The 130,911-nt window shown below is 53.5% G+C and overlaps 3 protein-coding genes, 1 long non-coding RNA gene and 1 pseudogene across 7 annotated transcripts; 3 read left to right on the forward strand and 2 right to left on the reverse strand.

Moving 5' to 3' along the window:
* The first annotated feature begins 1,285 nt into the window (after positions 1 to 1,285).
* PGC (progastricsin) lies at positions 1,286 to 11,294 on the forward strand. Its single transcript, XM_070456937.1, has 9 exons — positions 1,286 to 1,388; positions 3,984 to 4,134; positions 4,594 to 4,711; positions 5,669 to 5,787; positions 6,656 to 6,855; positions 8,404 to 8,526; positions 9,013 to 9,160; positions 10,218 to 10,316; positions 11,010 to 11,294. The coding sequence occupies exons 1-9, from the start codon at positions 1,327 to 1,329 to the stop codon at positions 11,163 to 11,165; spliced, it is 1,176 nt and encodes a 391-aa protein (XP_070313038.1). The 5' UTR covers positions 1,286 to 1,326; the 3' UTR covers positions 11,166 to 11,294.
* Positions 11,295 to 12,550: 1,256 nt separating this feature from the next.
* On the forward strand, positions 12,551 to 60,926 carry TFEB (transcription factor EB). Of its 3 annotated transcripts, none has more exons than XM_020886999.2 (9): positions 12,551 to 12,745; positions 53,736 to 53,961; positions 54,050 to 54,304; positions 54,840 to 54,917; positions 56,814 to 56,934; positions 57,027 to 57,083; positions 57,792 to 57,867; positions 58,681 to 58,828; positions 59,823 to 60,926. In XM_020886999.2, the coding sequence occupies exons 2-9, from the start codon at positions 53,752 to 53,754 to the stop codon at positions 60,309 to 60,311; spliced, it is 1,434 nt and encodes a 477-aa protein (XP_020742658.2). In that variant the 5' UTR covers positions 12,551 to 12,745; positions 53,736 to 53,751; the 3' UTR covers positions 60,312 to 60,926. The 3 variants fall into 3 exon arrangements, with proteins under 3 accessions (XP_020742658.2, XP_070312554.1, XP_070312555.1); XM_070456453.1 differs by lacking the exon at positions 12,551 to 12,745 and adding an exon at positions 24,411 to 24,487; XM_070456454.1 differs by lacking the exon at positions 12,551 to 12,745 and adding an exon at positions 40,242 to 40,433.
* Positions 60,927 to 82,121: 21,195 nt separating this feature from the next.
* LOC110133224 (uncharacterized) lies at positions 82,122 to 88,143 on the forward strand. Its single transcript, XR_011484038.1, has 5 exons — positions 82,122 to 83,358; positions 83,503 to 83,644; positions 86,418 to 86,613; positions 86,863 to 87,051; positions 87,522 to 88,143. It is a non-coding gene; the product is annotated as an uncharacterized lncRNA (long non-coding RNA).
* Positions 88,144 to 88,328: 185 nt separating this feature from the next.
* Positions 88,329 to 102,996, reverse strand: MDFI (MyoD family inhibitor). Of its 2 annotated transcripts, none has more exons than XM_070456456.1 (5): positions 102,803 to 102,996; positions 102,576 to 102,662; positions 95,284 to 95,469; positions 92,102 to 92,326; positions 88,329 to 89,161 (listed from the first exon to the last, which is right to left on the reverse strand). In XM_070456456.1, the coding sequence occupies exons 2-5, from the start codon at positions 102,649 to 102,651 to the stop codon at positions 88,905 to 88,907; spliced, it is 744 nt and encodes a 247-aa protein (XP_070312557.1). In that variant the 5' UTR covers positions 102,652 to 102,662; positions 102,803 to 102,996; the 3' UTR covers positions 88,329 to 88,904. The 2 variants fall into 2 exon arrangements, with proteins under 2 accessions (XP_070312557.1, XP_070312558.1); XM_070456457.1 differs by having other exon boundaries at positions 102,533 to 102,662.
* A 22,652-nt stretch (positions 102,997 to 125,648) lies between these two features.
* On the reverse strand, positions 125,649 to 128,599 carry LOC110133226 (large ribosomal subunit protein uL16-like; annotated as a pseudogene).
* Positions 128,600 to 130,911: the final 2,312 nt, after the last annotated feature.

A 130,911-nucleotide genomic window follows, 5' to 3' on the forward strand; every position in this document is an offset into this window, starting at 1 on the left:
GCAGAGGGGATACAGGGTGGGGACTTTTTCCACTCGCCCTAAAATGGAGAGTTCTCTAGTGCCAGGTTGGTGGGCACTGGGCCAGCTCCAGGTCACTTCAGGCGATGAGAAGCCTGTTGCCGGGAAGCCAGCAGGACCTGGAGATGAGGGACAGAAGAGGACACGGGAGATCGGGCTCAGAGCAGGAAGGACAGATGAGGGCTGGGGAAGAGGGTCATGGGGGACACAGGTGTTTCAGGAGAACTAAAGACATGGGCAGAGTTGCAACGGGACAGAAGAAGAGAGACAACGAAGAACAGAACCAGGGGCTGGGACGTCCCCCTGTCCCCATGCCCCTGCCAGGCCTCCTGCTGCTGCAGACCAGTGTCAGAGGCCCAACCAGAAGCCAGTGTGGCTTACATGTGGGTGTCCTGAGCACTTGCTGAACTATGATGAGAACTTCCCCAAATGCCCCGTTTGACCAGGAAGTCCTCTAAAGCTACCCCCAGTAGCTCAGACTTCAGTCACTGGCGACCCAGCTCCATCATCTGATCCATGCTAATAATGCCGCCATCATTACCACCATCAGCACCACACTAACCATCATCATCATTACCTTTATCCTAGCTAGTGACCCCATCATCCCCCAGACATCCTAACTGCATCCCTCAAGGGCTTGGGAGTACTTGAACCAGGACTTAAGTCAGAATCTTTGAATGTATCACCTCTAGACCAGTGATACTCAACTATTTTGCTCCCATAAAGGACGCTGGGCTATGTCTGCAGACATTGTTGGTTGTCACAACTGGGGGACAGCTACTGGCATCTAGTCAGTAGAGGCCAAGGATGTTGCTAAACATCCTACAATGCCCAGGAGAGCCCCTCAACAAAGAGTTTTTTGTTCCGAAATTTTGGAATTACGGACTTGTCTGTAGACCTGCCTATAGACCCTACGGCCCTCATTCTGCCCTCCTCTGACCCTCACTCCAAAATGCCCAGCTCACACCTCTGGTTCCTGGGCAAAGAAGTACATCTTTGCCACCCCATCTTTCAGCAAGTTTGATCTCTTATCGCTCACATCTCCTGGCCTCCACTGCTTGTTCTGAAAAGTCAATAGGATGAAAAGTCCTTTGAGGCCACCCTCACAAAGGAACACACACGGAAATGACTGATACAGGGAGCCCAGGGTACACCCAGGGTTGAGACCATGCTTGTCCAGGGCAGGGAGGCAGGGACTGGGCTGGGTCCCGGAGGTATAAAGGAGGAAGGAGTGTTCAGGCTTTCACTCCACTGCAACAGCACAACTCCGAGCTGCCTCTCCGCTGCAGCCAGCTGGAAATCAGCGTCATGAAGTGGATGGTGCTGGCCTTGGTCTCCCTCCAGGCCTTGGAGGCAGTGGCATTGGTCAAGTGAGTCTGGGGCCTGAATGCTGGGACAGGAACCCTGGCAGCTTTTTTTTTTTTTTTAATAAACTTATTTACAAAACCGATACAGATTCACAGACTTAGAGAACAAACTTATGGTTGCCAGGAGGGAAGGACTAGGGGAAGAGATAGTTAAGGATTTGGGATCTATGGGTACACTCTGCCCCAATTAAAATGGATAACCAACAGGGTTATAACCTTATAGCACAGGGAACTCTGCTCAATATTATGTGTCAACCTGGAAGGGAGGGGAGTTTGGGAGAGAATGGATACATGTACATGCTTGGCTGAGGCCCTTTGCTGTCTCCCTGAAACTCTCACAAATTGTTAACCAGCTATGTGCTGTGCTGGGCTTAGCTGCTCAGTCATGTCTGACTCTTTGTGACCCCATGGACCGCAGCCTGCCAGGCTCCTCTGTCCGTAAGACTCTCCAGGCAAGAATACTGGAGTGGGTTGTCATGCCCTCCTCCAGGGGATCTTCCTAACCCAGAAACCGAACCCAGGTCTCCCATATTGCAGGTGGATTCTTTACCATCTGAGACACCAGGGAAGCTCAAGAATACTGGAGTGGGGAGCCCATCCCTTCTCCAGGCGAACTTCCCCACCCAGGAATTGAACCGGGATCTCCTGTCTTGCAGGCGGATTCTTTACCAGCTGAGCTACCCATGAAGCCCTAATCGGCTATATCCCAATAGAAAATAACAAGTAAAACAACAACACCAACAACAAAAACTACTATAGACTGGATGACTTATAAATAACAGAAATTTATTTCTCAAAGTTTTAGAGGCTGGGAAGTCCAAGATCAAGCTGCCAGTAGATTTGATGTCTGGCGGAGAGTCTGCTTCCTAGTTCATATACATACCCCCCATCATTCTGCTGTCCTCACATGTTGGAAAGGACACAGAAGCTCTCTGGGTGACTCAGTCCCTGAGTCGGCACTGGACAGATCTCAGGATGGGAAGAGATATGACCTCTGCCTTCAGGAAGCTTTCAGTTGGAGGGAGAAGCACCATCCCTTCTCCCACTGATGATAAAGGATAGACCAGAAAAAGAGAGAGTAGGGGTGACTACTGCCTGAAAAAAAAAAAAAAAAGACCTTAAAAGGCTGGTATAATTATTTCTAGATAGGGAGACACTTGCTAAAAGTTTCCTTAAGGCCCCCCAATTTATTTGACAGATGCCAAATCATCTAAGCAGAAATACCAGTCATGTAACCTCTATTTGCTGAGGTGTGAAGGGAAAGGGGATGAGGTGGCCGGGCTCACAGGACATCAAGAGGGCGCCCAGCCTGCCACACTACCGGCGACTGCACCATTAAAGGGGCACTTTTTTTGGTGGGAAGTTGGCTCCTCTCAGAAACTTCTTTGAATATGCCAATTCTGGAGTCGTGGTGGTGTGAAGCAATCAACAGCCTTTGTATCTCAGGGTGAATGGGTTTAGCAGAGAATTTCTGGAGAATGCAGGGTCTTGAGGGAAGGGGGAAGAGATGGGGAAAGAAGCAGGAATTCTGAGGCCTGGATGCAGGCCTGGGGGCACTGGCAGAGACCCCTGGGCAGGGGAGGCAGGCAGGTCTGGGAGGACATGGGCAGAAACCCATAATTCAGGAGATCCAGTTCCAGAGGCTGATCTGGGCTCTGGACCACTCAAGCCAACCTCCCCATGGTCCCTGCCTCCTGCGAGAAGCAGGACTGATCCAGGCCAGACACGGAGCAGAAGAACCAGGACCCTGTCTTCTGAGTCCCCAGTCTAGTGCTGTTCCCCTGGGCCCGTGCTCTGTCACATCCAGCCAGCGAAAACTGCCAGGGCCACCGTACCAGGGACTCTTTGGGGTTAACTTTGCCATCTCTGAAGCCTTTTTATTTTTTGAATGATGTATTGCTTTTTAATTTATTATTATTTTGCTGCGTTGTGTAGCGTGTGGGATCTTAGTTCCCCGACCAGAGATTGAACCCATGCCCTCTGCATTGGGAACATGGAGTCTTAACCACTGAACCACCAAGGAAGTCCCTCTGAAAACTTTTTAAAAAAATGCACAAATTGGGAATTCCCTTGTGGTCCAGTGGTTAAGGGCTCTGTGCTTTCACTGCGAGAGCATGGGTTCAATCCCTGGTCAGGGAACAAAGATCCAGCAAGCCATGCAGCACGGCCAAAACAAACAAACCACATAAATCCTGCAAAGGGTAATGTCTGAAGTTCCTTTCCCCTTCCTGGGAAAGAGTTTATGGGGTATTTGAGCGTGGAGGACCAGGGTGGGATGATGACCCATGGGATGAGGTCAGGGCAGGCCTGGGTGAAAGTAGCTGTCTTCTGAGTCTTGGAGCAAGTCCTGAGAAGAGTTTTCCAAGAAAGAGAAAGAGAGAGGAAGAAAAAGAGAGGCAGAGGGAGAAAGAGCCAGAGAGAGCCAGAGATTGAGACAGAAATGGAGAAAGAGGGAGACAGACACATATAAGCAACAGACACCAGGGACAGAGCGACAGGGAGCCTGAGGCAAACAGTTAGGGATGGAGAGAGAGATTGGGATATTAGAGGTGCAGCAGGAAAGAGGAAGGCCCTGCCCTGATCCCAGCCCTTCTGCAGAATCCCCTTGAAGAAATTTAAGTCCATCCGTGAGACCATGAAGGAGAAGGGCCTCCTGGAGGACTTCCTGAGGACCTACAAGTATGACCCGGCCCAGAAGTACCACTTTGGTGACTTCAGCGTGGCCACTGAGCCCATGGACTACATGGACGTGAGTCTTGACCCTTCCCTGGGGCTCCCCCTTTTCCTGCTGCCAAAGGCTGAAGGCCAGGCCTGGGCTGTGAGCTGCACTCTCCCTCTCTGCACCCTCCCACTCGCCCCCTGGAGGCTGTCCCCTGTCTCTCAGACCTGCCTGCCAGCTCGGAGACTTCACTGCCGGAGAAAGTCTGACCCGGCAGCTGAGTCCACATAGACTTTTGCTGCTGCCCCAGGCGGGCTCAGACTGAGGGCCTGTGGGTTCTGGGCAAGTGCAGAGGGAAGGCTCGGGCCCCTGCTTCTGGTGTGGGCTGTGGGGCTGGCCACTCTGCTGCTCTGGCCATGGAGAAGGCTGGGCTTGATGGGCCGAGCGGCAGAGTGACCGGCTCCAATGTTCCCACCACAAGCAGGACCCGCCCCCCCGGCCCCCACCCAGAGCTAACAGCCTGTCCCATGTCCCTTCCTCCCCACCCAGGCTGCTTACTTTGGCGAGATCAGCATTGGGACGCCACCACAGAACTTCCTGGTCCTTTTTGATACCGGCTCCTCCAACCTGTGGGTGCCCTCTGTCTACTGCCAGAGCCAGGCCTGCAGTGAGTGCTGGGCTGGGCAGGGGAGGGCAGTGACACCCACTGGGGAAGGGCTGCACTTTCGTAAAGATCGCTGGGGGGCGGGGGTGTGGGGTGGGCAGGGAGCTCCAGTCCTGGAAAGGTCCAGGTATTTGTCCAGCATCACACAGCCCATGTCCAAGCCAGAGGGAAGGAACTGGCCATGAGCCTGGGTGGTCCCTCTCTGATTACCAGGACATATTCCTTCACCTACTCCCTCCTAGCCCAGCTCACTCCACTCCGTTCTGTTCACTCTGGGCAATGCCATTCCAGCCCACTCCACTCTACAACACTCTTTCTATGCTACTCCCCCACCACGATTTACTAAGTTCTTACTGAACTCTCCCAAGGACACGGGAGAAGGACACAGACGTGGTCCTTCTCCTGTCGCTGTCTTTGGAGATGTTCACATCCTAGGGTGGCCCTGGCCCCTGCCGAAGCCTTGGGGTTTGGGTCTTGACACCTCTAGTCCAGAAGGCCCCTCGCTGGCCCCATCCTAGGCTGTCTCAGGATCCTAGTGTGGCCAGCTTTTCCTCGGGGTGAGGCAAAGATCAGGGAATACCCTGGAGGTCCATTCACTCCTTCATCTGATGAGTAATTTCTCGACACTCGCCATGTATCAGGAGATCTGCTGGGGGTCAGGAAAATGGAGATAGATACTATACAACTTGCCCACACTACAAGGGAGGTCATCATCCTAGGGCATCTGAAGATTCTGTGACTATGTTAGGTTGGGGGGTGGGTGCTTTAGGGTCAAGGCTGCCCAGTTCTCAAGGGCCTTCCGATGCCAGGAATGTCAGTTGGCTCCCACCTGACTCCTTGGCCAGAAGGGGAGGTGTGTGTGTGTGTGTGTGCTGAGGCTCTAGGATGGGAGACAAGTGGGCAGCCTTGCAGACCTTAGAGGGGGCCAGCATGACTTCCCGAATTTTCCCTTCCCTGCAGCCAGTCACACCCGCTTCAACCCCAGCCTGTCCTCCACCTACTCCACCAATGAGCAGACCTTCTCCCTGCAGTATGGCAGCGGCAGCCTCACTGGCATCTTAGGCTATGACACCCTGACGGTGAGTGATGCTGCTGGCTGAGCCCTCACCTCTTCCCAGGATGTGGGGAAGGTAATTTGGGGCTGTGAACTCGATTCTAACCTCACAGTTCTCAAAGTCTGATGGGGAGACTTAGACGGATGCCTTTGAAAAATATGGGAAACACCCAGTGCTCTACCATTGTCTGTTATTGTTTAGTTGCTCAGTTGTGTCTACCTCTTTTGCAACCCCATGGACTGTATAGCCCACCAGGCTCCCCTGTTCATGGGCTTTTTCAGGCAAGAATACTGGAGTGGGTTGCCATTTCCTTCTCCAGAGGGTCTTCCTGAGCCAGGGATGGAACCCATGTCTCCTGCGTTGGCAAGCAGATTCTTTACCACTGAGCCACCGGGGAAGCCCATGCTCTACCATACGGGCCAGAAAATCATAACACTAGAGGCTTATCCAGGAACTTCCTTGGTGGTCCAGTGGTTAAGACTCTGAGCTTCCAATGCAGAGGGCAGGGGTTTGATCCCTGGTCCGGGAACTAAGATCCTGCATGCTGTGAGGTGCGGCCAAAACAACCAGAAAAGGTTCATCCATTCACTTATTGATTCCTCACTGTGGGCCACCATGTGCCAGGTCCTGGGGACAGAGAGTGATTGGGAAGACCTGCTCCTTTTCCTTAAGGAGCTTAACGCCTCAGGGAGAAGCAGGTTGGGGTGGGTGGTGCTGCAGCAGGTGAGGATGGCTCCTTGGAAGAGAAGGGGCTTTCTCAAACCTGTCAAGAAGAGAGGTGGCAGAAGAGAGGGGAGGGATGAAGAACAGATAGATGGGCGTCAGGAGGGGGATCCAGAGTGAGGTGTGTGGAGTTACATTCATCACTTCCCATCCTCTGTGTCCCCTCCAGGTCCAAGGCATCCAGGTCCCCAACCAGGAGTTTGGCCTGAGTAAGACCGAGCCGAGCACCAGTTTCCTCTATGCGAAGTTCGATGGCATCATGGGCATGGCCTACCCCTCCCTGTCCATGGATGGGGCCACCACCGTCCTCCAGGGCATGGTGCAGGAGGGTGCCCTCACCAGCCCGATCTTCAGCTTCTACCTCAGCAGGTAAAGAACTACCTGGCAGTCCCCAGCTCCCAGCCCACTCGCTTCCACGGGCCTGGACGGCTGAGGTTCAAACACTTTGAAGTTTGGAGGCAGGCATTCCCAGCAGGCATTCGGCAGGACCTTTCCTCCTGGGCTTCTGACTCTTCCTCTCCCGCGCTCCCCACCCCTGCATCTGTCCCCAGCCCACTCGGTCACTTCTTTGCATTTCTTGGCCAAGACAGAATCTCCCCTTCCTCCGGCAGAACTCTGCTTGGAGCATTGTTGCAGCTTCTCCTACGTCTATGGGGCTTCCCTGGTGGCTCAGATGGTAAAGAATCTGCCCGCAGTGAGGGAGATCCGGGTTCATTCCCTGGGTGGGTAAGATCCCCTGGAGAAGGGAATGGCAACCCACTCTGGTATTCTTGCCTGGAGAATCCCATGAACAGAGGAGCCTGGCGGGCTACAGTCCACGGGGTCACCGTGAGTCAGACACGATTGTGTGGCTAACACTTTCACTTTTCCCCTACCTCTAGGGCTGACTGCCTGCCCAGAGCCACAGTGAACTCACTTCCTTCTGGCCAAATGTTTTCTACCTGGACACCTCTTTTGTGTAATAATCTATTGCTTCATCTCCTTTGATCTATTGTTCTAGCCAAGTCTTCTGGCCTCAGTCCACTATGAACTCGAACAAATTGTTGTTCTTACCACAAACACGAGCAAACGTGGTTATTTACGTGGACGGGCCCTGGAGCCAAGTGGTGGGTGGCCTGGAGGGGACTTTCCATCTTTTCTCTGTAGAATTAGACAACTACCTTCTAGAGATAGTCAACATCTACTCCCCAGGGCTTAGTCATTTGAACTTGACTTTCAGCAATATTATCCTGTTACTAAGGTTGCTGACCTCTTTACAAGTGCTCTGAGTTTAGCCTGGAGGATCGCTGCCCAGTGCCACCCTCCTGCTCGTCTACCGTCTAACAGGGAGGTCGTGCCCTCCACTCCCCCTGGGCCCCTCCTCCCTCCGATTCCAGCAGAAACACAACAAACTAGGCCCCAGTCAGGCTCCTGCCGACACGCTCCACCAGCAGCATGAAGTGAAAGGCAGAGGAGAGAGGTGGGACAGGGCTGCAGGCCAGATGACCAGAGGCTTTCCCAGAGAAAGCACTTGGTGGAGCTGCCTCATTTGAGAGCTGGAGGCACTGGGAATTCCCAGCCTTGGTCAGAGGTGGGAGATACAACGTCTGCCCTTAGGGAGCCCCAGTCTGAGGGGAGACACAGTCCCGCCTCAGGGAGCCCCAGTCTGAGGGGAGACACAGCCCCGCCTCAGGTGCCCCAGGCTGAGGGGAGACACAGCCCTGCCCTCAGGGAGCCCCAGTCTGAGGGGAGACACAGCCCTGCCCTCAGGGAGCCCCAGGCTGAGGAGAGACACAGCCCTGCCTCAGGGAGCCCCAGTCTGAGGGGAGACTCAGTCCTATCCTCAGGGAGCCCGAGTCTGGAGCCAGGGCAGGACTTCTACTTTCCTGCCTTACCCACAGCCACTTCCTGACTCGCCTTTCGCTTTACATTTTGCAGCCAACAGGGCTCTCATGACGGAGGAGCAGTCATCTTCGGGGGTGTGGACAGCAGCCTGTACACGGGGCAGATCTCCTGGGCCCCTGTCACTCAGGAGCTGTACTGGCAGATTGGCGTTGAGGAGTGAGTCGCGGTGGGCCCCAGGGGTGTGGGCACTTCATTCGGGCAGGATGTCGCACACACACATCCAGGTCTTGGGGTTTCAAGACCCTGGTCGGCCTGGAGAAGGTGGGTGAGGTAGAGACAACACAGGAAGAGGCAGGGTCTGGAATCCCAGACATTTCAGACCCTGTCATCCAACCTTAGGGGCTTAGAGATTAGAAACTGGGGTGTGTGGGGGGAGGGACTAATTTACTCAAAGTATTTACAACGAATCAATAGCCCTGGCCATCAGTCTTTCTAGAACTATCTGTGGAACTTTTTAGAAACAGAAAACATGGCCATTCAGGCGGACTTGGACAGACTCTGTTATGAGGCTGGGGGATGGTTGGATTGACGTCTGTAGAATCCTTATCTTCCTGAGGTGCACTTTGATTCAGTAACTGCGGCCCATCCCTTAGCTGCCCTTAGCTGGGAGGTGCTGAGACTGCCCATCTTCTCACTATTCAGGTTCCTCATTGGTGACCAGGCCACAGGCTGGTGTTACTCAGGCTGCCAGGCCATCGTGGACACCGGCACATCTCTGCTCACGGTGCCCCAGCAGTTCCTGAGTGCCCTTCTGCAGGCCACGGGGGCCCAGGAGGACCAGTATGGACAGGTGCATGCAGCGGAGGCGTGCCCCTTCCCTGGGAGAGACCAGGAGGCATTTATGGTTTTTCCTGGGAGCACAGGAATAGCCTGATTCTTGGCCTCGGTGTTTCTCGCTGACTCCCGGCACTGGAGGTGGGGGCCCCGAATGACTGGGGCGGGGGCTGGCTGCGGGTTGGAAGTCTGATTCAGGGGGGCCAGATGCCTGTGCTGGTATGGGAGGTCACTAATAGGCAGAAGTTCTTCTGAGCTTCAACCACTTAGAGGAAACAGGTTAAACACCTGCTTGGCTTTGCAGTAAGAGCTAAATAATTAGAATGTGGGACCAAGCCCAACAGCAACAAGGAATAACTCTTGAATCCAGAGCTCCCTCACCTCCACCTTGGGAGGTGGATGGGGCAAGGCCCTGCCCCCATCCTTACCCCCTCCTGAGCCTACCAAAGGGTTTGCATAATTAAGGTATTCTCACTAACTTTGGTGGGCTGATGAGCTATACTTTGTACAGAACTGTGTATTTTATTTATTTATTATTTTAATTTTTATTGGGATATAGATGCTTTACAATGCTGTGTAAAGCTGTCCAGTGAAGAGAATCAGTTAGAGGCGTACATATATCCATCCCCTCCCTCTTTGACCTCCCACCCAGTCACCGCCATTCCACCCCTCTAGTCATCACAGAGCACCCAGCCCAACACCTTGTGCTATATAGCAGCTTCCCATCAGCCATCTATTTTGCACATAGTAGTGTATCAGACCTGTTTTAAAAGGACACTTGCAGAGAAGGGGCGTAGATTTAAACTTTCATGGGGGATATTCAAGAAAGAGGCATGTTTTGAGATAGGTGACTCAGGTCCCCCGACAACCTACCCTCTGTACAGCAGCTTCTAAAACTTGGAGCTTCTGTTTGCAAGTCCTCATGGGTAACACCAGCAGTATTGATGTTGCAGCCTCCAGTCCAAGAGCAGGCTTGGGGGCTCGGGCCCAGGACCCCAGGGGCTGCAGTGATGGGGTTGGCAGGTTCTCTCAGAGGGGAGATGAGGCAACCCGGGCACTGTTCCTCTCTGCAGTTTCCTGTGGACTGTAACAACATCCAGAACCTGCCCACCCTCACCTTTGTCATCAATGGCGTGCAGTTCCCTCTGCCACCTGCCTCCTACATCCTCAATGTAAGTCCTGGTTCCTGCAGGCTGAGCCAGTGGGCACAAGATCAGGGATGGAGGTGGGTGATGGATGGGAGGAAGCTGTGAGGAGCCAAAAACACTCGGTCCCCTTAACTGTGCCATTTCCTGCAGCATTGATTTCTCTTCCCCTCTCATGGATTTTAAACCCCCTTCTCTGGAACCAGGCTATGAAAGAGCAGAGCAATCATCTATTATTAATAATTATTATTAATTAAGGGGGAGAGTCACTGGCTCTCTGTTGAGCACTTACAAGAGTCAGCCACCAACTGAAGCACTTTGTCTACATTTTCCTGATGACTTGTCATAACATTTAATGAGGGAGATATGAATTTTTATTTTACAAATAAAAACTTGGAGGTTCCGAGAGGTTAACTCATTGGCTACGCAGTTAGTCAGGGTGAAGCTAAGGTTTGAACCTAAGCTGATCTGGCTTCAAGGCTTTACTACCAGGAGTTGAGGAGATCCTGCAGGGGGAGGGCCCTTGCAACCTGCCCTCAGCCACACTAGAATCCCCAGCCAGCCCCGCTCTGGCAGCTCAGTTGGCCTCTGAGGCCTCAAGCGTAGAAACTCTGGCTCATCCTTTTCTGTATCTGTGCTGCTGGCCTGGGGCTCTGGGCTGAGCAGTGCCCCGTCCACCTGTGAGCTGATGAATGAGTGTTGCCCTTGTGTGTTGTGCAGAATGACGACAGCTACTGCATCCTGGGGGTGGAGGTCACCTACCTACCCTCCCAGAATGGCCAGCCCCTGTGGATCCTCGGGGACGTCTTTCTCAGGTCATACTATTCCGTCTACGACCTGGGCAACAACAGGGTGGGCTTCGCCACGGCCGCCTAGACTCAGCGCCTTGTCTCCCGCGCTTCCTTCTCCCTCTGGACACTCCACCCTACAGGGGGTTCTCTCTGCACTTCCTCTCTGCATTTAGCCTCCCTTCTCTGGACTCTGGACTTTCTCTAACAATAAACAGCTCTTCTCCACATCGGCCATCCTGTTGTTTTTAGAGGGCAGTCGTAGCCTTGTAAGGCTCAGGGAATGGGACAATAAGAGTCAGAGGCAACTTTGCCTCTACTGGACCATGTTGTCCCTGAGTTTCTAGGAGGTTCGTGGTGGGTCACAGAGATTCTAAGAGAAATAGGGCACGAGGTAGGCTTGGGGGTGGGCCCTGTACCCCTCAAAGCTTGGAGTCTCTTCACAGCTTCTCTCTGGAGAGGGAAAACAGTGGTAGTGGCATGCAGGCAGGGCATTCCTTTGTAAGGGACAATCCAAAATGCTCTGCTGACTTAATTTACCAAACTACCACCAGAGTTACCCACACATATTACTAGCAGTGTGACTAGGGGTCCCATGTGTCTTAAATCTAGGCTTATTCCTCCTTATCAGTGATCAAGTTTGCATTAGGAGCTTTCAGAAGAAGGCTGGAGGACAATGCACATTGTAACAGTTGTGTGTCCTTTAGGGAGACATCACCTGATGCCACCAGAGCATCTTGTGACATCCAGCAGGGGAGGGTGACATGAAAAGGTCAGGAAGTTTCTCTGTTCAGCAACATGGTGGTGGTGTACCTGCAAGCTCCAGCTAATGAGGTCTAGGTGGGGAGGGCTAAATGGAGAACTGATGATGGGAGAGGAGGTAGGCTCCATTTTATAGTCATATTTCCTTCACCATGCTGATCAACCTTGTCCCTTATGCTCAAGATCCAGGTCTGGTACCCCATTCCAAACCAGGAGGATGAGGTTTGACACAGAGGGGTTTCTATGGCAACAGCACACCATCTGGGACCCTACCTCTTTCCTAGACTCCAGGAAAGCCAGCACACTGCATGCCTCTCATTGGGGTCAAATAGGCCACAGGGCTATTGTGATGATCTGTGGTTCGTGACATTACTTCCTGAAAACAGAAAACTTGCAAAAGGGGTAGAAACCAAACGGAGCAAAGTTTCCAAATTAAACGCCAAGTCCCAGCACAGGCCTGAGCCCGCAGGCTGGGACTACAAATCCCGACGTGCCTAGCAGAGCCGTCGCCCAGAGGGGAGGACTACGTTTCCCAGCGGGCTCTGCAGCAGGCAGACAGACAGTAGGGCGGGGCGGGGCGGAGCCGGGAGGGGCGGGGCCGCGGGGTAGGGTGCTGCCCTCTGCCGGGCGCGGCGGGAAGTGAGTGCCGAGTGACAGCAGGAGCCCCGGCGCCGGGCGCGGGGCTCGGTGACAGCGGAGGCGGCGGCCGCGGGCTGGACGTAGGGAGCGGCGGCGGCGCCGACGGCAGAGGGCAGGGCGGACTGGGGCGGGTCTCCCCGGTGGCGCGGAGCCGGAGGAGCCCGGGAGGGGGCGGCCGGCGCAGCTCTCGGGCCCGACACCTGAACTTGGGACAAGTTGCCGGAGTCGCGGGGCGCGGGCGGCGGACGGATTGACCTTCATAGCTAGGTGAGCGGGACCGGGGGGTTAGGGGTGCGCGGAGGGCCCGGAACTCCCGACCCAGGTTCCGCTGCTCCGATCCCGTGGGTCCGCGAGACAGGTGGGTGGCTGGGTGGGGGTGTTGACTGGAAAAGGGAGCGAGATCGTGTGCGCCGCACTGCCACCCGCCCCGCTGTCCGTCTAGCCGGCCCGGCTCGTCCGGCGCATGGCCGGGGCGGCGCTGCCCGCGGAGCTTGGGAGCCCCTCCAGCCCCTTCCTTCAGGCTCGGGCCGGGGGGCGGCTTCTCCGCGACCTTATGTAACCAGGCGGGAGGGGCCGTGGCGGGCATGGGCCTTCCCGGCCCGGGAGCTGGAAGTCGAAGGGGCGGGAGTCGTGGGAGTGAACTTGCAAGAAGTTTTGAGGGCGTGTGGGCCCTGCGCCCGCTTCTTCTCCACCGGACGCGGCTGGGGCGGCGGGTGGCACCGGGAGGGCGCGGGAGGTAGGGAGTGTGCGGGGGCCGAGTCCAGCGGGGCCAGGCCCTGCCTGGATGGTCCCGGGGAGTGGGCGGGCCGGAGCGGCGCCACGCCCCGGGGGCCGGGCTGCTGAGGAGGGGGGGGGGCGGGTGGAAGTACCATCCTTCCCTCCCTTCCCGCCCCTTCCTCCCCCTCGGTCTCTTGAAGAAGCCGCTCCAACCCGCGTCCCCCGGTGTGCCCGAGAGCAGTCTTTTTCTCCCCCTTGCATTATTCCACGACGTTAGGGAATTCCAACCCCAGAGCACACCACTCCTGCCTTCCCTGCAGCTCCCAGCCATCTACCCGCCCCCAGAGTATCCCCCGTCCTTCCCGGTCCCGAATCCCGGAAAACACGCCCCCTTCCCCCGATTCCGTGAGTCTGCACCTCCTAACCCCAGGCTCTCCCACCCCTAAGTCAGCACTTCTCGGCCGTCTCCGCCCGCCCCCGGTACCCCGATCAGCTATTCGGCGGAAGCGGCGAGTGCGCTCGCCTTCTCGAAGGGAGCGGGCTGATGCCAGCTCGGCTCCCCGCCCCTCGGCTCCCTCCCGCCCGGAGTTCTGGCTTCACGCACGGCTGCCCAGAGCTGCTCAGGGTTGCGCGAGCAGGTTCGCGCCGCAGCCGCCCGGCGCTCCCCGGCCCAGCTCGCAGGGGGAGGGAGGGAGGCGGGGTGGTGGTGGTGGAGGGAGGGCGCCGGGGGCGGGGCTCATTCGCCCTGGGCTCCGCCACCCTTCCTCATCGGGCCAACCCCTCACCGCTGAGTCCTTCTCTGATGCCGCGCCCACCCCTGTCGTCGACCTCACGCGCTTGTGTTCTGGGGGTGGTTATGCGCAAGCAGTTCCTGGACCAAACTTGAGCGCTTTGGCTTAGCGTTCTCCGGGGAAGTGCTAGTTAATCCTTGTGATAGTGATCGTTAACCCTTGAGTGGGGAGGGGGTGCTTAGTTGAGCCGGAATGGGACAAGGCTGGTCCCCAGTGACGCCTCTGGGATGTGGGTTCAGAACCCTGATGGCTGAGATTCCACCCGCCCAAGACCTGGCACTCTTGGGCAACTGGGGGTGGAGGGGAAGGTGGGGGGCTGGTCTCGTGTGGGTGTCCTCAAAGCAGAACGCAGTTCTTGGTTCGTACACTTGCTCCCTCTGAGGCCTTCTCTTTGCCCAGCCTGAGAGACGGGCCCCCAGGCCCTGCCTCAGGGAGATCACAGTCTGGGAGAGAGACAGCCGGCAAGAGTTAAAGGCAGGCCAGAAGAGGCAGGGGGTGGGGTGGGGAAGGGCTGGCTGCCCCCAGAGCCCTACCTGGTAGCCTGAGGTGTGCCTGGATCTTGCCTCAGTTTCCCCAGCCATGGGGAAAATGGCAACTCACACAGACCCCTTCATTCTGCCTGCCTCCTGGCTTCTGGGGCAGAAGAGTCAGGAACCAGGCAATGGAAACGAAGAGCTGTTTAGGGTGACTGTGTGCTCTGCTTGTCTGGGAGCGCAGCCAACGTTGCTTACAGTTTACGAGGCCTGTTACAGCTGCAGTGCTATTTTGCCCTCAGCTCAGCTCTCTGAGGTGCAGCCCAATGGGAGCCCAGGTTCCCTGATTCTGTGTTCTGTGGAAAGGGTGCAATGGTTGGGGGCATCTCCTCTGGTGACCACTCAGTCCCGGGAGAGCCCCTGGGCTTCTGAGGGCTGATGGCCTGGTAACTCACAGTCGGAGGTGGGTAGGAGGGTGGGCCAGGGCACGCAGGAGCCCATCCAGTGCTCAGGGATGATGGGGGTCCCCAGCACTCACCCCAGGGCCAGTGAGGCCTCCCTTCCACCTCTCAGCTGGAAAGCAGATGGGAGGGGCTTCCCACCCCTCAAGCCTGGCTGCCCTTTGAGGGTCTGATTTCTGGCCCCATCCCTCCTGGGGCTCTGTTTATGGTTGTAATTGCATCATTAGCCAGAGTTTATGGAGTTACTTAGCACCTGCCCCCACAGGAGTGGCCTAGCCACCCCCTGGCTTCTGTCTCTTCCTTTTCAAAGTCGACTTGGTTTCTGCAGGCAGTGGGGTTTCCCCAACCGCAGCTGGTATGCAAGCCAGGTTGAGCCTTTGTCCTAGGGATGGAGGGCAGTCAGCACTTGGGGCCCAGCTTGGGGCTGCCCTGGAGATGACCGTGGAAATTGGTTTGGCCTCCTCTGATACAGAGCGGGAGGGGGGTTCAGGGTTCCCGGAGCTGCCAGCAGTGTCCACATCCCAGGACACAGTGGGTGTTTTTGCATATGATGTATGTATCCACGTCTGAAAAGAGGTAAAAATGCACACACGTCACAGGCAGCTGTGAGGAGTGAGGTGCCTGGTACATGGTGAGTCCAGATGCTGCTCTGTATCTCAGTGTGGGGTGTGTGTGATTGATGGGAGTTTGTGTGTGGTTATGAGATCGTGGGCATCTAGATACATGTATGTGGATGAATTGTGTACACGCATGTCTATGAGTATGTAAAAGTAATATTAATAGAATATGCATCTACTCTATGCTGTAATAGAGCAGTATTATAAGAAAATTTAGTCATAAACTATAGTTGCCTGAAGTCACACAGCCTGGAAATGGTAGGGATTCTAACCCAGGCCCAACTGAGTCCCAAATCCATGTTCTCTGTCCCTGCAGAAGACCACTTCAGGGCTCCCAGCAGTTCTCCCTTAAAAGGCCGGGATGTGGTGTGACAGGAACCTTCTTTTCCCCATCGGGGTCTCCGGCTCTGAGCAGTGATGGGACTTGCTGAAGCCCCTTCTCCAGGGCACACCTGTCTCCTGGCTGCTCTTCTGAGCTGCTGACCCAGGTGACTGAAGGGCCCCTGGAGAGAACTCTTGGGCCTGGCTGGGGGAGGAGATGGGTTCCGACAAGGCTTCCTGGGTCTCCTTGGCTACCTCAAACATGCCCTTATGGTGCAGCCTTCAGCAGGCACTTGTTTAATTAGATGAGGAGAAACAGCCAGGAAAGTACTTGGATGAGAACTGATGGCAGCGAAAAGTCCTGAGAAGAACCCAGGAGACCCCGTGTTGACAGGTCATGTGGCTGCGGCCAGTCCGTCTCCCTTAGCCTCTGTTTCCATATCTGTGAGCCTCTATCACCGGTGGGGTCCCCTCCAGCATAAGCCTTCTGCCCATCTTTGGCCAAAGCACCCAGACAGGAGATGCTTCAGAAAGGGTGGGGTGTGAGGTGCGGGGAAGGTGGGGGGCTGCCCAAGTCCACCCCGTAGCGCTTTCGCTGTTAAGCTGGCTCCCATGGAGCCATCAGCCAGTTTTTCTTGGGACAGAGCCATTGCCACCAGGTACTGAGTGCCGGGCCAAGTGTCCCCGAGTCGGGGGGTGGTCGAGAGCATGGGCTCCAGGGCCAGGCCGCCTGGTGTGGAATCTCAGCTCTGCCACTGGCTAGCTGTGTGGCCCTGGGCCAGCCTCTCACCTGCACTGTGCTCTGTTTCCACACCTAGAAAGCGGGGAGTATGGTAGTGCCCGCACACCCTGCTGCCAGGAGGGCTGAGTGTGTTGGTGCTCACTGCCTTTACCGCACCTAGAGCCCTGCTGGGCTCAAAAACACGTTATCATAATTAACTGCTTTAACTTCTTTCTTTCTCATTTCCAGGTGAGGAAGTAGTCATAGAGAGCTCTAGGGGAGAAATAAAGACCTGTGGGTTGCAAACAGGCCTCCCTCGTGGGTCTAAGATCCTCAAGCAAAGTGCCTTCAGTGGGGCTTTGCAGACTCCGTGGCCACAGTCCCCAGCACTCCCCGTGGTAACACACCCAGCTGGGTCGCCACAGCCGACAGCATAGCAGATCTGATCAGGCCTGCAGAATCTCGACCACCCCTGCCCTGCTCTGCCCTGCCCTGCCCCTTGGGACTTCTTGGAGTGCATCGGGCCCGGTCACTTACTACTGACTCCTGACCAGAGGCCCTCCCTTGCCCTTGTGTTGCCTGGCCCTCCTGCACTCTACACCAGAGATACATATGGATCTCCTTGTCTGCAGTGTCACCAAGGCAGAGATAAGATCTCAGCCATAAGGCTGGATCTGGGACTTATCATCAGGCCTACAGGAAGTGCTTTGTTGCCTATGGAGCAATGGGTGAGAGCAGGTGGCAACCAAGGGGACAGAAGCAAGAGGCAGAGTCATCATCAGCTTTCTTTACTGTCTCTTAAGGAGGAAGAAAAGTGAGCTTCGGCCATCCCCACCCTTGTCCATCTTCCTGGGGGCCAGGCCGCCTTCTAGGCTCCTGTCTACACAGTGGGGTCCCACAGTCAAATGGGATGCCATGAGATTAATCCAGGAATTCCAACAGGCTCTCTGGAAACCCAAGGACCATATTCCCTCCTCCTAGCCCTTGTTCATGCTGGTCCCTTCTCTTGACAGTCTCTCCTCTGCTTCCCTCCATCCTCTGTCCCTGTAGGCATACCCTTCCAGGGAACTGCTCCATCTGACTGCACTTCTGGCTGGGTATTAGGATGACCTGGGGAGCTCTTAAAAAATATCGTTGCACCTGAGTCTTTGGGGAGAGGCTTAGGCATCAATATATATGTTTTAAATGTATGATGATTTTGATGCCCTGTCTCTCAGACAGTGGTTCTTAAGTCAGGTGGGCGTCAGAATCAGGATTGTTAGAACAGTTTACTGTCCCCCACCCCCACCCAGGGTTTCTCATTGAGTGGGTCTGTAAATTCCTATAAGTCTAGAATTTACAATTCTGGCACATTTTCAGGTGACACTAATGCTTCTGGTCCTGGGACCCCATTTTGATAACCTACTCTTTTGTGGCTACCCAGGCCAGAGCTTTCTGTTTCCTGGGTCTCTGATTGCCTGGGGTCTCTTAGGCCCATCTGCTTTTCAAAGCCAGGTCCCCAGGGGCAGGGACCACTGTGAGATCATTTGGTGACCGCTAGTCTCTGGTATGGCCATCCTTCCCTCCTCCATCCTGACTATCTGTCCCTACCTCCCATTAAACTGACCAGTGTCCAGTCTTGGCCCCACACTTGAGGACAGGTGCTCAGGAAATAGTGACTGCTTCAGGCAAGGTGAGGTGGACAGCACCAGCCCCGAGAGTCATCAGTACTGGGGGCAAGTCCTTGGAGCCAGAATAGCATTTCTGGCTTCAGGGGGTGGGTGTCCAGAACAGCCCTCACTCTGCCTAAGTGAGCCTGTCGAAAGATCCATCATGTTATTTGGCTTTCCCATCCCATAGAGGGTATTTGATCACTGTTTGAACTGCATTTTTGGTGAATAATAAAAATGATAAAACACACACAAGAAACAGCCATTCCCTTCTCCTTTCCTCACCCTGGAAACATTGGGCCAGCAGATCGGGGGGTCATTGTTGGGGGTTGAGATGTCTCCATCATCTTCTAGGGGGTCCTGGGCTTTGAGGGCAGCAGATAGTTGGGGTGACCCTGTGGGCTTGCCCCAAGGCCTATAGTAGTGGAGTCTTCCTTGGAAACCAGGGGAAGCTAGCTATGTAACAGGTGCTCAGCACAGCTTCATGGAGGGAGTAGGTGAGTGTGAAATGGGCCCAGACCTGAGGACATACAAATGCTTTACCCATGGTCTCTGCCGTGCAAGAGCATCACCATCTAAGACCCAGGGATGGTACCCAGGGACGTGAACAAGGAGGAACTCCCTGCCTCCATCCACCCACAGTAATCCAGGCCCAGCCCACTCTGGTGGGCTCACAGCCTGTCTCTCCCCACACAGAGTTTGCAGCAGCCCTGCCCATTGCCTGTCCCCCACCGCCCCCCAGTTCCACCAGTGGGTCTGTAGGGTGGGGCTCTGGTTTGTTTTCCCATGTTTGCCTGGGGAAGTCACAGCCTGTCCTCTGCCTTGTTTATAACTCGTTTGGGGACAGCAGCTGCCCCAGCCCCTACAGTCCCTGAGGGGTGCAGGGTGGCCAGGAGGTGACACTCTATCCTGTCCACCCCCCGCCGCCTCTGTCCCCCCCGCCCTGGCCAGGTGTTCTCTCTCTCAGCTGCCCCTGCCAGCGTGGGGCCAGCTGACTGGGGCTGCAGGGTTGTGGGCCTCAGAAGCCAGCTGGTACTGCCCCCGTGTTTTCGAGAGGAAGGCACTGGGACCCAGGGAGCTTGGGGGGCCCACTCTAGCATCCACCAGGGTCAGCAGTCATGGACTGACTGTGTGCCTAGCACTATGAGAACCAAGCAGGGTAGATGGGAATAAAGACACAGCTCCTCTGCCAAAGCTGATGGCCTGGGAGCAGGGAGGGGGAAGTTTCAGTAACTGCAGAGGACAGGGAAAGGCAGAGCGATGTGTGACCGTACAGAGCCATGGACTAAATGACCAATAAATGTATCAGTACCTGGCCCTTTGGCCTGAAAACATTCTTCCTTTTTTTTTTTTTTTTTAAAGTAATTGTTATTGGAGTTTAGTTGCTTTACAATGTTGTGTTAGTTTCAGATGTACAGTAAAGAGCATTAGTTACGTACACGTGCATGCTAAGTCACTTCAGTCGTGTTCGACTCCTTGAGACATTATGAACTGTATTATGTCCATTCTTTCTTAGATTCTATGGGGCTTCCCAGGTGGCTCAGTGGTAAAGAATCTGCCTGCCAGTGCTAGAGACACAAGAGACTCAGGTTCCATCCTTGGGTCGGGAAGATCCTCTGGAGGAGGAAATGGCAACCCACCCTAGTATTCTTGCCTGGAAAATCCCACGGACAGAGGAGCCTGGTGGGCTACAATCCACAGGGTCGCAAAGAGTCGGACACGGCTGAGTGACTGAGCACACACACATTCCCATAGAGGTCATTACAGAGTATTTTTTTTTTTTAATTATTTATTTACTTTGGCTGCACTGGGTTTTCATTGCTGCGTAGGCTTTTCTCTAGTTGTGGTGAGTGGGGGCTACTTGGTAGTTGTGGCGCAAATGCTTCTTACTGTGGAGGGTTTTCCTGTTGCGAAGCACAGGCTCTAGGGTGCACAGGCTTCAGTAGTTGTGTTCTGTGGCTTGTGGAATCTTCCCCAACCAAGGATCGAACCCACGTCCCCTGCATTGGCAGGCGGACTCTTAACCACTGGACCACCAGGGAAGTCCCATTACAGAGTATTGATTAGCGTTCCCAAGGCTCTACAGTAACCTACTGCAGTAGGTTCTTATTGGTTATCCATGTTACATATGTTAATATATAGTAGTGTACATATGTTAATCCCAGGCTCCCAATTTATTCTCCCTGCTCACCTTTGAAGAGCCTTCTTTCCTGGCCGAGAGAAAGTTTTTACAAAGGGCTTGGGCCAGAGCCTAGAACTTGGCTCAGCGCTTCTCACCCGCTGAGAAGGCTCCAGGAAAGGCCACTCTCTCAATCCCTGGGTCCTCCCGCCTGGAGAGGGGGTCACCTCTGCAGGCCCAGGAGCATTTCCCCCTGGACCGGGTCCTCCCCTCCAGGAGACCTGGAGTCTGCTGAGTGCCAGGTGAGGCCACAGGGAGACTCTTGGCCCCTGAGCCAGCCGCCTCTCACTGAGGCCCTGGGCCCTGGGGCACGCGGTGCTAATCGGGCCTAACAGCTCAGGCCTCTTTGGACTGTGCTGAGCCCTGGGACCTGGGCTTGGAACTGCGTGCAGTGCATCTGCTCCCCCGCCCTGAGCACTCTTCTCCTTTCCCTCTTTCCTTTGGCCCTCATGCCCCCATCCTTCTGACTCTCTCTCTGCTTCCACAGCCGCTGGAACTTCAGCCCTCGATGCGGGTGTGTCTCCCTGCCCTGCTCTCTGTCCCCCTCCCCTGCTCTCTGTCCCCCTCCTCTCCATCTTCTCCATTTTTCTGCCTTCCTCCTTCTTTTGGTATATTTCTAGGATGAGTGAGGCCTCCCGTGTTCCTCCGGTGCCTTCCCAGCACGGGCCTCTGAACTCTGCTGTTAGGGACCCGGAGGAGCAGACCAGGGCGGGGTGAGGTGGGCATGAGAGAGTCTAGCTTCATGTAACTCTCTCCCCTTGGCCACCAGGGCCAGATGGTGGCTGGGATGCTCCAGAGTCAGGGGGAGATGAAAAGGGCTGTGGTGCCCAGGTGCTTTACAAACACCCCTGGGTGTCACTGGCTCCTCCAAACCTGTGACCAGCTATAGGTTCTTATCTACTTTGGCTTGATCATAATGGTTTGCAAAGCCAAGTGGGGGAAGAAACTATTAGAATTTCTTTTTTGATGTATTTATATCTCATCCTTTTCTCCCCCCTTTTATTGTGAAATATAGCCTAATTGCAAAAAAGAGTGTAAACCTATATGAATAATATAATAATTATAAAAGTGAACACCCAGGTTACCACCGCCCCAATGAAGAAACAGAATGCAACCTGCATCCTGAAATCAACTTGTGTGCTTCACCTTGGTCATAAGCCCCTTCCCAAAGTGAACCACTATTCTGACTTTTTTTTTTTTTGCCTCAGTGTGGGCATGCAGTAGCCTAGTTCCCTAAATAGGGATTGAACCCCTGCCTTCTGCCTTGGTGGCCTGGAGTCCCAACTGTTGGACCAGCAGGGAAGTCCCTCTCCTGACTTTTAAAATGATCAGTTCCTTGCTTGCCTTGATCATGTTACCACCTCTACCTGTGGCCTTTAGCAATAGAGCTTAGCTTCGCCTGATTTTAAATTTATGCAGCTGGAGTAACACTGAACGTGTTCCTTGGCCAGTGGAGAGATCTGTCTACGCTGTTGTGAGTAGCCGCATTCATGCATCAGCACCCACTGTATGAACTTGATACCGTATTTGTATCCATCCCACCACTCATGAACATGTGGGTTACTTGCCTTTTTTGGCTGCTGTGAGCAACGCTGGAAGAACACCCTGGAACGTGCTCCTGGTGTGTTGGTGTGACCCTTCTTCAGAGTCCATATAGAGCGGAGCTGCTAGAGTGTTGCTACAGGGTATATGATGCATATTTCAATTTTAGTATATTCTGTGTGAAGTGGTTATACCAATTTGCTCCTCACTGGTGACCCCTAAGAATTCCTATTGCTCTGTATCTTTGCTGACACTTGGTATCAGTAGGCTGTTTTGTTTCTGTCCTGGTGAGCTGTTGAAACTGTAACAGTATCTCATCTTAAGTGTAATTTACATTTCCCTCCTCATCTTTTTTATAGATCTATTTTTGTGTATGTTTGCTCATATGCATGACATATTCATACACAGGCATTTATTAACAGTTCCTAAGAAAAGAAGCTTATATTGGGAGTGCTCAAAATTTGTTACTCACAGGGGTGTGTGATCAAAATAATTGAGAGACCACTGAAATACTGAATGCCAGGGAGGAGGTTGGTTTGTAGGTTGGAGTTGGGGAGGTGGTCTCGGGATGAGATTCCCAAGTGGTACCGCCTGCCCGGGGGGCAGCTCTGCCCAGAGGGTACTCACCAGCACCTCCAGGCCCTCCTGCCTGGCACATCTACAGCTCTCGCAGCAGATGCCCTTCAAGTTAGAATTGCCAGGCGCCTGGCTTTCAGGTCCTTTTAGGGCAGCAGTTCTCTTTGTCTCCCAGGGGACATTTGGTGATGTCTGATGACATTTTTGGTCGTCACAACTCAGGGAATGCTACTGGCATCTAGTGGGTAGAGGCCAGAGATGCTGCTCAAGGTTCTAAAGTGCTCAAACAGCCCCTCAAGAAAGAGTTACTCTGGCTCCAAGTGTCAGTCATGTTGAGGTTGAGAAACTGTGACCTAGGAAGGGAGCCAGGAACCCTAGCTTTGCCGTGAACTCGCTGCGTGGCCTTCGGGACATTCCTGAGTGCTGTGAGTCTCGGGCTCCTCATCGAAAAAGAGGGTGGCCAGTGTGGCTGCCCCTCCCCGTCATGGGTTGTTGTTGGGACTGGGGAGATGGGGGCTGGCTGTGTGGGCATCTTGAGATGCATCCCTGCAAAGGGGCCCTCGGCCATTTTTTCCAGGGGGTGAGGGGTTTCTAGAACCAGCCCTTCCCCTTGTCTGTCCACAGAGCTGGAGGCGCGTGAGCCTGGCCCTGGTTCCTGCCACTTCGGGCCTCAGCGGGCTGTGGGAGAACGGCCCTGAGGGCCCCTGCCTTTTGATGAGGGCTGCAGAAATGAGGGGCACTCAGGAGAGCCCTGGGGCCCCAGGAAAACCATTCCTGACTTTGTCTTCAGCTGGGTGGGAGTCCAAGGTTGTGTGGGATGATAAGCGGTGCTTTATCATATTCCTTATCTGAGGCTCTGTTGCAAGTCCAGCTGTGAAGGGTGGGAGCCAGAGGTCATCCTAAGGGGCTTTGTACACCCAGGCCAGGCTCTGTGTCCTGGAGTGCGCTCTCCGGGGAGAGCCCAGGATTGGGCCAGAGTCTGGGTCAGCGCTTTCCTTGGCCTGCCTGGTCTCCCCTCTGCTACGCTGTCCCTTCCTGAGACATCCTGTGAACCGGCCTAGTAAACTCATCCACCCTGAGGTGCAGACAACTAATAACAGCTCAGCGACTTCCAGCCTTTCTTGACAAGCTGGTATCTACCTACCCATGTTGAGAATCCCTTAGCCCCGAGAAGGCAACAGTAGCGAAACGTCAAGTGTCTTGGGCTATTAGAGAAGTGTGTTGGGGGCTGAGGAACCTCCAAAATCTCATGTAGTGAGAGCCTTTTCCCACAAGCTCGTGTGGTGGCTCAGAGCTTCACAGGACCATGCTGGGTCTCAGGGTCCATTTCGAGGTGGGCCAGAGTGAGGCTGTGAACTGGGTGTTTGGAGACCCTGGGAAGGCCCGGGGCTGAGGTCACAGACGTGGTCAGTCAGGAAGGAGGTGAACTTTATGAACTGCGGGGCTTCTGACTAAGGAGGGGCAGGGCGGCCGTGTGGGTTAGGGTTTGGCCCATCTGGGACCCAACCGGAGTCCTGCAAACTCGTGCCCCTCTGTGCCTCTCTGTCTTGGGGCAGGGGCAGCTTGGCCTGGGGCCCCCCGTGAGGCCAGGCTGTGGGAGGGGTGGAGCTGTGAGAGACTCAGTCTGGGAGCAGGGAGGGGCCCGGTCGGTGGTCTGGAGCCCCGGGTCAGTGAGACGGGAGCTGGGAGCCCGTCCGCCTCCGACGGGGTTGTGGGTGGATGAGGCCTTCCGGGCGTGTGGTTCCCCCTGCGCTGTGAGTAGTCCTCAGCCAAGTTCGCAGCTCCCAGGGGATTGTGCAACTTCCTCTCAGGCCAAGGTGCAGGGGGCTGGGTGAGAAATAGCCCTGGGGAAAATGAGGAAACTGGGGCTGGCGCTGGGGCAGGGGCCTGGCCCTGGGCTCTGGCCCCCGGAGGAGCTGAGCATTCCTGGGGGCCTCCTTCCAGGGGGCTGCCCTCGGCCAGGTACGTGGGCATGTGTGTGTCTGTGTGTGTTGTTGGGGGGTGTCTCTGGGGAGCTGAGTGAGTGGGGCTGAGGTCCTGCAGGCTGCGCCTGCCTGGGGCTATCTTTCGAGCAGGGTCAGAGAAGCAGGTGATGCACGGGAGGGGGGCCTGTGGAGTCAGGAGTCCCCAGAGCTGACTGCCAGCCCCACTTCTGAGGAGCTGCTCCTGGCCTCCTTTGCTGTCTCCCAGATGCGTGCTAGGCTCGGGTGAGAAGAGAATGGGTGTGATGTGCCTAGCGGGCTGTGGCCAGGCTGCAGGAGCGCCTCGCTGACGTCAGAATTGGGAGCAGACACTGCCCATCAATCTGGGTTCAATTCCTGTCCTTGCCGCTTTTGCAGCTGTGTGATGCTGGCGCCTCAGTTTCCTCTTCTGTCAAGTGGAGATGAGAGTTACAGGGCCCAGCGTGTGTGTTCATTCTGAGGATTAAAAGACTTAATTCACAAAGAGTGCTTAGAACAGCACCTGACACGGGTTTACATCATACCGGTATGTGAGCATGTTTGTGTGCAAACAGCAAAACACCAGATTCACGGTGATTCTTTCTGATGGCAAGGATTGGCATGTGGACTGTGGATAATAATAAGAGATCCTGTTTCCAGGACTCTCTCCACGTCAGCTGTTGTTGTTTAGTAGCTAAGTCACATCCAACTCTTTGAGACCCTGTGAACTGCAGCATGCCAGGCTTCCCTGTCCTTCACTATCTTTCAGAATTTCCTCAAACTCATGTCCATTGAGTTGGTGATGCTATCTAACCATCTCATCCTCTGTCGTCCCTTTCTCCTGCCTTCAATCTTTCCCAGCATCAAGGTCTTTTCCATTGAGTCAGCCCTTGGCATCAGGGCCAAAGTATTGGAGCTTCACCATCAGTCCTTCCAATGAATATTCAGAGTTGATTTCCATTAAGATTGACTGGTTTGATCTCCTTGCAGTCCAAGGGACTCTCAAGAGTCTTCTCCAGCACCACAATTGGAAAGCATCAATTCTTTGGCCCTCAACCTTCTTTATGGTCCAGCTCTCACATCTGTACATGACAGCATAGCTTTGACTGTATGGACCCCTGTAGGCAAAAGATCTCTGCTTTTTTAATACGCTGTCTAGGTTTGTCATTGCTTTTCTTCCAAGGAACAGGGTGTACTGAGAGGAAGATGGGGGGCTGGCCTTGCTGCCCGTCAGCTCCAGCTGGAACCTCTGTCTTCTGTCTGTACCATCTCCAATCTCACAGTCAACAAATATAAAGAATGATATTGATATAGGAAATGGCTTTTTTATAGTTGGAGGGAGTAGACTTCCTTAGGTGGAGCTCTCTGGGTTTAAAGGCCACTTACCCCGGGGGGCAGGATGGGGCAGGAAGGTTATGCACCTGGCTCCAGATTCAGGCAGTCCTGGTTTTGACTCCTGCCTGAGCCTGTGACCTTGGCCTCAGTTTCCTCACATGTAAAATTCCTTACAGTCCCTTCCTCCTAAGATGATGGGGAGGATGAAATGAGATACCATAACTAAATGCTTAGCACAGGCCTGGCCAGAGACAGCATCTGCCAAATGGATGCCTCTCTTAGGCACCTGTTGCATAGAGGGTTATGTGCCAGCCTGGGAGCGGGGCTACGTGGGTATCCTTGGAGGGCTGTTTTCTGAGCTGTGGATCAGGGCCACTGTTTGGACCCTAATCAGGCCATGAAATCAGCTTAGTTGGTCTCAGTGAAAATGAAATGGAAAGGAAGTAATAAATTAAATGAAAAAGAATGATAGGAAACGTCCAAGTGTAATGCACAGTGTTGGTGAGTGTTGTTTTGTACAGATTTTGGGGGTTTCATGTGCGTGTGAATACACACTCCGGGCTGTGTGTGTGTGTGTGTGTGTACTGGGTCAAATAAAATATACTTTTCTGTGAGTCATGGTCAAAATATTTGGAGTCCCTGCCTGAGAGATGGTCTCCCTCCACATAGTGATGTTTATGGAGCATCTACTCAGTGTGAGACCAAGTTCTGCATGTGGGAGCCAGGATGGGGGCAGGGGGGTTCAGGGCCCGGTTCTTAGCACAGTGGCTGGGTGAGCCGGCGCTGTGGGGTCAGCAGAGATGGAGGGTTGGGGGTGGTCGGGTCAGGCTTCCTGGGTGATGACATGTGCTGGTGGGGACAGTGAGGGGAAGCAGTGCCTGGGGTGAGTGGTTGACTTGGGGTCTTGAGATAGAGAGCACCCCGCCAATGGAGGCTCCCTGTCAGTGGAGGGCGCAGAGCCAGACCTCGCCAGAGGTGAGGGTGAGGGTTGTCCCAGGTCACTGGGTGAGGGCTGGGCACGTTTTTCCTGGCTGGATGCTCCCCGGATCCCGGGACTTGCAGGGTCTGCAGCGATGGATGGGACTCAGAGCTCAGATCCTCTCCCTCTTCCCCTTGGCCCCCTGGGAGCCTTCTGAGCCTTCTTCTTCTCCTTTTTGCTGCCCCCACTGGCTCTGGTGGGCCTGCCTGGCCTGAGAGCTGACTCAGCCCTGAGTCTTGGTCCAGGAGCCAGAAGCCTTTCTATGACTTAGATCTCTGCCCAGGGTAAGTCGGGGCCTCTGTTTCTTTGTCTGTAAAGTGGGCATACGAATCCCCGCGCAGCCAGCCGACTGGGTGGTGATGCCCATCTTGTGACCTCACGGGGATGAGCAGCTACAGGAAGTGTGGTGAACTCTGGGTGGGTTGTAACTCTTGTCTCTAAGGCTGGGAAGGCTCGGGCAGGTCATGAGGGTATCAGCTGCCTGGCTGGAGAGCCCCTACCTTCCCATCCCGTGACCTGGGGCAAGGGCGGGGAAAGGCCTGTGACCTATGGTGAACTGGGGATATCCCCGGATCTGAGGGGGAGGTGGCCTGTTAGGGGCCCCAGAGGATGAGACCCAGGCTGGGAAACCCAGCCTCTAGAGCCCCCACCTACATGGGGTACCCAAGGAACCCCAGCTTGGAGCCTGTGAGGCCACATGGAGGGGTGCGCCCTGGGACTTGTTGGCAGAAGTCAATTTCCAGGAAGCTGTGGGTGGCTTTGAGCCTGTGGAGCCCAGAGCCCCAAGGTTTAGGCATGTGCTCCCATAGGAGGATGTGGTATTTAATGAGAGGTCATGCATATTGAGCACCTACTGTATGCCAGGCACTGTGCTAAGCTCTTTTGTATATTTGCAGTTTCATCCTCACAATAACCTAATGCCCAAGTCTTTTTATACATCCCGTTTTATAGGTGAGGAAACAGAGGCTCAGAATGGTGAAATCTCTCTTGCTAACTAGTGAGTGGCAGGGCTGGGCTGAGGGCTTGAGTTCTGGATTCAGGCTGCCAGGGTTGAACCCAGGCAGTAGCACTCGCAAGCTGTGCGACCTTCCTCAGATGTGAGCCTGAACCTCTTTGCCCATTTGTTTCTTGTTCGATGAAATGGGCAGAAGCCCAGTGCCCTCCTCAAAGGGTTGTTGGGAGAATTACGTGAGATCATGGAGGTCAAGTGCTTAGGACTTAGGACACCGTTTCTCCTGTCTGCACCAAGGACCCACTATGTGGCCCTGGGCGGGTTCTCTGGTTGTGTGACATGGAGTACTAACCCCTTCCCTACCCTTCTCAACAGGATTGCTGAGGATCAGGTGGAATAAAAACCCTGGATGGGTCCTGAGGGAAGTGTCCAGAGAACAGAAATCCTAGACTCCTGAGCCCCCAGAGCTACCAGGAATTTTTTAGAGCTTGGGGCTACCTGCAGGTCCTGATGTATTTTGTCTGGGCTGGCTTCAAGCTTTTGTTTCTGCTGGCCCATGCAGACCTTTGAAGTGCTGACCCCAGATCTAACTCCAGAGTTTCTCAAGATGTGTTCTGTGGAAGGGTTTGGTAATCAAGCAGGTTTGGGAGAGTATGAGTTAAAAAAAAGGTGAGGTGGGGTATTTTCTTCACTATAGGACTTGTTAGAGCCTTCGATATGCTAATATTCATTATGCAACCCCCTTGTGTGGTCATGATATACTTCAGGATATCTCAGTGGCCTGCTGTTCGAAGCTCCATTTTCCAGATGGATAAACTGAGTCCTGGAGGGAAGTCTAGGAAATGGTTTTCCCAGATCACGGGAAATTTCTCATGTTATCATTCCCATTTCCCAGTTATCTGTAACCGAGCTGTGTGACTAGATGCCAGGGCTCCTGACTCCACGGCCAGGACACCCGTTTCTTTCCCTCCTTCCTCTGTTCTTCCTGAAGAAGAAGGAAGGATACCCATTTCTTCCCTCCTTCCTGCTTTCTTCCTGAAGGTGCCTCACCTTTTTCGGGCCCCTTCCCTCTCTCTCCCAGCAGCATTAGAGGGTATCCTGTTCCTTCTGGGCCTTACTGGATTATGGGACTGTGCCCAGCATCCAGCCTCCTGGGTGATGCTTCCAGGCTGGCAGATGGCAGTGAGGCGTCATCCCACCGGAGCAGCTCCTCACAAGTTAATTCTGTTTTCTGAGCCTCGGTCTCCTCGACTGTAGAGTGATGCTTATCACCTTGTCTCTCACCTGCGATTCATGTCCAGATGTCCATGAATCTAGCAATTCCGATCACTTTGGGGAAGAACAGGGAAGAAATGAGGGGGCCCCTGGTCATGGGATCTGGTGTGGTTCTGACTCCCCAGGTCCAATTCATGTCCCACGTTTGACATCTGCCCGTTAGGATAATGCTGGTCCTCTCTGGTCCCAGTTCCCCTGGTCACCTAGGAAGTGGGCCAGTCTGAATGATGCTAGAGACCCGTTTCACAGAGGAGGCATGAGGGGAGGGGAGGGGAGTTGGGAGCATGGTCTCCTAGTGTCCTGTGGGGGGTTGTTGTTAGAATTGGGAAAGACACTCAAGTGTCTCTGGGCCCCGGCCCAGTTCCGCCTTGAGAGGGTGGGTCTCTGGAGTCCGCCTGCTCATTTGATACCCCTTCCCCTTCAAGCAGGGAGCGTGTGTGCACGTTCCCGCATCTCTGTCCACTCAGCAGAGGGGGTGTAAACATCCCAGGCTCTCTGCTGGCTGTGGTGGGCGCTGAGGGAAAGGCTGGTGGGTGGGCCAGGCTGGCTGGGGAGGTGGGAAGAGGTGGTGCCTCCCTGGCAGCATGTCCTCACCCAGAGGGCTGTTTGCCCGGGTTATTTTTAGCACTGACTCATTAGAGAGACTATTTTTAGCCCTGTTTCTAAGTGTTGCCAACATCTGGTGCAGCTAGTGCTGAAGGGGGTTGGGGGTGGCAGGGGCGACCCCTTTGGGGCATGGCTGGGGACCCGAGCCTCTGGCCAGACAGCAAGGACACTGCTTTCTGCACCTGCCCATTGCTTGAAACTGGGCACGCAGTAGGCGTCCTAATTGTGCTTGAATGTTGCCGGCATGCCCACGACTCATCCTTCCAGCGCCTGTCGGGTGTGGGGGTTGGGAGGTGAGATGAGGGTTACCATCCAGCCGGAGAGCGGGTGCTCCTCAGGTAGGCGTTCCCCTGTCCATCCCTCAGGGGTGCTCATTGGCCTCTGACCCCTGAAGAGAAGGGCCTCGGGAGAGGAGGGCTAGCCCCCAGCTGGGGCACTTGTTACAGCGACCACTGCTGAGGAACCGCAGACATTGTAGGGAACGATGATGCCCAGGGTTGAGGTGTGCAGGCTCGGGGGCCAGACTGCCTGGGCTCAAGGCTTGGCTCTGCGACTTCCCTAGCTGTATGACCTTGGGCAAGTCATCAACCCCTCTGTGCCTCAGTTTCCTCCTTTGTGAGATGGGAGTGGGAGTAAAGTGTGAGGACCAAGTAAAATAACCAACGAAGAGCCTACCTAATGAGCGCTAGGGTGTAGGCAGCTTGTGGTTTTGTCATTATTGCTAATGTTACTGTTAGTCGTGAGAAGCTCTGCCTGTGCCTTGAGCTGGGGAAGGAGGCGTGTCAGCCGAGTGAGGTGTATGGGGCTCAGAGGGAGTGGTCGTACCTGGGCATCATGATGGGGTGGTTTCTGCCAGGCTGCCCCGAGGGACCAAGGGCACACAGGTAAGTTGGAATATGGGCTTTGCCCTTCACAGGTTGGGTGAGTCACTTAACTTTTCTGAATGTCCATTTTTTTTTTAACCTACAGGGCAAAGATGATACTATGTAGGCTATAGAGTTATTATGAAAAATAAAGCGCTTGATGTTTATGGGGGCATTTTGCTCAGTGCTGAGCACAGGGAAGGATCTGAATCCGTGAGACTTTTCTTCTTTTTTTTGCTGGGTCCCTTTTGCACGTGAGCGATGGGGTGCCCTGAGGGTCGTGGAAGAGAGCTTGGCCCGGAGGTTTGGATGTGGGGGCTGGGGCCCTAGCTCTCCGTGAGCCTAGGTGAGCCACACACATAACTTCTCCCCAGAAACCTCTGGGTTTCTGTAACACAGTGGCCGGAGAAAACTCTGAGTTTTAGACTCCTTCTCAGAATCCCTGGGGGTGCCTTGGGGAAGGAATAGAAGGAGGGGTGGTGGGGAAGGGGAGGCCCCCGGTTGGAGGCCAGGTAGTCTGGCCCTTCCCCCTCCCCACAGAGCTGCTTCATTCTCCTGTTTAGCTATCAAAGTTCCAGGTAAATTTTGTCTGCAAAGGGGGTTCTGCTGTTGAAATCAGCCTGGGAGTCTCTGAGAGGGGTGACCTCCTAGGCTCCTTGTTGTGTGACTTGGCACTGACTCTGGAGGTGACCTGGGCCGTCGGCCCTGATGTCCAGAGGATGCTGGCGCTCCCTGTGAGGCGTTGGGGCAGGGTGGGGGCTGCCAGGCTGTGCCTGGGGGGAGAGGTTTGAGTGCTGCCCGGCCTCGCTGTCTGTGCGACGTGGGGCCCTGAAGAAAATACTCAGCCTCACCATCAAACTCTCCCAGGGGGAAGCACGGGCTGAGACTGGGCAGAAGGGCCCTGGCCACCGTGCAGTCATGTTCCTAGTAAACACTCGAGAATATCTGAAAGGAATGAATGAAGTGGCACCACAGGGTCCCCGGACAGCTGCACCTCTGAGAAGGTGGTGGATCCCCCCTTCCTCTTCTTTTTTTTAAAAATTAATTATTATTTATTTAATTTATTTTTGGCTGTGCTGGGGTCTTCGTTGCTGCACACGGACTTTCTCTAGCTGTGGTGAGCGGGGGCTGTTCTTCACTGCCCTGCGGAGGCTTCTCATTGTGGTGGCTTTGCTGGTTGCAAGAGCATGCGTTTCTAGGTTCATGGGTTCAGCAGCTCTGGCCCACGGGCTTAATTGCTCTGTGGCATGTGTTGGATCTTCCCGGACCAGGGATCGAATCTGTGTACCCTGCATTGGCAGGTGGACTCTTATCCACTATGCCACTAGGGAAGTCTACCCCCTTCTTCTTCTTTTCGCCCTCCACTCTGCCTTCCCTGTTCTCTGCTTTGTCCGACCAGCCTTAAGCTCCCCCAGCCCTGTCCATAACCTTGGACAAAGACATTTCCCCAACTGAGCCCCAGTTTGCTCACGGGTGAAATGAGGATGGTGGGCTCAGCTTGGGAGGCCCCTTCCAGGGTCTCAGCCGCTGTTCTCAGGGCAGCTCACACATGCCCAGAAGGCCCAGCCCCCGTCACCAGTGGCAGGGGGGAGAGGGTGGTCCTCAGGGTCTGAGGTGAGGATAGGGCTGCCGCAGTGCTCTGACGGGGCCTTCAGGGTGCTATGGGCCTGGGTGGAGGCTTGGGCGGGGAGGCAGGGACCTGTGGGTGTGAGAGGAAGGGTGGGCATCCGAGTGTGTCCGCTGGGCTGGGGCTGCCACCGTGACTTTTGTGTGTGACCCTCTGCAGGCGTGGGAGGCAGCCCGCAGGGACACATTTGTGTCGTTATGACTGGACATGAGAGGGTGTGTGGGCCCGGCTGGCCTCGGGCTGGGGCGGTTATCTCCTGTTGCTGGGAGCTTCCTGCGCTCTGCCTAGAATGTAAAGTGACTTCATGCAAGGGCGCCCCTCCCCAGCTCCCCACTTTCGGCACAGCCTGAGGTAGAGGGTGGCCTGGCTTTCCTCCCCTCTTCCCCACTTACCAGAGGCCCATGTCCCTCTCTCCCTCACCTCAGACCCTGTGTCTCACTAAGGGTTTTGGGGGGGCTGCCTTGACCTGCCTTCTCTCCATGGCATCTCTTGTTGGGGGCAGGCGAGTGGTCCATGCCTGAAGCTCTAGGAGTCGGTGCACCCCCAGGCCTAGGACAGCTAATCCTCTGAGCCAGAGGAAGTGTCCTCCGGAGGCCCAGCCTGGGACGCTGTGGTCAGCACCCCGCACCGGCAGAGTGGCTTTCCAGCAGGAGGAGACCCGCGGGGAGGGGTGAGGAGAGGCTCCACCTGCCCGCCGTCTCCCGGCTCCGGCAGCCTTGGCCACAGCCACTGCTGGTGACTCATTCCCCCGGGGAACTAGCCGGCTCCTCTCCTGAGGCTCTGGGCCCTGGGCTCCTCGAGCCAGGGAGGAGTAGAGAGGCCCTCCTTCCATATGACGGGGAGGGGTCCCAGCTGACCGCTCTCATGTCCTCCAGCCCCCGTAGACTTCACCTTCCTAGGAGCCGCAGCCCCAGATCACCATCATGGGTCCCGGATGCCTCACGAGCAGGCAGCCCTGTCTGGCAGCTGGACTCAGGAGTCCCTCTTCCCCAGCGCCTGTCACCAGGCATGTCCCCATTCCAGTGCCTGGGCTCCGTGGGGGCGTGGGTGGTGTCTGTCCCCCACCCTGGGGGGAGGGAGGTGACTGGGCAGCCTGGGAGGGGGTGGGGAGGCCCTCTCCAGGGAAATGAATTCTTGGCTGGACCCCAGATGCTGGCCTGCCCAGCTCTGCTCCGGGGTAACACTGGGTGCACACACAGCCCCATTGTACGCCTGGGCCCTGTGCCCGCCGTGGGCCTGGCACCAGCTCTGTCCATAGCAGTGGCTCCGTCAGCTCCTCAGCAGCCCCTGCCAGGGCCCGAGCCACTGGGCCCCTGGTGAGGAGGAGGAGGGAGGGCTGGTGGTGAGGCTGTGAGTGGGGGTGCCCTGAGCGGGGGAGCGGGGACCATGCAGATGCTCGAGAAGCCAAGTGCAAGCAGTTGTTTCTCATCAACTGTGGATACAGGGTCGGGAGCACTGTCTCCCTTTCACATGAGGAAATTGAGGTGTCGAGACCCCAAGAGGCTGCAGTAACTCGCCCAAGGGCACACACCTAGCAAGCGATGGAGCTGGGGTTCAAGGTCAGGCAGCCTTGGTCCACAGCCTCTCAGCACCACTTACTATGCTGCACACCCAGCCTTGGGTCAGGGCTCAGAGAAAGGCCTGGCTCCTTCTTTCCCCAGCCCAACTTAGAGGAGCCAGGTAGGCTACTTTCTAGAAAGTACAAGTCCCGTGGTGGAAGGGGATCCTAGAACAGTAGGGTCTGGAGTCCCCATGTGCTTGTGAGAAGTGTGGAGGTTAAATTTCAAGCATGGTATTGGTGGCTGGGCAGGCAGAACAAGTCCCCAGGATTGGAAGGCAGCTCTGTGCCTCAGTTCCCCGGCTGTGGTGGCACTGAATGTCCCCCAGGTTTCTTGGGAGGACACAGGAATGTGGAGGAGGGGTGTGGCCAGGGCTGAGCTTGGAGCCTCACCCCATCTTCCTGTGCTCCATAGGCTGGCCCGGAGGCTCCCCATCCCCAGCCTAGAGCAAGGCCTCCTGTTGCTTCTATTCTGAGAACCCGTCCTGAGCTGCCCCATCTCCTCAGGTTTCCCAGCCTGAAGGGGCCTCTGAGGCCGGAGAGCCTGCCAAGGGGGCAGCCCAGCTCTCAGCTTTGAGAGGTCCCATCTCTGCCCAGCGCCTCACCCTCAGGCAAGCCTGGAGGGTGCCTGGAACCAACGCCTATGGGGCTCAACATGTCTGCTCACAAGCCCTGACCCCCCATGGGATCTGGCAGAGCTAACGCTTCTCCCTTCTCCCGGCCCAACCTCCTTGTTCCCGTCCATCCCGGGCATGAGGCCTGGCTCCCCTTTGGTGCCACCCCAACCCTCTCGCCAAATGGACAGGGCAGTCTGCGGAGACTGCAGGGTCGCGCAATGCCAAGACTGGGCTGCCGGGGCAGGTGGGTAAGAGGGAGGCTGGAAGGGAACACCGAGGCTGGCTCCCCTCTCACCCCACCCGGGAGACCTGTCATGCCCAGCCTGCTCGGACTCAGCTTTCTCTGATTACACCGTCCCCCTACAAAGCCAGAACCCCTCCATGCCAGGCCACAGGAAGGCACCCTGAGCCCAGAAGGGCCAGGTTTGAGTGCCTTCTCCCTGGGAGAAGCCGAGAAAGAGAAAACCTGGGGACAGCCCTCGGGGAGCTTCTACTACCGCCCAGCAAACTAGACCGAGTAACTCCTCTGTGCCTCAGTTTCTCGTCTATAAAATGGGTACACTGATATTTCCTACTTCCCAGTGTTGTTGAGGAGGGCAAATGAATTAAGACACGGTAAAGCCCTTAGGAAGACCTCCTGACAAATGGGAAGAGCTCAGTTCAGGTTTGTTGGTAGTAAGGGCTTCCCTGGTGGCTCAGAGGGTAAAGTATCCGCCTGCAACGCGGGAGACTGGGGTTTGATCCCTCGGTCGGGAAGATCCCTTGGAGGAGGGCATGGCAACCCACTCCAGTGTTCTCGCCTGGAGAATCCCCGTGGACAGAGGAGCCTGGCGGGCTGCAGTCTATGGGGTTGCAAAGAATCGGACACGACAGAGTGACTAACCACAGCACAGTCATAGTAAGGCAGTCATTCTAAATGGAAGTCCAACACAATATATGTTATCTAGTAATGTCGTTTTTTTCAAAATAGATTGCGAGTACCCGTGAGGACGGGGACTGTCTTACTTATATCTGGATCTTGGTGTCAGGCACGGAGCCTGGCATGGAGCCAGTTAAGTAATTGTTTCCAAATGGTGATCAGAGGAGGGTGGAGTCAGGGTAGGCTGCCTGGAAGAGGTGGCTCTGGAGCAGACCTTCCAGAGACACAGGCATTATTAGACAATCTGTGGAAGGAGGATGGGGCAGGAGGAACATCTGGAGGTCTGGATTGTGTCAGGGAGAAAGTGATGAGACCGCCTTCACTGAGCTCAGGACTTGGTTAGGACAGGGGTATCCTGAGTCCCTTGAATGTCCACCCGGGGAGTTTGGGCTTTATCTGGTGGACAGTGGGGGTGATGGAGCAGGGAGATGACCTCTTTATTGCTCAGTCCGTTTTGTTTCTGCTCCCTTGTTCTGTTAGGGCTGATTCCTTTCTCCACATCTCCAAAGACAGGAAACCCTCTCTCTGCTCTTTGGCCCCTTTTCTCTGATCCCTGCTCACTCCCAGCCCACATATCCATGCTCTGTTCTTGGTCTTCTGCTCAGCTGCCCTGGCCTGTTCCCCCTCCCTTCTCTTGTTCAGCATCCACTTCCTCTCCCTGGCCCAGGCCCACATTCTCTGGGATTGGGGTCGGCTGAACTTGAACTTGAGGGGAGTGGGATATGAGCGTGGTGTGACCACACAGTGAGAATGCGGGTGCTGGTGACCGAGCCAGGAGGACACCCTGTCTCCTGACCTAGCCCGCTACCCTCTTCAGGGAATGACCCCCCGGTAATGTGGCTAAGGCCCGTTAGGAGGATCTTACTTTGCATTTGTCAACCTGATAAATGGAACAGATTTCTCTAACAGAAAAATTAGAGTGATAGGCCTTCATTTTCTTGCTATTAAATGTAGCCTAAAAGGATATTGAACCAGGTGGGGACCAGACTGCAGAAAACTACTCTCTTCTGTCTCCTTTTAAACATTCAGCCATCTATCTATCCACGATATCCATCCATCACTTCATGCATTGTATACATCCGTGCATCCATCCATTCATCCATCTGTCATCGTATATATCCACCCATTAAATCCATCCATCCATCCCTTAATCCATTATGTCCATCCGGGCATCCATTGCATCTATACATCTATCCATGCATCTACCAAATATTTCCTGAGTGCCAAATTAGTTGCTTTACATTTAATCCTTACAGAAACTCTTCACGATAGACATTATCCTCCTTTTGCACATGAGGACACCAGGATCCTGTGAAGTGAAGTTGCTGGAGGTCATGCAGGCAATGAGCAACAGATCTGGAGTTCAGCTCTCTCTGCTTCAAAAGCCATGCTCGTAGTACGGGGCCAGATGGCCTCCCTGTGTCCCAGGTGCCTCTTTCTGAACATGGAACATGACAGCTTTGCTACTGAAGGAATGGACAGGCATGCTCAGGTTCTGGAATGCCAGAGTTCCATAGTGCTATCCGAGGAGCAGCCCTGGGGGCCAGAAGTCATGCTGGACTTCCAGTCCTATTGGCATTTGCTACTGGTAACAATGTCACCAGCCCCACACCTGCAGTGGAGGCTTCTTGATCATATAACTTGCAGCCCAGCACGTCCTTGTTTCTTCTCTTCATCAGACCAACTCTGCTTCTGAGGGCACTCTTGTCTGCCACAGGTAGGAAAGTTCTAGGTACATGCTTGACCACTGCATCCGACCCCACCAGTCTCTCTGCAGCAACTGGGCTCTTGCATGCCTGCCTCTCTGCTTCTCCCTAGGACACCCAGCCTGCATTTTAATCTGGCACTTTTAATAATAACTTTCTGTAGAGTTAGCTGCACAATTTCAGGTCAATTTCAGGCTCCCTCCTGGGGCCCCTTTGGTTGAGATGGGGCTGTGAGTGCAGACAGTTTACTTGGGTGATGACCCGAGGAAGCCCCCTTAGTGGAGTAGGCCCGGAGTGAGGTGGGGAGGGGAAGGGAGCCACTGAGATGTGTGTTCAGAGCAGGTGACCACTGTGGGCTCTGGAGAATATGCTTTAGATTCCCAGCCTCAGGACCCCTTGTTGCTCAACTGGTAAAGAATCTGCCTGCAATGTGGGAGACCTGGGTTCGATCCCTGGGTTGGGAAGATCCCCTGGAGAAGGGAAAGGCTCCCCGCTCCAGTATTCTGGCCTGGAGAATTCCATGGACTGTATAGTCCATAGGGTCGCAAAGAGTCGTACACGACCAAGCGACTTTCACTTCACTCGGGACAAGGGGAGGGAATTGGGGGTTTGTTACTAGTTCCCCTCTGTCTTTGGCTGGGGCAAGGTGGGTGCTACCTCTGTTGGCTCTGGTGCAGTTGTGTGCAGGTGCTGGCTGATGGAGGTGCTCAGGTGGGCAGGTCGGGACTAGGAGTGGCCAGGGGCCGTGGCCGGGGCCCTGACAGCCTCTGCTGCTCTCACTGAACACAGGCATGGTGGCCAGCCAGTTCCTCGGAGTGTGCCTCCTGCCGAGTCCCCTTGCCACCCCTCCCTTCTCTCCAGGCCCCCGAAGCTGCTACCACCCTCTCTCGCTGCCTCCGGGCAGACCCTTCCCACTGGGACCAGTCATGGGTACCACATTCACTGCATTCAGCAGAAGCTTAAGGAGCACCTGCTCTGTGCCCGGTGTCACGGTAAGAGGAGAAGCTGCCAGGGCCCCTCTAGACGCTCCAAGCAGAGGGAAGGGATTCAGCGTGCAGGAGGTCCTTACGAGAGGCCACACGCGGCGGCCCTTTCTGGCCCTTTCTCTCTTTCTCTGAGCTTGACGTCGGCTCCTAGAGGGTGGGGCCGACGCGCTGGGTGGCCACAGAGCCTGAGCCGCTCTGAGTCCCCTTCCGGCAGAGCTCTGCGGAGGCCGTGATTGTAGCGGTTTTTCTGACTTCCTTTTCCTTTCTCTCGCGCCCCTGCCTCTTCCCCTCCTGAGGCCGCCAGACCCACGGCTGCCACGTGGCTGCCTTTTCGTCAGTGGGGAACCGAGCCTTCCAGCGCCCTCTTGCCGAGTCTCTATGGGGAACAGGATGCAATTCACGGTGCAATAAGGGTGGGGGGTCAGTTTATTCATGGGTGCCCTTCTTTGTCCCTGGGGAAAGCCCTGCCTGTACCTACTTCCTGGAGAGGGGCCTGCTCCTTCTAGACTCCTGCCCCCATCCCTCAGACTCACACTAGACTCTCCTGTCTTGGGGGGCCCAGGGAAGGAGCAGAGTTAAGGGAGGGAGGGGGCGTGTAGGTAAGGCCACCTGGTGTGGGGGCAGGGACAGCAGGGGACCGGGCAGAGGCAGGTGCCAGCCTGGCGGGCACACGCAGAGCACACGCTCCAGACTCTGTATGGGCCACTGGCAGGTCTGCCAAGCCCCGGTCCCTTTTGACTCATCTCTCCGGCTGCCACCCACAGACTTTCCCCTTGATGTTTTCACTTCCAAACCAGGTTTGATCAGCGTGTGTGAGCCAGGGCGGCGGGGGTGGGGGGGGGGGCAGGAGCATGTTGGCCTGGGCTGGCCAGCTCCATGCCCTCTGACATTCTCCCCCTACTTACCGGTGGCATCTATTTCCCACCCCAAGGGCAGGGCCAACTTTGGCAGAGTGAACTTGGCCTTGAAGTTGTACCTGCCCCACTTGGATAGAAAGGTGGCTGTGCTTATTCGGGGCAGGCGTGTGTCAATGTGAGTGCTGGGAGGACGTGGGAGAGATTAGCACTGGGAACTTATGATGCAGCTTTTAGTTTGTCTCAGGTGGGAGTTTAAGCATCTTTGATCAGGAGATTGGGAGAAGTCTCACCCCCATGGGGGAAGCGGGGCGGGGGGAGGGGTCGGGGGCACAGGTTGGGGGAGGGGTGGATGGGGAGCGCAGAGTGAGCAAGGCTCCGCCCTGACCCAACAAGCTCAAAAGTCAGGGTGCTGGGTTCCTCCCTCTGCCTGGCAAAGGGCAAGTGTTCCTTGTGGCATTTCAGGACAGAAAATGGGGTGGGGGGCCTGCTGTGTGCGCGTTGAGCATGAGATCTCTGCAGAGTGCATCTCATACCTGTGTACTGGTGGCGGGCGGGGGAGGCACAGGTGAAGGTGGCTGCCTCCCTCCGCTCCCTTGGCTGGGAAGGGGAACACTGCGGTACAAGGTCATTTCAAGTGTTGGGGAGAGAGTTCTCTGGCTTCCAGACAGATGGGGTTAGAGGTGCCAGCCGGGCACCTGGGCCGGGCAGCAGAGAAGCCACTCTGTGCTCTGGGTCTGGGGCAGCTGCCATTCAGGAAGCCTTGGGCTGAATGTGGGCCGGCTGGGAAAGGACCCGGGCAGGGGACCCCTGGATTTTGTGGCCCGATTGAATGTTCCCAGTTCCCAGAAGCGCAGCTCACGCCGGGGCGGGGCCAGGGAGAAGGCCCAGCCACCAGGTGGGGGGGCAGCAGCGAGGGGAGAACAGCCTGTGGTCATCCGGCGGCCCCTGCCTGCTCCAGCCTCCCTGTCCTACCCCCGCCAGGCATGAGTCAGACCGAAAGCAGAAGCTGCCAGACATTGCACAGGGTGAAGTGAGGCAGAACCAGCAGAGCTATTTTGGAACCTGGTTAATTCCCCCTCCTGTCCCCCAGCGTTCATCACTCAGGGCACCCCCCCACCCCCGCCCCGTTCCTGGGTTCCTGGTCCAGCTCTTTGCCTTCCCTGTAGAGACTGCCTGCCGGGAGCAGGACCCGATGTCCCCTGGCGTGCGTGGAGGTGGGGTTGCTTAAAGCTCCTCCCTTTGAGGGACCCCTCCTTCTCCCTGGCTGAGAGGTGCTGTCTTCTCTGGAACCGGCCTTCTGGGGTGTCAGGGGGTGCCCCCTCCCGGTGGGAGCTGGCGCTGCCGGCCTGGCACACAACCTCCCTCTGCCCTTCCTCTGCCACTCAGGCCAGCTGTCGGCCGCCTCTCACTGGGGCTGTGAGCTGACCGGGCTTCAGGTGGGAGCCTCTCCCGGCAGTGACTCTTAGAGGTTTGGAAGGGATTTCCGGATGCGGTGGGGGGATATTGTGGGGCCAAGGGCCTTTCCAGAGCCCATGACATCGTGCACCTTGCAGCAGCCACCAGTGACCCCCTAGTCGATGGTTCTCTCTTGGGTATCCCAGGCCTGCTTGAGGGCCCACATTTTAGGATTTTTTGGAGCCCTGTGAGCCTGGGGGCCCCTGGCCGTCCAGTCCGCGGAGGTGAAAGAGGTCAGTGGGTGTGTGTTTCTGAGCTGAGGTTGAGGGTGTATGGGTGAGAACGTTGCTACCCACCGTGGGCCCGGGGGTGGGGGTCCCTGCCGCTCCCGAAGCTGTGTGGCCGGGGAGAGGGTGGGCTTTGCTGTTGCTCGTGTATGTGTGGAGATGGGCGTGGGCTCCGTCCACTGGGTGTTGCTGCCTCCCGGGAGAAACCCTGAGGTCAGTGCTCCATCCTGCCATCTACCATCCAGCAACCTGGGATGTGCGCCCATCAGCGGGCACATTGCAAGGGGACCAATTAGAATGTGGGTCCCCTTTGAAGCTCAGGGGAGCCGATCTTGGGTCTCTTGTTGCTCAGCTGGGTTTGGGCTCAGGCAGGCGAAGGGGAGGGGCCGAGCAGTGGGGGTGTGTAGAGTGGTCATCCAGGCCGGCTACAGGGGCCCCAGTGGCCTGCACGCCTCATGCACAGCTCAGCCACAGCCTGTTCTCAGAGTTGTCTGCTCTCTGCTGGGGCTGTTCTCTGGGCAGCCAAGTCCTGGGGCAGGGTGTGTTTGTGCGCGCAATGGTTTGTGTAGGAGATGCTGTGTATGTGAGTGAGTAGGCCTGTCTGGGTTGCTTTCCCACCGCAGGGAACCTTATCAGCTTCCCTTTGGTTCCTGCAGGCTGTTTCCCCTCCTGCCCCGGCCAGAGGCCCGGCACCGAGTAATCGGGAGTCCAGAGCCAGCCTGGAGCCCTCATTCCTGCCTCCACCTTGACCTCGGGCCTGAGAGTCTGGGCAGTTTGCTCAGGTTCACTGTGGGGCTCCGAAGGCCTGTGCCTGCCCCTTTAAGCATCTCTTTCCACCTCGTGGCTCCCTCTCCCACCTGTCCCACTTGAAATCAGCAAGTGATCAAGCCCCAGCAAGCTGCAAGTGAAGTGACTTTAACGTGCCCACCAATCTCCTAGGATGCCGTGTTAAAGTGCTAACATCCATAGGTTTGGCCTGGGGCCTGAAAATCTGCATTTCTAACCAGCTCTTGGGGATATGATGCCTGTGGGTCATGCTTTCAGTGGTGAAGTCTTAAAAGGCCCTCCAAACTACAGTCAGCTGGACACTGCTCACCCGGCCAGGGAACTGACTTTCATGGGCCACCCCTCTAGCTGCCAGGCACCTCACACATGCCGGCTCCTTTGATTCCCCTCGCCTCCTCTGAGAGAGGTGGCATGACTGCCATCCTATCTTACAGATGGGGAAACTGAGGCTCTGAGAGGTTAAGTACCTGTTCTGGGTCACACAGCTGAAGAGTGGCAAGGCCAGACGAGCTCTGGTCTGTTGGGTCCACAGCATATGAGCATTTTACTGAACCCAGCCATCTTCCAGGGAGCGGACTCAGAAGGCAGAGATGCAGCTGAGGGGATGGCAGAGGGGTTGGACCGCAGGGAGCAGCATCCAGCCCCACCTGCCTAGCCCAGAGCCTATGACTCCCTCCCTGCCTCCTCAGGCCCTTTCCAGGCTGAATCCCAGCCTGGGCACCTAGCATGCGGCCAGGCTCTGGGCACTCAGGAGCCTCTGCAGGCGGAGGTTGGGTGTGCAGACCAGGCGCCCCAGCTCTGCTGCCTACTCTCATGCAACCTGGGGCAAGCTGTCAGCCTCTTTGCCTCAGTTGCTCCCTCTGTGAAATGGGGGGTATATTTCTGTGTCCCCAGTGGTGTATACTTTGAGGATGACATCAGTACCATGTATCAGCTTAGAACTGTGCAAAGGAATCAGGGCAAATAGTAATGAATGCCTGATGGTTTGTTCCCGGACACCATGGGCCACCTTCTTCGAATGTAACGCAGTTGTCAGGCCTCATAAGTGTCTTTCTCCCTTTCTTTGCCCCTCCTCTCTTCCAAAGTCTTCTTTTATTAGGCAAAGCTTGGATGCTTCAGTTTTAAAGAGGTTGTCTTCCACGCACTCAGAGGCAGATTAAAGTCTGAAAAAGGAAGCCAAACAGTAGGATTTCATTGCAGTGGATGGTGGGCAGGGAGGCTGGAGACCGGAGAGGCGGCTGCAGCTGGGAGGAAGCGGAGGCAGCCCCCAAGGGCAGGGGCAGGAGCCAGGCGCCCTGGCCTGGGGCAGAGAAGGCTGGGTTTGGAGCGAGGCCCCGGGTCTGGAGCCAGAGGCCGCTCCATGTGCAGGCTGTGCTCCTCGCTGCCACAGGCTGTGTCCTCTCACACCCGGGTCAGCGGGCCTGCCCTGCCCAAGAGGCCGGCACTGGGGCTGGGGAGTTGTTGCTCTCTTCTAAGGAGACACACAAGAGAAGTCCGGGTCCCCTGAGGCTGCCGCAGCTCTGGAGAGAGAGTTCCTGAGACGGCTCTCCCTGTCCCCCGCCTGCAGGGCGGCTCGGCGGGCATCCAGCCCCAGACCATCTATACGGCCTGAGCCCTGCACCTGCCCCGTCACGTGACCAACCAGGGGTCCAGCTGGGAGAGGGACCCCAGGTGGGCTCACACAGCTGGGCGGTGGGACAGCTAAACGCAGCTTTTCAGCCCTACTCGGCCCTTTGGGAGCGGACTCATTCCAGAGGCTCCAAACTCTTGGGGCCCAAATCCATGATGGCACACAGTGACCAACTAGGCAGAGTCTTGGGCCTCAGCTTCCCTGGTGGGGGCATTGATGACCTTTCAGGCTGACCTACCACCCACAGAACTTAGCAGGGGGAGGGAATCTGGTGGGCTGGGGTGGGCGGGGAGGGGGGGGATGACACAGGGCTTGAAGCCTTTGGAGACCCAGCCTTGAAACCCCTGCTCTTCAGGCCCCATTCCTGTCTGGGGCACCATCTGTGGGTTGTCCTTCCCTCCCAGCGACCCCTCTGGAGGCACACACACACCCCTGCCATCCAGTGTCAGGACTCCGGTTCATGAAATCGCATTTCTGTCCAGCCTGTTTGATATGATTTCCCCGAGGCCCTTGTGTGGCCCGCATTAACTGCCTCAGTGAGATCCCGATGTATGGTCGGTCTCCTGAGCCCCGGGCCTGGATCCGTCTTGGCCGTGTAGCAGCAGAGAGCCTGCAGGTGGGCCAGGCCTGGCCTGTGTCCTGGGGTCTCTGGGAGGGCTGAGGGGTGTGCAGGCCTCTGGGACCCTCTGTAGGATTCACTGAGGACAACAAGGGGTGAGGCGAGGCTGGGAGTTTATGGGGACAATAATCCATCTCTAGGGTTCTTCCCTCTGCACCCCGGGTTTCCTTCTGATACTGGAGCTGGTGGTGGCCACACACCGGCCGGAGAGCTGGGCTGGCCTCCCCGCTTCACTGTGTCCTTATAGTGTGACCTTGCCCAGGGCCCGGAACCCCTCTGTGAGTCTTGGTTTTCTCATCTGCAGAAGCTCTGTCCTATGAAGTGTCTGTGGGGACGGGTGAGATCTGATCTCGGTCATGTGCTCAGCACTCTGCCTGGTCCACGGAGGGGACTCGGGCTGTTTGCTAAATGAGTGAACAGGTGGTAACTGAGCACGTGACAGGTGGTTGGACAAGCAGCCTCCCGGGGCCCCGAGTCTCGTTCTGGGAAGTCTGCCGGCTGGGATGGGGCGGAGGTTCTGAGGAAGAAAGCTGATTTCTCTGGGAGCTTCCTTGTAGCTGGGGAGACTGGCGGTGACCAGGAACAACTGGGGAACAAGATCATGTAGCCACAGGCAGGCTGTTTAAGGGGATGGGGTGGCCGGCACGGGCTGCAGGGGAGAAGGGGAAGATGGGGGTTTCAGCCCCCTCACCCTCTCCAACCCAGGAGAGGGGCAGCTCCCTGCCAAGCGGCAGGGTGGGGGGTTCTGCACTGTGTGTGTCTGGGTGTGAGAGAGACAGACGGCAGAGCACCTGAGTCTATGCATATCACAAAAGCAGACACCTCCCGGGACTGTTCTGGTTTCTCCTCTGCCTGCTTCTTTCAGCCACGTGTCCCCCTGCCCATCCGAGGCCCCCATCCTTCAAAGCACAGTGATAGTGTTCCTGGGGGCCGGCTTCCCACCAGGGACCAGCTGATCCCTCGGAGACAAGATGGGCGCCTCTCTGGTCTGGGATTGCCTTTGAAGCTGCCCTCCTTGCCCTGCCCGGGGCCGGCCAGGAGGCGCCAGCTCCCACCCTTTCCTGTGGGATGTGAGCCGCCGGGATGTGGGGCTGATGGCCGGAGCTGTGGGGCCTGGAGGCCACTCAGCGGCCCGGGAGCTCTGGTGTCTGCCCTTCACGTCCACTCTCCTTCCTCTCCCTCCTCTCCACCTCCTGCCTGTGTTCAGTCGGTCAGTCAGTCAGTTCAGTCGCTCAGTCGTGTCCGACTCTTTGCGACCCCATGGACTGCAGCACACCAGGCCTCTCTGTCCATCACCAACTCCCGGAGTTTACTCAAACTCATGCCCGTTGAGTCAGTGATACCATCCAACCATCTCATCCTCTGTCCCCTTCTCCTCCCGCCTTCAATCTTTCCCAGCATCAGGGTCTTTTCAAATCAGTCAGTTCGTCACATCAGGTGGCCAAAGTATTGGAGTTTCAGTTTCAACATCATTCCTTCCAGTGAATATTCAGGACTGATTTCCTTTAGGATGGACTGGTTAGATCTCCTTGCAGTCCAAGGGACTCTCAAAAGTCTTCTCCAACACCACAGTTCAAAAGCATCAATTCTTCAGAGCTCAACTTTCTTTATAATCCAACTCTTACATCCATACATGACTACTGGAAAAGCCATAGCCTTGACTACACGGACCTTTGCTGGCAAAGTAATGTCTCTGCTTTTTAATATGCTGTCTAGGTTGGTCAGGTTATCTAAAACAAGCCCCTGGGACTTCCCTGGTGGTTGAGTGGTTAAGACTCCACACTTCCAGTGCAGGGCGTGCGGGTTCGATCTCTGGGTGGGGAACTAAGATCCTGCATGTCTCATGGTATGGCACCCCCCACCAAAAAAAACAAGCCCCTGACTGTACTCTCCCCACCCCCAGCCCTGCAGTGTCCTGTGGGTCACACCTATCAGAGCAAGTGTGACTCCCAGGTGTTTTCTTTCAATGTTGGAGGCAGCCAGAGGCCCCACTGTTGCTTTTCATGACCCCCAAGAGACCTTGGGTCAGCTAAGATGATAACAACCCACTCAACCAAGTGTCTCCAGCACAGGCGATGTGCTCGGTACTCTGCCTGCTCTTGATCTCTTTAGAACCCAGAGAGGTAGGCTTCCTTGCTCCCCACCTGCCTCTCCCAGAGTACTGCAGTGAATTACATATCATAGACAGGCTTTGGAAAGAAAATCTTTTAAAACCCAAGGCTTCTGGACAGGAAACAAAGAGGGTGTCCGGTCCTGGGAAAAGCTGGCCAAAGCCTTTCTTCTGGCCAGTCTGTAAGAAGAGATAGAAGCTAGGTGGCCACTAGGCAGGACTCCCCCTACCTGGGGCCCCAACATGTAAATGGAAGGAGGAATGGAGGGGACCCTTTCCTCAAAAGAAACTAAAGAACAGAAAGAGGAGACTGGCCCAGGGATGCCCCCGGTGGGCATGGATGAAGCGACGGTGAACAGTGACCCAGTGGTGACATCCCCCCGCCCCACCACCCGTGATTTCACACTTGCAGAGGCCTCCACACAGCATCCCAGCTTGGGTCACAGCAGCTCTGTGGGAGAGGTTCCCCAGCTGGTAAGTCCCACTTGGCTGATGGAAAGACTGAGGCTAGGCTTGGAATTCATCCAATTCACCCACGTCTGAAATTCATCCCCAGGCATCCTGCTGCCAAGTTCCCACATCACCTTATGGGCAGGTACGCTAGCTCCTGGGGACTGATCTTATGATACCTCCCTACCCTTAGCTCTCTTTGGGTGCCACCCAAATGGGTGCACCCATCAGGGGGCACCCTGATGCCCCCACCAGGCCCCCTGGGGATCTGTGACCATCTTGATAATTAGGAACGGCCTTGTCCTAAGGCGTGGAGTTTCTGTGGACACTCTTGTTCCATTTCCTAGTTCATCAGGCCTTCCTTTGCCAGGTCCTCTGCTAGAGGGGGCTCCGAGAAGATAAAACAGCCCCCAGTCCTGGAATCTTCCCCTCTCTTCCCTTCCCAAGGCTGAAAGGTTACCCAGGAGGTCACGGGGTCCGTCCCCCTGCCTCCGGGAGCCTCGGCACCTGTTCAGGAGGCTTTCCTTTAGTGATTGGTTTGATTTCCCCTCCGCCACAACTGGGCAGTTCCCACACAACTGGTGGTTTGTAACAGACTGGATCAGAAGAAAACTTCTTCCGACCGCAGAGGCGTAGAACGTAATAAATGGCTTAACCAGGCACCCTGGCCTCTGAGCGTCCACACTTTGTTGTTTCAGCCGCCAGACATAATGTTTTTTCCTAGGAGTACAGGAAATTATCTCTACCCTTTGAGGAAGGGCAGAATTTTTTCTGCTTGTGTTTGAGAATTCCAGACCATTCCCTTGTCCCAGGCACCCTCTGGCCCCTGAGCTAGATGAAAGAGATCAGCTGCTGAAACCCTTTGATTGGAGGGGGGCTTCTTCAGTGGGAATCCCTAAAATAAAATGTGACCACCTTGCCCCAAGTGCGGGACCAGGGCCAAACTCTAAGCTCCAGGATTAGGGTGGTGGAGTCAGACTGCCAGCATCCAGCCTAGCCGCTCATTAGCTCTGTGACCTTTGGCAAGTGACAAATGGTATGAGTTTCCTCATCTGTAAGGGGGGACGGGGGAAGGATAGTACTGGTGCTCATATCATAAAGTAATTGTGATAATTATTAATAAGATGCATTAAGCATACCTGGTGCATAAGCAGGTCCATACGTGGTCCATAAGCATTAGTTTATTTTTCCACATTAGAAAGATATGCATGTTCATTATAGAAAAAGAACAATATTCCAAAATGTAAAAAGAAAAAATTGTTTGTGATTTCATCATCCAAAGAAGTCAGTAATATTTTAGTTTATTTCCTCCCAAGAGGTTTTTTTACACATATTTTACACAATGATGATCAGATTTTACATATAACTTTGCATACTACTTTTTATCACTTGACATATCCCTGGTGTTACTTATTATAAACACAACATTCCATGAGGAGGATCACAACCTTTTTTTTTTTTTTTTTTGATCCTGTGTCTTGTGGGATATTAGTTCCCCAACCAGGGATTGAACCTGGGAACCTGGGTCCTTAGCAGTGAAAGTGCAGAGTCCTAACCCAGAGTGGGACCCCCAGAGAATTCCAGAACGTAACATAATTTAACCATCCTATTGCTGGACATTGAGATTATTTTTTATTTTTCTCTATAGAATGTGATGGACATCTTTATGCATAAAAGCCTTTTCTGTATTTGAACTTCTTCTTTGAGCTAGTGGATATTTTTAAAGGCTTTGATATTTTTAAAGGCTTTGATACCAAGCTACCCTTCGGCAGTGGTGTTGAAGCTGCCTGGTACCAAAGGCATTTTAAAGTCATAGTCACACTTGGGTGGGGGAGGGGAAGGGTAATTTGTTCAACACTTCTTTTACATTCTTTAAGGTCTGCCCTCATTCTTCTGTAAAATTTTAGTGAAAGTATGACACACTTAGAGAAAAGTGTGCAAATTGTTGAGTGAGCATCTGGATGCATTTTCATAAACTCGATCCTCCCATGTCACCAATACCTGCATCAAATTACAGAACATTCCTAGTCCTCCCAGCCCCCACCCCAAGCTGTCCTGTGTCACCTCCCCATCACTCCCCCCAAGGGTAACCAGGATCCTGGATTCTAACATAAAAGATTTGTTTTACCCGCTTCTGAACCGTACGTATATCAATCACTGTATGTGCCTGTTTGGCTTCTTTTGTTCACCGTTACGTCTGTGAGTCATCTGAGTTGTGTTTAGCAACAGTTGGTTCTCTCCCATCGCTAAGCAGCATTCCAGGGCATGGAGATATCACCTCTTTATCCATCTTCCTGTTGATGGACATTTGAGTGGCGTCCAGTTTTGGCCACTATCTATAGCGCAGCTGTGAACATTCTAGTCCGTGTCCTCTGGTGGCCACTGGGATGCTGTTCTGCTGGGCAGACACTTAGGAATGGAGTTGCTGGCTCTTGAGTCTCTATGCGTTTTCTGCTTCCTGCTCATATTTTTTAAAAGATCGCCTGGAAGGAGGAAACGTCCCCAAGGCAGTTCAGGCCCTGCACGCAACTGAAGGGACGTGCCTCAGCTCAGGGCTGTTTGGGGGGCCCCCTATGAAGGTCACATCCCCTCCGGAGGCTGGTGTCGGGGGCTGTAGGGGAAGCTGAGTTGGGCCCTGGGTGCTGGCATGTGGCTTCTGACCCTGACCTGTGCTTCCGGAGGCCACTCAGTGTCCTCACCCAGGGTCCTCAGCTGGCCTAATGACCACCTCACTGAGCAAGGCAGGGCTTGGGCCAGATTCCAGGTGGACCTGGGGAATCCCACCTTTGGACGTGATTGGAAGCCGGTGGGGCTCCTCACAAACCCCTAGAAGCTGCCTTACTCCCTTTCCCCTTGTTTTTAAAGAATCACAACAGAGACTTCCTTGGTGGTCCAGTGGATAGAAATCTGTGCTTCCATGGCTAAGGGTGCGAGTTTGACCCCTGGTCAGGGACTTGGGATCCTGCATGCCTCGTGGTGTGACCACACACACACACACACACACACACACACACACACACAAGAATCGTACAAGTAGCACGTCTTCATAATCCTAAAAGTTAGCTGCTTCGAAAGTGGGATGAGAAACTCTAAGAACCCCTCTTTGCCCCTCCCACCCCACTGCTCTTCCCCGGAGGTAACCACAGCGAACAGTTTGGATGTTGGGGGCCCAGATGAGTACATAAAGAATAGCGGCTGTGAATCAGGCTGCCTGGTTCAAATCGCCATCTTGCTACTTATCAGATATGTGACTTTGGACCAGTGACTTCACCTTTCTGTGCCTCAGTTTCTCCCTGAAATTGAGGGCAATACTAGTAGTCACTAACTCGGGTTGTTGTGAAGAACAGATGAGTTAATATTTGAAAAGCACCTAGCGTAGCCCTGACCATTAGTAGGCATTCAGGAAGCATCCTGATTCTTCCAGTCTTTTCTACACATTTATTTATTTCCTGCCTCAGCGGGCTCTGGCTGTACATTTTATTCTGCAGTTTGATTTGTCCACTCAATGCTGTGTCTTTGAGATCTTCTTCCTGATACCTGAGACCTTCCTGTCTTGGGACCCTCTTTCTACTTGCCTCTCCTCACTGATCTCTCCCCATCTTTCCCCTCCCTCTGTCCACATCTTTCCTTGGGAAAGGTTCTGACCAGCTGTTCATACTAAGGTGTAAATGACTGACAAGCGAGACCCCACACAGGCTGGTGTGAAACCACCTCTGGCCCCTGACCAGAGAAGGGCACTGCTTCAGAGAGGAGCCAGGATCCACCCACTATCGAATGCCTAAGGGCTGTTAGCCTGAAGAAGGAAATGGCAACCCACTCCAGGATTCTTGCCTGGAGAATCCCATGGACCGAGGAGCCTGGCAGGCTGCAGTCCATGGGGTCACGACTGAGTGACTGATGCACACAGGGCTGTGAGGTGAGCTCTGCACACTCGCCGTGTCTCCTAGAATCCTCACAACAAGCCCATGAGGCAGCTGCCATCACTGGCTCCATTTTCCCCAGGGAAGAAACCAAGGTTGAGTGGCTTTCCCGACATCACCCAGCCAGTACGGGCAGAGCAGGCACTTTGGCTGCCTCTGTTGGACAGAGAAGCCCATTTTGGTCACAGCTAAACTAGAACACGGACACAGCTTAGCGGCAGGCTCCCGGTGTTACCGGGTTACGCACGGTGGAGCCTTTCCAGGCCTGGCAGGTCTGTGGTCAGATGTTGGGGAGGGTCTGGGGCATTTTGGACTTCCCGTGTCCCTCCTCTCAGTCCCTCCTGACCAGACTGGGCACCAGGGAGGCTGTGAGTGGCCCATAGGCACTGAGTGAGCAAGTGTGCTTTGGGGCTTGCTGGGGAGGGGAGCCTGGAGGCAATGAGAGCCACTACCATCTGTGCCCTCTCCGGGACCACCCCGTCTGCCCTTGGATTCCCTCACCCCTCAAGTCCCACCCTAAGCTCAACACCCATCCCACCGAGCCACACCACACCCAGAGCAACCCAGGCGGGGAGGTGGAGTGAGCAGAGGATGGGGCTGGGACTCAGCGAGTGGCAGCAGCTCTGTGGGGGGGTGGTGACAGCTTTGGCAGTGGGGGTGGAGATGGGGGAGCCACCCTCTGTCCGAGGACAGGGGACAGGCTATGGCGTTGGACACCCTCTGATATGCAGACACCTTGCAGTTTGCAATTCAGCATCCTCTCCCTGAGGCTCTCTCAGACCCCATGTGAGTCCGGGTGGAGGGGAGCGGGCAGGGTTTCCTGCATCCATTTTACAAATGAGCAAACTGAGGCTGGCACAGCCAGTGAGAGGCTTAGCCGGGGCCCGAGCCCAGGTTCTCACCCAGCCCTTTGTCAGAGAAACAAGGGGCTTGTTCTCCCCAAGTCCCCCCGGGGCCGGCTGGCACTGCCAGGCCCAGTGTCTGCATCGCCTCGCCGCCCGCTGGGGCCAACTGAAGTCAGATTGTTCCTGCTCACTGCTTGTGTGAGCAGGCAGGGGTGCAGCTGTGAGGGGAGTGGGCTGGGGTCAGAGCCCATGAGGTCTGCAAGGCTGTAGTTGGGGAGGAGGCCCAAAGACAGGCCACCCCTCTGTGGGAGCACAGGACGGCTGTGTCCCTGCCACAGGAAGGAGGAGGGCGGAGAAGGGGGGTGTCTGCCCCTTTCTCCATGCTACTGTCCTGTTGGGAGCTGGCCAGAGACCCCTGGGGCTGAGGCAGCCTCTTCAGGAATTCCTAGCCTAAGGGGGCAGAAAATCAAGGAAGGGAGATGAGGTAATGTCCACTGACTACTCAGCCCTCAAGGTGGATGGAGCCTCTCCACATTATAGGGCAGGCTGCAGGGTGGTTAGATGGAGCCCTGGCCTGGGGTCAGGTGGCTGGGGCTCCATTCCTGGCCCTGGATCAACCAGACGTGCAACCTGGGACAAACAGCTTCCCAGCTCTACACGGAGACATGATGGTCTGCAGAACCCCCACCCCAACCCACAACGGGCTGGGGGGCCAGACTGGCATTGGGTCCCGGCTCCGTTCCCGCTGCAGCATACTTAGCCTCCCTGTGCCACTGTCTCTCCTCATCTGCAGGAGCAGAATAATAACCAGAGCTACCAGAGGGGGCTGTTTGAGGTGAAAGTGTCTGGAACCCTGCCCAGCACACAGTGAATGCTCAGATAGGATGCAGATTATTATCAGTTCCCTGATCTGGTGATTTTCACTGAATATTTGCCAGTGTGTTCTCAGTCGCTCTGTTGTCTCTGACTCTTTGCGGCCCCATGGGTTGCAGCCCACCAGGCTCCTCTGCCTACGGAATTTTCCAGGCAAGAATACCGGAGTGGGGTGCCATTTCCTTCTCCAGGGGATCTTCCCAACACAGGGATCGAACCCATGTCTCCTGCATTGGCAGGTGGGTTCTTTACCACTAGCGCCACCTGGGAAGCCTGTATTTACCAGGACCTTCCTCTAATGCCAACGTAGTCTGATGTCTGGCACTCAGCAGAACATGTCAGCCTGTACTGCTTTCCTTTGTCACCCCCCGAGGCCTGGGTCTCCTTCTGAGGACCTTGGGGTGCAGCTCTGGCCTCTGGTCTACACTGCAGCTGACCCACCAGTCGTGTGCTGATCTACCACTTACCTACTCAGTTTACCAAGTGCCCTCGCTGCGCCCAGGGAGGACGAGGTGCCCCGAAGCGCCCGTCTCTGTGCAGGGTTACAGGGACCCAGGGACTTGCCTTTCTCACTTGCTGGACTGTAGATGCCATGATCTCAGGGCCTACAGCTGGCTCAGTGCTGGTTCATAAATAGTAAACATTCCCTGTATACATTTGTAGAGGCCTGAGGCACAGCACTGAACAAGACAGACAAAATGCCTGCCCTGGGGGGAGTTTGCATTCCTGCTGAGAGAGAGATAGAGGATGATTTGAAATAACTAAGCAAAAATGCGTAATATTTAAGATGGTGATAAGTGCCATGGAGAAACATACAACAGGGAAGGGGCATAGAGTCGGGGGTGGGGGTGCTGGTTTTGCAGTGTTAAATATTAGGGTAGGAGGTGACACGCTTGAGCGGTGGGGGTGAAGGAGAGAGCCATGGTGGCATCGGGGGATGGGCACCCCAGGCAGCGGGAAGCTCAGGTGCAAAGGCCCTGAGGCAGGAAACATGCCTGGTGTGTTTGAGGCATTAGGTGTGGCTGGAACAGGTGGAACAGGGAGGAGCGTAGGAGGTTGATGGGGTCACCAGAGACCATCAGGTGGGGACAGATCAGTGAGGGCTTTTTATGGGAAGGACTTTGGCTTTTACGCGGAGAGAAATGGGAACCAAGGAGAGTTCTGAGCCGAAAGAGAGACAGTCTCTAACTTAGGTTGTAACAGGATCCCGCTAATTATCGAGTTGCAAGTAGAATGTCGTGGGGCCAGCAGGAGGTTAGGAGGCGCCGTCAGGAAGCCAGGTAAGGCATGGCAGAGCCTGGGCCCACCCTGGGGGCAGCGAGGCGGGAGCAGAGGAGGATGTATCTGAGGTCATGCCACCAGGCTTACCAGGTGGCATGAGAGAGAGAAAGGGGTCAAGACTGACTCCAAGTTTGGGGGGCTGACCTACTAGAACAAATGAGGGGAGCATGGACGAATCTCTGGCCCAAGAAACCAGCAGACTTGGATTTAAGTCTTGGCTTTTCCATCCACTTGCTCAGTGACCTTGAGCAGATCTCCCACCCCCGCCTCCCGCTCCTGTGAAATGTGGTCACCTTTGTCCTGGTCTTTTCCCCACGAGCCCCTGCAGTCTGTTTGGCTTGTTTTTGTTGTTGTTTTGTGTTTGTGTTTGGCCGCACGTGCAGTTTGCGGGATCTTAGTTCCCAGACCAGGGACTGAACCTGGGACCCCTGCAGTGGAAGCGTGGAGTCCTAAGCACTGGACTACCAGGGAAGTCACAGGAGATGTTAGAGACATGGGTTCGATCCCTGGGTCGGAAAGACACCCTGGAGGGGGGCATGGCAACCCACTCCAGTATGCTTACCTGGAGAATCCCCATGGACAGAGGAGCCTGGTGGGGTACAGTCCATGGGTTCGCACGGAGTCAGACACGACTGAAGCGACTGAACACAGTTCCCAGACCAGGGATTGAACCCAGGCCCCCTGCAGCGGAAGCTCGGAGTCCTCAGCCCTGGACCGCCAGGGAAGTCCCGAGACCCCGTGTAAGTTGCAGGGCCCCCCCCCCGCCTCACTGCCCTGCCCGTTCCTGTCCGCAGGGAGCCGGCAGCTGCCATGGCGTCGCGGATCGGGCTCCGCATGCAGCTCATGCGGGAGCAGGCACAGCAGGAGGAGCAGCGGGAGCGCATGCAGCAGCAGGCCGTCATGCATTACATGCAGCAGCAGCAGCAGCAGCAGCAGCAGCTGGGGGGGCCGCCCACCCCGGCCATCAACACCCCCGTCCACTTCCAGTCTCCGCCGCCAGTGCCCGGGGAGGTGCTGAAGGTGAGGCCTGGGGCTCAGGCCGGTCCCCTCCAGCCCCTGCCCCAGTCCCTCCGAGCTCCAGCCTTTTGCCTCCTCCCCACTCTCCCAGGTGCAGTCCTACCTGGAGAACCCCACCTCCTACCACCTGCAGCAGTCCCGGGACCAGAAGGTGCGGGAGTACTTGTCTGAGACCTACGGGAACAAGTTTGCCGCCCACATCAGCCCCGCCCAGGGCTCCCCAAAGCCCCTGCCAGCCGCCTCCCCAGGCGTGCGGCCCGCACATGTGTTGTCATCCTCAGCCGGCAACAGTGCTCCCAACAGCCCCATGGCCATGCTGCACATCGGCTCCAACCCCGAGCGGGAGGTGAGTGAGGAGCTGGCCCGTGCCTGCCACCCGCGGAGCTGGGGCCCTGTGCTTGCTCCCGAGGCACCTAGTCTAACGGCAGAGGCAAGGCACTGCCCTCAGGGAGCCCCGGTCTGAGGGGAGACACAGCCCTTCCCTCAGGGAGCCCCAGTCTGAGGGGACACAGCCCTACCCTCAGGGAGCCCCAGTCTCCCAGGAGAAACATCATCCCTAGTTCGGAAAGCTCTGCTAGGAAGAAACAAGAGACTCATACCGGAATGCCCAGCACACCTGCAAAGCCATGTCCTGACAGAAGGTATAAAGCAATCTCCCTGGGCAACCTGGCTCCCTAGGAAGAGCCCTAACCTGGGCCTTGGGGCCTGGGGAACCCGGACAGTGCATCGTCTCTCTGGGCCTGTCTCCTTATCCCCAGATGAGTGGTGGGGTGTGGGCTCCAGGGTCCCTCAGGTCAGTGGCTGTCCAGTACCCCTTCCCCTCTGCCTTTCTCCAAGTGCCTTCTCCCACAAAGGGACCTTTTTTTTTTTTTCTGTTTCAGTTTGATGTCATTGACAACATTATGTGTCTGGACGATGTCCTGGGCTTCATCAATCCTGAAACTCAGATGCCCAACACGGTACTGCTGGCCAGGGCAGGGCGGGTGTGTTAGGGGGAGGGGCAGAGGCCCCCCAAGAGCTGTGACCCAGGAGAGAACTAGAGACAGGGTCGTCACCTGGGCGGAGATGGTGTCTCGCTGCAGAGATGAGAGTCACCTCCACCCAACCATGTGATGAGGGCCAGGCCCGGCAGAATTGTGCATCCAGAGACATGTCCCTTAGCCTGTGTGCGTGGTGGGGCTTCAGCGGGGAGGGGTGTCTGGGGAAGGCTGCCCGAGTTAGGATGGGGGCAAGGGGGCAGGCACTGGTGCTGAGGGGAGCAGTGTGGCTCCAGGAAGGCCTGGAGTAGATGAGTTCCTTTGGGATATGGGGCTCCTCTCCTCTACCTGGTAAAGAATCCGCCTGCAATGCAGGAGACCTGGGTTCAGTTCCTAGGCTGGGAAGATCCCCTGGAGAAGGGAATAGCTAGCTACCCACTCCAGTATTCTGGTCTGGAGAATTCCATGGACCATATAGCCCATGGGATTGCAAAGAATCGGACACAACTGAGTGACTTTCACTCCTCGACCAAGGGCTTGGCTGGCGGCTCAGACGGTAAAGAATATGCCTGCGATGCAGAAGACCTGAGTTCCATCCCTGGGTTGTGAAAATGCCCTGGAGAAGGGAATGGCTACCCACTCCAGTATTCTTGCCTGGAGAATCCCATGGACAGAGGAGCCTGGTGGGCCACAATCCATGGGTTCCCGAAGAGTTGGACATGACTGAGCCACTCACACACACGCACACACCTCTACTAAGCCTGGGGTCAGTGAGCACAGGCCTGTGCCCCTCCCTCTGAGGCAGAAGTGCTATCCGGCCTGCTTGGTCCCCTGCCTCCAGCAGCCTCTTAGCCTCATTCATGGTCCAGGCTTCCCCCACAGGTCCCGGGGTGGGTGGGAAGGGCCAGGCTTAGAATCTAGACGGCTGTCTTTGGCTGTGATCTGGGAAGTCCCTTAACTGTTCTGAACCCCTGGGGATGGTGCCTTCTACCCACAGGATGGTGGGCAAATTAGATAAGGCCAAACACTGGGGGCGAGTTCTGTGCAACGGGGGGCAGGTATTTACACTGAGCAGGTGAGACTGGGGCATCTTCTCCCCTTTTTTTGGAGTTCCATGAACCTTAGCTGCTCACTCCCGCCCTTGGGGCCCCGGCCCTCGACACTGTGGGGAGTCAGGGAGTCAGTCCTCCATGACCGCTGCCCTGGGACCAGTGCCCGGTGGCTCAGCAGGATGGGAAGCCTGCTGCTGCCAGCGGGCCGTGGAGGGCTGGGAGGAGAGAGGGCAGGGCACAGCGTCTGGCTCTGTCAGTGGTTCCCCCTGTACCCTGCAGGGTTCTGGGCCTGTGATTTTGCTTTTCGTGCACGCGTGGTGGGAGATCTTTCCAGAGCTCAGATCTGTTCCTGTGGGGCCCCCATTTAACCCCTCAGTGGCTGCCTGTCACCAAGCGCCAGGGTCTCTGCAAGTGGAAGCTGCCCTCCCAGGTCCCCCAGCATCGCCCACCTCGCGCTTTGCACTCCAGCAGCTCCTCCTGGCTGGCTTCTCTGCTCAGCCACCCCCAGCCTGCATTGCCCTTCCTCACCATGCCCTCTGGAAACCTTCCAGAAACTCCAGATTAGGTGCCTCCCCCCCCCCCCCCCCCCCCAGGCTTCCACAGGCCCTATCTCCCCTCCCGCCGCTTTCCGGCAGCACTGGCTGGCTGCTCGCTGAGGGCAGGGCCCACCTCTTCTTCAGCTCTGGACTCTGCCTGGACTCTGACCCCAGCGCGGCCTCCCCGGCTGTCCCGGGGAATTGCTGTTGCTGGGGCGATGGGCCCTGGGGACACCGCCCCGCAGAACGGGGCCCGCTCACCGAGCCTTCTTCCCCGCCTCTTCCTGCAGCTGCCCCTGTCCAGCAGTCACCTGAATGTGTACAGTGGGGACCCCCAGGTCACCGCCTCCCTGGTGGGCGTCACCAGCAGCTCCTGCCCAGCCGACCTGACGCAGAAGCGTGAACTCACAGGTACCGCCCCGCTGCCTCCCAGCGGCGTGCCCCCCATCCCGGCTGGGTCTCCCCAGCGCCTCCCCTCCCAGCTCTCCTCTCCTGTTCTCCAGATGCTGAGAGCCGGGCCCTGGCCAAGGAGCGGCAGAAGAAAGACAATCACAACCTCAGTGAGTCTCCCCTGCCCCTCCTCTTCCTCTCACCTGGGCTGGCTCCAAAGCTACTCTCTGACCTGCAGCTTCTAGGAAGGATTCCTTACATGAGGCCTTAAAATCCTGGCATTGGCGTGACTGGATTCAGTCTCTTCCCACCAGTCCTTGCTAGGAGGTAGGGGAGAGAGGCGCTCCAGGGAAGAGATATTCATGAAATTCCCAGAACTTCAGAGGGAATGAGTTTATCAGACTGTTTTCTCTAGGGCGTGGAGGTTCTGAGCAGTGGAGAGAGGCGTCTCCAGGCAGCCTTGTCTGCTAGGTCTTCCCCTCCTTAATCATGTCTGGCCTGCCCCTAACCCCCCACCCGCACAGACACCCTATTTGGCTGTGGGGGTGGTGATTCAGTTGCTCAGTCGTGTCCGACTCTTTGAGACCCCATGGCCTGCAGCACGCCAGGCTTCCCTGTCCTTCACCATCACCCAGAGCTTGCTCAAACTCATGTCCATTGAGTCAGAGATGCCATCCAACAATCTTGTCCTCTGTCTTCCCCTTCTCCTCTGCTCTCAGTCTTTCCCAGGGTCTTTGCAATGAGTTGGCTCTTCGCCCATGTAGTGGTCATCTGTTCCTTCCCAGAAGGACTAAGGCATCCCTCCTTGGGCTGGACCCTTCTCCCCAGGTGGGGTCCTCATCTCCCTAATTGTTTCCCCTGAAATTTGTTACTTCTAGTTGAGAGGCGACGGAGGTTCAATATCAATGACCGCATCAAGGAGCTGGGCATGCTGATCCCTAAGGCCAATGACTTGTGAGTGGATTTCCTGGAGGAAGGGGAGGGGAGGGCAGCAGCTCACAGGTATTATCTGCTGGTTGCCAGGGGGAAGGGATGGGAAGAAAATCTCCTTTTGCTTCTTAAAGATCTTATCATGTTTGGGAAAAGAAGAACCTTCCATCTCCCAACTAAGAAAGGCTCAAGACAGGAAGGAGGAGTCCAGGTCCCAGAAGTAAGGGTGGGGTCGGGGGGCTTCCTGGAGGAAGAGTCATGCTAGGAAAGTTTGCTGAGGCCACCAGACTGGTGCAGAGGTGGTCTGGGGACAGGAGTCGGTGGTGCAGAGGTGGTCTGGGGACAGGAGTCGTGAGGGCCGAGAACAGGTGTGGGTTTTGGTGGCAGAAATGGGAGGCCTGGGGAAGGAGGCTGCTCTGAATTGCCTGGTTCCTGGGATTGCAATGCAGGAGAATGGGTTCCCTCCCTGGGTCAGGAAGATCACCTGGAGAAGGGAACAGCTACCCACTCCAGTGTTCTTGCCTGGGAAATCCCATGGACAGAGATGCCTGGCAGGCTACAGTCCATGGGGTCGCAAAGAGTCTGAGCTACTAACCCTTTCACTTGGGATTAACGAGGTGGGTGGTGGCACCACAGTCACTTGGGAGGGCCCATTTGCAGATGGAGATTGGCTTCCTCCGTAAATAGGGGTTGGTCAGGTCTGGGGCCTGGGGCAAAGTTGGGACAGGCGACATCAACTCTGAAACCACAGCAGGGTTTTACGTCCACCCACGAAGCTCCTGGCAAATCCTTGCCCCCTCCTCTGAGCATGAGCCTCTGATTCTGCCTGGCCTGCAGGGACGTGCGCTGGAACAAGGGCACCATCCTCAAGGCCTCTGTCGACTACATCCGGAGGATGCAGAAGGACTTGCAGAAGTCCCGGGAGCTGGAGAACCATTCTCGGCGCCTGGAGATGACCAACAAGCAGCTCTGGCTCCGTATCCAGGTCTGGGCCTTGCACCTGGTCCTCTTGGGTAGCTTGACTCCTGACCTCTGGCCTGAGTCCTGACCCCAGGGGCAGTGCTTACACTTCTGCAATTGGAGATGGAGGGATGATCCCCATGGGGAGGGAGGACGTATCAGGATGTTATTGTTGGGTAACAAACAATCCCCAGCAACTTTAAGCAGCAGATGTCAGCTGGAGGGTCTGCTCTGCAAGACTCTCATTTTAGGATCCAGGCTGGTGGACAGGCACATCTAGAGCTGTCCCATGTCACTGTTAGGGCCCCTTCTGCTCACATTTCCTTGATCAATGCACGTGCTTGCATTGATGCATGTGCTTGCCCCCACAAGGGGGGCAGGAAAGGGTAAACCTACCTCTGTGGGAGGCAGAGAGCTGGAATTACTTGGCAGGGAGTGCCCACAGTGAGCAAGAGAAAGAACAAAGGCTTGGGAAAGTGTATGCTACCACCTAGAGCCATCTAGTCCTGGCTCTGTTGTTGAAGGCCTTTTGTCTTCTTTGGGCCTGACACTGGTCACCTATATAAAGGGCGATTGGACTGCAGCTTCAAAGATTTTCTATTTCTTATGGTAGATAATACGATTCACATTGCAATCCAGCACACATAGTCAGCTCAAAGTGAAAAAAAAAAATCAAAGTTTCATGAAAGAACCCTCATCCTTAATAGATGTGATGCATTCTGATAATTTCTAGTCTAGTCTAGTCTAGGCAAGTCTATTTCAATTAAAAAAAAAAAACAGAAAGAGAGCTGGTCAAGACTCAACTGTAGTGGTTTCCCAACCCACTAATGAGTTGCGACTTGTAGCTGGAAAACACGCTGGTAAAGACTCTAGAGCTACCCTATACTTGCTCCCAGCTGAGATATTTTGCCGTCTTGGGTGTCACAAAGGGAGGGTCAAGGGCAGCAGCGGGGGCTGGGGTGGGTGGCAGCAGGTTCCCAGGGGTGGGCGCCTCCAGCCTCTGTCTGTCCTGCCCGCAGGAGCTGGAGATGCAGGCTCGGGTGCACGGCCTGCCCACCACCTCGCCCTCTGGCATGAACATGGCCGAGCTGGCCCAGCAGGTGGTGAAGCAGGAGCTGCCCAGTGAGGAGGGCCCGGGGGAGGCCCTGCTATTGGGGGCCGAGGTCCCCGACCCCGAGCCACTGCCAGCTCTGCCCCCGCAGGCCCCGCTGCCCCCTCCAGCCCAGCCGCCCCAGCCACCGTCCCCATTCCACCACCTGGACTTCAGCCACAACCTGAGCTTTGGGGGCGGGGGCAACGAAGGGCCTCCGGGCTACCCCGAACCTCTGGGCCCAGAGCATGCCTCCCCGTTCCCCGACCTGTCCAAGAAAGATCTGGACCTCATGCTCCTAGACGACTCCCTGCTCCCGCTGGCCTCCGACCCCCTCTTTTCCACCATGTCCCCTGAGGCCTCCAAGGCCAGCAGCCGCAGGAGCAGCTTCAGTATGGAGGAGGGCGACGTGCTGTGACCTGGGCGACAGGGGCGGGCCTGGGGGCTGGGAGGGCCAGGACCACCGCCCCCCCACCCTCAGGCGGCACTTGTGTGTGAAGGAGCCCCTGCCCGGCCTCACTCCTCCTGTTGGCCCCCCCACCCCGTGTGGACATAGAGCCCGCTTGGCAGCCCGTGGGTTGGAAGCCCCCCGCCCGGGGGCAGCCCTCTTCACCGGGCCAGGCAGGAATAGGCCTGCAGCCCAGCCCCTCCTAGAGATGAAATCACGAGGGCAAGGTGAGGGGGTGCCGCAGAGGGGGACAGGGTGTGCTGGGGGTAAGAAGACATCTTACCTTCGCGCCTGGCCCCCCCACCAGTGAAGGAGGACCCGTTGGAGCCAGGGGTCCAGAAGTTCCTTCTCGGAGGCATGGACTGGTCCAGGGGTGCCCAGGCCTGCCTCTCTGGCACTCCCCCACCCACAGGTGGGGCCCCCCACCCCCCTTTGGTGCTAACAGCTCTCCTCCCAGTGGTGTGAGGGCGGGGGTGGCCAGAAGAGGGGGCGCTGGGTTCAAGCTAGAATGTGGGGTCACTGCTGGAAGAGCAGCTCCCCTCGAGGTTCCCCACTTTGTGCCTTTAGTAAACACTGTGCTTTGTACTGGCTTGTCCTGTCTCTTTGGGGGTGGTCTGGGGGCCAACAGAACTGGGGAGGAGTCAACCCAATGGGCTCACAGTTACAATGCCCCCGAAGGGGATCCGCGATGGGAGATACAGACAGAAGGGACTGAGTCCATCGCCTGGAACCCCCCAGCTCTCTAGCAGGGCCCCCTCGGAAGCTAGAGATGTAGCCTCACTTAGGGGTCTTGGGTGCTGCTGGGGGCTGTGTCCCTCCCCGCGGCCACAAGGTGGCGCTGCCGCCCCGCCGGTCTCACACCTGCAGCTGAGGCTTGAGTTGGCCGAGCAGGGTGACTGGGAGACCCCGTTGCTTGGAAACCAAGTCTACTGCTCCTGGGCACTGTGGGCCGAGGACTGTGGGCATGTTTCTCCTGTCCCCACCCCCAGTTCTCTCCTCTCCATAGGTGGGCTGCCTGCTCTGTGGGGGCAAGGCCCAGGACAAGCTCCCTAGGTTATAAGGGGCTCTGCCCTGTGGATTAAGGGAAAGAGGGACCCGTGTGAACTACAGTTTGGGAGGAGGTGGGACCGTAGGAAGCCGGGTGGAACCAGGGCGAAGGTACTGCTCCGGCACCCTCAGGCAGTGAGACCCCCCCAAACTCTTTCCTCTGGGCTAAAGTCTCCCTCACCCCACAATAGTTTCCGGGGTGCCTCTGCTCCAAGATCCTGGGACTTTATGACCTCACTCAGGGTGGGGAAAATGGGCTTGGGGCAGAGAGGGGTGAGGGGGTGAGCATCTTGAGCCCAGGGTGTCTGTGGGGAGGGAGGAGAGCGTCTTTACCAGGCTTTGCCCGTCTCTCTCTCTTGACTTCCCACAGTCTCTTCAGGCAAAGACGAAAATGGCTTCCCTCTCTTGGGGCCCTGTGAGGACAACGGGGCCTAATTAAAAAAAAAAAAATCCCGGGATGAAAATGGCTAAGAGGGCAATTTCCTCCTTGCAGAATGGGAGATCAAATCAACGTTGGAGCAATTAACATATGAGGGAGAGGTGGAAAGGGGGCCAGGCGTGTGGGTGCTGATGACGGCCAGGCCAGGGATTAATCTCAAGGTCAGATGGAGCTGTGGATGACTTTGTGAGTTGGAGCCCGCAGAAGCGCCAGCACCTCCTTCCGTTCCAGGCCCCACCCCACAGCCGGGACCTGCCCAGGGCCTGGGAGCCTTTCTCCTGAGGCAGGTCCTGAGCTCTGGCTGGGGGAGGCGTGGGGGCTGTGGAAACCTTCCAAGGCCCTCCTCAGGCCATTGAGGCTCTCTCCTCCCCCAATCTGTTCTCTCTTTTCACTCTGGGGACTGACTCGGGAGTAGAGAGCTGCCCTCCCACTTCTTCAAACAGCCCCTCAAGACCATGGTATCTTCACCTGCTACCGGCTTCCTGCCCCCAGGTTCCTTCAGCCTGGCCACCACCTGCAGCTTGGGAAGCAGGGTCTGGACGGCCCACGGGCAGTACTGAGGGTGTGGGTGTGGGTTCTTCCCACAAGAGGGCGCTCAGAGCCAGGCGTGGGCAGTGGCCAGAAGGTGAGCGGTCTCCGCTTGCTTGTGCTTTTCAAGCTACAATCCTACCTTTGATTTCAGCAGACACAGAGTACCTCCAGAATTTCAGCAAGCCACCAGAAAGTGTTCACGTATCTGAGACTGGTCTGTGCGACCCTTAGCTAGTAGCTGGAGTCGGCCAACAGTTTCTGACTGCAGGTTATGAACATCTCTGATTAACTAAGAAGAGGGTGCTGTCTTCATCCACACTCTTTACGTGGTACACAACACCTTTCCAGATGTCAGGTCCACGAGGGGGGAAACTGTAAACAGGTGGAGGAGGTGAGGACTGGTGTGAAAGCAGAGATGGACCCATTGAACCCCCTCATTTCACAGAGGAAGCCCCCAGCGACTAGAGAGCAAACAAAAATGTGAAAAGGCAGCGGTGTCTGGGTAGGGCTCCAAGCCAGGTCAGGGGAGGATGAGCAGCTGCAGCTCCTGTGGGTCCCCCGTGGAGCCCCAAAGCCAAGCAGGTGCACTGGGCGAGGGTCTTGCCATCCTCCGCTCCACTCCCTTCATCTGCTTGGCCTTCCCTGCCAGCTGCCAGCTTCCCATCTCCTGTACTGGGAGGGAGCCGGGATCTGAGGACAAGGAGCAGGACAGACATACTCATCATGCTGTATACACAGGAAGGTGGCTTTCCACCCCTGCCATCCGCGGAGCATCTCCCTACCCATTCAGACGGGAAGCCAAGAGTGGACTCCGGGCCCTGCTGAGAATGGGCGAGGCCTGGTGCTGGCTCTCAGCTCCTTAGTCCCCACCTCCTCAGCATGAGGAAGTCTTGGACATCCCACAGCATCTCTCCTTCGAGGCCTGGCCTGTCATCTGTAGAACAGGGCTGTCTGGGAAGTCAGAAGTGGAGTGAAGCCTGCAGCAGGTGGGAGGGTGGATCCTGAGTGGGGGAAGAAGATGGAGCTCAGAATGTTCTTTGGAATTTCTCTTTCCATCACCCACTGGTCCTTTAAATCAGAGGTTCTTCACTGTTTGGAGCCACTGGCTTGGATGAGAGTCTGATATATACTATGGATCTTCCCTGCCCCAGCCTCCTAAAAAACGAACCCTGAATTCAACCCTCCTGTTCCCAACCCATGCCTTCCTCCCCATCTCAAAGCCTGGGTTCCTTCCATGCCACCTGAAGCAGCTAGAAAGAGCCCCTTCAATTCACCCCTTGCCCCTCACTTCATGAGACCTTAGCCTCTCGGGGTCCAGCCCCCATCCACCTCTTGGGCTCCTCCAGCCTCATCTTTTTTCTTTGCTCTCTCTTTTCCGAGGGGGGCAGTGGAATTTATACAATATTTAAGCAGCCAGATCCGAGTCCGGGAAGATATTATTAATGTAAAAGGGACGGGCTGCAAATGCTTTTGGACCTGGTTACAATTAGAGGGTGATTTTTCTAAAGGTCAATGAATTCAGATAATATCCACAGGGGGGAGAGAAATTTAATACCTTTTTAGTGAATTAATTAATTATAATATTATATCGGCTTGGGGTTCTTTTCCAGAGTGATTAAGGGAGCGATCCGTCTTCTGTGAGGCCGGGGAGCGGCGCCTGCCGCCAGCGAGGACCCAGTCTCCGGGCTCAGGACGGGGGCCCTTCCCTCTCCTCTCGCTCCGGCTCTGTCCAGGGAGCTAGGGGGCTGAAGGCAGCAGGGGAGGCAGGCAGGACTGGGTCTGACCAGGGCACGTGGGGTGATTGGCAGTGCCCTGTGCCCTCAGCCCAGCCGTATTCCTGCTGCTTGCCGCTGAGCCTCACGCCATGACCTGAGAAGCTGAGGCATGGGTTACAGCCTCCTTCTTTACACTTGGGAGAAACCAAGGCCCAGTGGGTTCAGAGAATGGGCCTAAACCTCACCATGGGTTAACACAGACTGGGGTGGTGGAGCCAGCTGGAAATAACAAGAAGATTCCCCCACCTCCCACACCAGGCCTTCTGGAAAATCTCCCCTGGCCTGGGGTAGTTCCCCTTTTAGAAGAAAGAGGCACTTTCAGGGCATCACATGTGCCCAGGCTCTGCTTATACAATGTAAATGTCCCAGGAGTGCTGATAGGTCAAGTGAGTGTGAGGCCCGCAGAGGAAATAACTAAGATTTCTGTCCCTGGAGGGACCCAAAAGCGCCCCAGAGAGAGCATCTCCTCACCCACTTGTGCATTTATCCATGTGTTCAATCATTCAGTCACTCAACAAACATTTGGGGCATACCCACTCTTTTTTTTTCCCCTATCATTTTTGGCGGCATATCCACTTTGAGCCATCATGGACGGACTGAAATAGTCCCCCAGGCCATGCCTACCCCATCTTGAGCCCCAGGTGCTCATCTGACCGATGGAGGGTGGGCTGGGGAGACCTCCGTGGTCCCCTTCCACCTAGATGACAGTTCTCGCCTCCAGACTCCACCGGAGGGCAGGATGGCTGGGAGACAGTAACTGTCCATTCCCTCAGCAAACCCCGAGCACCTCTCACAGCTGGCTCTGCGCGGGGTACCGGGGATGCCCCAGGGGAATAAGGGACAGTCCCTACTCCCTGGTAGCCAATCCCCAAACAGGTGGGGGTGAGAAGACAGACAGGTGAACAGCCAAGATGATTCAGCGAGGGGGCGACAGGAAGACAGGGGTGACATTAACCTGAATCACGAGGGACTTGGCTGACAAGGAGAAGGAGGGGGTATTCTGGGCACGAATGGAGAAGGCCACTTGCAGACCAGGCCAGCTGGGGGGGCCCAGGTACTGACCGGAAGGCCGTTCCACGAGCACAGGTTCTGGGTCCAGGGGCAGGTCGCCTCGGAACCAAATGGGCCCATGTTGAAATGCGGTCTCCGCCACGGCTTGCTGGGTTAAGGCAGGTGGGGGTCGCGAGGTGACGGGGCGGGGTAGGGGTGGGGGAACGACTTTCTCTGTCTCCTCCCTTCAGTTAAGGGACTGCCGTCGCTACCACCCAAGGTTGTTGTGGGAATTAAAGGAATTGTCATTCAGTCGCCCAGTCGTGTCCGACTCTGCGAACCCACGGACTGCCCCCACCCCGGAGTTTTCCCACGTTCCTTAAAGGAATAACCGAAGGGAAAAGCCAGGCACAGCTTCTCGCTACCGTCTGGCTCCAGACTTAACTTCCAGGCGACCCTTGGGGGGTGGGTGGGCCCTGGTTGTGCCCGCAATCCTGTTTCCTCCCCAGGGGGGCGGCCCCCGGCGGCCCGAGCCTGGGGACCTCTCGGGCCGGGGGAGACCAGCGCCTCCTTCCCGCCTCGCTGCGCCCAGCGCCCCCTTCCCGCCTCGCTGCGCCCCGCGCCCCCTCCGCCCTCCCCCCACCTCGGCCCTGGCTGCCCCCGCCCCTCCCCCGCCCTCCCCCCACTTTCCGTGCGCGGCTGGCCGGGAGGGCCTTCCCATTGTACTATCTTTGGGCCCTAAATTAAAATTGATGACATCTTGAAATGAGCAGTGAGGGTAATTTTGCTTCTGAGCCGGGATGCTAATGAGGCCCCTTAATGGTGCAAACGCCGAGCTGACGGGTCGTGTGTCACGCGCGGCGGCGAGGGGGGTAATGGCCGCGGTAAGTGCCGGTAATTACACCCTGTCTCGCTGTATTTTGGCAGGCCTGGCGGGAGAGCGGGGGCTCCATCACCGCCGCCCCGGGTGCCCCCACCCACCGCGGGCCTGACAGCCGGAGATACCCGCCTCCTCCCCGCCAGAGCCCCCAACTCCATCCTCTCCCCAAACCAGGGGCCTGGGGCCCAGCCACCCCTCCAGCCCCATGCACGCACTGTGCAACAGCGCGCACACACACTTCCACGACTGTGTCCCCTACAGCCTGGGAACACACCCGCAGTGTGAACAGCACCTGCACACACACCCGTGTTCACCCACTCCCACCCCCGACACGCCACACCCTGGGAGCACACACGGCTCCATGTACACACCCTCGTGGTGCACACGTCTGTGTGCACACGAATAGTGCCTCCTCAAGTAGTGCGCATGCGCTGGGCGCCTAGGGTTTCGCGGCTCTATTCCTCTCATCCTCCGCACTCGTCCCATTTTATGATGCACACTCTGAGCCTCGGGAGATGAGGCAGCACTTCCAAGGTCGCACCGCAGACCGAGGCAGAGGCAGGAGTGGAAGTCAGGTTTCACTGTGCGGTCCTGGCACCCACCACGTGTCCTCTTGAGTGTGCCTGCCTATATAGTTCTCTGCCTACGGACACATACACGCCTGTACGTGCACGTGTGTTTATCACACACAGGTCACATATAACCTCCATGCACCCACATACAGCTACCAATGCCCTGTGTGGGCATTCACCCGGGTACTGTTGACACACAGGCGTGTGGGTGTACCTAGCACACACACACACACACACACACACACACACATAGTTACACACATGTGCGTATATGCTTGCATCATATACTGTTCACACTCTTCTGGCCTGTAGGCTTCCAGTCATGCAGCTGCTCCAGATCTGCACCTCACTTTCTAATAAAGGGGAAATAAGTCCTACATCCCTCCGAATAGTTAGCTTTTGTCAAGGCGTAATGACAGCTACACAAAGGTGTGTGATGTGTGCTCCTACAACACCGCTGCAGAAATACACGCTGGGTGCACACACAGACATTGTACACAGCACACACATTCTGAACACATGGTATCTGGGTTCTTCGAGCGTGTGACATGCGGCCTTTAGACACATTTCTGCACAGACATGATCCACATGCAGTGACCACACAGGCACAGCCCTGGGGTAGACCACAGGTGCGTAGCAGTGAAATTGGAAACCCCACAAAGCCTATGGTTTCGTGTCATGTGTATATCCTAGCCCCCCGCACCCCACCCTGGGCAAATGTCTATCAACCTGTTTATGGTAGAGGGTGAAAGCATGGACTTCGGACTTTGCCTGCCTGGGATCTTGGTCTGGGTCCATCACTTTCCTTGCTGTGTGAGGTTGGGTAAGTTACTTCACCTCTCTGTGTCTTGTTTTCTGCCTCTGTAAAATGGGATGGGGCTGTTTGAGGGCTAAATGAGTTAACAGATGTAAAGCTCTTAGTGCCTGGCACATGGACATTCCATTCACATTCCCATCAACCCCTTATTTCTTAAAGGTGGTATATTTTTACCATTGACTAGTAAACTCTTCAGAGAAGGTGATGGCACCCCACTCCAGTACTCTTGCCTGGAAAATCCCATGGACAGAGGAGCCTGGTAGGCTGCAGTCCATGGGGTCGCAAAGAGTCGGACACGAGTGAGCGACTTCACTTTCACTTTTCACTTTACTTCATTGGAGAAGGAAATGGCACCCCACTCCAGTATTCTTGCCTGGAGAATCCCAGGGATGGGGGAGCCTGGTGGGCTGCCGTCTGTGGGGTCGCACAGAGTCGGACACGACTGAAGCGACGTAGCAGCAGTAGCCTCTTAGTTCAGTTCAGTTGCTAAGTTGTGTCCGATTCTTTGCGACCCCATGAACCCCAGTACGCCAGGCCTCCCTCTCCATCGCCAACTCCCGGAGTCCACCCAAACCCATGTCCATTGTGTTGGTGATGCCATCCAACCATCTCATCCTCTGTCGTCCCCTTCTCCTCCTGCCCTCAATCTTTCCCACCATCAGGGTCTTTTCAAATGTCAGCTCTTCACATCAGGTGGCCAAAGTATTGGAGTTTCAGCTTCAACATCAGTCCCTCCAATGAACACCGAGGACTGATATCCTTTAGGATGGACTGGTTGGATCTCCTTGCAGTCCAAGGGACTCTCCAGAGTCTTCTCCAACACCACAGTTCAAAAGCATCAATTCTTCTGTGTTCAGCTTTCTTTACAGTCCAACTCTCACATCCATACTTGACTGCTGGAAAAACCATAGCCTTGACTAGATGGACCTTTTTTGGCAAAGTAATGTCTCTGCTTTTTAATACGCTGTCTAGGTTGGTCATAACTTTTTTCCAAAGAGCAAGCGTCTTTTAATTTCATGGCTGCAATCACCATCCGCAGTGATTTTGGAGCCCAGAAAAATAAAATCAGCCACTGTTTCCCCATCTATTTGCCATGAAGTGATGGGACTGGATGCCATGATCTTAGTTTTCTGAATGTTGAGCTTTAAGCCAACTTTTTCATTCTTCTCTTTCACTTTCATCAAGAAACTCTTTAATTCTTCTTCACTTTCTGCCATAAGGGTGGTGTCATCTGCATATCTGAGGTTATTGATATTTCTCCCGGCAATCTTGGTTCAAGCTTGTGCTTCTTCCAGCCCCACATTTCTCATGATGTACTCTGCATAGAAGTTAAATAAGCAGGGTGACAACATACAGCCTGGATGTACTGCTTTTCCTATTTGGAACCAGTCTGTTGTTCCATGTCCAGTTCTAACTGTTGCTTCCTGACCTGCATGTAGGTTTCTTAAGAGGCAGGTCAAGTGATCTGGTATTCCCATCTCTTTCAGAATTTTCCACAGTTTATTGTGATCCACACAGTCAAAGGCTTTGACATAGTTAATAAAGCAGAAATAGATGTTTTTTCCTGGAACTCTCTTGCTTTTTCGATGATCCAGTGGATGTTGACAATTTGATCTCTGGTTCCTCTGCCTTTTCTAAAACCAGCTTGAACATCTGGAAGTTCAGTTCACATATTGCTGAAGTCTGGCTTGGAGAATTTTGAGAATTACTTTACTAGTGTGTGAGATGAGTACAATTGTGCGGTAGTTTGAGCATTCTTTGGCATTACCTTTCTTTGGGATTGGAATGAAAACTGACCTTTCCCAGTCATGTGGCCACTGCTGGGTTTTCCAAATTGGCTGGCATATTGAGTGCAGCACTTTCACAGCATCATCATTTAGGATTTGAAATAGCTCAACTGGAATTCCATCGCCTCCACTAGCTTTGTTTGTAGTGATGCTTCCTAAGGCCCACCTGACTTCACACTCCAGGATATCTGGCTCTAGGTGAGTGGGAGTGAGCACACCTTCATGATTATCTGTATCGTGAAGATGTTTTTTGTATAGTTCTTCTGTGTATTCTTGCCACCTCTTCTTAATATCTTCTGCTTCTGTTAGGTCCATACCATTTCTGTCCTTTATTGAGCCCATCTTTGCATGAAATGTTCCCTTGGTATCTCTAATTTTCTTGAAGAGATCTCTAGTCTTTCCCATTCTATTGTTTTCCTCTATTTCTTTGCATTGATTGCTGAGGAAGGCTTTCTTATCTCTCCTTGCTATTCTTTGGAACTCTGCATTCAAATGGATATATCTTTCCTTTTCTCCTTTGCTTTTTGCTTCTCTTCTTTCACAGCTATTTGTAAGGCCTCCTCAGATAGCCATTTTGCTTTTTTGAATTTCTTTTCCTTGGGAATGGTCTTGATCCCTGTCTCCTGTACAATGTCATGAACCTCCATCCATAGTTCATCAGGCACTCTGTCTGTCAGATCTAGTCCTTAAATCTATTTCTCACTTCCACTGTATAGTCATAAGGGGTTTGATTTAGATAATACCTGAATGGTCCAGTGGTTTTCCCCACTTTCTTTAAGTCTGAACTTGGCAATAAAGAGTTCATGATCTGAACCACAGTCAGCTCCCGGTCTTGTTTTTGCTGATTGTATAGAGCTTCTCTATCTTTGGCTGCAAAGGATATAATCAATCTGATTTCGGTGTTGACCATCTGGTGATGTCCATGTGTAGAGTCTTCTCTTGTGTTGTTGGAAGAGGGTGTTTGCTATGACCAGTGCGTTCTCTTGGCAGAACTCTATTAGCCTTTGTCCTGCTTCATTCTGTACTCCAAGGCCAAATTTGCCTGTTACTCCAGGTGTTTCTTGACTTCCTACTTTTGCACTCCAGTCCCCTATAATGAAAGGGACATCATTTTTGGGTGTTAGTTCTAGCAGGTCTTGTAGGTCTTCATAGAACTACTCAACTTCAGCTTCTTCAGCGTTCCTGGTCGGGGCATAGACTTGGATTACTGTGATGCTGAATGGTTTGCCTTGGAAATGAAGAGAGATCATTCTGTTGTTTTTGAGATTGCATCCAAGTACTGCATTTCAGACTCTTCTGTTGACTATGATGGCTACTCCATTTCTTCTAAGGGATTCCTGCCCACAGTAGTAGATATAATGGTCATCTGAGTTAAATTCACCCATTCCAGTCCATTTTAGTTAGCTGATTCCTGGAATGTTGATGTTCACTCTTGCCATCTCCTGTTTGACCACTTCCAATTTGCCTTGATTCATGGACCTAACATTCCAGGTTCCTATGCAATATTGCTCTTTACAGCATCGAATCTTGCTTCTATCACCAGTCCCATCCACAACTGGGTGTTGTTTTTGCTTTGGCTCCATCCCTTCATTCTTTCTGGAGTTATTTCTCCACTGATCTCCAGTAGCATATTGGGCACCTACTGACCTGGGGAGTTCATCTTTCAGTGTCCTATCTTTCTGCCTTTTCATACTGTTCATGGGGTTCTCGAGGCAAGAATACTGAAGTGGTTTGCCATTCCCTTCTCCAGTGGCACATTCTGTCAGACCTCTCCACCACGACTGGCACATGAAAGACCCCAATAAATGTGGGAACAAGGTATATATCAGCAACCAAGGATGCACATCAGGATGTGAGAGGTACCGAGGGGTGGGCAGTGCAAGGCATAAAACAGTCCCCCCTTAAGCCTGAGGTGGTCAGGGAGGGCTGGCTGGAGGAATAGAGCTTTGAACTAGCCCTTGAGAAGAACTGTAGCCACCGTTTATTGAACACCTACTCTGTGCTGGGTCCCGCACTAAACCTTGGTATGAATTAACCCCTGAGTCTTCTGTGACCCCCAGGAGGTGGGTACAGTCATGTCCACATTAAGAATGAGGAGAGAAGGGCCCAGAGAGACTAGGTAACTTGTCCAAGGTCAGGAAGCCGAGAGGCAAGAGGAGAGGAGGGCCTGGGAATTCCAGGTGGAGAGCAGCATGTGTCAGAAATAGAGCAACAGATGGGAAAACACCCTGGGGTCTTTCCTCAACACACTGTAACAGTTTCCAGATAATGAGGGAGGGGAGAAGCATCTGGAGGGGGTTTCTGACCTAATTGCTGTGTCTCTAGCCTCTTGCGGGGACACCAGGGACCTGGTGGAGGTGGGGTGACTGGCATTGCCCAAAGATGCTGGAACATCTCACCTTTTCCTCCTCCCTCCACCAAGGACCAGATCGGGAAGGGGTAGGTCATCCTGAGAATCCCCTCCCTGGAGACCAGGCCTGCCTCCCTGGAAAGGGACCAGAAGGGGACCAAGGAGGGCAAGAAGGTGCAGGAAGAGGCCGTGAGAGGCAGTGAGCAAATCTCTATCACTAGTCCTGAAGCCAGCACGGCTGCACCCCAGGGGCCGGTCCCTTGGACTCCTCCATAAGGAATAAATGCTCACCAGGGGACTTCCCTGGCTGTCCAGTGGTTAAAACTTCGCCTTCCAATGCAGAGGATGCGGGTTTGATCCCTGGCAGGGGAGCTAAGATCCCCCATGCCTTGCAGACAAAAACAAAATAATGCCCCCTCCAAAAAACAGAAACAATATTGTAACAAATTCAATAAGGACTTAAAAAATGGTCCACATTAAAAAGAAAAGACCTTTAAAAAAGTTAAAAAGAAATAAAGTATGTTGTATAAAAAAAAAGGGAGAGGGTGCTTTCCAGGTGGCGCTAGTGGAAAAGAACTCGCTTGCCAATGCAGGAGACACAAGAGACACAGGTTTGATCCCTGGTTTGGGAAGATCCCCTGGAGTAGGAAGTAGCAACCACTCCAGTATTCTTGCCTGCAAAATTCCATGGACAGAGGAGCCTAGAAGGCTACAGTCCACGGGGCTGCAAAGAGTCGGACACAACTGAGCACACACATTAAAAGAAAAATGTTCACCAAGGCCCCCAAGGTTCTCCCCAGATGGGCCACAACATCCCTTTTGGCCTCACGGGTATAAAAGCATCCCAGGGCCTGGCGGGCTGGTCCACTCATCATCCTTGAAGAGACCAGAGATGTATTTTTCACTGTTTGCACAAGCTCTTGCCATTTGCGGTACCTTTTTGGATACCCAGCCAACGCAAGTGCTCCGTCCTCCACAAAGATCTCAGTTCAGGCACTTTGGGGCTCATCTACAATGCATCTGCGTCTCAAGTCCTCAGGCCAATGGCAGAACATGAATAAAGGGATACACCTCATCCACTAGGGCAGCTCTCTGGATAGTTGAACTAAGCCCCTGTCCCCTGCCCTCTACAGGGTCCTCCCTCTCTCCTGATCCCAATCTACTCAGCCACCTGCCCGCTGCTCTCCAATGCCTGCCCCCAGCAGCCTTTACTCCAGACACTGAGTTGCTTTCACCCCTTTTTCTAAATCCCAGCGTGCCCAGCCACACTCCCCACGTGTGCTGCTGGTCCTCCACATCACCGTCTTTCATGGTGCCCCCTTGCCAATGCCAGGAAGGAGCATGGAAGAAGCAGGCCCCCAGCTGTGGGTTAGCACCTCAACTCCTCCCCTTCCGGTGGTAAGAATTTGGGGAAGCCCTCCACCTATATCATTTTTTTCCTTGTGTCAGAGGAGAGGATGGTCACAGTCCAACCCCCTAGTTTGGAGATGCCCTGGGGTGGATGAGCACTGTCTCCCACCCACTGGTGTGGATAGCACCTGGCCCATGGTAGGCAGAGGAGGGTGTGTATGTTGTGGGATCATGTCTTCTGTTGTCCAAATCAGCACCATTTAAGAGTGTGGGGAGTGGAGGGAGGACTTCCCTGGGGGCCCAGTGGTTAAGAGTCTGCCTACCAATGCAGGGGACACGGGTTTGATCCCTGATCTGGGAAGATCCCACATGCCTGTGCACCGCAACTGGAGAAAGCCCACGTGCAGTAGTGAAGACCCAGAGCAACCCAAACAAACAGACAGAGAGTAGAAGGGGGTCCTGTGAGTAATGACATTGGTACGATTGGAGAAAAGTAGGCCTTTCTTGGGAGAAGCAGGATGTGTGGTCACTGGATCTGCAAGTGATGTTGGTCCCCTTCCTGCCCACACCTCTGCTGGGATGTGCCAGGACATCTGTGTGCACCCAGCAGCCCGCAGGCCTGACCACCTCTGGGCCCTCAGGAGCCAGCACAGTCCGGGGCAGAGGAGACATATCCCAGGTGGGGGCAGACTCTCAGGAGGGAGAGGTGACTTCCGAGCTATTGGGAGTGGTTTCTGAGGCTCGACAGTAGAGAAGAAATCTGAGAGGTAGGAAGGAGGGGTAGTGGACCCCAAATCCCAAATCCTCTCCTGGAGGTACCACCAACCTCCATTACAGAAGGTAGTGACTATCGTGCTTATAAAGCACTGGCTTTGCAAGGCAGATACTCCTCTGGGCACTTTTCAGGCACTAGCTCACCTAATCCTCTAGGAAGCCTTGGGGGTTGGGGGTGGTACTGTGATCCCTGTTTCATGGAGGAGAAAGCTGAGACACAGAGAGGTCAAGGGTAACTCACCCAAAGCCACACAACTTAGGAAGAGCTGGGATCTGAAGCCAGGCGGCCCCTCCCTGTCCTCCGAGTCCCTGCTCCTGGCTTACAGAGAAGTTAAGTTGTGTCGCTGGAGGCAGATGGCTCCCTGGGGAAGGGCAAGTCCCCTTCCTTCCAGGTCCCGATTCTGCACGTCATGAAATCTGAAAATTCTGCAGGAGGCAGCTGGACTAGTAGAAAGAAGCTTGGCTCTGGAGACAGACCCGGGTTTGAGTCTGGTTCTGTCACTTGCTGTGTGAACCCCTGGTACATTTCTCACGCTCGTGGCACCTCAGTCTCCCCGTCTGGAAAATACCTGTCCTGTTGGATGTCAGAGACTGGCTCCCTGTCCTCTTGCCCTTCAAGCTGGGCCTGCCCTGGGCTCCCTTCACCCCAAGAAGGCTGAAATTCAGGGCTCCAGAGCCCACAGTTCTATCCTGATTCAGGGCAGGGGTTTGAAAGAGGAAGGCTGCAGGCTCCTGAATCTGAGATGCTCAAAATGATACAAGTTGTTATATTTAGATTATTTTCATGAGATGGCACTTGACTTCAGGTCAGGGCAGCATGAGCTCATCCAGCTGCGCCCCCTGCCCACCCCGCCACCATCAAGATGGGCTCAGAGGCTGAGCTGGGCTGGGGTCGAGGGGCACCGCCTACTATGAGCCCGTCAGGTGCCTTAGATGGTAGGTTCTAGAAAAGGGAAGGGGGAGAGAGGGAGGCTGCTTCCTAATGAGCAATTAGTGTCTGCTGAGTGGCTAATCATGTGGTTCCGTGTAATTAAGAAGCTAATTAGTGCTGTGTCAATTAAGGTTTAATTAGTCCCTTCTTCAGAGAAGCTCGTAAGACGCTCATGCTGGAAGCTTTTGGAATGGAAGGTGGGAGTAGGGGTGGGGGAATGGATGCAAGGAGAGACCTCGGGTTGAGCCCCTCTTCCTCTTGTTGTTCTTCCTCAAGTTCTGGGATCAGTGATTTAATCGACCCCTGGCCCCACCTTCGCTGGCCGTCATGGAGATATGGGGGCTCCAAGAGGCTCCCCCATTACCAGAACTTGTTCCCCCTGGTGAGTGATGATAGCCCTGCACAGCTCCTTAAGGCATGGAACCCCATTCTCCACACCTGCTAAAGCTGGTAACGTCAGCTGCTCTCTCTTGAGAAAGGTGAAGAAACTGGACCCAGAGAGGTGAAGAAACTTGCTCAAGGTCACACAGTCAATTAAGTGGAGGATCTGGGATTCAACCCCAGGACTGTCAGGTTCTTTTCTTCTTGCTTTTCTCTCCTTTGCCCTCTTCCTGAACATCCCACCTTCCTCTGTTTCTCAGCCAGGACCTGGCCTGGTGGCTGGGTGCAGAGCAATCCTGGGTCCCCTCCTGCAGGCAGGCAGAGGCTGTAGGTAGAGCTTGGTGGTGGGGCCCCAGCTGCTTGGCTGTCCACAAGGGATGGACTTGAGAGCGCAGTTGTCTTCGGAGCATCACATTCAGCGAGTCGTCTTCTTACCCTCAGCTCCCAGCCAGCTGTTTCCCTGAGTCTCCCCCATCCCCTGCCACCTCATCCTACTCTCTTCCAGAGGGGTACCACTCCTAAGGTAGGGCAGCCTGATTTTCTGTGGGGTCCAGAGCTGACCACGGCTGCAGGCAGAAGCCGCTTTCCTTATAGTACACAGCAGCCTCCTGCCCTGTTTAAGAATTTGATCAGCTTTACTGAGGTAAATGTATAAACCATAGAGTTCATTCATTTTAAATGTACAATGCAATGGGTTTTAGTAGAGATGACCAGAGTTGTCTGATCATCACTATAATGTAATTTTAGAATATTTATATCTCCCCAAAACAGAGCCTTGTACCCATTAGTGGTCACCCCCTAATCCACCCTCCATCCCCAAACCCAGCCCTAGGCAACCACTTATCTGCTTTCTGTCTCTCCAGATATGCCAGCTTGGACATTTCATACAAACGAGCCCAGACAAGACATGGTCTTCTGCAACTGGCTTCTCTTATTTAGCATAATGTTTCCCCTTCTCTTGTTAATACTATTTTAAATAATACTGTGATAGATATCATGAAGCACAAGATCTTCATGTATATGCTGAATAATTTCTTTAGGGTAAATTCCTAAAAGGAAAATTGCTAGGACACAAGTTGAGGCATTTTGTTTGATCGACTCCCCACTCCCGCTTGCCTTCACTGATCGGAGTTGTTGGGGTCATCCCTGCCCGGAACAGTCACCTTCCTCTCGTGTCTGTACCGTCCCCCTGCCCCGCCTCAGGCCTCCCCCTCATCTTTCTCATTTTGGTTCCCTCGCGAGCATCAACTCTGGACTCAGCTTCTGGGAATGTCATTGCTGGATCCTTTCCCAAGGCTTATGGGATGAAGCCCACACTCCCTCGTGGTCTTTCAAGGTTTCTTGCAACCCCAGCCACCTTCCTTTCTCTCTCTCTCCCTTCCTCCCTTCCTTCCTTCTTGCAAACTTCCCATAATTCAGCCAGACCAAGCTCCTCACCTGTGTGCTGCTTCCGTTGTCTTTTCCTCTTAACTCCAAATTTCCCCAAACTAAACACTAGATGCTCCATGAAGCTTTCTCTAATCCCTCAACCTGAAGTGATGTCTCCAACTGCGGAGCAAGCAGGAGGCAGGAGATGACATCACACACCTCCAGCCAGGCTTCCTCTGCAGAATGTGGGTGGGAGGGTGTTTCTAGGCTACGGCTGGGCAAGTGAGGTCGTGCAATCAGCCTCCTCCTCTGTGCTCAGATGGTGATGCTCAGCACTATCACCCTGGGGCCAGAATCTTCATTTCATTTCAACTACCTTTTCTGTGTCTTCTCTGGAAGCCAGGCCCTGAGCTAGATCTGGAGATGGGGAGATAATTAAAACAAACCCATGCCTGCAGGGAGCCTATAGTTTAGTGGGAGAAGAAACAAGTGAACAGGCCATTAGAAAGCAAGGTGGTGAGGGCATGGGGCTCCTGGGACACAAGGCAGGCCTCTGGTACACCTCCTAAGCTGGCACTAGTGGTCGTGATAGATGGGAGCTTCTGCCTCCCCCACCCCATCTCCCTACTCCCAACAGCAAGAGTAGACAGAAGCCCCAATGGGGGAGGTGAAGAGAGATCTGGCTCCAGGAGGGGAGGCAATGAAACAGAACAGGGATAATTGTTCCCAATTGACAACTTTTTCTAATTAGGGACCATTTATGTCTTCAGGTACCTAACTGGGGTCCTGGTAGAGTCTCTAATTTGCTAGGTAATTACTGGCCAGTAATTCTACCAGGATGAAATTTGGAGAAGAAATATGCTATCACAACATCTTGGTTTTCTTTGTCCTGGTGGCTTTGCCCAGGAAACAAGCTGGATGATCCGCGCTCTCTCTTCTGCCTCTAACCCCGCATCCCTCCGTATCTCCTGGAGGCCTGGTCGTCCGAATGCCTCTTGCTGGTCTGTGTCCCCTTCCTGCTGCCCGAGCTCCAGGAGCTGGCAACCGGGTTGAAAAGCATCAGCCAACACCACAAAGATATGGGGTCATGTGTATTGTTGCCTTTGCCTCCAACCAGCTTCTGGTGACAGTGAATTACTGTATGTCAGGAACTAGGAAGGGGACACCTTTGAAATTTGAAATGCCTTGACATCTTTGTTGAAAATAAATTGATCATCTATGCATGTGTCTATTTCTGGACTTTCTGTTCTATTCCATCGATTTATTTGTCCATCTGTCAATGCCATCAATTTGACCTGATTCCTATAGATTCGTAAAATCAAGAGCGTAAGTTCTTCAAATTCTTGCTCTTTTAAAAAGTTGTTTTGACCATCCTATGCCATTTGTCTCTTTTATGAATTTGAGAATCAACTTGCCGCTTTCCACTTACAAGCTTACTGGAGGGACTTCCCTGGTGGTCCAGTGGTTAAGAATCCGCCTTGCAATGCAGGAGATGTGCATTCCATCCCTGGTTGGGGACTAAGATCCCACATGCTATACAGAAACTAAGCCGACACACCCCAACTAGAGAGTCCATGTACCACAGTGAAGGCTCCTATGTGATGCCAGGAAGACCTGATGCAGCCAAATAAATAAATGTTTTTAAAAATCTACTGCAATTTTGATTGAGATTGCACTGACTCTATGGATCAGTTGGTGGGGAAGGGATTGATATTTTAACAATATTGAGTTTTCTGATCCATGTACATAATCTATCTTTCCATTCCCTCCGTTTCTCTCAACAATGTGTTTTAATTCTTCAGTGTACGTCTTATACATTTTTGGTCAGATTTATCACTGAGTATTTCATAGTTATCAATGCTTCCTTCATGGCCCAGCCACCCATCCCTGGTCCAGCCGGGCATGATCAAGTTCAGGACTGCCACATACTGTCCTGCTTCAAGAGGCACCATTCACAGAGTCAGTATGAACAGTGCCTCTAGTGTCTTTCAATGGGAAGCAGTTCTCTGACCAGTGGGCTTCACTTAATATACCAGCAAGATGCATGCCAGCTTTTAATAGAAAGAACCACTTAAAGCCTGGGGTGGGGGGGGGGGTCTTTCCTTGGGGAAGTGGGGATGTGTCTTAAGCATTTGTTTTTCTTTTGTCTTCCCAGCAACCTTTTCCCTCCTTCTAAAACAATGTCTCTACTTTGGGGAACTGCTCCTCTTCCTCTCCATGTGGTTCTGATGAGGCTCTTAATTACCAAAGCCCCCTCCCCAACAGGAGTAAACGATGATCCAGACCCACCAATTAGTGCAGCCACAGTCCATGCACTGCAAAGAGCAGGACACGATTGATCAACTAGCACTTTCACTTTTAATGGTCGTGTTAGCTTGATTGATTCAAAGATTCAAATGCTTCTGGCAGCAGTGATCCATCCAGAGGATGGACCTGGGATCCCAGAGAGCCATCCCAAGGATGAGATTCCTTTCCCCCACTGGGGTTGTTGCCTCTGGCTTCGATCTGCCCTGCTCTCTCCCCATCCACCAGAATGAAGATGTATCTGCGATGGGAGACATTGAGGCCAACACATAGGTTGTTGCAGAGTTGAGACAGAAAGGAGAGAGAGAATCCTGGAGACATGGGTCCCCAGCTCCCACTGATGGCTGAAGATCTTTCTTTAATTTTTCAAATACCAGAGTGTTCCTTCCAGCTATGAGAGCCAATAAATTCCTTTTTTTTTTTTTTTTGTTTAAGTCGATTTGCATAGGATTTCTGTCACCAGCATGGTAGACACAGAGCTCTCTGGATTCCTCTCCAGGAAAGTGAGACTTTGGGGGCAAACTCTTCATTCCTCTTGCAGAGCAACTAATGTCATGAAAAGGGAAGTAAATCAGCCAATATATTTTCTTATTCTTTTCCAGTTTTATCAAGAAATCATTGACATACATCACTGTATAAGTTTAACACGTACGGCATTATGGTTTGATTTATATATATTGTGAAATGATTATCATAATAGGTTCAGTTGGCATCCATCAGTGTATCTTAATTACTGTATCTCATATAGATACAGTAATTAAGATACATACAGATACAGTAAACAGAGAAGGAAGAAACAGTGGGAAAGGGTAATTGACTTCCAGTACCGTAGATCGATTCTGATGTCTCTGTACTTTATGTGAAAAGAATCCATAGCCTGCTCCTGTGTGTCTGGCTTGCTTCTCACTGCTGGGTCGGTTCATTCTCACTGCTGAGTAGAATTCCGTCGAGTGACTACACCGCAATCTGTTTCTCCATTCCACCATGAATGGACAATTGAGTTCCCACTTGGCGGCCATTGTGAATATAGTGTTTCAGCAAACTCTAGTCCTTGGGACTTCTCTGGTGTTCCAGTGGCTGAGACTCTGTGTTTCCAATGAAGGGGGCCTGGGTTTGATCCCTGGTCATTGAACAAGACCCCACAGACTGCAACTAAGAGGTCACATTCCTCAACTAAAGATCCTGCATGCCACAACTAAGATCCAATGCAGTCAAATAAACAAATCTTTTTAAAACGACCTAAATCTAAAACAAATGAACAAAAGACAAAAAGCTCACATTCTAGTCCTTGCCTTTGGGAGGATGTCTGTACCTAGATGTGTTTCATATACAACCAGAAGGGATTTGCTGGGTTGTATGATTGATACAGGGCTTCCCTCATGGCTCAGTGGTAAAGAATCCTCCTGCCAATGCAGGAGACGCGGGTTTGATCCCTGGGTCAGGAAGATCCCCTGGAGAAGAAATTGGCAGTCTACTCCAGTATTCTTGTCTGGGAACTCCCATGGACAGAGGAGCCTGGCAGGCTCCAGTCCATGAGGTCACAAAAGAGTCAGACACGACTTAGCAACAGAACAACAATGGTCGACATATGGCCATTTTGCCAAAGAAGAGGCGCTGATTTATACTCCCAGTGGTGGTGTACAAGGGTTCTAGATTCTGAAGTGTGAGGTGGACAGTCTCTGCCTACAGCAAAATGGGGGGTGGGGGAGCTGGCGCCTGGATGGAGAAAGCTGGACTTCTCCATCTCAAGAGTGCGTGGTGGCGGGAAGGCAGGGGTGGGGATGGAGGAGGAGCGTGTAGGGAGGGGGGCCACAGGAAGAGCTGGAAGGTCTGCTTTTGCTCTCCTCCCGAGCTAAGCAGGTAGAGGAGGCTGAGGTGACGCCAACAGCACTCGGCCTGAAACTCGCCTTCTCTCTCTGTGAATTGTCCTCACGTTCCTTTAGACTGACGTAGAAATTGCTCAGCGCCTGTGATCAGCCCCTGGTGACAGAGTCTCACCCCTGGAGAGTAGGGGGAAGGCTGCAGCAGACCCTGTGGTGGCCTCCCCATCAGCGGGTCCCTCCTCCCTGCCCAGCAGTGGACCAGGGGGGCCTGGCTGCCAGGCCCTGCACACCCACTGATGGTGATGGGACTGCCCGTCCCCTCAGGCTTTACCAGTGAAGGGCTCTCTGGCCAACCCCTGCCTCTTAGCATCTCCACCCCTTTGCCCAAGGGTTTCCTCCAGGAGCCCAAGCAGGCAGCAAGTGCCAGAAAACTGATGCTTCTTTGGGAAGAGCCTTCAACCTGTGATGGTGGGTTTGGTGTATAAATACCTCAGCTCCCTCAGAGGCAGGATTGAGCACCAGCGACACGCAGTGGTAACCGATTTGATAACAAACCCTTTATTGGTCACATCCCCCCCACCCCAACCCCGAGTCTCACTCCTCTTCTCCTGATGGTTGCTGGAATCCCCTCCTGAACAAACCTACTTGCACGCGAAGCCTTGTCTAGGGCTTGTTTCTGGAAAAGTCAACCTTAGACCACATGCAACCCAATCTGGACAAAGATGTAAGTAGGCCTGTTGCAAGCTTCTGGAGATGCTTTTGCCCCTCTGGTGAAAGGTTTCGGGGAAGAAGGTTTCTCTCCCCCTCTCTGCTTCTTTTTGTTCTGTGTGGATGCGGTGTGAGCTTGCTGCCTGGGGCTGCAGTAGCCACTTTGTGATGAGGAGGGGAGACCTGGGCTGCACGCTGAGGATAACAGGGCCAAAGGATGGGAGCCAGGCTCCTTGAAAGCACCTCCGAGTCTCCATATCAGCTCGGGATGACTGACCTCTGCGCCTTTGTTAAGGAGACAGGGTGTGGCCTTACAGGTTAGGCCACTTTTGCTGGCTTTTCTGCTGCTTGCAGCCAAGCTCATCAATTACTGATACAGGCCTTGAGCTGGAGGCGTTGCCGTTGGACTGGACTGCTGTTCCAGCTACCACCTTGAAGCTCCTGGTCAGCGGTACCAGAGAAGGGCTAAAAGACAGGCTTGGGGTGGAGTGGGGTGGAGGAGGGCTTGAACTCCACAGGTGGCTGAGGACCTGGAGCTGAGCTCCAGGGGTCCCAGAAACGAGAGGGACACACGGGGCAGTAGGTAGCTGGGGTCCCAAGGACAGGGCGGGGGAGGGCAAGAACCTATTAATCTGCCCAGGGTGAGCGTTGTTATTGTTATTATTATGAAGCATCTCAAGGCTCACACTCGTCCTGGCCTGGCCAGGCCCCATTAATGGCCCCATAAATCCCAGCCATAAAGAGTAATGGGGGGAGACAAATGAGATAATTAGGAATAAATCTCACCGAGGTCTCTATTCAGCAGCGTCCCTGGAACGGGCCAATCTTCCGAGCCATTAGCTAGGCCCCTAATTAATGCTGCTGCCGGACGGTGTGGAGGCTCCGGGCGTGGGAGGGACCCGGGCCCTGGGAGGGGCACCGCTGCACCCGCAGCCCCGGCGGGCGACCTTGGGCGCAGCCAAGGGACACATGCCCGCAACCTGCCCGCCTGTCTCCAGGGCCTTGGGGACGCTTTGTCTGCACTGTCTCCTCTGCCTCGCCGTCTCTTCCTCTCCTTTTCAGCATCTTACTCCATCTCTGGTCTGTCTAGCTTCAGCCTCTGCTTCTCTCCTATCAGGCAGTCACCGGCTGCTACCCTGAGCCAGTGTGATTTAGCAGGAATTGTGGGGGTCACTTGTAACCACCCTCCCCCATCTGTCCTTCTTTCTATGGGGCCCCCTCAACACCCCTTCCCCCAGGGCAGTCCTTGGAACAGGGAGGACACCCTCCCCTCCGTACCGCCACTGCAGTGCTTCCTGTAGGGTGGCACTCTCTCCTGCCCAGGGCAGGCATCTCTCTCCATGTGTATTATTACATCTGCCTCTGGGTCTTTCCTCTGCTGCTGGAGCCTGAGACTGAGCCTCACTGTCCTCCCAGGCTTCAGATATTTGAAGGTTTTCGTCCTTTTTCTTTTTTTTTTTGGTCAAGCCTTGTACCTTAGTCCTCAGACCTGAGATCGAACTTGAACCCCCCTGACAGTGAAAGCTTGGAGTCCTAACCACTGGACCGCCAAGGAATTCCCTGAAGGCCTTTATCCTTGACTTTCCCACTCCAGCCAGATGCCCTGTGCAGCTCAAGTTTTCCAGCCTGGCATCCCCCACCAGGAGCCTCCTCTAGCCCCACCTACAGTGACTTCTGCTGTTTTAATCTGCCACCCTGTCTCCCCCTTTTTCAGTTGTACCACTCTCATTTCTTTGGGAAACGTGCTCACCTGGTTCTGGAGGGGCAGCCATGTAACCCACCAGAGGCCTGGCTCTTTGTGGCCCTCTGTCCCCTGACGTGGTGGGCTCATCGCCCTCCCTGGGCCCCCTGAGAAAGGCCTGACAGACACAGAACAAGAACACACCTCTCTTTCCCACCTCTGAGCCCTGCTAACTGTCTGCCTCCTGAGGGAGCCAGACTGTCACCCAGAGACCCAGAGATGGCAGGAACCATGGGGTAGAGGCCACTGCAGGGTCTGGAAAGGTAGGAAAACCAGGTGCAGGGCAAGGAAGACTGGGAGGGGGCTTTTCTCTGGAGGAGGTGGGCGAGGGGGCGATGGTCAGGCAGCCGGGGGGGCTCTGGCCACAGGTCCCATTCCATGACTGTCTCCCTATCATCCGAGGAAAGCCAGAATGCAGAAAGGAGCATAAACGTGGATGTGACAGTCAGGTCTGTGATCTCTGTTCCCTCTGCTGCCCCTGTGTGTGCCCTGAGGCTCCCATCCCCACGTCTTCCCACCCCTCCTTGCATGTGCCAGCCAGTCCTGAGAGTATATGTGTACTCAGTCATGTCCAACTCTTTGTGACCCTATAGATCCTATAGACGGTAGCCCACCAGGCTCCTCTGTCCATGGAGTTTCCCAGGCAAGAATACTGGAGTGGATTACCATTTCCTACTTTAGTGGATCTTCCGATCCAGGGATCGAACCCGTGTCTCTTGTCTCCTGCATTGGCAGGTGGGTTCTTTATCACTACACCACCTGGAAATCCTCTCCTCTTTCCTGCTGCTCAGCAACTGGGAGTGTCTGAAGCAATCCTCCTGAGCCTCGGGGATCACCCCTTTGCCCCCTAGACTACCCCGTCTTCCCAGGGAACTGCAGAAGTCCCCGGGGTATGACTCCAGGCAATTCAGCATCGCTGATGCTGCTTAAAGGTGTCTCCTCCCTGCCCTGGAACCATGAGGGGTTCAAGGCCTGAAGTCAAGTTGGCCCAGCTCTGAGTTCAAGTACAGGAAATGCCAATTAAATGTACCAAAGAAGTGGGAGAAGCTGATGGATACTCCGGAAGCAGAGGAGGGTGGCTGAGCACCCCTCCCCGCAGAAGCCAGCCCCTGGCCCAGCGGCTTGCTTGGTTACAGGGCAAACACGCGGGATCACCCAGAGGTCATGGGAAGTCCTGGCCAGGGATAACTCAACCTGGCCTGACCACCATGTCCTCACACAAACGTGATCATGCTTGTCTTGGATTAGACAATCCAGGGCAGGAGGGTGGCCCTCAAGAAGTCTCCTGGGCAAACGGGGATGCTGATCTCCTGCTCCACGGGTGAAAGAAAACCAGAGAGGCAGACCACTTCCCCGGACACTGTGACTGACATTAGATTTCCAGAGCCTCATCACTGTTCCATCGTGCACACAAGAAACTGAGGTCTAAAGAGTGACAGGGCCTCTTCCCGGGGCCCACAGCAGAACCTGGCTGAGATCATTTGGTCAGAGAGCAGAGACTGGAGGCCAACAGAGAAGGGCCACGGTGTGGATGGGAAGGGTCTAGAACCAGGGCTTGCCCTGGAAGGATGTGTGGGCAGAGCTGGGTGGGTGGGTGGCCTCTAAGATAAACGCCATTTCAGTTCAGTTCAGTTCAGTCACTCAGTTGTGTCCGACTCGTGACCCCGTGGACTGCAGCACACCAGGCTTCCCTCTCCATTGGCAACTCCCAGAGCTTATTCAAACTCATGTCCATCAAGTCAGTGATGCCATCCAACCATCTCATCCTCTGTCGTCCCCTTCTCCCACCCTCAATCCTTCCCAGCATCAGGGTCTTTTCCAATGAGTCAGTTCTTTGCATCAGGTGGCCAAAGTACCGGACCTTTAGCTTCAGCATCAGTCCTTCCAATGAATACTCAGGGCTGATTTCCTTTAGGATCTACTGGTTGGATCTCCTTGCAGTCCAAGGGACTCTCAAGAGTCTTCTCCAACACCACAGTTCAAAAGCATCAATTCTTCAGCAATCAGCTTTATTTTAACTCTCACATCCATACATGACTACTGGAAAAACCATAGCTTTGACTAGAAGGACATTTGTTGGCAAAGTATGTCTCTGCTTCTTAATATGCTGTCTATGTTTGTCATAACTTTTCTTCCAAGGAGCAAGCATCTTTTAATTTCATAGCTGTAGTCACCATCTGCAGTGATTTTGGAGCCCCCCAAAATGAAGTCACTCACTGTTTCCATTGTTTCCCCATCTATTTGCCATGAAGTGATGGCAGATGCCATGATCTTAGTTTTCTGAATGCTGAGTTTTAAGCCAACTTTTTCACTCTCCTCTTTCACTTTCATCAAGAGGCTCTCTAGTTCTTCTTTGCTTTCTGCCATAAAAGTGGTGTCATCTGCATATCTGAGGTTATTGCTATTTCTCTCGGCAATCTTGATTCCAGCTTGTGCTTCTTCCAGCCCTGCATTTCCCATCATGTACTCTGCATATAAGTTAAATCAGCAGGGTGACAATATACAGCCTTGACGTACTCCTTTGCCAATTTGGAACCAGTCTATTGTTCCATGTCCAGTTCTAACTGTTGCTTTTTGACCTGCATACAGATTTCTCAGGAGGCAGGTCACGTGGTCTGCTATTCCCATCTCTTTCAGAATTTTCCACAGTTTATTGTGATCCACACAGTTAAAGTCTTTGGCGTAGTTAATAAAACAGAAGTAGATGTTTTTCTGGAACTCCCTTGCTTTTTCGATGATCCAGCAGATGTTGGCAATTTGATCTCTGGTTCCCCTGCCTTTTCTAAAACCAGCTTGAACATCTGGAAGTTCACAGTTCACATACTGTTGAAGCCTGGTTTGGGGAATTTTGAGGATTATTTTGCTAGCGTGTGAGATGAGTTCAATTGTGCGGTAGTTTAAACATTCTTTGGCATTGCCTTTCTTTGGGATTGGAGTGAAAACTGACTTTTTCCAGTCCTGTAGCCACTGCTGAGTTTTCCAAATTTGCTGGCCTACTGAGTGCAGCACTTTCACAGCATCATCTTTTAGGATTTGAAATAGCTTAACTGGAATTTCATCACCTCCAATGCCACAAAATGCCATTTACCTCCCAGCAGAGTTGAGACCACCTGGGCAAGGATGCGGAGGTGGGGAAGGCAGGGCAGGCCTGGGATGGGGGCGGAGGCAGAGGGCAGCAGACCCCGAGGTCAGGCTGAACAGGGCTGGCAGTGTTGCCGGCTCAGAAACGTGCAGTGTGTGACAGCATGTGTGTATAGGTCTGGTGTGTGTCTGTGTGTCTGTGTGTGTGGGATGTGTGTGGCTTGGTGGAGTGTGTGTTGATATGTGGCTGGAAGGAGAGTGTATGTATGTGTTGTGAGTGGTATGTGTGACTTTGCGGAAGGCATGTGAGTATGTGACTGTAAGGAGAGGGAGAGAGAGAGAGAGAGAGTGTGTGTGTGTGTGTGTGTGTGTGTGTGCACGCTGGGGGAGGCTGGCTAAATCCCGCCCCTGTCTTGCCCCCACCCAGCTCAGCCTCTCCTGTCCTGCAGCAGGAAATCACTATTTGGACTGCAGAGGTGCCTCTTCCTGCCTCAGCCCCTGTGGAGGGGAGCGGGCCAGGGAGGGGGCCTTCCTGCCCACCTGGACCAGACCTTGAGTTGGTCAGGAGCACCCCCAACCCTGGTTCTCCCAGCCACCCTCAAGTTCCTTGAACCCTAGCCCTGGTAAGCAACTGGGTTGAGTGGGGACTGAAGGGGAGCCCTCCCACCATCGTCCATCCTCCTGGGGACGGAGAGGCAGCAGTGAGAGGTGGACACTCCCCACAGCCATGGAGGGTGGACGGGCACCCCTCATTGAGGTCAGCTAAGTCACAAACACATGCCCTGAGGCCCATCGATCCCACCTTCAGGACTATTCTACAGAAACAGCTCTTTTGTTCAAAAGGACATGCTCATGTACCTTGTTTATAACAGAGAAATGAATGGATGGGATTCAGCGGAGCTGGGCACCTGGATCATGGCAGCTCATCCCTGGGGAAGCTCCAGGCCCCTCTTCAATGTGCTGATAAGGAAGAGCCGCCAAGGCAAAATGGTCAAGTGATAAAAACTGCAATGTGCGGGGAGATGCTGACATTTTTATAAATAAAAAGGAAAACGATCCAGGTAAAAGCTCGTGTATGCACAGATTAGACTTGAAACGCTTGTACTTCAAGCATACAATAGCTAAGCAAAAAAAAAAACCCAAAACCTGAGACAAATGAGCAGATAAATGAACATTGAGGGGGGCCAAGAAGATGGGGCTTCTCTCTCGACTTTGACCTTGCTGATGGGATCCTGGGGAGGTCAGTTCCTCTCTGTGTCCTGAGTTTCCGACGTGCTCCCAGAAGACAGAAAATGCTGGTGCTGGTAAAGTAAGGCTTGAGTACATGTATATGCATTTGCGGTGGCGGGGGGTGGCGGGGGGAGGTGCGGGGAGGTGTGGTGCTGGGGGGCTGTCCTCACCACCTCCTGTCACCTCCTCTTGCTGACATTGCAGCCTACGCCCAAGGCCGTGGGCTGCTCCTAGCGTGGCATTCCTTCAGAGAGTTCAGATTTCATCTGGCCCTTTTCCTGCGCTCCCTCCTTTCCTCCAGAATCCGTCGGGGCCTCTCCACCCTTCGTTCCTGGAAGCAGCGCCCACCAGTTTCCCAGGAGGTCTCCATCTTTCAAGGCCTTCTTCAGCCACGTCTTCTCAGGACAATCCAAGGCCAACCACGAGATGTCCTCTCACTCACCCTGAACCCGTCCTGGATTCCCCCAGGTCCAGGACCCGGTGGAGGGGGGCTTGGTCCAGACAGCCCTCCCCAGGCTCAGCCACAGTGCTCAGGTCTTCCCCGGTCCAACCCCCAACCCCTACCCCACACCACGGGGCCTCGAGGCTCCCACCAGTCCTGACAGCTTTCTTTGATCTCAGGCCCCCTGGCAATCAGGGGGGTCAACTGCAGCTGGGCCGCGTGAAACCCACCCAGGCCACAAATGCGTCCCAGTGCCATGCTGGTTACCCCCTCCCCAGGCACGGCTCAGCCACTGACATAGGCGTCACCCTATGCCTTGGAGCCATCATGGCTTCGAGAAACTGGAGTCAGCAGGAGATTAATTAATCAAAACCTGAACACATCTGCTGTTAATTAATTCTATGCCAAGGGTTAACTCTTCCCTGTCTGGGCTTCTCCTTCCCTTTGGCCGGAAGAGGGAAATAAAGGTGGGGAGTGGGTACCCCTCTTCCTTCCTTCCTTCCTTCCCTCAGGGCAAGACATAAAACAAAGGAGGGGGCCCCAGAAGCCAGGAAAGCCCTATTCATTTGGTGGCAGGGGGCGGGGGGGCTCAGGCGGAGGGCTGCGGGAGTGTTTGCTTTTGAGAGTCCTGGTCCATGGCTGTTACTCATGAATCCTGAGGAAATCTGAGATGAACATACATCTTTATTTACAGCAACAAACAGAACAGACCCACCCTCCATTCCCTCCCTCTCCCCTTCCAGTCTTTTCTATACCGTTCCCCCCTCCCACCCCACCCTGGGCCCAAGGCCAGCCCTGCCCTCCGGGGTCACTGTATGGGTCAGGCCCCCCCACCAAGACCCCAGGAGGGGGACTGTGGAGGGGTTTGGCTGAGGTCGGGTGGGGTGTGTTTCTTTTCACATTTTGCTGTCCTCGAAGCCTGGGATGGGTGGCAGGGGAGGCAGGCACAGGGGCAGTGAGAGGTAGAGAAGCGCACAGCCCCAGCGCCCCAGCCCCCCCAACACGTCCCTGCCCCCTCCCCCAGCTTTCACAGTGTTCGGCAGCCCTGGCAGCTGATCCAGGAGTGGTCCCCCCATCACCCCCCACCAGGTCCTGGGAGACCGGGAAGGAGGACCGGCATCCCCTCTCACCGGGCTGGGGTTCCAGGAGGGTGCAGGGTGGGTGGGAAGGGCCCAGGGGAGGGGGCGGCGCGGCCTGGGGTGACAGCCAGGGACACGGGGCGGCCTCCGGAGCGTGCAGGGGTCAGGAGGAGAAGCAGAGGCCGCAGCACTCCATGCAGATCTCCAGGCAGTCGGCCGACTCGCAGCAGGCGTCCAGGATGCCGCAGTCCAGGTCGCAGGGCAGGTCGCAGTCGGCGCACTCGCCGGAGCCGCAGCAGCAGCAGCAGAGGCAGGAGTCTTCGGAGCTGCAGGAGCCGCAGGTGGCGCAGTCCAGGACCAGGTTGCACAGCGTCAGGAACTCGCAGAACAGGCAGGACAGGATGCAGTGGACGCAGCAGTCTGCGGGCGAGAGGGCCGGGGGCTCACTCGGTGAGGAATGACACGCGGGCCACCCTCCCCGGGCACCGGGAAGTGGGGACCCACCTCCCAGGTGAGCCCGAGGCACAGGGAAGTCACAGGAAGCGAGGGTCTGAAGCCCAGCAGCCTGGATCCCGAGTCCCTGCTTCCGAGGGACCGACTCCCTCGGTCGTTTATCTTTCTCATGAACATACCCAGGATGGTATGTTCCAGACCCTGTTCTAAGTGTTGTGCAGGAATTAAACTCATTTGAACTCCTTGAGGAGGAGCTGTGTCAACCCCTCGCTACACATGAAGAAACGGAGGCTTGGAGAAGTCTCTTCAAAGCCGATCCAGGGACTTCCCTGGTGGTCCAGTGGTCAAGAATCCACCTGCCAGTGCAGGGGATACCGGTTGGATCCCTGGTCCAGGAAGATCCCACATGCTGCGGAGCAACTAAGCCCATGGACCACAACTACTGAGCTTGTGCCCTAGAGCCTGGGAACAGCAGCTACTGAGCTCAAGTGCCTTAGAGCCCAGGCTTTGCGACAAGAGAAGCAATGAGAAGCCTGCACATCGTGACTAGAGAGCAGCCCCTGCTCCCTGCAACTAGAGAAAGCCCGAGCACAGCAATGAAGACCCAGCGCAGACAAAAGTGAAATAAATAAATAATCTATGCAGAATCCTTCCACTCTGCTCAGCTCTTGCCCAGTGACAGCATCCTCACTCACTCCCTGCCTTTGGCCACCCTTGCATTGACACAGAGGCCAGAGGACCCTTGAAAGACTTCTGTTGGATTCCATCCCTCCCACCCTCAGAACCGTCCAGTGGCTTCCACTTCCCTGGGAGGAAAAGCCCAGAGTGCTCAGCGGCTCCCATGGCCTCCCCATCACTCCGCCGTGGCCACACTGGCTGCTCCCCGTCCTCCAGGCACTGCCCCCTTGTTCTCCCAGTGCTCTGGCCCCAGAAACCTGCTCCGCCCACTCCATCTCCCCTCCTTCTTTGCCCAAATGTCTCCCCTCAGTGAAGCCTTCCTCAAGCATCCTCTTCAATACTGCAAGCTGCCCGCCCAACCCCAGCACCCCCATCCCCTCACGCAGGCCTGTTCTGCTTCCCTGCCTAGGACTCATCACCTTACATGGCTTACACAGCTCTGCCACCTACTAGAATACCAGCATGAGAAGGGCAGGCGTCCAGCACTGGCACACTGCGGGTGCTGAGTAAATAAATACACGGGGAGGGAATTAATGCATGCTCCCGCCCTTGGGCATCCAGCTGGACATGGCGGCGCTGGCTCAGCAGCCCAGGCTCTGAACCGCTCAGCGTGTGGCCAGGGTGCCTGGCTGGCACACCTCCCAGGGGCCGGGCTATGGGCTGTGTCCAGGTCCCCTGACCAGGCGGGCCCCTGGCACAGGCTGCTGGTCCGGTGGGAATCTCACACTGCCACGGAGGCTCTGATGCCCACACCCCGGTCCTGTGTATAGGGAATCTTTTTCGACCCCATGGACTGTAGCCCGCCAGGCTCCTCTGTCCATGGGATTCTCCAGGCAAGGGTACTAGAGTGGGTTGCCATGCCCTCCTCCAGGGGCTCCTGCCTACCCAGGGATCGAACCCATGTCTCTTAGGTCTCCTGTGTTGGCAGGTGGGTTCTTCACCACTAGCACCATCTGGAAGCCCCACTAAGAGTCTCACCTCCCACCATTCCTCCCCTGGAACTTCATCAACTAGACGCAGGAGCCAGTTCTCACCTCCGCGCTAAGGCACCGTGGCTAGATCCTCCTACTGGTACTTTAAGGCTTGCTTTGACACCTCCAGAGCCTTCCCAGACTCCCCTCCCCAGCTTTCAGGGCTGGTGTGGGTGTCCCCGTGTTCACTTTATCACTCCTCATTTATCGCATCACAGAGTGAGATGACCTGTTTGTGTCTCTCATGAAAGCTTTATGAAACCATGGCCTGGGTACCCCGCATGCAGCACAGTGCCTGGCTCACAGGTCACTCCCTGTTCACTTTGTTTCATTTTAAAACATATTTATTTATTTATTTGGCTGTGCTGGGTCTTATTTGCGGTATTCCCTGACCAAGAATCAAATCCAGGCCCCTTGCATTGGGAGCGTGGAGTCTTAGCCACTGGACCACAAAGGAATGCCTCCCTGTTCATTTTAACTGCATGAATATCCCCTTCATAAATAAGGCTCTTGGGCATAATCTGCTCTGGGGGGGAAGGGTGAAAGTTATGAATATGTCGTGTGCAAAGGTGTACACTGAATTCAGGTGTACACTGAATTCTGTCTGCAGAGGACCAGCCAGAGCCTCCCAACATGGAGAGAAATTACTTAAAAGTTCTGGGGTGAAGGTCAAGCATCACTGGGTTACCAGCAACTGTCACCCTTGCTGAATTCATGCCTGTGGGGTGGGGGACCTGACTGCCCAGGGCAGCCCCCCAGAGGACCTCTGTGAGGCAGGAACAATGGTGGGTATATCCAGGTGTTCTGACCTCCCACTGCCCTTTGCACCCCCCATCCTCCTCCCAATTAAGCATCTGATGCTGCATCATTTTATTCTGCTAGGTGTTGGGCTCTCACTAGGCAAATGGCCCATTCCTCAAGGAAAATTTCTGTTTCCAGAAATGGGGTGGCTTTGATTGGACCAGCCCAGATGGTTCCATTCCCTGCTACAGCCACTCTGAGAGAGGAGCGATGAGAAGGGGTGGTCTTGAGAGCTCAGATGTGCCTCACTTTATCCAAAAAGTGTCCTCTGCAAGGTTCTCCACTTTAAGAGTCTTGCATCAGATTCCCTGGAGAGCTTCTTAAAACCTAGACTCCGGGGCCCCACCCAGAGGAATGGATCTGGAGGGCCTGGTGTGGGGATAGGACGCCGTGCTTCTAAGCAGCCTGGTGAAGATCTGGAGGCTTCTCCCTGGGGGAGGCGGAGTGGGGTGCTTACCTTCCTGCGCCTGGAGGGGAATCTGGGAGGCAGCGGACTTGGTGCTGCCCTTGCTCTTCTTGCTGCCCTGGCTGGCGAGAGATGGGTGCGTCTGCAACTTCCGGTGGGCCTTGGGGCCACCCAGGGCACCATTCCCCGTCCGCCTGGCGCCGCCCAGCTCCGAGGGGTGGCCAGAGCCATTCGCCACTAGTGGGGTGCAGTCCAAGGGGTTCCCCTGGGGCTGGCCTAGAGAGACGATGAGAAAAGGGCGATGGAGGAGGAGGTGGGGGATGGGGTGGCCGGCACAGTCTTCCAGGGCTCTGCTCGACTCCTGCTGGCTTCGTTCCTAGATATACCCCAGGTTACCTAGCTGTTCTGAATTTTTGCAGACGAGGAGACGGAGGCCAAGAGAGCAGAACTGACTTGCCCAGAGGCAGCATGGAATAGCCTCCCCGAGTGGAGCCTGGCCCCTGACTTCCAGGCCGGGGGTCATTCAAGAACAGACAGAGGTGTGGGTAAGGGGAGAGGCGCAGGGGCCTGCACCTCACCTTCTTAGCCCACGCGAAATCCACTCTTCTGCTCTTGGGGTTCCAGGGATTTTGGCAAGAGTGGTGGCGGAGAGGGGCGGAGGGGCAGCAGGGAAGTAGTTAACTGTCACCTCGGCCCCTGCCAAGCCCCCAGCTGCTTCTGCCCTTTGAGTGCTGGGTGATTCATTGGAAACATCTGTTTGGAGATGAACGCCTGGCCCTGGAATCCAGGGGGCTCCTCACAGCAGCCCCCCCACCTCCTGCTCCTTCCGCCCCCAGCTCCCCTGCCCCCACTGGAAGAAAGTTTGCTGAGCGGCCCTAGGTGTCCAGGTGGGGAGTGGGAGAGGGAAGTGGGAGGCCAGCAGGGAGACCTCGGAAGCCAGGAACCCTGGGTCCCTATACCAGACTGAGGGACTGAACCAGCTTTATCAGTGGGGTATGGGGAAAATAGCCCTGGAGAGCATGCCAGCATCTGGTTCCTTCCCTTACCTCACTCAGGTTTGCCCATTTGGATGGCATGGTTCTGTCCCCAAAAGATGAAGGCGGGTGTGTGTGTGTGTGTGTGTGTCGGGGCAGGAGTCTGAGAAGGGGTCACAAGAGTTCGAGGACCCCTCTGCTCAGGGCCCCTGACTCCTGGGTGGGACCCTGTGGCCCTTAGGACCCTCAGTAAATGTGTAAATCTGGGGTGCTTCCTTCTCTCCGGCCCTGGGGTCTAGATTCCTAGGTCCCTCCAGGCCATACCTCCGGGTCTGGGTTGTGGCAGGAGACGTCGGGAGCGGGGGGTGGGGGTGGGGGGGGCAGTGGGGGTTGTTGGAGGCTGAGGGAGCAGAAGGGGGCCTCAGCGATTCCTCTGACTGGGGGGCTGGCCTTCTAGTGACGGTGGGAGCACTTTGCCGGGCATCCACTGCATGCCGGCACTGTTCTGAGCACTTGGGGTGCGAATTGGTCTCTGTATTGCTATGGGGCAGTATCCTTTTACAGATGAGGAAACCGAGTTCCAGAGATGTATAGAAACTTGTTCAAGGTCACACAGGTAAGGGTCAGAGGTAGGATCAGCCTGGAGGCTAAAAGGTGGGGTTCTAAGGGCAGACGGCGAGGAGGGGGGCAGAAGTTGGGAGACAAAGGGCTGAGGAATGAATTGCTACTACCACAACCATCACTACTCTTGTAATTAGTAGCCAATGTGTTTTGAGTTGTGACGAGGTGCCAGACAGTGCTAAGAGTCCTATGTGTAGTAATTTCATTAAGCATCAAACAGAATTACTGTTACTAGCCCATTTTATAGATGAAAAAACCAAGGCCTAGAGAGGGTAAAACTTGCCAGCGCTTCCACAGCTAGGCAGTGGAGTGGGAAGGAGATGGAGATTGGGAGAAAGGAGCTGAGGACAGACTGGGGCTGGCGGGGGAGCGGGTCAGGGAAAGGATGGGAGACAGAGCCACTCCAGGAGCCTTTGGCCCTGAGGAGTGGCTGGTGCCTGCATCTGGGTAAACAGGGGTAAGGCCATGGGAAGTGGCCAGGCCTGAATCATCCTGCCCCCACCTCTGGGCTCCATGGGGGGGTGGGGGGATGACTGAGCTGAGTCCTTGGCCAGCTTCGGTGCCCTCTGCCCTGCTGCCTGAACACAGGCACAGTGACCAGGCGGGGGTGTGTGGTGAGCTGAGGGCCCCGGGAGATTTGGGCGGACACAGAGCTCGCCTGTGGCCATGGCCGTGGGGGCTGAGTCACAGAGCAAACACCCAGGACCCATGGACACAGGAGCGTCTGTCCCACCCAGGCCCTCTCCTCCGTGGCCACGGCGTTTACCTCTCTCTCGGTCCTGCTGGTGGGTGTGTCTCGAGGGCAGAGTGCTAGCAGGATTTAGTAACCCTGACTTCCAGGGCGTCCAGCTTACCCCAAATGCCCTGCCTGAAAGCAGCTCCACAACTCTACCATGCAAGCAGGGCAGCCAGGCATAGGACAGAGCCCTGGGCCAGGAGACCTGAGCTCCCCAGTCTGTGTCCAGAGTGAGGGAGCCTCAGTTTCCTCATCTGTAAAATGGGCTTGGCAAGAGCTATCTGGCTACCTCACTACAGGCTGATTTGGAGAGCCCGAGAGCTCATACACGGATAGAAAGTTTAAAAGCACCAGTGTGTCCCATAGACTTTGCCGATCTTACAGGCAATTACAAAATGATTTTGGAAGCCCCTTCCCCTGCTTCTGAGGGTGATGGTGGCGAATTCTCCCTCTCCAGGACCTCCTCGGAGACATAGAGCCAAACCCAGGAACACTGCTGAGTTTTGCTCCTTTCTACCCAGAGCAACTGGAAGAGTCTCTCCTACCATTTTGCTCTTGACACCCTGTAAGTTGGGCTGTCTCGGGCTCCGGTTCCCTGCCCCCAAACCCCAGACCTCTTCCGCAGACAGTACGCACTCTCGTCCTGAACCACACTGCCTGCAGCCTGTCCACACTCATTCTGAACTAATTTTATCTGAATCATTTTGTGGATAGAAATGATGTGGATGTCCTCCTCCTAGACAGCAGGGACAGTGACAATGTCTTACACCCTTCCATTGCCCACACGTCAAGGTCCCGGCCCACTGCTAGGTTCCCATGGGCACCCAAAGCCCATCTGTAATGGATTCCCTAGAGTAACTGCCACCCATTGCCACCCCAAACCCCAGACCCCTAGGACTCACGTGTCACAGCTTCTATGGGGACATCGAGGTCAGTGCTGTCCAGGGCCTGGGGGGCCCCAGGGTCATTGCCTTGGGTCATGGAGGGTGCCGCTGCTTCCTCCAGGGAGCCCTCCTCAAGCGCTGCCTCCGTGGGGTGAGCAGATCCGGTCACTACCTCCAGCCCAGGAAGGAGTGATGGGGTCTGGGCTAGAAAAAAGGAGGCAACTGAGGGACATCTTCCTGGTGCCCTCCCGGCTGGCCCAGCCCTGGTTCCCTCCCCGCAGCCCAGAATGCCCTAAGCCCTCATTCTTGGTCTCTGTACCAGCTACCCAGCCCTTACCCTATCTGGTAACAGTGCCAGCCTCTAAAATAGAAAGTTCTCAAACCACAGCCCATGAGCGAGCAAGGGTGTGTGCACGTGTGTGCGTGTGTGTGTGTGTGTGTGTGTGCGCGCGTGTGTGGTCAGGGAGGGGGCCAGAGATGCACGGTACAAAGGAAAGTGAGGGAAGGAGGCAGAGACACAGTGCAGGAGAGAACAGACGAGCAGCGATGGGGAGATAGGAAGAGGCATCCAGAGTGACGTGGAGAGAGAAAGAATCAGAAGGATGTGAAAGGTAGAAGCAAAGAGAGACAGTGCATCAGAACTCGAGAGACCAGGCACGTAGACGCCCAGTGACAGACAGTCCAGGACAGGCAGCAATTGAGAGCAAGTCAGCGATGGAGAGAAAGATAAAGATGGGGCCAGAGGCAGAAGTGATGGAGAGGGAGCAAGATACAGATGGAGAAACGGTGAGAAATCAGGGCAGAGAGAGAGGATGATAGCATGAGAAAGAGTCGGAGAAGCCTGGGGTGAGGCGGAGGGGCTCCAGGCAGGAAGAGAGACAGGGAGACGGCCCAAGAGGGCTGGAAGAGGCGGCCGGCAGCCACATGTAATTACAGTGAGTGGCTCGGTCCCTCTGTCCAGGGTGGGCGGAAGGCAGACATGGAGCCACCTTCAAACCCACAGTTCCTAAGGCAGCAAGATCAGGGCCGGCTGGGGCCCAGGGGAGGAAAGTTCTGGGGGCTGGGAGGTGGCGCAGAGAGGCAAAAAGGTGACCGGGCGTGGGAAAGCCTGAGGGTGGACAGGAGAAGGTGAGGCTTGGGGTCACCGGGCCAGGGGCTGAGTAGGGGCAATGACGGGGTGTGGCCTGGGCCTCCCATCAGCCCCCAGGTTGTTCAGTGGGAATGACAGGGGCACCCCAAGAGGGTGCCCCTTCCCCCAAGCCTTGATGGGAGCAGGGGAGATGGAAACGGAGACCGAAGGGCTCAGGGAGAGGAGAGCCACACAGGGAGCCACAGAGAAAGACGACGAGAAAGGCTGATGAAATCCAGACAGTGAGAGGTCAGCGCCCACCCGTCCACACCACGTAGAGATCACAAGACACACCCGCAGGACAGAGACACAGGCCAGTCTCAGAGACAGCGGCGGAGTCGACCGCAGAGCACAGATGGCCTTAGGGACGGGGTCTTTCTCTGAGCTGTCTCCAAATGAGGGCAGGGGAGGATGGGGCGGGGAGATATAAGAAGGAGCAATTCAGGTTGGGCACGCGGGTCTAGCGGGTGGGAGCATCTGGAGGGGAGGGGACGATCCAGGGGCTCAGAGACCCCTGGACGATCCTTGTTCCAAAGACTCTGGTCCCCCACGGCCAGGGGGTGGAGGCTCCAGGGGCCCCATGGAGGTTGCAGAGAGAGCAGCAGGCGTGCTCCAACCTGCCCGGAGAAACCACTGGCCCTGCCTGGAGCTGGGAGCTGGGACAGGGAGGAGGGAGCACTGGGGCTCCAGCCACCCCTGAAGGGTGGCAGTCATGTGCTGGGAACCCCTCCTGGTGCCCGGGGAGGCAGGGGGTGGGTTCCTCCAGCCCCATCCATTCCTTAAGCTCCTCTCACCACCTGGCTAATAGGAGGACAAGTGGCTTTTGGAAGATCGCAAGGCTGGGACTAGGGGAGCAGGGGAGCGGAGACGACCCCCGAGGAGGAGTCAGGCTGTCCCCCTCAAGGTGGAGCCTGATCTACAGTGGTGCAGAGGGGATGCTGGAGGCCAAGACCAAGCTGAGACGGAGGCTCACAACTTGAGTTCTAATTCCCAGGAAGGGAGGGGGCTGCCCAGCTCCAGCCTCTGGCCCCAGAGGCGTCCTGCCAGAGCCCGGAAGTGGGAGTGCTGACCCTCCCAGGCACTGGAATGACAGAGGCCCGAGCCAGGAGCTGGAACACCCAAGCCCTGGTTTTTACCGGATACCAGCTTGGGCAAGTTACTAGGACTTAGGTCACCTTGCATGAAAAGGGGACAAGCATGCTTGTCCCTCAGGGTTTCAAAGAGTAAATGGAACCCCCAGCAGTACCTGGCACGCAGGGGGCCACTCCCAGACGCTTCCACCAGCCATACCCTGCCCGACCTCACTCCTCTCCCTTCCTTCCTTTCCTCCTTCCTTCCTGTGCTGTTTGGTGTGACAGTGGCGACGCACCTCCCAATACGTCAAGCACTGGGTGGACCACAGTGAGAAAGACCAGGTCACTGACCCAGGAGTTCTCTGCTGGGGTGGGGGTGGGTGACAGGCACACACACTGAAGGGCAAGGGTCACAGCAGGGTCACACAAGGGTCACAGCACACACTTGTGTGCAAGTCTAGGAGGCTTCTTGTAGAAGGCAATGCCCATATCAGGTCTTGAATAATCAGTCAGCAAAGAAGGGGGAAAGGGCATTTTGAGACCAGCAGCAGACCCCGGCGTGAACAGCTGTGGTGTGAACGAGGGAAGATAGAGTAATTGCATGGTGAGCCTTGTGGTCACGTCCCAGGCTTTCTCCTGAGGTCACCAGGGCACACACAGGTGACACTGTTACTCTTGGAGTGGAAGGAGTCGAGCCTGCAGCTCTCTTGGGCCCCCAGGGTTGGAGAGGGAGGAAACTGAGAAAGCAGGATTAGGAGACCGGTCCCCACCCCAGCCCTCCTCCCCGACATGTCGATTGCCACTCTCTGGGCAGTCTCTCCTCACAGTCACCTACAGGGCTGGTGACCTTGAATCTGGTGGGAACAGGAAATTACAGAGAGCCCAGACGAAGTCCTGAAGAGGCCCCTCCTGCAGGAAGCCTGCCATTCTGGGGTGAGCATCAGACCTTGGAAGGAAACCAGGGAGGAAAGTAAATCCAGTCCAGTTATCTTAACCTGGAAACACAGACAGACAGACCTCTTGGAGCCAAAGGGCAGCGGAGGGGACCCAGCAGACGCTGGAGGAAAAACACTGAGGGCAGAAGAGGAAACTGTGCAGAGGGCGCAGAGACGGGGAGCAGGCTGAGGAGGAACAAGAAGTGGCGGGGAGACTTTGTCTGCTGGTGACAGATGGCCTGGGGCTGCAATGCTAAGATGCTGGGCCAAGAAACAGCTCTCGCTGCGAGCACATGGAGCAGCAAAGCCAGATAAAAGGTGGGGACCATGGGGCCAACCATCAAGAGGCCGAAAGACCCTAGTTTTCCTTCTTGGGACCAGGAGATCCCTGCTCAGCCCCAGAGTGGAGAACATCTCTGAGGAGAAACTTCTGGAGGGTGGGGAGGCCAGCAAAGGCCACTGGGTGGACAAACAACTTAAGTTGGGCATGAAGCTGCCCAGGGTGGGGGTGGTGTGAGAATCCCTGGTTGGGGTTCCACCCTCCCTGGAGGTGCCATCTGCTCACCCAGAGGTACATCTGCCCCATCTGATCAAACAGCCACTTTTTTCTAATGTGCATGGGGGTAATTCCCAGGAAATGGCAACGCACTCCAGTATTCTTGCCTGGAGAATTCCATGGCCAGAGGAGCCTGGCAGGCTGTATTTCATGGGGTTGCAAAGAGTCAGATACAACTGAGTGACTATCACTCACTCACTCCAGTGATTAGGACTCTGCACCTCCCACATGCCTCGAGATGCAGCCAAAATAATAATAGATTAAAAATAAGATAACTGTATACTGGGAGCCAGCCATGCAGTAGGCATCTCTGAGCAGAAGCCCCAGTCCTACACCTCTCTCAAGAGTCTCCATCTCCAAGGGGGAAATGCAGAAGGGCAAGGGCCCCTATGCCTTGACATACTCTCATCCTTGGCACAGAAATGCCCTGAGTCCTGGAAAGACAGCCCAGGAAGAGGGTGGAAAGGTCATGTTTAAATCCATAAGCCCGAGAGGGAAGTGGAAAGACTCGAGCTTCAGCCGGACACTGTGCGCTCCCTTTGCTTGCCGTTCCTGGACCAAGAAGGAGTTGGGGGGACCTCTTCCACGTGAGATGGGTTCATCCCAGGCCTGGAAAGTGCCCACAGGACCCACGTCCTCGAGCTCCCACGCGTGCTGCCTCCAGCCGAGCCCGCTCCCTGGGGACCTCTCCCCCTGGAGCTCCGACTGTCTCTGCAGAGACGGCTGGGATCTGATCTGCTCAGAGAACAGTGACTGGAGACCTTCATCCCAGTCCCTCCTTGACCTGGTATTCAAGGCCTCAATCTACATCTTCAACCTAATCAATGGACAGGACCCTGTGTTCCAGGTCGACTGACCTCTCCGTGGTCTCAGGCCACCACTGGGCCTTCTGCCCAATCCATCCAGGCTTCTACTGTCCTCTGGATCAGAAGGTCCTACCCTTCCCCTCTCCCCAAATCCAATCACCCTTCCTGACCCAGCCAGAGGTTCACCTCTTCCTCCAGAAAGACTTCCCTGACCCTCGAGCCAACAGTCCCTCCTCCGAGTGGCCACTTCCTGAGGATTCAGCGCCCAGAGCTCCCTGCTGTAAACTGTAACTGGGAGTGAAGCGTGGGTCCTCAACCGGACTGCAGCCCTCCCCAGCTCACTCCCCTGGGGCGACGTCAGTGTCATTTTAGCACCCCCAGTGGCACTTAGCAAATGTCTGATGGTGAGGACTGAGTTCTGGAGTCTAGAATGCCCCAGGTTGGGAGGAGGCGAGAGAACCAGAAGGTGAGAATTAGGGTTGGCGCCTGGCACCCAGACAGTAAGAACGTGGACTTGCTTGATACACACTGCGACACGTGGGACACAGGCCCAGGCCACCAGGCGAAGGACTGGAGACAGCCTGAGCTGACCAGTTAGGCTGGGTCCGGTTGGTTTTTATTTTAGGTCTAAAAGCTCCAATTCCCCAGGAAATTCACTTCAGAACCAAGAGCAGGAATGTGACGCCCCAGTGCTGGACAGAAATTTGCTGTGGGTTAGGGAGCCAGGCTCCTGGGGCTCTCAGGGATGGAGGGGGAGGAGGCCACTGGGGGAGCCAAGGGTGTGGGGGCTTGGCCACCCGCCCCCGACCAGAGCTGCCCCGGGTCCCCTTGCACCCCGATTTACATCCTGGGCGGCCGAGGGAGGGCTGACTTGAGTTTCTGCCTGCAGGGCCCCGGGAGTAGCACCGTGGCCTGGCTGTTCTGTCAGCGCTCAGCAGGGAGCGTGGGGGATTCTGGTCTCGGATTCAGGCGTCTGTGGGGTTTTGGCTGGGTCTCCTGCGGTTTGGGCTTCCTGGGCAGCAGGCTCAATCTCCCAAGGCGGCAGAGCCAGGCCTTCTCGTGTTATGAAAGCCACATTGTCTGGCCCTGCCCAGGCTGGGGAGGGGGCTTGCTGGGGCTGGGGCCTCAAGTTACAGCCCAGGACTTAACCCTCCCAGTGGCCCACCCTGGCCCTTGTCCCGGCTCCAGGCTCCAGCACATTCAGCCCCTCCTCCCCTCTGCTGGGGCGGGAACGGGTCCCACAGGAGAGAGGGTCTTGGAAGGAGGGAGTGGAGGAGGGAACAGAGAAGATGGATAAGCCGAGGTAGAAGGCAGGGGAGACGGGAGAGACGTGGAGAATCAGGAGGCCAAGAGGGAAGGAGCAAGAGACAGAAAGAGCCTTCCCAGGTCCCTGCCCTGAGCTCTCCCCCCAGGCTCCAGGAGCCCTGTTCCTGAAGGAGTTTATACCCCAGAAGTCCCTACTCCAGGGCCCCCACATTCAGGGGGGCAGTCTGAGGGCTGGCGGGATGCGGAGCAGACACATTGGTTTCATGTATGTGTGGGCTCCTGGCCAGCCGTCTGCCACTTGCCCTCCCACCACTTTAGACGCCCCCGCCCCCCCACCTCCACAGCCCTGGGTCTCCAAAGGGCCAGTGTCCACACCAGGTAGCCTTGGGCCTTTCCAAATGGGTAGACCAGTTCCTGTGGGTGGATGTGGAGACTGAGGCCAGAGAGGGGAAGAAACTTGTCCAAGGCCATGCAGGGAATTCATGTCAGAGGTCCAGGATGAGACCTCCATTATTTGGAGACTCAAAGAGGGGAGAAAGGGCAAATGGGGCTGGGTGAGAGGAAGGCAGATGATCAGACTAACCTAGAACTGGGATTAAAGGCATGATATCCGGGCCTGTCCTCCTGCCCACCACCCTTCCGCCTTCCCCAATAAACCCCAGATGTCCCTGACTTCTCCCTGTCCCCGCTATCCACTGGGAGCCTCAGCGCACATGTGTATGGTGAGAAGGTGGACACAGAGCCACATCACCAAGACTCCCCACGGCCCCTGCCCCCTTCCCAGGCCCCCTTAGGGAGTCACAAACCCTGGGAGGGGGGAGGATCCCGCAGGAATAATCCTAGGGAGGTTATAGATCCTGTATTTGCGGGAAGGGACAGTTCACTTGAGTGGTGGGCACTTGGTTGGGGTGAGTGCCTGAAAGAGAGAAGGGGAGAGAGAGAAGGAGAGGGGTGAGGGAGAGAGAAACTCTGCGTGTGTGTGCGTGCCTGTGTGTGTCTGTGTGTGCAAGCAGGGTAGGAGTGGCAGGGGCTGGCCAGGCCCGGGTGGGGAGGAAGGCGAGCGAGACGAGATGGCAAGCAGGGGAGGGGCGATCCTGCAGCCGCTTGCTGTGGACAAAAGTTTTCGGGAAGCGCTAGGCTCCGGCTAGGATGGGGGAAGGGAAGGAGAGAAAGACTCAGACACCCCCCACCTCCGCCTGAGGCCCCCATAAATATTTACACACTGGGCAGAAACGGTTGGGACACAAATCCCAGACGGACAGACAGACACTGCGGTGTGTGTGTGTCTGGTGTTGGGAGTGGGAAAGTTGGAGCCAACTTGGCGCGGCCGCCGCCTCCGTTCGGGCCCTGCCCCCAACGTCCCAGCCCTCCACTCTCCTTGGACCGGGTCCCCGCTTCCCAGATTTCTCGCCCCCACCTCCACTCAAGCTCCCCCAAACCGTCTCCCCACTTCTCAAAGAGGAGAGGGGAGAATTACCAGTCACCCTTCCCCAGCCGCCTACCCCTCGCTCCAGTCCGGTCTTGTTCTGCATCCCTGGTTCCTACCTGGGCCCGGGGCTGCGCTGGGGGCTCCATGGGGCGCGTCGCAGTGAGGAGGAGGCTGGCCACTCGCCTGGGACATCGGCCCGGGACCTGCGAGAAACGGGGCTCAGCGGATGGGGCGGAAGGTCCGCGCGCGCGCGCGCGCCGGGGAAAAGGGGGCCGGGGCAGGGGGCGATCCCCCGGCAGCCGCGCGTCCACCCCCCTCCCGGCTCGGTCCGGGACTGACTTACTCTAGGGAGCTGCGCGCCGCTCTCTCGCCTCGCGGGGATCACCGCGCGGGGCCTGCCATGCGCACCGGCCGCGGGCGCCCCAGCCCAGGGGCCACTCGGCTTCTCCGCGCCCCTCCCCTCTCACTCGCTCCTTTCTAGCATTTCGGCGCCAGCGCGCGCCTCTCGCCTCCTCTCCCTGCAGCCCCCTGGCTCCTCCCCGGCTCGCCTCGCCTATTCCCTCCCCTCCTCTCCCGCCCACCCTCTCCCCGCCCCCTCCTCGCCTTCCCAGGCGCCCCCCCCCCCCCACCACGTCCCTTCCCCCGCGCCCGGCTAGGCGCTGCCTGGGCCGGACACGTCTGTCCGCGGGGCGCCGCGGCCGGAGCCCCCACAGGAAGCCGGCTCCACGCGTTTCCTCCGCGCTCTCGGAGCTGGGCCCCAGTCTCCCCAAATCTCCGCCCCCCTCCCAGGCCCAGCTCCCCGGGAGGCTTGCAAAGGGGGCCGCGAGTTCCCCTTCGCCTACGCTAAACTCTGCAGAAGTTTTGGAAAAAGCAAGAGAACCAGAGAGAGAGAAAAACCACGGTGATCACAACTACCTCGTGCCAATTGTCTGAATATTTGTGGCCCCCAAATCTCGTTGTCCCAAAGGTGGGAGTGATCGAGTTTCTCAGGCACGCTTCGCCCACTTCCTCGGTCCCCGCCCGCGGTCCTAAGCTGTGGCACAGACCGGTTGCCCACCCCGCCAGAAGCTATCGCTTCGGGAAATCCGGTTGGTGACATTCGAGCCTCCCGCGTCCCTAGAGCAGCCCTCAGCATCACTGATTCCCCCACCCCCACCAGCCGCACGTGGGAATTTGGGTCAGAAACCCGGCTTTGGAGGCAAAGAGAGGTTCTGGAATTCAGCCCTTCATTTGGCTCCACACTGAAATCCGAGGCCTTCCAAATTGCGGGGTGCTTGGGAAAGAGGAGAGAGTGAGCCCCTCGGGGGGTGTGTGTGGGACGAGGAGGGGCAGCGGGGCGACACGTCTGGAATGGAGCTGGATCCCTCTTCAGGGCTGGGGTAGGAAGGAGCTGCGACCAGACAGTCGTGATGGGGGTGGGGTGGGGGTGGGGGGGTTAGTTCAGGGACCCTAGCTTGGCACCCGGTCCCCGAGGAAGGGGGAGGCGTGGAGCCTGCGGCCCGCCGGGTGAGGGTTGGGCGGGCCCGGAGACGATCAGGTGGGGCCGCCCGCTGGGTTGATGGCATCTGGGCCACGCTAGACCGAGGACGCCTGGGAGCCGCGTCTGGGCTCCCCACCACGAGGGCCGGTGAGCAATTAGGGAGGCGGCGGCGGCGCCAGGCCAGTTCTCCCGGTTCCGCCTTCCAAGCCCGGACTTGAAGCCGAGGCTGGGACACGGGGCCGAGCTAGGGACCCAGAGCCTCTTCTCGATGTTCCCCAGCCCCCCCGCAGTCGCTACTTACGATGCTCAAAGGTCCTCGTGGCGCCGTCGCAGCCAGGACCACTGTGGCCCCCACGTCTCTCGCCGCCAGGAGGCAGCGTCCCCGCGATAAGCCCAGGTGGCTCCGGCCGGAAGTGGCGGTCCCCCCGGGTGGGGAGGAAGGGGTCCCACTCCCGGGGCCGGGCTGCCTGCTGCGGAGCCCGGCCTGGAGCCCCGGGAGCGAGCCCGGATCAGGCTGCTGTCTGGAAGTTCTGGGGAGCGGGGCGGATTCTCCTTTCCTGGCAAAGGCTGAGTCACTGGGACGCACCCGCGGGGCTTGGAGACTGCAGCATTCTTACCGGTTTACCTGGGCCCCGGAGCTTGGCCTCATCCGCCTCCAAGACTGGAAATGGAAGGACAGAAGCGGGGAGTGGACACTGTCTCCAGGACAGCCTCCACTGTTTCTCTCCTCTCCTGCATGTGCGGCCCCTCCCTAACCACAGACCCCAGCCCTGAAACATTAACACCCCCCCGCCACCCCCACCCTGCTTCTCAGTATCTATCCCCAGCCCCTAAACTCTGGATCCGCCCAGTCTCCCAGCCTCTCTGAAATCACCTGCCTGAGATCAGAAGTCCTCTGACTCTGGCCCAGCCCCAAGTAATGTGTCTGGTTTGTTGGAAATGTAAAAACAGGCTTTAAATTTAATCCCACATACTGATTATACAGGTGTGCTCAGTGTGTGAAAATTCAGCAAGCTGAACATTGATAGTGCAGGCATTTTTAAAAATATATATGAGTATTATACTTGAATAAAAAGTTGGGAAAATGAAAACAAAAACACCAGCTAATTAAAATCGGCCTTCCAGGACAAGACACAGTATGACGTGATGACCAGGTGGTAGGCCTTGGCATGGGACTCCAGCTCCAGACCTCAGTTCCACCATCTACCTGTTTTCCTGGGAAGTCCGTTTACCTCTCTGAGCCTCAGGAGGAATGCATTGGGACCCTCCATGTGGACCTTAATCGTTTCAGTGCTATCCAGGGTCAGGACTAGAAAGAGGTAACTGGGAGACTCTGCTGGGGTGCGAAATTCAGGAAGATGCCAATATAAAAAGCATTGTAATTCAATATTAAAAAGCAAATCAGCAAATTACAGCCCTGCCAGCTAGCTGCCTATTTTTATAAATAAAGTTTTATTGGAACCAGTGCTGAGATTAAAGTGGAACGAGTGAGATGGGATCATGAAAGTTCAGGTTTAGGTCCTGTCTTCCTTTAAAATGTTGGCATTTTTTTCATTATAGATTTTTTGCATTAATTTCAATTTTTAGATATATTGCAGGAAAATATTGTTTTATGTTAATTACTAAGGTTTTTTTTTTTTTGCTGCTCCCTTAAAGTTTCACACCTGAGCCTCACTCACTCTAGGCCTTGCACACCTCACCCTTGTCCTTGGCCTATTATTGTCTCCTCCGGAAGGACCTGACTGGGGCCCCAGAGTAAATGAGTAGAGGCTGAAGATGGTCCCAACACTTCCAGCTCCCACTTCACAACACCAAGTGGGCTCTTCAGACAAGCCCAGACCTAGCTTTCCTGAGGCCCAATATCAGTTCAGAGTCAAATGCAAAGTGCTCACAATGGCCTTCATGCTCCCAGAGTTGGGCTCCACCTGCCTTCATTTTTGTCTCCCCCTCACTCGTTTCTTTCCAGCCTTGCTGCTTCCTGAGGTTGTTTTCTCAACTCGTGTCCTGTGCTTGCCTCAGGGCCTTTGCACTTGCTCCCCCTTCTGCCCAGAGTGTGCTTCCCCTAGCTATTCACCTGGCCCCCTTCCTCGTCTCCTCTACTTAGGTCATCTTCGCAGAGAGGCCATCCCAGACCCCTTGCTCTCTGTCCCCTCCCACCACTTTATTATTCCTTATAAACCTTTCACCTATTTTCCTATTTATGTACTTGCTTGTTGACTAGTAGAATGAAAGCTCCAGGGGAGAGGGGACTTTGCTTTGTCTCCTAGGGTACTCCCTAGAACTGGGTCTGACACAGGTAGCTCCATGTATATTTCCAGTTTCGCAGATGGGAAAACAAGGGGCCAGAGAGAGGGAAAGTGGCTAATGCAAGTCACACAGTGAGTTGGTGGTAAAAGCTTACCAAGTGCCAGGTTTCCAGACTCCCAACTCAGTGCTCTTTCCTGCCTGCCGGGGCTTTCCCTCACCCCCTTGCCCCCACAGCCCTCCAGACGGTGAGCGGGGACAGTGACCCTGCACAGCTCTCCTGTCGGCTCCTTTCCACACAATGTGATCACAGAGCCTGGCCTGGCTCCAGCCCCCGGCGTCCACCCCTCCCCAGTGTCCCGCAGGCATGCACAGCTCTTCCCGGCTTCCTGTCGCTGGCACAGGACCAGTCGGTGGCTGGGCTGGGTTCCGCAGCTGGACCACAGCTGTGGTCTCCGTGCCCTGGAGAGTGGGGGATGCGCCGCTGTGGCGCAACCTCCCTGCAGAGGGCTTGCGTCCAAGGGGGAGTGCTGCTGTGTCATGGGGGGAGGGGCTGGATAGGAACTGAGTGTCCTGACTATCGCGTCCTTGATGAGCAGCGTGGAGAATGGGGCTCTCACCTCCCGCCCCTTTCTGGAGGACATGCCATGTGAGAGTGGGAGGGGAGCTCTGGGTCCCAGGCCTGCTTCTGTTCCTCTCTTCATTCTTGGTGATCGGAGACAGTGGTTCAGTACACACGAGTTGGATATATTCTGTATGCCAGCCCCTTGCTAGACGGTTCTAGATTAGTTGCTTCCTTTAATACCCAGGCAGTCTGGATAGCTATTATCCCCATTTTACAGATGAGGAAACCAAGGCACAGTGAAGTGAAATGACTTGCCCCTGGCCACACAACTAGTATGGAGTGGAACTGGGACTTGTACCACATTTCTTTTTTTTTTTTTAGCCATGCCACATGGTATGCAGGATCTTAGTTGCCCAATCAGGGATTGAACTGCCCCCTGCATTGGAAGTGTGGAGTCTTAACTACTGGACCACCGGGGAAGTTCCTTGAACCACATTTCTGAAGCCCAGTGCAGTGATCATCCTGATCCCTGACAGGGCCTTTACCACAGAGGGAGAACTGTGATTTTCTTTGAAGGTGTCCCCCACCTCCAAGCTGGCTACCAGAGATGGAGGTGTGGCCCTGCTCCTCTCCTCTGAAGCATTGGTAATTGACAGCCTAGAAAGAGTGGGGCTTGGTTTGGTGTCATGGAGACCCAAGTTGCATCTTGCCTCAGTCCCTTCTACCTAGTTCTGTGATTTGGGACAAGTCATTTGAATTATTTGAGCTTCCAGTTCTGTTGTGTGAACCCAAGAGGACTGTTGCCATCCCACAACTGGGGAGAAATTAAATGACCACCTGGTACAACATCACAGGCTTCAGTAAATGGTAGGTCCTCAGCCCGGCACTGTGCTCCTGGACATTCATCCCCAAAACGAGGGGAGCCTCACAGGGCACGTACGTGTCCATTGTTCTGAGTTTTGTTTCATGAGTCTTGTTTCAAACCCTTATATGGTGCTTACTATGCAACAGGCACAGATCACAGCACTTTGTATGAATTAACCAGTTTAATAGTCACAACATTAAATATCAATTTATATTAAATACCAGTATTTCGCTCATATCACAGGTGAAGAGACAGAAGCACAGGTTAAATAACTTGCTTGAGCCCCACAGCCTTCCCTTCAGCTCCATCTTTCCTGGGGGAGTGAGAGGGGCCTCAAGTCATCACTGATCCTCTTGTTCAGTCGCCAAGTCATGTCTGACTCTTTGTGGCACCATGGACTGCAGCATGCCAGGCTTTCCTGTCCACTATCTCCTGGTGTTTGCTCAGACTCATGTCCACTGAGCTGGTGATGCTGTCTAACCATTTCATCCTCTGCCACTCCCTTCTCCTTTTGCTTTCAATCTTTCCCAGCCTCAGAATCTTTTCTGATGAGTCAGCTCTTTGCATCAGGTGGCCACTGGAGCTTCAACTTCAGCATCAGTCCTTCCAGTGAGTATTCAAGGTTGATTTCCTTTAGGACTGACTCTCCTTGCAGTCCAAGAGTCTTCTCCAGCACCAGGGGGACTTAGGTTATCACCGATCCTCTACTCCTGGATAAATCTTCTTCACCCCCCGGTAAGTTAAGTAACTCTGAGCTGCGTTCAGTTCATTCAGTCGCTCATTCCTGTCCGACTCTTTGTGACCCCATGGACTGCAGCACGCCAAGCCTCCCTGTTCGTCACCAACTCCCGGAGTAAGCTGCTGTTAATCATGTATAAACATCTTCATGCACAGGCCTCCAAACTACTTTTTTCTTAGTAATTCAACTTTATAACATTATAAGTAAACCTGTTAAAATTTTCTGGACAGTGCCAGCATTTGGATTAAAATAAAAAAGACTATTTTTTAGAGCAGACTTAGGTTCACAGCAAAATTGAGTGGAAGTATAGTGAGTTCCTGTATATCTGACTAGGCTATATATTGTCCCCCTATTTATTTAACTTCTATGCAGAGTACATCGTGTGAAATGCCTGGCTGGATGAATCACAAGATGGAATCAAGATTGCTGAGAGAAATGTCAACAACCTCAGATATGCAAATGGTACCACTCTAATGGAAGAAAGTGAAGAGGAACTAAAGAAACTCTTGATGAGGGTGAAGGAGGAGAGTGAAAAAACTGGCTTAAAAGTTAACATTCAAAAAACTAAGATCATGGCATCTGGTGCCACCACTTTATGGCAAATAGAAGGGAGAAGAGTGGAAGCAGTGACAAATTTTATTTTCTTGGGCTCTAAAATCACTGTGGACAATGACTGCAGCCATGATGTTAAAAGATGCTTGCTCCTTGGAAGGAAAGCTGTGACAAACCTAGGCAGTGTGTTAAAAAGCAGAGACATCAAAAGGTCCATAGAGTCAAAGCTATGGTTTTTCCAGTAGTCATGTATGGATGTGAGAATTGGACCATAAAAAGGCTGATGGCCGAAGAATTGATGCTTTCAAATTGTGGTCCTAGAGAAGACTCTTGAGAGTCCCTTGGACAGCAAGGAGTTCAAACCAGTCAATCCTAAAGGAAATCAACCCTGAATGTTCACTGGAAGTACTGATGCTGAAGTTGAATCTTCAATACTTTGGCCATGTGATGTGAAGACCCAACTCACTGCAAAAGACCCTGATGCTGGGAAAGATTGAAGGCAACAGGAGAAGCGGGCGGGCAGCAGAGGATGAGATAGCTAGACAGCATCAGCGACTCAATGGACACGAGTTTGAGCAAACTCCAGGAGACAGCGAAGGACAGGGAAGCCTGGTGTGCTGCAGTCCATGGGGTCACAAAGAGTCAGACACGGCTGAGCAACTGAACAACAGCAACAACATATATCCTCTGTCCCCACCACATGCACAGCCTCCCCCACTGTCCACAACCCACCCCAGATGCGACATTTTTATCAGCCGATGAATCTACGTCGTCACATCGTTATCACTCAGAGCTCATAGTTAACACCAGGGTTCATCCTTGGCAGTGTACATTCTGTAGGTTTTGACAAACATAACGACATGTATCTACCACTGGAGTATCATACAGAGTATTTTCACTTCCCTTGAAATCCTCTGAGCTCCACTTATTCATGCTTCCCTCCCCTAACCCCTGACAACCACTCATCTTTTAACTGTCTCCATAATTTTACCTTTTCCAGAATGTAGTGTAGTTGGAATCATACATTATGTAGCCTTTTGGATTGGCTTCTTTCATTTAATAATATATACTTAATGTTCCTCCAGGTCTTTCCTTGGCTCAATAGCCCATTTCTTTTTATCACTGAATAATATTCCATTGTCTGAATATACCACAGTCTCTTTATCCATTTTTTTTAAACTGAAGGGCATCTTGGTTCCTTAGAAGTTTTGGGAATTATGAATAAAGCTGCTATAAACATCTGTGTGCAGGTTTCTTTGTGGACATAAGTTTCCAACTCGTTTGGGTAAATTCCTAGCAGCATGATTAGTGGATCATATGGTAAGTGTTTAATTTTCTAAGAACCCTCCAAACTCTCTTTCACGGTGGCTGCACCACTTTGCATTTCTATTGGCAGTGAGAGTTCCTGCTCTCTACATCCTTAGCAGTATGTGGAGATGTCAGTGTTTTGCAGTCTCGTTATTCTGATAGGTGTGTAGTGGTATCTCATTGTTGCTTTAAATTTCATTTCCCTAATGACATATGAAATTGAGCATCTTTTCATATGCTTGTTTGCATATATATGTCATCTTCAGTGTCTGTTCAGATCTTTTTTTTCATTTTTAAATGAGGTGGTACATTTTTTTAAATTGTTGAATTCTTTAGAGTTCTTTGTGTATTTCGAGTGAGTCCTTTATCGATATGTGTTTTGCAAATATTTTCTCCCAGTTTATGGCTTGTCTGTTCTTTCTCTTGAAAGTATTTTTCACAGAGCAGAAGTTTTAAATTTTAAGTCCAGTTTATCAATTATTTCTTTCACCTATTGTGTCTTTTGCATTATATCTAAAGAGTCATTTCCAATCTTGAGGTCATCTAATGTTCCCTTAAGTAATCTTCTGGGAGTTAATAGTTTTGTGTTTACATTTAGGCCTGTGATCCATTCTGAGTTAATTTTTGTGAGGACTGTAAGGTCTGTGTCTAGATTCTTTTTATTTTATCTTTTGTATGTGGATGTCCAATTGTTCCAACACCACTTGTTGAAAAGAGTGTCTTTGCTCTATTGAGTTGCTCTTTTGTGAAAGATCAGTTGTCTGTATTTATATGAGTATATTTCTGTGATTTCGATTTTGTTCCAATAATCTATTTGTCTATTCTTTTGCCAATACCACACTGTTTTGATTACTGTAGCTTTATAGTGAGTCTTAATATTGGATAATGCCAGTTCTCCGACTTTGTTTTTCTTCAATAATGTGTTTGTTACTCAGAGTCTTTTGCCCCTCCATACATAAACCATTTTCTAATGACTTTATGAAGATACAATTCACAAACCATACAATTTACCCATTTAAATTGTATAATTTAATGGGTTTGGGTATATTACATTTTTCATTATTTTAAATTGTGGTAAGACATTTATAATATACTTTTTCCCACTTTAAAAATTTTCAGTGTACTATTCAGTGGCATGAATTACATTCACAATGTTGTGTAGCCATCACCACTCTCTAATTCCAAATCTTTTTCATTATTCCAAGTAGCATTTTGGAACTACTAAGCAGTAACTCCCTAGTTTGTTCAGGTGTCCCTGACAAAGTACCAAAAACCAGATGGCTTAAGACAATAGCAATTTATTATATGATAAATTGTATATTGTTTTCAAGATTCACCCATGTTGCAGAATGTATCAGAACTTAATTTCTTTTTATGGTTGAATAATGTTCCACTATATGGATATGTCACATATTTTACCCATTCATGTTTTGTTGGAAACTTGAGTTGTTTCCATCTTTTGGCTGCTATGAATTATGCTGCAGTGAACATTGGTGTTCAAGCCCTGCTTCTTCTAAAGTGTTTGGACAGTGCTCGCTTCGGCAGCACATATACTAAAGTGTTTGGACAGCACGCCAATATCAAGTTTTTAAAATTGCCTCATATGTGTCATTTACTTGTAAATTATATGCCTGGGCTATTTTGTTAATATGTAATGTACATAATAAATATGCTTCAAAGTGAAAAAGTGAGACAAAGAGTAAATATGAATAAACCCAATATAAATAGAAGTAAAAATAAGTAAGTGTTTCTTCCTGAATCCCATCTTGGAGACAGGGAGGTACCACTACCTGAAGGAATATCTGTGATTGACAGACAGCCTTGCCTTCACTTCCTGATTATTTTTAGGATCCCATATTTCTTTGGCAATCTGATGAAAGTTATGAGCAGTCTCCCAAAAACTTCCTTCAAATACTCATAGCATTGCCAGTGCAAGTTTGGGAGATTCCTGGACTGAGGCTGCAGAAGTGCCCACGCCCAGTGCCACTCTGCTGCTGTGACTCGAGAAGTCACCTGCGGAAGCAGAAAATGCTGCTTCTCCCTTCCTTGTGCCTCCCCACCTCTCACCGGTTCCCCCCATTCACAGAACCTAACTGGAGTTTGGGAAATGTAGTTGCAGGCTTCTAGCACCTGCAGAACACAGAAGGGAGGGCATGAAGCTGGGAGCCAACAGGCAGAGCACCTGCCAGTCACAGCAGCCACGCAGACCCCATTAGAAATAGATCCACGTGGACTATTGCATTTTCTGCCTCCCCTCTCCTGGGACACCCTCCTTGAAGACGAGTGCTGTTTGTCCACCACACTTTCTCCAGCACCTGGAATCACGTAACTGAGTCAGTGCTCAATAAAGCTATTCTCCTGGACTGATAGAGACACAGTGTTCTCTGCTTTCAACATACAAAAGAACCATGGTCCAGAAAGTCATGACTTGCCCAAAGGGCCCCAGCAGCCATGACAAGCCTGTCTGGCAAGTCTCGGGAAGGTTTTGGAAGAGGACGGGGCTGACTTGGCAGCTGCCCGCGCCCCACTCCCCGCCACGCCTCTCGGGCTGGCTGCCTGGAGCAAGCTGTGAGCCGAGATGTGGATGTAGCTCTTTCATGTCTGCATGTGCTCTAGGAGCTGGAGCCAAGAAGGGCTGACTCAGCTGTGACCTCCTCAGGGCTGAGAACTTCCTCCTGCCCCAGGAAACAGGGCATCCTGGTGCCTCTGCCCAAAGGGCCAGGCTGGAGGTTGGGAAGTCTAGTCGATGGAGGCAGAAGCTAGAAGAAGCAGGGGGATCCTGCACCGGCCCCTCACTCCTCTGTCCCCCAGGGTGCAGCGCTTCATCACACAGACCCTGATACACTGACATATTTTACTAATGGGCTAAAAATGGTGACCATATTTCCCAAACCAAAATCGTGGTACACATGGTTAGACACATGTGAATTTCCTTATGAGGACAAAGGGCGACAGTGTTCGAAATAGGGTCTGTTGCAGGGTTTCTTGGTCTTGGCACTTGTGACAAAAATTTTGGGACTGAGTGATTCCTTTGTTGGGGGGCTGTCCCAGGCATTGTATGATGTTTCCCAGCATCCCTGACCTCTACCCACTAGATGCCAGGATCCCCAAGTTGTGACAACTGAAAATGTCTCCAGATATTGCCAAGTGTCCCTGGGGCAAGGTGGGGGGGGGGGGGGCGGGGAAGCACTCCAGTTAATAGCACTGGTATATCCCTGTAACTCAGGATGTATCTCTACATTAAATATGCCTAGTGGGCAGGAGATGGTGCCCAGTCTGGTGGAAATATAGTCCTACCCCTCAAGGAGAGATGAGCAATCCTAGCTCTAGTCTGAGGGAAGAGACAGATCATGACCTTGGGGAATTTCTGAAATAATGGAGAAGATTGGACAGCCCCTGGATAAACTGGAAAACATCGTGGCAAGAGCATTGAACTTAGGGGACTTTCCTGGTGGTGCAGTGGTTAAGACTTTGGTGGTGCAGTGGTTAAGACTTCACCTTCCAATGCAGGAGGTGTGGATTTGGTCCCTAGTTGGGGAGCTAAGGGATTTTTTTATGCCTTACAGCCAAAAAACCAAAACATGAATAGGAAGCAATATTATAACAAATTCAATAAAGACTTTTAAAATGGTTCACATCAAAAATCTTTAAAAAACAAAGAAGAGCATTGAAACGTGGAGCCAGAATACAGAATTAAAATCCCAGCTTCACCATTTGTATAAGTTACCTCTTTGTGCCTTAGTTAACTTATCTGTAAGATGGGGATAATGTTGGTACTACCTATCTTGTAGAGTTCTATTAAGTTAATTGTGATGACAGATTTTATTTTTTGAAAGTTTTAGATTTCTGGAAAAGTTGAGAAGCTAGTGTAGAGTTCCCAGTTTTCTCTGTTATTAACATTTGTTTTAAGTATTGACCCAATACTGATACATTACTATTAACTAAAACCCATGGTTTATTCAGACTTCCTTAGCTTTTCCCTAAGGTCTTTTTTCTGCTCCAGGATCCCATTTAGGACTCCTCATCACATTTACTTGTCATGGCTCCTTCGGCTCCTCTTGGCTGTGACAGCTTTTCAGACTTTTCTGTCTTTGATGACCTTGAGAGTTTGAGGAGTATTAGTCAGGTACTGGCTTCCCAGGTGTTGCTAGTGGTAGAGAACCCGCCTACCAATGCAGGAGACATAAGAGATGCGGGATTGATCCCTGAGTCAGGAGGATCCCCTGGAGGAGGGCATGGCAACCCACTCCAATATTCTTGCTTGGAGAATCCCATGGACAGAGGAGCCTGGTGGGCTACAATCTGTAAGTTCGCAAAGAGTTGGACACCCCTGAAACGACTTAGCACGCATGCACAGTCAAGTACTAGTCCTGCAAGGTGTCCCTTTATTGGAATTTTTATATAATTTAACAATTTTATTTATTTATTTATTTTTGGCTGTGCTGGGTCTTCGTTGCTGCGCGCCGGGTTTTCTCTAGTTGTGAAGAGTGGGGGCTACTCTCTAGCTGTGTTCTCTGGGTTTCCCATTGTGATGGCTTCTCTTGCTGTTGAGCACCGGCTCTAGCGTGTGCAGGTTTCAGCTCGGTGGCGCCTGGGCTCCAGAGCACAGGCTCCAGAGTTGCAGTGCACAGGCTTAGTTGCTCTGAGGCATGTGGAATCTTCCTGGGTCAGGGATCAGATCCATGTCTCCTGCATTGGCAGGCGGATTCTTTGTCACTGGACCACCAGGGAAGTCCCCCTTTATTGAAATTTGTCTTATTTTTTCTCATAATTGGACTGGGATTATAGATTTGGGGAAGGGAGAAGTCACAGGGGTAAAGCAGGCTTTTCACCATATTGTTTCAATAGCATATCCTATCAGTGTGACTTCCAGCTGTGGATGTTGACCTTGATCTCCTGGTTGAGATGGTATTTGTCAGGTTTCTCTGCTGTGAACTGATCCCCCCACCTCTCTTGGCTATGCTCTTGGGAAGAAAGTGGTTGTGCACAGACCAGTGCTTCATGAGTGGGGAGCCTCATAATGAATTTGTGAAGATTAAATAAATGCAGAAATGTAGTGTTGGCTGGAAAGTTCATTTGGGTTTTTTGGTATAATCTTATGGAAAAACTCGAACGAACCTTTTGACCAAGCCAATATATTCTCCTTAGAACAGTGCCTGGCATGTGGTAACTCTTCCAAATGATTTGCTATTATGATGACAATGGGGAGACCCTTTGAAGAAGAGATTGGACATTCCCTACACAGAAAACATAACCAGGACAGCTTGTAAGACAGTATGCTGTGTTAGGCAGAATAAAGACATCCCCCACTCTACCAAAGATGTTGCAGGGATTTATGAATATGTTGCCTTATGTGGCAGAAAGGCCTTTGCAGATGTGATAAAGGGTGTGGACCTTGAAATGGGGAGATTACCCTAGAATTACCCAGGGGTGCCAATCACCAGGCTCCTCTGTCTGCCAGGCAAGAATACTGGCATGGGTAGCCATTCCCTTTTCCAGGGGATCTTCCTGACCCAGGGATCAAACCCAGGTCTCCAGCAATGCAGGCAGATTCTTTACTGTCGGAGTCACCAGAGAAACCCTAATGTAATCACACAAATTCTTAAAACTGGAGATGCTTTCCTGGCTGAAGGTATGGAGAGAAGGCACAGAATGTCAGTGACTTTCAACACCCAAGGCAAAGGGTCAGAGAGATGGCAGCATTAGCACTTGACACACAAAAGCTGGCTTTGAAGCTGGAGGAAGGGCCTCCGGGCCCCAAGAAGCCACACAGCTCTGCCAATGGCTGGAGTTTAGCCCCAAGAGACCTGTGTTGGATCTCTTATCTACAGAACCATGAGGTGATACATCTGCAGTGTTAAAAGCCTCTGGCATTGGTTAAGGCAGCAATGGGAAACTAATACGTGTGCTGACAAGCATGGAGCTGGAAGTGGAAATGCAGTCCTGAAGCAGAAATTGCTATGTACTAACTGCAGATGAATCAGCTGGCCAACCCTCTTGCCCAGCAAACTCAATTCTTCCCAACAATAACAACAATCAAAAAAAGATTGGTGCTGATGCTGTCATTCTTGGGGGCTAGCTTTGCCCCAGGCACTCAGCTTTCAGAACACTGTGTAGTTTAATCTTCACACCACACCACACTCTCTCCAATTTTACATAGACAGAGGGGAGGATCTTCTGCCCTTCTTCCCTCTTGGGTCAACTCCCTGCTGATAATTAACTCTCTGCAAGTTGGAAGTTGCTCTTCAGAATGCCAAAGTTCCTTTAAATCCAGAGTCAGAGACTTGCTTGGTAGTCCAATGGCTGACTCCACGCTTTCAATTTTGGGGACCTGGTTTCCATCCCTGGTCAGGGAACTAGATCCCACATGCCGCAACTAACACCCAGCACGGCCTAATAAATATATATATAAACAAAACAGAGGGTCAGTTTGAGGAGGTTTTTGCTATCTTACAGGCCTTAGTTCAAGGCATCCTAAAAAATAGTCCTTGTAGATTTATCAGACCTTGTCAGAGCATTTGGAATACCCTGAAAATATTCATTCATTCATTGAACCATCTATTAAGTACCAACTATTGATCCCTGTTCTCAAGAAGCTCCAACCCTATCAGGGAAGAGTAGGGCTTGGACAGGCATAACTATAACCTGTTGGAGTAGGACTGTGACCTTCAGGAAGCATGTCATGAGTGATTAACTGGGGACGAGGCACCAGGATGTGGGAACCCAGGAAGACTGCAAGGAGGTGGCACATTTAAGTTGGGTCTTGAACGAGTGAACTTCATGTTTCCATTCCCTTTGTCATTAAACGAACATGGACGGAGCGCCCACTGGGCCCCAGCTCTGTGCTCCTGAAACCAGCGGGACTCTAGGAACTCCGTGTAGAGGTGGCAGAGCTGTAGATGCTGAATTCCCTCACTGCGCCGTGAGCGCCCCCTAGAGGCAGGAAAAGGAGGGAGTGTGTGGAGGCCAAAGGCTGGTTCCTGGGAGGCCTTTTCCAGGAGAGTGGGTCTAGACAGAGCAAAGTCAGCAAAGGAGACCAGGCAAAGAGGTCAGAGAGTTACCAGAAGCAAGGGGGCAAAATCAAGCCCAACCCTGACATTTTCAAGGCCTGGGAAATGCAATGGCTCCCAGCTCCTAGCTCGCCTCTCCCCTTTTCTTTTCACATTTTCAGCTTGTCCTGCAGAGTAAGAGTCTCCTTTTTAAAAAAATACTTATTTTTATTTATCTCTTTGCCCCTGCTGGGCCTTAGTTGCAGCTTGCAGGATCTTCCATCTGAAGAAGGGCTCTCCTAGCTGGGGCGTGCTGGATGCTCGGTTGCTGCATGTAGGATCTAGTCCCCTGACCAGGGATGGAACCAGGGCCCCTGCATTGGGAGTGCAGAGTCTTAGCCACCGTACCACCAGGTCTCCTATTAATGGAATGCATGCACATTCCAACCATACACCCCAGCTCTGTCCGTGCCCCCCACCTTCAAACAGCTGCCTCCTGATTGCCCCTCAGACCTAGGGCAAACACACCAATCATGCTTCACCCTCAAGAGGACAAACCAAGGGTGGAAGCTCTTGTAGGCTCTGGAAGGGGGCCTAGGACTGTTTGGGCAAAGATGCTCAAATTTTGGGTACCTGGAGTGTGACCTAGAAGACAGGTCACATGCTGGGGTAGGGGGGCATGTTCTTTGGCCTTGTGAACTCCTGATTCTGTCTTGGACTCTGGTTGTCTGGGTCTGAAGGTCATTTGGGGGATAGTTATGGAAGCAGGAGGAGAAGGGGGCAACAGAGGATGAGTTGGTTGAATGGCATCATCTACTCAATGGGCACGAGTTTGAGCAAACTCTGGGAGATGGTGAAGGACGGGTAAGCCTGGTGTGCTACAGTCCATGGGGTCGCAAAGAGTCCGACACGACTTAGCGACTGAACAGCAGTGGAAGCCCTAAGAGCAGGTTTCATCCGATGTCACCTTCTCCAGGGAGACTGAGGGAAACAGGATTAAGCAGAGGCCACTGCCCAAGAAAGTGCTTGGTGAGAGCGGAGTCTGCACAGCGCAGGGTGTACAGAGATTCGGGGTGAGCCTGAGGTGAGGGATGGGAGGCAGAGAGCACAGAGCCTTCTTTCACGAAATTTGGCAGAGAAAGGAAATAAAGCCCAAGGAAGGGCGTGTGAGGGGGAGGGAGGCGAGAGGGAATGTTTGTGTTTGTGTTTAGAAGGCAGCAGACAGGAGTTATGTTCTGGTCTGAGAGAAAAGAGTCTGTGGAAAGAGAGAGAGGCTGAGAAATCAGGGGTTGGGGAAAGGAATGACGAGAAAACATGTCCAGAAAGGATCTTTTAAATCCATCAACCAGGGGATATGATGGCCTTAAAAGAAAAAAAAAAGAAAAGAAAAAGAAAAGAAAAAGAAAAGGATTCCTCTTTCTATAAGCCAAGAATGTGGGAGGAGATTGAGAGATTGCAGGAGCCCTAGTTGGGTGGTCTGGATTGTCCCTGAAATAATCCACATTTATTGAACATCCATTCACTATGTGTCAGGCACAGTTTTAGACAATAAGCACATACAATCTTACCTGTGTCTCACAACAGCCCGTAGGGTCACTACTATTATTATCCCCTCCATCTGAAAGAAATGAAAATGGAGGCACCAGGAAAGTCCCTGGGGTGCAGTGGTTAAGACTCAGCTTTCTAGTACAGGGGGTGCAGGCTCAATCTCTGGTTGGGGAACTAAGATGCCACACGCCTCACAGCCAAAAAACGTAAAATAGAAGCAAGATTGTAACAAGTGCAATAAAGACTTTAAAAATGGTCCATATTGCACACACCAAAAAAAAATTAAAAAGGAAAAAAGGAAATGGAGGCACCAGAAGGAATAGTAACTGGCACGTCTAGTAAGTGACCTGTCTCTTAGACTAGGCAAAGGGGCCTCTGATCCACTGTTTAGAAGCCTCGGCATGTCACAGCCACAAGCGAAAAGAAATTTACTCACAGGATGAGACTTCAGCTTCTAGCCATAATGAAGTGACAGGGGCTAGGTTTACTCTCCTGCCTTAAAAAAACCAGGACTCCAGACAAAACAGCTGAAACCATGATTTTCAGACTGTGGACAAAGGCAATCTGGGACCGATCGCTGGGAAGAAGGTGAGCCCTGTAATTACCCCAGCTCCCCGCCCCAGGAGTTTCCAGACTTCAGTGTTGGGAGGAGGGAATCCAAACAGAGCTTGAATGTCTTGCTGATTGAGAAGACAGATTTAGAAAGGTGCTAGAAATTCACAGGCCAGAGTCCCAGCGAGGGGAAGCTGAACACACAGCCAAGATCCGCAGAGGTGTCTCCTTGAATCTGGCTGAGTGCTGATTTGCATGTACAAGAAAGAAAAGGCTGGGGAAAGAGACACTGAAGGCAGAACAATGCCTGGAGCTCACATGGGGCAGGAATTAGTTTGTGTTCCCATCAGGCAGAGTAGAAAGACTTCATAATACACGGGGTATTGAGTACAGTCCTCAGAAGGCTAAGGCCTTAGCAGAGGTCTACATTAACCTTGGACTAACAGCTACTCTGTATGTGTCCTAAAAATCTTAAAAGCAAGCCTCAGAAGTATACATCTTACTCCAAGTATGTTAGCTATGTGCCAGAACAAAGTCCAACACTACTTAAAAGAATGCAACAAACTCCTACACCAAACAATGGAAAATGCACAATGTCTAGCTTCTAATCAAACTACAGGCTGATGTCCCTCCTGAACACAGCGGCAAAAATTTTAAGAAAAGTTTTAGCAAATCAAATTCAACAATATTTAAAAAGGATAATATATTATTATCAAGCGGGATTTATCTCAGGAATGCAAAGTTGGTTTAATGTTTGGGAACCAATCAATTGAATTCACCATATTAACATACGAAAAAAAGGAAACCATAGGATCATTTTAATAGATGTAGAAAAACTGTTTGACAAAATCCAACATCCATTCCTGATTAAAAAAACTTTCAGAAAATTACGAATAGAAGGAAAGTTCCTCTGTCTGATGAAGAATGTCTAGAAACAGGAATTCCTTGGTGGTCTAATGGTTAGGACTCATTGCTTTCACTGCCATGGGCCTGTGTTCAATCCCTTGTTGGAGAATTAAGATCCTGTAAGCCTGAGCAGTATGGCCAAAAAAAATCTAGGAACAAACAAACAACAACAAAAGGGCATGCAAAATAGAAAAATATGACCCACAATCAGGAGAAAAATCAATCAGTAGAAAGACTCAGAAATGAAGAGATGAAATAATTAGCAGAGGAAGACACTGAAGAGATAATATAAATGTGCCTCATTCATATGCCTCATGTATTCAAGAAGGTAGAGAAACAGACAAACATGAACAAGAGAGAAACAGAGGTTATTAAAAAAATCCGACTGTCTTGTGCAAAAATGAGAAACCAGTTCAGTTCAGTTCAGTCACTCAGTTGTGTCTGACTCTCTGAGACCCCATGGACTGCAGCATGCCAGGCTTCCCTGTCCATTACCAGCTCCCAGAGCTTGCTCAAATTCATGTCCATCGAGTGGTGAGGGATAGTGATGGGACCAGATGCCATGATCTTAGTTTTCTGAATGTTGAGTTTTAAGCCAACTTTTTCACTCTCCTTTTTCAGTTTCATCAAGAGGCTCTTTAGTTCTTCACTTTCTGCCATAAGAGTGGTGTCACCTGTGTATCTGAGGTTATTGATATTTCTCCTGGCAATCTTGATTCCAGCTTGTGCTTCATCATTTTAAATGAAAAATATAATATCTTAAATTAAAAAATACACTGAATGTGACTAAGAACAGTTTAGACATTGTAGAAGAACTTACCAGTGAATATGCAGATATACCAGTTTAAAAAATCCAAACTGAAGCTCAGAGAAAAAAAGTAAGAGGTGAAAAAACATAAATAGACCATCAGCGACATTTGAATACTGTCAAGTCATCTAACGTGAGAAATTGAAGACTCAGATTGGGACAGGGAAATAAAAATATATATATTTGGAGAAATAATTATAGCTTTCTTTTCAAATTTGATGAAAACTAGAAACAACAGACAAGTAAATAAATAAATATTTTTTTAAAAAGACATTATAAAATGACACAAAATTCAGTGATTTTTATATTTTTTGTCATCATAGAAAAAGCATAGCTCAGCATACACCCACAGACATGTTTTTGGCTTTAAGGAAGATATATTTTGTCAGCTTAAGAAGCTGGAACTTATTTTACCTAATGGATTGTTAGCTTTATTTGCAGCTTTTAACTATCAGGATATGGCAGTGGGAGGGGGTCTCCTTTGCACTCTTGCCCCTGCTGCAAACATGAAGGGCAGGGCTGTGTCTGGTACATGATAGACCCCAGACCTCACCAAAGTGGTCTGGCCCCAGAACCCAAGTGCTCCCCACTGCCCCACACTGCCTGCTTGCAGAGAATGGGGAGGGTATTGGGGAAGAGTAAAGCCTAACTACATAGAACACGGAACTCTACTCCTTTCTCCATAATCACCTATGTGGGAGAAGAATCTAAAAAAAGAGTGGATATTTGCATATGTATAGCTGGGTCACTCTGCTGGAGAGCAGAAATCAGCACAACATTGTAAAGCAACTAAGCTCCAGTAAAAATTAATTAAAAAAAATATACAAAATACTGTATCAAAAAAAAATAAAGTGACTCCTACCATATTTCAATAGAGAAAAAAGAATAAAGCATAGAGAAGTTTCTGGAAGAGGCCAGTTAAGATGAAAAGGAACGCCTGTGGGAGTGGAATTTAATGTTAAGGAGGAAAGCTTGAGGGGTGAAGGAGGTAAGAGTGATGAGGGTGCTGGGGGCTTTTCTTTTGGGGTGGGGGTGGACAACAGACTCACCAGTAGTAGGGTTATCAGGTGAGAAACTGTAGCCTGAGCTGGGAGGCCCTTGGGCTCTGATCTCTCCATTGAGAAGACTCTCTTTACTTCAGCCAATGCCCTATTACCCTCAGGAATGGAAAGCCAGCCCACTTGGCAATTGTAAAAATAAGTGCAGGGGGAAACAAAGCCACATACTACGTTCTGTCGAGATATTGTGCCTGCCAGATACCGCTTATGCCGGGCCAGAGATAGCTAGTCTGATAGAAATGTTATTAGACACAGGCTAGCACTAAGCTGACATCTTTCTCTTTGATGGTATCAAAAGGATTAAAAAGGACTCAAAATGCAATTACTTTTTGCCATCAAGTCATCTCTGGGACACCAGTGATACAGCCCCCATTGTATGTGAAGCATTGCTCTGGGCCAGACTCCAGACAGTGCTAATCCGAGTGGTCAAACCGAACTTCCCCCACCTGCCACTGACCTACTGTTACATGCTGGTAGCCTGTCTCCAAAGACAGCCTCTGACAATCTCCCCCATCCCTGTGCCACGTCCCTCCTCCTACCAGGAGAGGGAGGCCATCTCCCTTCCCTGTGGGTCTGGGCTGGCCTTGGGAACTCGCCTTGACCAATAGCATGCACCAGAAGGGAAGGTGTGCCAATTTCAGCCTAAGTGTTAACTGATCGCATCTGCCTGGACTTCTTGGAGCTCTGGACTGCCAGGCGAGACACCCACCCAGCTGGAGAAGGAGGTCCAGCCGCCCCAGCAAAACTGCCAGCTGAATGCAGCCAAATGAGTGAGCCCACCACCACCATGAGGTCCCCCCAGCTGAGCCCCCAGTATCGTGAGAGATAGCAAATAGCTGCTGTTTTAAGTCACCACATTTTGGAGCAGTTTTTACACAGCAACAGGCACCTACCTGATTGTATGCCAAGCACCACCAATAGCCTTACACGTGTTATGTTTAATCCTCACAACGTTCCTGGGAGAATGGTACCTTTCACTCCATTTAACAGATGGGAAAACGCAGGCTCAGAAAGGTGATGTCACCAAGCCCATGGTTTCATAGCTATTAATAGAAAAGTTCTGGAGTGTAGACTGGACCTTGTGTGTCTGACTCCAAGATGGGCGAGGCAAGAGGATGGTGGGGAGACCAGGAGGGATCCTGTATTCCCATGCCAGCGGGGAGAGAGAGATGCCATCCAATTTGCCCTGGTCCAGGGCCCTCCTGGTACCCCAGCCAGAGACCAGCAGGCTGAGGAGGGCAGTGCAAGATGGAACAGGAGGCCAGGTTCTGCAGTGAGGGCTAATGCTGGGAGAAAGGGGCTCCACGGCCGCCAACTTTTAAAAAAATTTTGTATTAATTTGGCTGAACCAGGTCTTATATATATATAATTGTATTTATGTATGTATGTATTTATTTTGGCTGTGCTGGGTCTTTGCTGCTGCCCGGGCTTTTTCTAGTTGTGGAGAGAGGGGCTACTCTTCGTTGCAGCGCACAGGCTCCTCGTAGCGGTGGCTTCTCTTGTCGTGGAACGTGGATTCTAGGGCCCGTGGGCTCAGAAGTTGTGCTTGCCGGGCTCTAGAGCACAGGCTCAATAGTTATGGTGCTCGGGCTTAGCTGCTCCGAGGCATGTGGGATCTTCCCGGATCAGGGATCAGACCCATGTCCCCTGCATGGGCAGGCAGATTCTTTTACCACTGAGCCACCAGGGAAGCCCTGCATCAGGTCTTAGTTGTGGCATACCAACTCCTAGTTGCGGCATGTGGGATTTATTTCCTTGACCAGGGATGGAACCGGGCCTCCTGAATTGAGAGTTTGGGGTCTTAGCCACTGGACCACCAGAGAAGTCCTGAGCCACCAGCTCTTTGACCCAGACAGATTCCCAGCCCCCTACACTGCCTGGGCCGCCACTAGACTTCACATGATCCCACCTGGATCTTATCTCTGAAAAAGATCACCTGGCTTGTCCAGCTCGCTAACCTGGGGACCCATGTAGCCAGCCTCCTGACACTCAGGGCCTACTCTGTGATGGATACAGGGCTGCCCACGGTGGGCATTTCCCTGGCACAGGACTCCCCCCTGCCTGCCTACCAGCATCCTGCTGAATAGTCTTCCCGAGTCACAAGCTGAAATGAAATTTCCCTCCCCTCTTGAGTCTCGATGCTTAGATGGATGAGAGGGTACATTGACAAGACTAGTATCTCCTCAGGCCTGTAGAACCCGCACCGGGATTCAGAGCTGGGTAGCCAAGAGTCCCTCCAGGCATCAGTTTGTGTGAATTTACTAACAGACAGGCATTCACTGGAGCCCTGGGAAGAGAAGGACACTTCTGTGCAGTAGCCTGGGACAGAGGGAGAGGGGAGAGGGATGACGTGAAATCACCAGAGGGCACTGTGGAGCGTCACTCTCAACCTCCGGTCCACCCTTTTCTGGAGAAGTCATGGAGCTGAAAGCCAGACGCCTCAGACCTTGCTGACAATAGGGATCTGGGTGAAAGCTGATTTCCACCTAACGTGGATGTGTGTGCATGCTAAGTCTCTCCTGTCCTGTCTGACTGTGTGCGACCCTATGGACTGCAGCTCGCCTGGCTCCTCTGTCCATGGGATTCTGTAGGCTAGCACACTGGAGTGGGTTGCTGTGACCTTCTCTAAGGGATCTTCCCCACCAAGGGATTGAACCTGTGTTTCTTACATCTACCTGCACTGGCAGGTGGGTTATCTACCACTACAGCCACCTGGGAATCCCAACGTGGATGTACCGGGTGGTATTCGGAAGCAGCAGTGAGCGCCCTTTGGGGCTGCTTTTGCTCCCGGAAAACACGGAGATGTGCCGTTTTTCTGCTGCAGCATCCCAGGGGCCATTCTGTAACTTGGCAGCAGCAGTAGCATCATGCTGATCCCTGGATGGCAAGCCATGGTATGATCTGGAGCTCTGAGCATCAGTGGGGTCTCAGAGGGAGAAGCCCCTGGTGGGTCCCAGGTGGTCACCTCCCCTTCTGGGAGATGCTGCCATTCTCCTGGCTTGGCCAGGCCACGGCATTCCAGTAAGAACCACTTCTACCTCTGCCCGGGCGCTTGTCTTCCCTCTTCCTGTTGCCTCTCCTCCCTCTTTAAATCCTCTCCCCACGAGAGCTGCTCAGTTTTCAAACTGTCACTGATTCTGCAGATTCGAAGGCAGCCCCTGGGCTTGCGGGAGGATGGACAGAGAATCCAGAGGTTGACAGTGTAGCCTGGGAGCTGTCACTCACCACCTGAGCCCTAGGGAACATCCCCTTTCTTTTTGGGGCTTCAGTTTTCTAACCTGTAAAATGATCAGGTTGAAATGAAAGTTTCCTCCCAGCTTGAACCTACGATGATTCAGTCCACAAGCATGTGGTCTGCTGTCTGACACGTACTGGGCTGGGTGCTGGTTTTTGTAAAGCTCGCCTTCTGGGAGACAGGCAGGTGAATAAGCATGAAATTAGACCAGAGAGGATTACGTGCTGCGCCATGGTTGAAAAGATGGAGCTCTATCAGCCTTGTAAAGAAAGCAGCAGTGACCTGGCTCTCTGGCCCCCACTGCCACCCCCTCAGCCCACCCCAACTCCCCAGGCACAGGCATTGTCAATTCTTTTAGATGATTCCTTTGAGTTTTAGCATCGCACATTTCTGTAGAAGAGACTTGCATCACTAGTTTTTGACTTTTCAGTATTAGATGCCAGTTAAGTTCTTACTTAATTTTTTTTTAAGTTTTTTTTTTTCAGTGTGGATCTTTAAGTTCTTATTGAATTTGTTGAAATCTTGCTTCTGTTTTATGTTTTAGCTTTTTGGCTGGGAGGCATGAGAGATCTTAGCTCCCTGACCAAGGATTGAACCCGCACCCCTTGCATTGGAAGGTGAAGTCTTAACCACTGGACTGCAGGGAAGTCCCTAAGTTCTCACTTTATAAGATGTAGATTAAATTTTCTTTTATCCACCCTCCCCATTAGAACCTTCACTTAGAACCCCTGCCTGTCTCCCCATTCTCCCAATATGGTTATATCATCCTCTTGGTTGGATGGAAACTCAATGTCTTCACTTTTTTAAATTAAATTTAATTTTTTTGGCCGCACCTCACAGCCTGTGGGATCTTAACTCCCCAATCGGGGGAATTGAACCTGGGCCCCCTGCAGCGGAAGCACAGAGTCTTAACCACTGGGCCACCAGGGAAGTCCCATCAACGTCTTCATTTTTATGACTAATTGTTATTTATAGCTAAACCACGTAGTATATTATTAATATTATTTCAACATTTGTTCTCTATGGAGTGAGCTGCCCTTTGCTTTGTTTTCCTTATCCATGTTAGTGATTCAGTCCCCAAATCTTGCCTGGTAGTATAGATCTCATCTCAATAAGTCCAAGTTTTAGGCATTCTGTGCATTTCATCTTCTTGAAGAAATTGCTCCCAGAGCCCTTTCACTTCTGCAGGAGGACCTACTGGCTCTCTATTTCAGGCACTGATCATAATCTCTCTTTTCTGTTGCTTTTCTGATGTCTTTGTCTTGTGTTTGCAGAGGGAACACACTCTCCACCCTCCCACTGTGAGACACGGTCAATGGAAGTTGTAATTTGGGGAGAATTTGCATGTCTTGGCATGTTTGTGTTTTACACTTAATAGTTTAGCAGGGTATGGAATTTTAGGTTGGAAAAAATCTTCCCTTAGAACTTTGAAGGCAAAGTTCCCTCATATTCTATGACAGTTCTCTTAAACAACCAATGCTGTTTTGAGTCCTGGTCCTTTCACGTGATTCAGTTTTCTTTCTAGAAGTTTGCAATATCTTCTCTTTGTCAGCAGTGTTCTCAAATTCCATGATGCTGTGCTTTGGTCAGGGGACATTTTTATATGCTCTTTGGCCTATTCAGTTTGGAAACTCATGTCCATCAATTCTGGGAAATGCTCTTGAAGTAATTTTTTTTTTGATTGGAAAGTAGGATTTATTGGTGGGGACAGTGCCATGACTCTCATGAACACAAGGGCCACCATTTGTTCTGAGGGCCACGACTGGGGATATATTTGGCCCCACACCCATCTGGGATGAACTGCTTTTCTGCCACCGTGTTTTCAAAATCATCTGCTTTAAACTTAGTAAATCCCCGCTTCTTGGAGATATGGATCTTCAGGTGTCCAGGAAACTTTCCCTTGGCTCTGCAGAGTACCTCAGTCACAGGCTTTCTGTTCTGCAGCGTGGTGAGGATGGACATCGTGACTTGGCCAGTGTGGATCCTGGACACCGTGCCCTGGGGCTCTCCAAAGGCATTTGCATACCTGTCTGGAGTCTATCACTCTAGCACAGGACAACATCTTGTTGATGCAGGTGACATAGAAGGGGTGGAGCTGCACTCGGATGTGAAAACCACCTTTGCCACAGCTTTTCACCATGTACTTGTTGGCACAAATATGGGCAGCCTCCAGGGCTTTAGAGGAGAACGGCTGATACGCATCCAATACCATGTGGTCACAGAGTAGGAACTCATCCACTTTTGCCTTCTTCTGCCCCAGGTCAGTGATACTAATCTTAGCATCAGGGACACTTTGGCAGAAGCAGAAGGGAGATTTGGGTATGACTTGTTCTTACAATACCAGTAACACCAGGCAGGGAGGATTGTCTGTGGCCTGCTGAAAGGAAAGAGCTCTTGAAATAATTTTTAAGGTATTTTTCTCTTCTCTGTTTTTTTTTTTTTTTTCTCCTGTTTTCTTTCTTTGTTTGCTGCAGTTTGGGAGGATATCTTTAACTTCCAGTCTTCCTGTTTAATTTTCATTCCTGTTATATTTTAAATCTCTGAGACCTATTTTGTTCCCTGAATGTTCATTTTTATAGCATCTTATTCTGATCTCACAGTTGCAATATCATATTTCTCTGAGAATAAATAATTTTTTTTAAAGTTTCCTAAAAAAAATTAAAAATTAAAAAATAAAATAAAATAAAAAAATTTCCTTCTGTCTGCACAACAGTATCCTCCAAATTGCTTTCATCTGTTTGTTTTGATCTCTGTTTTTCATATTAGATGCTTTCCTCATGTGTCTGTGAATCTTTGGGTTCCTGTTGAAGAATGGAACTCTAAAAGCTTTGCAACTGTGGGCTGGCCTTTGCTGCCTCTGCCCTTGAGAAACCCTTGAGGATTTCCTTGGTGGTACAGTGGTTAAGCATCGCCTGCAAATGCAAGGGACATGGGTTTAACCCTGGTCTGGGACGATCCCACGTGCTGTGGGGCAACAAAATCCATGTGCCACAACTACTAAAGCCCATGGGTCTAGAGCCTGTGCTCCACAACAGAGAAGCCCGTGCACTGCAACGAAGAGTAGCCCCTGCTCGCTGCAGCTAGAGAAAAGTCCTCGAGTAGCAATGAAGACCCAGGGCAACCAGAACTAAACAGATAAATAAATGCATTTTTAAAAACACTAAAAAAAAAAAAAAAGTCCCTCTTGATGTCAGAGTCTCTCACGCACTCCCCTTGTCGTGACCCTGCCTCTCCTACATCTGTGTTCCCCAGCCTGAAGACTCTCGGTCTTACTCACTCTGGAATATGCATCTCCCATCACCTGCGATGATACCCGGAGGGAAAGGGACTGACCTGCACAGAGTAAGGGAGGGGTTTGGAGGACTAACTGCTCCTTAAATTGACTTTTAGCTTGTTTGCTTTTTTTTTTAACAGACTTTATTTTTTAAAGATTTTTTTGATGGGGACCATTTTCAAAGTCTTCATTGAATTTGTTACACTATTGCTTCTGTTTTATGGTTTTTGGCCTTTGGGCCAGGAAGCATGTGGGATCTTAGTTCCCAGACCAGGGACTGAACCCACACTCCCTGCACTGGAAGGCGAAGACTTAAACCACTGTACCGCCAGGGAAGCCCATAGACTTAATTTCTTTTTAGAGAAGTTTTAGGTTCACAGAAAAGTTGAGTGAAAAGTCTAGCGAGTTCCCGTACACCCCCTGCTCTCCTGCCCACATATGCACAGCCTCCCTTACCATCAACATTCTCACCCCAGGGGACATTTGTTACAGTGGATGAACCTACATGGACACACCATTGTCCCCAAAGTCCGTAGTTTACATGAGTGTCCACCCTGGGTGTTGAACATTCTATGGGTTTGGACAAATGTGTTAAGGCACGTACTTGCCATATAGTTTCACATTATTTTCACTGCCCTAAAAATCCTGTGCTCCATCTATTCATCCTTCCTTCCTCCCACCCACTAAAAACCACTTCCGCATTACTTTTTAAAATCCAGCCTTATCCCTGCTTCTAGAAGTAACCCATGCCAATCTAGCCCGGACCCCCGGGCCCTGAGTTGGGGAGTGGGGCTGCTTCTCAGCTGCCCTCATCTCTGGCTGAGGACTCAGCTTTCTCTGCCCATCCTCTCTCCAGCTTCCAAAACTTGTTGCTGAGGTCTCCTCCCTTGTTCTACTGGTTTCTATGAATCTACACCTTAAGAACAAGTCCCTCTGTGTAGTTTAGCAGGGCTTCAGGAGGAACACACATGAGCTCAACTTGCCACCTCTAATTAGAGGTGCTCCAGTTGAACTCTCTGTGGTCACCTCAAGTTCAACTTGACCCAGACCACTCCCCCATCCTCTTCTGCAAAATAAGGTTCTGATTCTCTGTAGGTCCTGATTTCTGCCAGTGGCTCCTGCTGCTCTGTCACCTACAGTTTAACACCACAGGGTCCTCTCTGCCCCTTTGTGCCCTTCGCCTCCTATTTGTGGGCACTCTCCCCTTGTCTCTTCCTCTGGGGTCCCTCCCCTTTAGCCACTGAGATCTGGCCTCTCATACCCAGGCCTGAACGAACAACCTGCTAGTGATCTTCAAGTATTTTCCCTTCACATCTAATCTACGAAATGTCTTCAAACAAATAAACTTGCCATAGTCATGTCACTCATGGCCCCCAAATATTTTGTCTAGAGCAAAAAGTCCCAGTTTCTGAGTAGGCAGGTGAGTTTCCACAATATGACTACTATATCTGCCTCTCCCAGCCTGCTTCTCCTGCTAAGACCACTGGGCCTGGTTTACAGCCACTCTGAACACACCGGTCCCTTCCTGACCCTGATCCCTCTGCATGCACACCTCCCAAGACTAATTGTAAATCCTGTCTCTGACACTGAGCTCCCTGAGTTACCCCAGAAATTGCCCACACCCTCTTCTAGGTTTCCAACCTTGAATCAAAAAGTCGTATTGCCATTTTTGGCTGACATATCTGTCCTTCTTTGGGGTTATTTGAGGGGAGGGACTGGGTCTTCTCCATCCTGTACATTCAGGGCTTAGTTCTGTATCTCGTATGCATTAAGTTCTCAATAAATGTTGAATGTGTGAGTGATTGGCTTTATAGCTATATTTCATTATTTGTCTGAGTCTATTCTTTTCTATGCTGCTGCCTTCATTGTCACCATATTAATAACACTTTGATAGGAAGATCGTTTAAATAATTAAACTCCTTGAAAGTGTCATTAGAAGGACCTTCTTTGTACCAAAGAGTGCTCACAGCAAAACAGAAAAAAGCATGTTCTTTTGCATGCTGCCTTAACTTGATTTATTATTTCACTCCTTTACATATTTGTCTTTCTTTCCTAACTGTTCTGTCTACCCCGCAAGGGCGGGGTCTGTGCTTAGCTATTCCTTCCAGCATTCCTCATGGCACTCGACACCAGCCTGGGTAGAGAGCAGGGGTTCCGTAAAGATTTGTAGATGGACTCACGTGTGCTCCAAGGTGCGGGGAGGATCAGAGGGCTGGTCTGGGGTGACTGACTTTCTGGTGTGGAAGCAAAATCAGATAGCCAAGCTGGGCTTGGGTCAGGCCTGGGGGGAGGGTGATGGTGAGGACCAGCATGGACTGTGGGAGAAGGC

The sequence above is a fragment of the Odocoileus virginianus genome, chromosome 27, assembly GCF_023699985.2.
Source record: "Odocoileus virginianus isolate 20LAN1187 ecotype Illinois chromosome 27, Ovbor_1.2, whole genome shotgun sequence".
Classification (NCBI taxonomy): Eukaryota; Metazoa; Chordata; class Mammalia; order Artiodactyla; family Cervidae; genus Odocoileus; species Odocoileus virginianus.

Excerpts from the sequence above, each read along its gene's own strand:
- PGC (XM_070456937.1), top strand. The coding sequence starts at position 1,327 with ATGAAGTGGATGGTGCTGGCCTTGGTCTCCCTCCAGGCCTTGGAGGCA. Across the intron at positions 4,135-4,593 it reads AGCCCATGGACTACATGGAC|GCTGCTTACTTTGGCGAGAT; the intron begins GTGAGTCTTGAC and ends CTCCCCACCCAG. Across the intron at positions 9,161-10,217 it reads AGGAGGACCAGTATGGACAG|TTTCCTGTGGACTGTAACAA; the intron begins GTGCATGCAGCG and ends TCCTCTCTGCAG.
- TFEB (XM_020886999.2), top strand. The coding sequence starts at position 53,752 with ATGGCGTCGCGGATCGGGCTCCGCATGCAGCTCATGCGGGAGCAGGCA. Across the intron at positions 54,305-54,839 it reads GCTCCAACCCCGAGCGGGAG|TTTGATGTCATTGACAACAT; the intron begins GTGAGTGAGGAG and ends TTTCTGTTTCAG. Across the intron at positions 54,918-56,813 it reads AAACTCAGATGCCCAACACG|CTGCCCCTGTCCAGCAGTCA; the intron begins GTACTGCTGGCC and ends CTCTTCCTGCAG.
- MDFI (XM_070456456.1), bottom strand. The coding sequence starts at position 102,651 with ATGTCCCAGGCGAGTGGCCAGCCTCCTCCTCACTGCGACGCGCCCCAT. Across the intron at positions 92,327-95,283 it reads CCCCATAGAAGCTGTGACAC|GCCAGCCCCAGGGGAACCCC; the intron begins GTGAGTCCTAGG and ends TCGTCTCTCTAG. Across the intron at positions 89,162-92,101 it reads TCCCCTCCAGGCGCAGGAAG|ACTGCTGCGTCCACTGCATC; the intron begins GTAAGCACCCCA and ends TCTCGCCCGCAG.